The sequence below is a fragment of the Ursus americanus genome, chromosome 31, assembly GCF_024610735.1.
Source record: "Ursus americanus isolate L20-20 chromosome 31, mUrsAme1.1.p, whole genome shotgun sequence".
Lineage (NCBI taxonomy): Eukaryota > Metazoa > Chordata > Mammalia > Carnivora > Ursidae > Ursus > Ursus americanus.
Genome location: NC_142157.1, coordinates 22,988,309 through 23,125,015, shown reverse-complemented (window position 1 = coordinate 23,125,015; position 136,707 = coordinate 22,988,309). Strand labels below are relative to the sequence as shown.

Below are 136,707 nucleotides of genomic sequence, written 5' to 3'. Positions count from 1 at the left end.
CGTGCCCTCCTTAATACCCATCACCGGTCTATCCCATTTCCCCAGCCCCCCTCCCCTCTGAAGCCTTCAGTTTGTTTCCCAGAGTCCATAGTCTCTCATGGTTCATCCCTTCTGTTTACCCCCCCTCAAAATAAAAAGCTTCTGCACAGCCAAGGAAACAGTCAGAAAAACTAAGAGGCAGCCCATGGAATGGGAGAAGATATTTGCAAATGACACTACAGATAAAAGACTGATATCCAAGATCTACAAAGAACTTCTCAAACTCAATACACAAGAAACAAATAAACAAATCATAAAATGGGCAGAAGATATGAACAGACACTTTTCTAATGAAGATATACAAATGGCTAACAGACACATGAAAAAATGTTCAAAATCATTAGCCATCAGAGAAATTCAAATAAAAATCACACTGAGATACCACCTTACGCCAGTTAGAATGGCAAAAATTGACAAAGCAGGAAACAACAATTGTTGGAGAGGATGTGGAAATAAATAAACACAATCTTAAAAAAAAATGCTTCATCCGATTTTCCTGTGAAGCCATTTGGTCCTGGACTTTTGTTTGTTAGGAGTTTCTTATTATTGACTCAATCTCCTTGCTGGTAATTGGTATGTTCAGATTTTCTGTTTGTTTCTGCTTTAGTTTTGGTAGGTTGTCTGTTTGTAGGAATTTATCCATTTCTTCTAGATTTTCTAATTTGTTGGCATATAGTTTTTCATAATATTGTCTTACAATTATTTGTATTCCTATGGTGTTGGTTGCTATTTCTCCTCTTTCATTTGTGATTTTATTTGAGTTCTTTCTCTCTCTCTCCCTTTTTTTATGAGCCTAGCTAACATTTTATTGATTTTTGTTGGTCTTTTCAAACGACCAGCTCCTGATTTCATTGATCTGTTCTGTTGTTTTTTTTGTTTGTTTTTAGTTTCTATAGAATTTATTTCTGCTCTAATCTTTATTATTTCCTTCTTTCTGCTGGTGTGGGTTTTTTGTTGTTGTTCTTTTTTAGATGCTTTGCTTTTAAGGTTAGGTTGTTGCAGATTTTTTCTTCTTGAAGTAGGCCTGTATTGCTATAAACTTCCCTCTTAAAATTGCTTTTGCTGCATCCCCAAGGTTTTGGATGATTGTGTTTTGTTTCGTTTGTTTCCATGTAGTTTTTGATTTGGAGCCTGGAGTTTCAAGTCAGTTGACTCAGTACTAGGTGAGCCTGGAGGGTGAATGATAACCTGGTCCCCGCCCTTAAAGAGACAACAGCCTGAGGAGAGAAAACATAGAAGCACAGTTTGCACAATGGGAGGGAGATCTGTTTATACCAATTTCAGAGCATGTTGGGGGTACTGCTCTGGGAACAAAGGAGCTGGCCGGTGCCATTTTGTTCCCCTAATCCAGCATAAAAACAGAGCCACCTGTGGGAGTTGGTGCTACAAAGATGCTTGCTACCTAACCTGCGAGCAGTATGCCTCACCCATAAGTTCTTTGAGAAATCACCCTCTCCAAGCCTGCTGGCCTTGGTCCTGGCTCAGCACCAATTTTGCTACACTCTGTGCATCCCACCTTGTCACCAGCTACACAGATACACTGTGCCCTCGCCATTATGCTCCATGCCCCAGCACTTTGCACAGATAATGTGTGCTGAGCCCAGACCTGGATGCACAGATGCTACTCACACCTGCCTACCACCGCTAGCATGCTCTACACGTCAGGCTACCACTGCACTTCAGTGGATCTGATCTAGGGCTGGTGACTCAGTGCCAATTTTGCTAACACCTCTGTCCCACCCTCCGTGCACTTCTGCTGTCACACCCCCTGAGAGGTGGCCTGCCTGGGTCCCACTAACATCATAGAGAACAAGCACAGCCTACAACAGGCAGAGAGTCAGTGCAGACATCTGGACTGAAAGGAAAAGTGACTCAGACACAATCGAAGGATGCAAGCAAAACACATAGGAGACACCTGAAGAAACACCCCATTGAAGGAGTCACCATTTTAAGCCAAGTGGCTTGCTCAGTGAGCTTCTGTCACTGAGTTTCACCTTCCCAAGGAGTGTTAACCCCAGATACAGCAGGTGATGTTAGCCATAGCACAAAATCCTCCTTGCTCAGCTAAAAAATAACCAAGAGCTGCCCTGTTACCGAATACAACTTTTGGCCAGAAAGTTTAAGGATCTTTAATGGGCAGCTGTTGCTCTAGCAGCAGATTCTTCAGTAATTTCAGGAGTTAAGAAGTTCCCGATTATAGCCTCATTTACATTTATCTTTAACCAGGGAAGTAAGAACCTGCCAGAAGGAGTAAATCCTGAATCATGAAAGCCTGCTAGTAGGTCTTGTCTAATCTGACCATATAAAGTCAGGGGAGTTAAACAATGAGATATCTTACTTTGCTTGTGGAAAGTTAGGAGCAGGGTTAGATTTTTTCAGTGGCTGAACTATTCTCAATGTTGTTCCAATGTCCTGGGAGGTACCAATGAGGGCATTACCTTTCCAGGGCAACGACAGAGTAATGGAAAAGAAGAAGAAATATTTTTATATTCAGCTAAAGTAGAAAATCTTTATCTGTTGTCTTGGGTAGAAGAAGTCTACCCCAATGTCAGCTACTTCTCTTCCTCTTCAGTTTGATTTGGAGGTCCCACAGTGTCTATACAGGACCCGATGTCAGGTGAAGACTTGTTCAACTATGAGATATTTATCCAAGGCTCAGTGCCTTCTAATTTTGCAGCCTTGTCAGTGGTCAGGATCACTTGGTAAGGTACTTTCCATTTTTTAATTTTTTTCTTAATTTTTAAATGTTCTATTGATTTTCAAAAGGAACATAACATTAACCAAAGTTTACTGTAAAATTATAAGAATTAGTATCTAATTTGTGCATTCTTGTTTTTTATTTTTAATGGCTAAATAATTATTTGGGAGTGCTATTATTGGAAATTTAGGTCACTACCAAGTTTAAGGTACTTTCCAGTGAGGTTTGAGGGCTGTTTTTCTCTGATGACATTTCCAGAGCACCAATCACTGTGACCAACAGGATCCTTTAAATTGGATTCCAGGAAGGCTTCTTTAACCTGTTGATGATAGGCTTTAGCATAAGACATTAAAGATTTATCAGAGCCGGTCGTATTAGCATGAGATAATGAGAGATCAGCAGAAAGTTGTATACCAATAGGCATCTGTCAGTGACTATCCTGTGTGGAAAGAGTTTGTTTCCCAAAGAGGATACTGAGAACAGTCAGCAGGACTAAAAGCAATACCTTAGGCCAGGGAAGTCTGCTAGCTTTGGCAAGTTTACTACTTTTAAGTCTGACAATCCCAGTAGTTCTCTTGACCTTGTCTGAAGATTGAGGATGATAGGGACAATGGTAATTCCAAAAAGGTTGCAAGGTTTTTGTTAAGGTTCATATGACAGGGGCTCTGTAAACTGGGTGCCTCAGTCACTGTAGTTTGAGGAAGGTATACCAAGTGAGAAACATTCTCTAACAGTTTCTTTGCCACTGTGAGGACATCACCCTTGCATCAGAGAAAGCTTCAGCCCATCCAGAAAACACATCTACAGTAACAAGAACAGATGGATAACTCATACTAAGCGGCAGTTGAATGAAGTACAGGTGCAGGTGTTCAAGGGGTCCAGAAGGAGGCATGAAGCCTCTGGGAACAAAGCCAGTTTTTCTAGGATTATGGAGCTAACAGGTCAGATATTGTTGGTAGAGTATTTAAAAAATTTTATAGGAGTCTCTCTATCAATGTCTATTCATAATTGGAGTCCGTTTAAATGCACTGTGGTAGGTAAAGGGATGCAAAAATTGAAAAACAGGGCTTGTCAGGGCACCAGGAAGAACTAAGTGGTTGTCTTGGATTTTCCATAGCCCTGACTGCAAGAGCCATTGTTTACTCATCTTAATTTCTGACTCAGGAGCACACCATTGCCATATTAAAAGGACATCAGGATGGCAAAAGTCTGGCAATGAGGGGCCTTTTCTTGCAGAAGGAGAATGGACTTTACATGTGCTGCAATCTTAGAAATATGAGATAAAGAAGGCTTAGTATTACTTATTGACAATGTTTCCCGTATAACTTACATATCCAATAAACCTAGTTACTTTAACAAGTGCTTTGGAATATTCCAGGTTAAAAAGATTTCACTTAGAATTTGATTTTTGGGAAAGTTTGTGAAAAAATATAAAAAAAAGTCTTTAAAGCACTTGCCTATTGGATCACAGATAAGCGTGAAACTTAATAATGAAAAGATAAACTTTCACAATCCGTTACCAAAAGCAGACCAGAAGTCCAAGAATACTGTCCTTTTAACAAAAAGAAAACCAAATTCTAAAATTGCGGCAGCTTACTTTTGATATTAAAATTCATTTTAAAATAAATTCGTTTTAATCTTAGCTTGACCACACATTAAGGATTCCTTTTCCATAAACTTGCTACAGTTTTCTTCTTTACATTCTGATTTTGTCCAATGTTTTTCCTCTTTAAATAATCACACTCGCTTTAGAACCAAATTGCTTTCTTTTCCCTCAACAACAAAGTGTATTTCCATTTCTCATACCTTCTCCTACTGAAAACAAATCCTACTTTCCTGGTGTACAAAGATGTTTTCCTTATTATTTTTCGTATATTTAATTACATATATTATTTTGAATTCTTAATGCTTAGAAACCTTCATTTCTAGTGAAAACTAAGAAGTAAACAATTCTAAACTGCCTTAACAGCATTCTTTAAATTTGCAAATTTATGAATCTATTTCCTAATTTCTAGAAACATATGCTTTTTTCAATTTTCCAATATCTCACTAACGTATCCAATTATCTTCTGGTTTCTCTGTAGTAAGAAGCCAAAGTAGATAAACTTATGTACAGTAATTAATGTTGCATTATTTTATCTTATTGGGAAATGATCTAGATTTTTAATGAGTTTAACTTTTTTTTTTTTAATGATATTACTTTTAAGTAATTTCTACACCCAACATTGGGCTTGAACCTACAACCCCCAGATCAAGAGTTGCATGCTCCACTGACTGAGGCAGGCCAGGCACCCCATAGATTTTCAATTAATTTAATTTAACTCATCATGTAACAAATCTTCAAGGTTTCACGTTACCAAGATTTAGGAAACTATTTAAAAAACTACTTAAAAATTTGTATTCCATCTACTTGTTCTTAACATTTATGTCTAAACTACCTATGAAAGCTTCATTAAAAAAATAAACAAAATCAACTATTACCCTAAGTCATTTTTTGCTGACAAATTGCAACAGACATAACATGAATTTAACAGGTAAATTCAGGTAGAATAAAAGATGAATATCTGCATTATATTCAATATTGATAATTCTAAACATGTCTGTTTTAATTAAACATTTAAATTTCAACTTACTGAAAATTATCTCAGATCTTATGAACTTACATTTGGGTTATGTCCATTATATTTGAGAACTTAATGACATAGGTGCTTAATTTTTTTAGCCAATTAAATAGAGCTTACAAATTAATTTTAGCAATACCATCAGTAAACACCATACATCTATAACACATATACATAGACACATATGAACATGTAGAACCAGAGATGCTGGAAAGTGGTGTGCTTGACTCTTGAGAGTTTAAGGATCTCATTAGCTAAGTCTTTGGGTTTTTCAGAGCCAAACTAATACCTAGAAGAAGGGATATGCCTCAGGGTTGGAGATTGTGTGTGATTCACAGTGTATCTCACTGCACAGAAGTTTTCTTGAGGTTGGCGGGTGACATCATTGTCAATCTAACCCATGCTGTGACCAACTTTTTCTATTATGGGAGTCTTCTTAAGGTGGTGAGCACCCTAACAGCCTTTAAATGCTTACCTGTGGCCACCAAATTTTGCAGCTTTTTGGCCTCCAAGATCCCTGTTAGCAATAGCTTTTGTGTACACAAAATAAGACAAACGAACTTGCACCTTAATGTACCAGCAGTAATCAAGAGATGTTACTGTGTCTGGGACACAAGAAGACCCTCTATGCACCATCAGTTCCCATGGAACCTTACCAAGGTTTTCTACCTGGGGAATTGTGGTCTGAAAGGCTAGGGGGCTTAGCTCTCACAAACCCTTCTGCTGGCTGAGTTGAGCTCTGTGCAAAACTGCCAGCTCATTCGGTCTCCAGGCATAACCATCTGCCCTCTCAAGCTAACCTGTCCTGTAAAGGAAATACAGCTAATTTGGGAGCTCAAATGCAAAAAAAACACTGGAGCTCACAACTGAGAGGAGTTTACCCACAGCCCTCAGAAATGGCAAGAAAGTGAACTCAGAAGCTTCTCAGGTGCTATGCCTGTATTTCTTGTCTTGGAATGCTGTTGAAGTTCACTTAGGATCCCATTGCTGCTATCGAATCTGTTACATAACAAAAATTCAACCAAGTGAGTTTTAAAGATCTAACTGGCTTTATTAAATGACTCATGAATCAAGCAGTATCCCATCTAGTAAACAGAGGGGAGCTTTGAGGTGTTGTACAAAATGGAAGCTTTTTATAGGAAGGAGGGTGGGCCAAGAAAGTTATTAGCAAAATAAAAGGAAGGATTGTTTCAGGCAAGATCACCTGCCCTTCGCCTTCCCTTGCAAGGAAGGTCAGGGGATCTTATTTTGCATACCATTTCATCTTCCTTTGGGGATGAAGAGGGCCCTTGTGTCAAGTTGCCTCATTGATGCTGACCAGAAAATTCCTGACTGACCCCTTAAGGCTGTGTTTCTGGGGGAGGTGAAAACGCACTTAGATTAGGCATTAAGCTCCAGTTTATTTACTGGGGGCTTTAACCTAAGTCATAACATTTTGGGCCAGTGATGTTCTTTTTAAGAGTTCTAATAGTTTTTTGGTAGAGTCTTTAGGATTTTCTCTTTATAGTATCATGGTGTCTGCAAATAGTTTAACTTCTTCCTTACCAATTTGGATGCCTTTTATTTCTTTTTCTTGCCTGATTGCTGTGGCTAGGACTTCCAGTACTATGTTGAATAAAAGTGGTGAGAGTGGACATCCTTTTTTTGTTGCTAATCTTAGAGTAAAACATTTTAGCTTTTTACTATTGAGTATGATGTAAGCAATGGGTTTGTTATAATGGCCTTTATTATGTTTCTTCTATGCTTACTTTGTTGAGAGTTTCTATCATGAAAGGATGTTGAATGTTGTCAAATGCTTTTTCTACATCCATTGAGATGATCATATGAATTTTTATCTTTCATTTTCTTAATGTGGTTTATCTTGTTGATAGATTTGTAAATGCTAAATCATTGGAATAAATTTCATTTGGTTGTGATGAATGATCCTCTTCGTGTATTTTTGAATTTGGTTTGCTAATATTTTGTTGAGGACTTTTGCATCTATGTTCATCAGAAGTCTGTAATTTTTCTTTTCCTTTTTTTTTTTTTTTTTTTGTAATGTCTTCATCTGGTTTTAGTATCAGGATAATGCTAGCTTTATAGACCAATTGGAAGAGTTTCTTCCTCTTGTATTTTTTTTTGGAATAGTTTGAGAAGTATAGGTACTTGTCTGTGAACGTTTGGTAGAATTCACTGGTGAAATCATCTGGTCCTACACTTTTTGTGGGGAGATTTTTTTTTTCTTAACTGATTCAACTTGGTTACTAGTAATCAGTCTGTTTAGGTTTTCTGTTTCTTCCTGATTCAGTCTTAGAAGTTTGTATATTTGTACATTTCAAGGAATTTTTCCACATCTTCTAGGTTGTCCAGTTTGTTGGAAGGTAAAATTGTTTATAATAGTCTCTTATAATCTTTTTAGTTTTTAGAGAAATTCTTTTTTTCTTATAATCTTTTGTTTTTCTTTGGTGTCATTGTAACTTCTCTTTCACTTCTGATTTTATTCGAATGTCTCTATTTACTTGAGTAGTTTGACTAAAGGTTTGTCACTATTTTTAAAAATTTTTTCCAAGAATCTGTTCTTAGTTTCATTGATCTTTTTGTTTAGTTTCTCTTTCTTTTATTTATGCTCTGATCTTTATTATTTCCTTCCAACATAGTGCTGTATTGTCTAGACATAGGCCTGTATTGCTGTACACCTCCCTCTTAAAGCTGCTTTTGCCACAGCCCAAACATTTTGAACTGTAATGTTTACATTTTAATCTCTTATTTTGATTCCCTCTTTGATTTCTTGATTGACCAGTTGGATGTTTAGTAGGATATTGTTTAGCCTTCATTTTTTTTTATTTATTCCAGTTCTTGAAATTGATTTCTGGTTTCATACCATTGTGGTTGGGAAAGATGCTTGATATAGTTTCAGTCTTACTAAATTTATTGAGGCATGACATAATGTGTAATCTTTCCTGGAGAATGTTCCATGTGCACTTGAAAACAATATGCATTTTACTGTTTTGGATAGAATGTTCTGCATATATCTGTTAAGTCCATCTGATGTAATTTATCATTCAAAGCTACTGTTTCCTTACTGATTTTTCAGTGTGGAAGATCTAGTCTTTGATGTGAGATGTTAAATTCCCTGCTATTATTGTATTAATATCAATTTTCCCCTTTATGTCAATACTGCATAGGTATTTACAATTGTTATGTCCTCTTGCTTGATTGATCCTTTTATCATTATGTAATGCCCTTCTTTGTCTCTTGTTCCTTGTTTTAAAGTCTGTTTTGTCTGGTATAAGTATTGCTACTCAGCTCTTTTTCTTTTTTAAACTTCATTTGTGTGGGATATTTTTTTCCCATCCTTTCACTTTCAGTCTCTGTGTCTTTAGGCCTGAAGTGAATCTATTGGAGGCAGCATATAGATGGGTCTCTGGTTTTTTGTCCACTCAGTCATCCTATGTCTTTGATTGGAGCATTTAGTCCATTTACACTTAGAGTAATTATTGATATGTACATCTTGTCATTTTGTTCATTGTTTTCTGGTTTTTGTAGTTCTTCTCTGTTCCTCTCTTTTTCTGTGACTCTCTTCCATTGTGATGTGATGACTTTCTTTGGTGGTGGTTGGGATTGTTTTCTCTATATTTTTTGTGTATGTATTGTAAGCTTTTGGTTTGGGGTTGTCGTGAGGTTCACATATAACTTCCTATTTACATAGCAGTCTATAGTAAGTTGATGGTCACCGAGGTGTGAACACATTCTGTGTATGATGTTATATTTTAGATTTTTTTGTGTATCCCTTGATTAATTTTTGTAGATATAATTGAGTATAATATTTTTGTGTTTTAACCTTCATGCTAGCTTTGTAAGTGACTGATCTACTACCTTTCCTGTGTGTTTGCTTGTACCAGTGAAATTTTCATTTCATAATTTTCTTCCAGTTATGGCCTGTTCTTTTTCCACTTAAATCCCTTTAATACTTCCTGCAAGACCAGTTTAGTGTTGATGAACTCCTTTAACTTTTCCTTGTCTGAGAAACTCTTTATGTCTCCTTCAGTTCTGAATGATGATCTTGCCAGGTAGAGTATTCTTGTATTCTTGGTTATAGGTTTTTGTTTTTGTTTTTATATTTTTTTATTATGTTAGTCACTGTACAGTACATCCTTAATTTTTGATGTAATGTTCCATGATTCATTATTTGCGTATAATACCCAGTGCTCCATACAATATGTGCCCTCCTTAATGCCCAGCACCGACCTATCCCAATCCCCCACCCCCCTCCCTTCTGAAGCCCTGTTTGTTTCCCAGAGTCCATAGTCTCTCATGGTTCATTCCCCCTTTTGTTTACCCCCCTTTCATTCTTCCCTTCCTTCTCCTACCGATCTTCCTGGTATTTCTTATGTTCCATAAATGAGTGAAACCATATGATAATTGATTATAGGTTTTTGTTTTTGTTTTTTCCCCAACATTCTGAATATATCCTGTCATTCCCTTTTGGCCTGAAAAGTTTCTGCTGGTAAATTAACTGATACCTTTATGGGGTTTCCCTTATATGTTATTAGTTCCTTTTGTCTTGTGCTTTTAAGATTTTGTCTTTATTTGTAATTTATTCCATTTTAATTATTAAGTGTCTTGGTGAGGACCTCCGTGGGCTCATCTTCTTTAGGGCTGTCTGTGCTTACTGGATCTTGTCTGTTTCATTCTCCAAATTATAGAAGTTTTTAGCTATTATTTCTTCAAATAAGTTTTCTGCCTCCTTTTTCTCTCCTTTTCTGGGATCCATATAATGAAAATGTTGTTATGCTGGATGTTGTCCCAGAGGTCCTTTAACCTATCTTCCTTGTTTTATTTATGTATTTACTTTTCCTGCTCAGCTTGGTTGCTTTCCATTACTGTCTTTCAACTAGCTGATCTCTTCATCTGCATTCTCTAATCTGCTGTTGATTGACAGTGTATTTTTCATTTCAGCTACCGTATTCTTCAGCTCTTAGTTCTTTTTGGTATTTTCTATCTTTATGTTGAAGTTCTCACTGAGTTTATGTACTGTTCTCTCAAGTCCAGTGAGTTTCTTTATGACCATTACTTTTGAACTCTTCATCAGGTAGATTGTTTATTTCTATTTTGTTTAGCTCTTTGTCTATAGTTTTGTCTTGTTTAATTTGGGACATAGTCTTCTGTCTCCTCATTTTGTCTGTTTCTATGTATAACGTAGGTCAGCTATGTTTCTTCATCTTGAAAGTATTGTTCTTATGGAGAAGGTACCCTGTGGGTCCTGTAGTGCAGGCCTCCATGGCCACCAAAACCAGGCACTCCTGGGTGTCTCCTGCAGGCTTTGTGTGTCCCCCTGTTGTGGTTGAGCCATGAGTGCTGTGCACCCATTAATAGGTAGGATTTGTCTCCTGTGTGGCTGGTTGAGAAGCCCTGCTGCAGCTGCTCTGGGAGCTCAGGTAGGTGGCGCTGGCCCTCAGCCTGGCTGTCTGCAGTGATGGGCTGTCTCTGCTGCAGGTGCATTTGTAGGCAGGGTTTTCCCCACAGTGTACCTTGGTGAGGGGCCTGGTTGCAGCTACAGCAGGGGCAGTGATTTCTGGGCAGGACCCCAGGGCAAAAGGTGATTTGAAAGGGGCCTGCAGGGGCAGGCAGGTGGGTTGTGTGGGACAGGTCTACAGGGGAATGTTGGGTGGGGCAAGCTGTGCTAGCAAGGTAGATGGTAAGTGTCAGAAGTGGCCCCACAGGCATTTGACTATCTGGGCTGAAAGAGGGCAAGAAAAAGGGCATTTTCCAGCACTTCTGTTCCTGGAGAAAGCTCTTGCAGATACTTGCCCCTATAGCATATGTCCTAAAATTAGTCAATAAATCTCCTTTACATATAACCCAGACACTTTTCAAACTGCTTGCAGTGGGTCTTGTGGTGAGTTATACAGCATGCTGGCTCTTTAGAGATTGGGATTCCTATTGCCCTCCAGCTCTCTTGGAGTTAGGTCTTGCTGATTTTGAAAGCCAGACATGAGAGGGACTAGTCTTCCAGTGCAGGTATCCAGAACTGAGGATCCCCAGTCTGGGGCTTGATCCCTTTGCTCCCTCATGCTTATGATATCCCTCCTGCTGTGGGTAGCTACACTGCAGTTTGGTTCCTTACCATGTGTCTGGTCCTCCTACCCTTTTCAACATGGCTTTCTCTTTATGACTTTAGCTGTGGAAGATCTGTTCTGCCAGTATTTTTTTTTTAAAGATTTTATTTATGTATTTATTTGTCAGAGCACAAGCAGGGGGAGAAGCAGGCAGAGGGATAAGCAGGCTCCCTGCTGAGCAAGGAGCCCAATGTGGGACTCAATCCCAGGACCCTGGGATCATAACCTGAGCTGAAGGCAGACGTTTAACCAACTGAGCCACCGAGGCATCCCTGTTCTGTCAGTCTTCAGGTCATTTTCGGTGAGTTGTTTCTTCAGTGCATCCATGGCATGTGGAAAGCTCAGGATCCTTGTACTTTGCCATATTCCCTCTCCTGAGATAATTTTTATTATGTTTCATTTATTTAAAGTTTAGTTAACATATAGCGCAATATTGGTTTCATTCAGTGATTCATCACTTACATTCATCACCCAGTGCTCATCACAAATGCCCTCTTTAATATCCATTACCCACCTAGTCCATCCCCCACTCACCTCCCTCCATCAGCCCTCAGTTTATTCTCTATCATTAAGAGTCTCTTATGGTTTGCTTCCCTCTCTCCTTTTTTTCTTTTCCCCTTTCATGTACGTTCAACTGTTTTCTTTCTTAAATTCCAGATATGAGTGAGATCTCATGGTATTTTTGTTTCTCTGACTGACTTGTTTCACTTAGCATAATACGCTCGAGCTCTATGCATGTCCTTGCAAATAGCAAGATTTCATTCTTTTTGATAGCTGAGTAATACTGCATCATAGAGATGTGTATATACGTGTGTTTATATGTATATGTATACACAGAACACACACACACACCACATCATCATTATCCTGGGATTATTTTAAAATCACAGTTTTACTTTTATAAAATGATTTTTCTCTATTGAGATAATCGTATGTTTTTTCTCCTGTATCTGTTAATGTTAAGCTGCTGATTTTTTTTTCTATCTTAAACGAACTTAATACTTCAGTACTCACTAGGTATGTATTACATATAAGTACATTGTACACACATAAAAATTTATTCATGGTTTTCATATTTGTAGAGGATTTTTGTGTTCATGAGCATGGGGAATATTTCATTGTAATCTTTCTTGTAAAGTCTTTGTCAGGTTCTGGTCTCCTCTCAGCACCATTTTAGCTTCATAAAATAAACAGTCTTTTGTCTATTTCCCGGGGGTACTGGTTTACAATTTGTGTTATTTTTTTCCTCAGTGTTTGGAAGCATTTGCTGGTGAAATCCTCTAGGCCGAGAGTTTTCTTTGAGGGAAGGCTTTAAAGTATTGATTAAACTTCTTTAATGGATGCAAGATTTTCTTCTTGTGTCAGTTCTGCTTTCTCAAATAATTAGTCCATTCATCTAAAATTTTAAATTTAGTGGCAAAATAAATAATATAATAATATCCTCGTTTTTTTTAATACCTAGAGAATTTCTAGTTCACCTTTCCATTCTTAATTTTTTTCACTATTTTTAGATTTTACTTATATTGAAGTTACTTTACATGTAGTGTATTATTAGTTTCCGAGGTAGAATTTAGTGACTCATCGGTTGCATATAACACCCAGTGCTCATGACATCGAGTGCCCTCCTTCATGCCCATCACCCAATTAACTACCTCATGCCCCCACCTACCTCCCCTCCAGCAATGCTCAGTTTGTTTCCTATAGCTAAGAGTCTCTTATGGTTTGCCTCCCACTCTGTTTCTGCCTTATTTTTTCCATTCCTTCCCCTATGTTCATCAGTTTTGTTTCTTAAATTCCACAAGTGAAATCGTATGGTGTCTTTCCCTGACTTATTTTGCTTAGCATAATACACTTTAATTCCATCCATGTCATTGCAAATGGCAAGATTTCATTCTTTTCCATGGCTGAGTAATATGCCTGTGTGTGCGTGTGTCTACATACATAGGATCCATATCCAGCCAACGAACTTCTGGATTTGTTTTTTCCCTATTACATAACTGCTTCCTATTTCATTTTTCTTTTTTATTCAGTTTTTTTTGCATATTCAGAATTATGCAACCACCACCACAATCTTGTCTAGAACATTTTTATCACCCCAAAAAGAAACTCCATACGCATTAGCAGTTATTCTCCAATTCTGTTCCTTACTCCATTTATCCTCAACCCCTGGTGACTGCTAATCCCACTCCTGTCTCTATGGTATGGCTTGCCCATTCTGGACATTTCACAAAAGTGGAATCATATAATATATGGTCTTTTTGTGATAGGTTTCTTTAACTTATTGTAATGTTTTCAAATTTCATCGATGTTGTAGCATGTATAATTTTTTTTTTGGTCGAATAATACTCAGTTGTATGTATATACTATATGTATCCATCCATCATTTGATGGACATTTAGGTTGCCATTTTTGGTGACTATGAATAACATTACTACGAATGCCCACATAAAAGATTTTCTGTAAATGTTTTGTGCAAATATATGTAGCTAGGATTGAATGGCTGGATCGTATGTAACTCTGTATTTAACTTTTTGAGAAACCGTACAACTATTTTTCTAAAGTGACTTTACCATTTCCTAGCCCCACCAACGTGAGGGTCCTAATTTCTCTACATCTTTGCCAATACTTGTTGTCTTTTTGATTTTTAGATATCAAAATGGTTATTTTGTGGTTTTGATTTTGCTTAATGACTAATAATGTTGAGCGCCTTTTCATGTTTGCACATTTGTGTATCATCTTTGAAGATACAGCTCTTCAAATAATTTGCCCATTGAAAAATATCTGAATTATGAATTCTTTGTATATTCTAGATACAAATTCTCTATGATACATGATTTTTACAGAATGGGGAGAAAATATTTCTTTCTTCATAAGGTCCTTTGACACACAAAGGTTTTAGTTTTGTTGAAGTCCAGACTTTTTTTGTATTTGGTGTTTTGAGAAATCATTGCTATGGGTTGAAGGTCATGAAGACTTACTCCTGTTTCTTCTGTGAATTTTATAGTTTTAGCTCTTAAAATTAGACCTCTGATCATTTTATTTTTTGCATATGGTGTGTGAGATAGGAGTACAAATTCTTTTTTATGTGAATACCTCTTTTTATCTTGCTTACTTTCTTTGGTTTATTTTGAGTTTGAGATGAAAGCTTAGTGTTCCAATTTCCAAACTTTAATAATATATTTAAAGCCATTCATTCATTTCCCTCTAAGCATTGCTATAGTCACATCCATAATTTTTTGTTTTATTTTCATTATCATTCAGTAAAACATGTTCTCACTTCTGATTTCTCTTTGACCCTTGGGTTATTCAGAAGTGTGCTGCTTAATTTCCCAACTTTTGGGGGTTTCTCTAGACTGCTTTATGGCCCAGCATATAGTTGATCTTGGTAAGCATCTCACATGCATGTGTAAAGAAAATGTATTCACAGCTTTAAGTGTGGTGTTCTATATCTGTCCCTTAGGTCAAGCTAAGGTCCACTCGTGAGGGAAGACCCCTCTGGTCTCCCAGCTGAGCCTCTAGATTAAGAAGCAGACCAGCCCTCCCCACTGTGCTGTTTAAACTCTACAGCCGCAGAATTTGTAAAATGATTGTTTTATGCCATGAAGTTTTTGGGATGGTTTGTTGTATGACAGTCGTAAACACTATTTTGTAGGCTCAATGTTTATGAGAAAATCTATGCTTTTTCATAATCCTATGGAATTTGGGACCAATGTGTTTTATATACATTTGGAAGTAGCCAAGATTAACAACAATAAAAGACACTGTACAGCTGTAATTCTAGCAGCTAGTATCATACTCCCGAATATAATGTCACCAAAAATCATACATAAAATCTTGTTCCACTTTTTTCTTATGCTAAAGCCTACTTATATTAGGATTAACATTTATAAAAATAAAATTTAAAACCCCAAATTCACAGAGCAAATACATATTCAGCTAAACAATGAAGGTAAAATTCAGGATTTTTTTTTTTTTTTTTTTTTTTTTAAGATTTTATTTGAGAGAGAGTGGGAATGAGGGAGAGGGAGCAGGCCTTGCTGAGTGAGTAGAGAGCCCAACATGGGGCTCGATTCCAGGACCCTGAGATCATGACCTCAGCTGAAGGCAGCCACTTAACTGAGTCACACAGGTACCCTTAAAATTCAGTTCTTAAATTCCTAAGAAGATACTTTCTTTCCTTCATTTGAGAAGCGTTTGTAAAGTATTTCTGGCTATTCACATTTCAAACTGCTGGGCAACAAACCTATTGAAATAGAGTAAAATCTCTCTCTAAAATAAACAGGATGGGCCTTCTGTAACTCTGCCTACTCACGTTCTAGTGCTCCTGACTGTCCATGTAAATTATAGATCTCTTAGGTCAGCATATGGTTTGGGCTCCTTTTCCAAGTGCTGTAGAAGTCCATTAGGCATTTGTTCTATGAGGTACTCTCAGGACTGCTGGGCAGAAACACCGTTTTAGTTTCTTTTGAGTCACCACTAATGTAAAAAATGCCAAGCTACAGTTAAAGAAAAATGTTTATTTAGACCGTCCACCAGGATCATAATAAATAATGTAATATACTAATGTAATAACAGATGTTCTCATGCATTTATCACATAAATATACAAGAAAGCTGGCTTACAGGGCTGCTGGGACAAATTTGGAAAAGTGTATTTGGCAATACAGTAAGTTAACAGTGTTAAGACTATCAAACAGATTCTCTTACCTATCATTTTTTTGGAAATACATCCTCTATATATCAGTGAATAAATGGTAATGTTCCCTTATAGTTTCTACTTTTTATAAACATGCCAGAGTTAAGCCAATTGGCAAAGAATTCAGGCTGATACTTTATCAGTATTCCTAATGGAAACCAGATTTTAGAGAAGAAATAACAAAGATTTAACTCTTGTGCATTTCAATGTGGAGGCTGACAGACTGCAAGCCAGAATTATTGAAACCATAAAATACGTCTGAATGAAATAAAAACCCACAGTTTATAAATAGTAACTTTGATACTCAATATACAAATGCTGTATAGTATTAGGATGTTTATAATTCGATAAATGACCAATTATCTGACTGTAAAAGTGATGAACTCTGATTAAAGCTTAATTTTGCTAGTAAATTTCACATAAAGAGTTAAAATAGGGCAACCTTTAACATAAAGCTTTAAAACAAATAATTTAACCATATCTTAAACACGGAAAATGTGTTTTTAATAGTTATTTACAGTTATTCAGTGATACCAGTGTACAGCTTAATGTAGCCAACTGCCAGTCCTGCATCCCTCTTTCAACATCTGCTATTACAATCTTCCTTATAAATAGGCAAATTAGTTTAGTGAAGGAGAGCGATCTGTGGTCCACAGTAATTCAATGTATGGCCATTTGGTTTGGAGACAGCGTTTAATAGGAGTGTCATCTGTTTGTAGCATGGGATCTTCAAAACCCATAACAACTGCGGTCCCTTCAACATACATTACCTGTTGAACAAAGAAAGCCACAAAGGTCAACCAATATTCTTAGCAAATTCTTATGAAGGATACAAAACTTTGCATGGGCTAGCAAACAAGGCACTGCATACTGTTTCATATGGAACTTTAATTTTATTTTGATCGATATTATGAGCAAGAATATCTGCTCACTGGTGTGAAAATATATTTGGAAACAAGATGGTGATACACATTTTAACTGATAGCTTGGCAGGTGATTTTAAGATCATGATTTAAAAAACACGTGAATCCTAAAATACATGTAGGTTGTTTCTGATAAAGGAAAAAGCATCCTTTAATTAACATATACCAATTGGAAGAAATGTTTATTTATATAACATATAGTTCTTACTGCTTTAATATGGAGGCAATGGAATGGTCATGCTGTCTCATGAGAAGCTGTAACAGAAATAGAGCTGTATATTCAGAGGAGGACTTTATTTTCTTTGGATGTTTATCAATGAAATCTGCTATTGTAATTATGAAATGCTATTCATGAGTATACTCTGTACTGTGTGAAAAACCATGGAGAAAAAATTAAGAAGGGTGTCGGGACAGAAACAAAAATCAAAAAAAGTTTGGCTGATAAAACTAGCCAGGTAGTTACATACAGTGGCGATGATCATATAAACTATACATGGGCCAGTGGATATCGGAAACAAGTTTTATTCTGATTTAATTTGCAGTAAACTCTTAGAACGGTCTATGAGATAATATACCCTAACTCATTATAAGGGCTCACTGTGTACATTAAATGAGTCTGTCATTAATTTCTTTTTGTAGGAAGAGAAATTCCAAATGTATAATTTAAAAGGAACAGATACAGACTGCCTTCTTCCAAAGTACATATATTTTTATATATTCAGTGTTTGGTACACATGATTGTAATTATGTTCTTCCAATATAAACTATCTAAGGAGCCGAAAGAAACAACTTTATTAGCTTTAACTGGGAGTTTCCATAAAAACACATCTGCATCTTTATTTTCATGAGTATATTACTTTCTAGTTGTGATGAAATAAATTTGATACAATAAACAACAACTCACATTTTTCAACTCCTCACAGTACAACTTCCTTTTCTGAAAAATTGTCCACAAAGAATTTACCTTATTACAGTTATCAGATAAAACAGGACCTATTTTATGGGAAGAACTTGATTTAGTGATATCTGTATAGCCAAGAGTAACAAAATGTATGTAGATGTACTTATTCTGTCACAGTGAAACTATAGTTCCAAAACTCCAATGAAGATCTCAATGACTAACATATACTGATCAAAATATAACCAGTTCTAAAATACGCTGTAATAGTACAGACAACAGAATTTTATGGGAATCAAACCTAGTTAATAACTCATATTTACCAACTCAGGTGAAGACAAATTACTCTGAATGATCATACCTTCTCATTATAATTTGACTGCTTCAATCCATTGTAGTGATAGACAGTAAAAGACTCTGGACCACTGGAGCCCTATTATAAATGGAAGACTATTAAAACTTATACTTTTATATTAGGTAATTTCTAATTAGCACTTGAAAGGAAAATGCAAGTTTCTTAAAACTGTACCTTTGGTTGGGGAATCATTTGCTAAAGCAAGAAACTTAAGACTTTATCTACTAGAAAACAAATAGTTATTTCTGGGGAAGAGGCTGGAAAGTGGGGAAGTATTGATTTTTATTATTAGCTCTTCTGCACTGGTTTATTTTTTTTAAAGGCCAGGGTGCGAAAACACAAAAATATTTCCTAGAATCTTATCTCTTTCTTTTCCTCGTTGTAAATAATTTGTTTCTCTCAAGAGCAGTAATGTCACTTTTCGGCAGCTTGCAAACACCACCTATGTACCAGTATTTTCCATTTGGCTTACAATGTTGAATTAGGGATTTCCACTCACCCTCCCCCATGTAAATATTGTCAACTTTTAAACAGTGAAAAGAGCCTTGTGGGAAATGAAAATGCAAAATTATACTGCTTAGAGCCTTTAATATCCAATAAAGGAAATCCTATAAATTCCTATTTTACTAAACTTGCAGGAAACCTGATCATGTTATCCCTACTGCCTTAACCTCAGCTAAAAATCAGGTTCCATTTTCGTAACCTAGTATTCGAGGCCATTAATGGTTTGGCCCCACCTAAGGTACCGGGCTCCAGTGATTTCCCTCAGGGCCTACGGCTTTGTTTTCCTTGCCTTATCTGATTGATGCAAGGATGAGCGTGGGACAAAAGCTGGTCCCCGTCCGCCTTACAATTTGTTCCATTTTTGGAACTAAGAGAAGAAAGCTGCTGGCAACAGTGGCTTCTGGGAGAGAGGGACAGACGACCTCAGTCTTCCCTGCTTCCGTTCTTGAATGCCTGTAAGCTACTCCTCGCAATTCTTACCCTTCCCTTCCACTTCAGTCAATTCAGGCCGTGATTGGCAACCAAGAATCCTAAATTACAGGACCTAATCTACCTTTTCTGCCATTTCTCCAACTACTCAGTTGTCTGAATTTTCTGTTTAGACAAACATATCCTTTTCCGATGGAAAGACGTTTTGGCTCTTTATTCATTTTTTTTTAAACTCCTTGAAAATCAATAAATCGGGGTGCCTGAGTGGCTCAGTCAGTTAAGTGTCTGCTTTCAGGTCAGGTCCCGGGGTCCTGGGATGGAGCCCCGTGTCCGCGTCGGGCTCCTGGCTCAGCGGGGAGTCTGCTTCTCCCTCTATCCTTCCCCCTGCCATGCTCTCTCAAAATCTTAAAAAAATCTAAGCTTATAATTCTTTGTATCCTACTCAAAATGCTTTATAGAAAGTAGTAAAATCAATAACTTGATCATTTTCTTAATTGTATACTTGAGTCGATGGAACTGGTAATTTCACCATTTATTTTCAGAGTTAGTCTACTTGAACTTAGAAAGTAAATATTTTACTGGAATAGATACACAATTTATATTCTTTAGCTCCACTCATTAACAACTGGCAGAAAATGCTAAAATATCAACAGACGGTAACCAACACAGTGGCGAAGGACCTACCCTGGATGGCTGAATTAGCCGCTGTCTAGCTGTACGACCTCAAGTGATTTTCTTACCTTCCCCAATCCTCCATTTCCTCATTGCCAAAATGGAGGGAAAACAGTACCTAATTTATAAGGCACCCAGTACCCCGGGCAGAGTTATGAGCTTAAAAAAATGGTAGTTGCTTCTGCTATTCTTATTGTAAACAAGTTGCCTTGAAATGCTTCCCCCTCTTCCTCCGCAGCCTCCCTCTCCGATCTGCCTCTGTTTCAGGCAAAGAAACTGCTCTTCCCTAGCACCTACTCTAAGCATTTGTAGAGATGACTGGAGTTAGATAAATATTTTCTTGGCTGTCCTTCTGACCCCAGCTTTGCAACTTCACTTGATTAAGTGTTACTGAGTTTCACAAAATTGGTCAGGTACAAAGCAGTATAAAGAGGACCGCAGTGGTGTGGGCTGTGGGCAGAAGAATGTGAGAAGTCTTCCTCTGAAGCAGCAGGTCTCAGACTCTGGCACCACGAGACTCCCCTGGAGGAGGGACCTGAGAACTTGCATTTCTAATAAGATTTTGGAGATAACACTTGCAAAGACCAGGGGGCTAAAATTCTCTTTAATTACCTCAAGGAATACTAAAATTTAAAAATTTAATTTCTTTAGTAAGTTCTTAGAATATTTACAAGTACTATCGTAATGAATTACATCTGAGGTGTAGATTTCCAAAAGAATGGGGAACCATCCTACTCTTTATATTTCCCAAGCACTTTTCAAAATCTGCCCCCAAATTTAGTGTAATAATTCTTAATTTAATGCTATAAAGTTAATGCTATAATTTACTAAACATTTATTAAGCTATCTAAAACACACTATTCCAAAAAAAGAACTTTGTTCACACTCCAACTATACTAGGATTTTTTCAAATAGAGAACATCACAATCCAGTAGTCATTATAATCATAATCATGTCAGAACAAGTATTTTTTTCATGAAGGATTTACCAAAATTTAAAGTCTAGCTGTCCTGTGATATATAGTTACTTTTTAAATTTCACCTCACTTTCTTTACTCACATTAACCATAACAGATCCAGATTTAGAAAATATGGGTTCTCTTTTAATTACCAAGATCGAATATCCGTAATAATGTCTACTCTGTTAAGATGTAATTGACATTTTCCCTCCATCATTTTAAGCTTGGCACTATATCTCCTTTATAAGAGAGGTGAAATAGAAATTGGCATTTCTATTGATCTTTAACTTAAACCACGATGGTTTCTGATGAAATGATCTCAGTATACCTGGCCTAAATTTAGCAGCTGGTTTGTCAGTAAAATCCTTCACTGGGATAGGAAACCTGAAGACAAGACAGGCATAGGGTACAACACTGGCTTCGTCAATGATGTAGTCGTAACTCTGGAGTATCGAGACTAGCTCCTATCGAAGCCCAGTGGAAGACATGTCCTAACATGAACTAGCACAGCTCCACTCAAAGGTTCTTCTTCTTTTACTCAACTAAAATTCTCTTGGAACTTCGTCATTTCCACTACCTACGGGACTCCTTTACCTTCTCTATGTAGAAAGTACCCAAAAGATACATACGAATAACAGTGACCTGAGAGAAGGAAAACAGGGTGCATGTGGACAAAGAGGATCATTCTCTTTAACTTCACACGTCTTAACGTCATCCTTCCTTTAGAAAACCAGCACCGTGGTGCGTGTATACTGGCGTGTGTACGCTCTTCCACTACCCCTCCCCAGAAATTTTACATTACTGTACTGGGACACACATACCCTTCTATGCTCTCCGTACGGGAAAGTATTTACATCATACCAGTGCTTTCTTCGTCTTCTATCTGCATGTTAGACCATTTTACAGGAGTAGAAAAGAAATGCTGAAACAATCACAAAATGCTCATCCCAAAAGAACAAAACATTAAGTATTTCTTCAACTATGTTACCTGATCAGGAAAAAATTCTTGAAGGAATGGACCCAATAATATGATTCCTAATCCTTCTGGATCTAATTTATTCTTCATGAGATTTATACTATGGGGAGGGGGGGAAAAAAAAGAAAAACAGTGGATACCAAAGGAGAAAAAGCTTATGTTCCTTATTTCATAAAGATTAAATTACTAGTACTATAACACATCAGACTGCCAAAAATCTTAAGAGCTGTTCTTTTTAGACCCTTAATGACAAATACACAGGAACGACCTCTAATTTGCCAAAACTTTTGGTTATTTTTAAACCAGAGTACTTTGTTACTATTTAGAATTTAAATGATGATGACGACTTTGGAATATTGTCCCTTATTAGGTAAAGTAATTTAAAAAGCTTGGATTGTAAACACAAGCTTATGACCTCCCAAAGTCAATTCTCTTTGCTTCATAGGTATGCCTGAATTTAACAATCATATGAGGCATTTAACTGAAAAAAATGTTGAAGCTCAAAGAGAAAAAGAAAAAGGCACATCAGATAGTCAAAAACATCTCCCAAAAGCTGACTTTCAAGAACCAAATGTGAAGGAAGCTTAAAATTCTTAGACAATGTAACGTAAAGGGTAAAGAGGGAAGGGTCAAGGGTGAAGAGGGCGAGAGGGCTGAGGTGTAGTGACTGACTGACTGAGTGGCACGGACTACGGAGTTTTAGGAGCAGGCTCCCGTGAACTGCGCTTTGCTCAGGCCTGGCCATGGGGGCGGAGCCAAGGCTGGTGAAAGGGGTTACGTGTGACTAGGAGGGCAAAGCTGTTAAAATGAAAATGGTCTTTGCAGAAAATTTCCATTTTCCACGTCATCTCCCAAATCCTACACGCCAGATTAAATATACCTTGTTATACAACACAAAGGATATGACGTTGAGTGGGGCTGAGAAAGGGCAGCAGGTTAGGACATGAAACAAAGGAAGGCAAGGTCATATTTAATGTATTTAACTCATCAATCCTACTGCTACGCGCTGTTTACAGGCCATCATATATTATAAATGTGAGTAGACCAAAATACAGTAGGAAGAACTCAGTCTGATCTGTCACCTACATCTAGAAAAACAATCTAACTCAAGTGTACTAACTGGGTAATTCAGGGTATGTTATGTATTCTGATGGAAAATTATGTAGATGAGATAGAGCCACATATGTAAGATTTGAAAAAAAAATTTTTTTTTCTTTCTTTTCCTCTTCTCAGTAACCAAAACTGCTTGAGTTCAATTCTCTTGTGCAAATTACAGTGATGTGGTTTCTACCTGGAAATCCATTTAGAAGAAATATGATTTACGATTATACCATTTATTGGACAAGTTCAATTCTCTAAACTTCCTCCTCTTTAGGTTGGACACAATTATGTCTATTAAGAATGAATAATATCACACCTCTACGTAGTAAGAGACAAATTAATTCAGATGTGAGCAATTTGAAAATGTTGACGTGTTTCATACTGTCAAAGAAAATACACCAAGCTATTCACGTTCTAAAAACTGTGTATACTAATGTTTGATGATGCTTTCGCTGAATCTTTTCCTTTGATGTTTTGTAAGCTCTAATTTGTTCATCGTCAGGTAACTTTCAGACTGAAAATAAAAAACTGTGAAGAAGGAAAAATTAGTATAGATGATAGGTCTTTATATTTTCATATTTGAGTAATAGATGTATCTATCCCCTTAACGAGAGATATTCTCACGGATAACAAAAAGCGCAAGTTTGTGAAAGAAGTTATAAAAGAATGAAAAAGACATGACATTAACATTTGGCAATACTGAAAACTATATTCTGTAACATACTGGGGTTGCTTATAAAGGTTTTAGATCAGTTTGATGATATAGAATGTCCTTTAAGCGGGGCGACTGGCAATACGGACATTAACTGTCATCACTTTCAGATATGCACAACATTTTAAAAAATGGAAAAGGTTTTGTAGTGGGGAAAAGGTCATTTTGAGTCTCTGCTACAAATACTGATTAGTTTGATTTCTTCCTAAATCTTCGCTTTATATAAAGAACTAAGCTTCCTATATGCAGGTAGATTTTTAAGAAAGGCAAAAATGTGTGTTACGTTTTAAATGTAATGGGAATCTTTTTGAGTCAGTTAAATAACACCTCCTATTTAGCTTACTATTCAGGATCTGAAACAAGGTCCAGTGCTTTCATCACATCTTCTAGAAGTGAATCAGGTATGAATCCATTATCTGGGGGAAAAAAATAGCATTAGCATCTTGAATAAGAGTTTGTTTCAAGAAATGCTATGAGAAAAATCACTTGAGAGGCACCTGTGCCTAACATTAGATACTCTCGAGTTTTCTTGGGCACAGAGGCAATGATTTATTTTTCTAATAAAAAAATTCCACATCACTTCTACCTGAGAATTCCAAGGAAACAAAGAGGCTTATAAATTTCAACCATTAAAGTGTTTCTCTTTAAGGTTACTGTAATTGTTTAGTAATGAGGTATGTCTTTGAATAACAATGTGAACCTTTAAATTCCCTTTAAGAAATTCAATTAAAGTAAGTCTTAAAGTAAGTCTTTACCAACAAATTCCTTTAGTTACAATGTCAGTTATAATGCCATTCTTTTTGAAAGAATGTTAATGATATGCTGTTATTTAGATATCTGACAATATAAGACCAAGAGCTATCCCTGTAACAGACTTCATTTAAATAAAAGCCACAGATTTAATGGGAAAAATTCAAAAGTTGAAATTCAGAACAGAATCAAATGGTTGATGAAGACTAGTTTAGTTTGTGGAAAATATTCCTTTCCTTGCGCTTGCTGAGGAAGTAGCATTGGGAAAGGCCCAAAACTTGGATGATGCAATAGGACATGACACACAGAGAAGGCGTGTAGGGCCATTTGAAATCACAGTTTTAACGAGCAAGTTCATTCCCTTAAATGTGCAATGCCTGAGTTTCTCTACCCCTGTACTCATTCCTGGAGACTGTTTCAACTTTCCACACAAAATCCTTTTCAGGAATTAGAAAACTTAAAAACAAAGTCTTGTCATGGAGAACGAGATGTACAAAAGGCCCGCTTCTATAATCGTACCACAGAATAAAATGTAGTGGTTCTTTCAGGACGTGGCATGTACTCTATCAGAAAGGAAGGAAAGAAGTGAAGACTTTACAATCTTAAACCTCCAAAACAGAGGCTTAGCCATTTGAAGAAAAACTGGCTTTGACTAAAAGGCAAAGTATCATTTATTTGACAGAGCGCACAAGCAGGGGCAGAGGGAGAGGGACAAGCAGGCGCCCCGATGTGGGGCTTAATCCTAGGACCCCGGGATCCTGACTTGAGCCAAAGGCAGATGCTTAATCGACTGAGCCACCCAGCACCCCCCCTCATTTAGGATAATTAAAACTGTATACTTGTTAAAAGTGAAGGTTTCATTCCAAATGTTCGATTTACCAGTAATTTGAGGCATAGAGAGTAAAGAACTTGTTTGAAGGTACACAAGAAAAATATTCAAGCTTTGTAAAAAATTTGATCAGTTTAAAAGGTAGAAAACTCAGAAAACTCATTTGTTTAGCTAAGCCACAAAAGCCTCAGCATTCAAAATGTACAACAGGCTTTATCTGGCCACTAGTTGACAGGAATAATTCTCTGCATAGGTTTCCTTGGTTTCCGGGCTGAACCCTGAATGGTGGGCAGTCTGACCTCTTCTTTACACGGACACTCGGCTTCCCCCCCCAGAAGGCACTCACTGGCCCTATAAAGTAGGCAAACAACTAGGAAAACAAACAACCTTCTTCACTCAAACACGATTAACCTCAAGCATAAATATTCCGTCATATTTTAAGATACTTCTGAGTATCTTAAGCACAAACATTCTGGAGAACAATAGCAACTACCAACCCAGTGATTCTACATTTAGTGCAGACAGTATTTTAAAGCTAGCCTGTAATGCAAGTTTCATAATATACCAAAGACTTTCACTATACCCCTGATTAGAAGAGGCGATTTGGAAAAATGCTTACCTTGTTAAAACTTTTTTATTTTGATGTTACTTTATTCTTGAATTCATACCAAAATCAGACAAAGTATCAGACAAATTCTTTAGAAAATGAAATCCTTAAGTCTGAAAGCAGATGAAGCTTAGGACATCTAGTATTTAGGCAACGAATTCCTGAGAGACGATGGAAGTAGAGACGCAATGACAAGCCCTTCGTACTAACAGCAGAGGAAATACCAGTGAGGACCATTTGCTGACCAGTCATTAGGCCTAAGAAGCACTCTAGAGCTTGAATGCATCGGTAACTTGATGAACATAAAATGGAATTCCAGAGGCTTTAAAGCTCAGAAGAATGAGGAACAGGAGGTGGGGAGAGGACAAGAGAGTGTACCAGTTGTGATCTTAAGCAGTTACCATCTAAGTATTCTAATACAGTTAAATTGTGTTTTAAAAAGGGGAAAAGCTGTGTGTTTAAAAATAAGAAGCTTCAACTCAACAGACTGTAAAAAGTGTCAAGTGGCTGAGAGGAGGAGTAACTCAATGTAAAAAAAGCACTGATGAAGGACAGTTACAGTTAAGTGAGTCATTTCCCGATAAGCTGACCATTTGCGCCGAATCCCGATTTCTGTTCTGAAAGACAAGGGAATAAAAGGGACAGAGCCTGGCAAGTCTTGTCACTAAACTGTGCTGCAGGAGGAAAGCAAATTCCAGGAATTAACAGAGAAGGCAGGAGACAACTGTGAGGAGATGGGGGGCGGGAAGATGGTAGCATCATGAAGCATCCTTATTTGTTCTCATTTTCACATTTCCAATTTAAAATTTTCAAGAAATGCAAGCTACATTTCATTCAATAATCCAAAAATGCTTTTGAATAAAACCTGTCAACAAAGAACACTTTATCTGTCCTTCTGTTCTGAATGATATTTTGGCTGGGTAAACACATTTCCAGACAGACAAAAGGTAAGGGAACTTCTCACCATGTGCTTATCCTATAAGAAATAAGAAATACTAGGGTTTTTAAAGTGGAAATGAAAGGACACTAAATTAGTAACATGAAAACGTAAGTATAAAATTCACTGGTAAAGGTGACCACACAAACTCAAAATCCTCTACTGGAAGTGTAACAGAAGACTGTTTATGTCAGACACCTCAAGGAACTAGAAAGAAAATAGTGAAGTCCCAAATTAATGCAAGGGAAAAAAAGAACAAGAATCAGAGTGGAAACAGAGACTAAATAGAAAAAGATCAATAAAACTAGGAGATGGTTTTTTGAAAAGAGAGTTGAGAAACCTTTAACCAGATGCACCAAGAAAATAAAATCAGAATCAAAGACATGACACCTGATACCATGATCAAAGAAAATACAATCAGAGGGGACTATTAACAATTATAAACAAATAAGGGGACAACTAAACAAGAAGAAATGGATAAATTCCCAGAAACCTACAACAGACCAATTGTAAGGAAATTGAATCAGTAATCAAAAAACCTGTCAACAAACTGAAGTCCAGCACCTGCTCGCTTCATTGGTGAATTCTAAATATGTTAAAAGAATACATACCAATTCTTCTCAAGCTCTTCCAAAAATAGAAGAGGCAGGAATATTCCGAAACTCATATCATTATCCTGATACCCAAACTAGACAAAAATAGCAAAAGAAAGGAAAATTGTAGGCCAATATCCCTGATAAACACAGATGCAAAATCTTCAACAAAGTATTAGCAAATCAAGTTCAACAAAAGTACCATATACCATGATCAAGTGGGATTTATTCCAGGGATGCAAGGATGGTTTGACATCCACAATTCAATATAATATACCATGTTAACAGAATGAAGGATAAAAAAATCATACGATTATTTCAATAGATGCAGAAAAAGCCTTTGACAAAACTGAACATCCATTCATGATTCAAACTCTCAGCAGATATAAAAGGAACTATCTCGACATAATAAAGGCCATGTTTGACAAGCCTACAGCTGCTATCACACTCAACAGTGAAAAGCTGAAACCTTTTTCTCTAAGGTAAGGAACAAAGATGTCCCCTCTTACCATTTTTATTCAACATAGTATTAGAAGTCCTAGCCAAGCAATTAGGCAAGAAAACAAACACAAACATCCAAACTCGGAAGGATGAAGTAAAACTGTCACTATGTGCAGAGAACATGACATTACTAAAAAATGGTTTAACAAATTCAGGTTGCAGAATACAAAAACCTGTTGCACTTCTATACATTAATAATGAACTATCAGAAAGGCAAATTAAGACAACACTCCCATTTACTATTGCATCATAAAGAATAAATTAGGAATAAATTTAATAAGGAAGTTTTATAAGGAAGTTAAAGAGCTGTAACTGAAAACTCTAACACATTGAAAAAGGATTGGAAGGATTAATATTGTTAATTACAATCTACAGATTCAGTGTAATCCCTATCAAAATACCAATGGCATATTTCACAGAACTAGAATAAACAATTCTACAATTTGTATGGAACCACAAAGACTCCAAATACCCAAAGAAATCTTGGAGGTATCACACTGCCTGATAGCAAAGTACATTACAAAGTTATAGTAATCAAACGGGTATGACATTAGCATAACAACAGACACATAATGGCACAGAACAGAGATGTAAACCCACAGATGGCTAATTAATTTTTAACAAATATAGAACTAGGAAAGGACAGTCTCTTCTGTGAATGGGAAATTTGGAGAGCTACATGCAAAAGAACAAAACTGGACCACTGTCTTATACCATACATAAAAATTTAATCCATTTAATACTTGAAGATCAGAAAACATAAAACTCCTATTAGAAAACATAGGTGGTAAGCTCTAGGATGTGTCTTGGCTATGACTATTTGAATTTAACACCAAAAGTAAAGGCAACAAAATGACAAGGCAACCTACCAAATGGGAGAAAATATTTGCAAATGATGTATCTGATATGGGGTCAATATCCAAAATAAATGACTCCTACAACTCAACAGCAAAAAACCCGAACAATCGGATTAAAATATGGGTAGAAGATCTGGATGGAAATTTCTCTAAGTAGATACACAGATGGCCGACAGGTATATGAAAAGGTACTCAACGTCACTAGTCATAGGTAAATGCAAATCAAAACCACAATGCGATATTACCTTACACTTGTTGAATGGCTATTATCAAAAAGACAAATAACAAGGGTTGGCAGGGATGTAGAGAAAAGGGAACATTTGTGCACTGTTGGTAGGAACAAAAAATGGTGTAGCTGCTCTGGAAAAGAGTATGCAAGTTCCTTAAAAAATTAAAAACCTAACTCGAAAAGATATGTGCACCTCCATGTTCACTGCAGCATTGTATAACAGCTGAGATATGGAAGCCACCTAAGTGTCCCTGAATGGATGAATGGGAAAAAAAAAAATATATATATATATATATATATACACACAATAGAAAATCACTCATCAATAAAAAAGGAAATCTTGCAATCTACAACATGATGGAAGGTGAGGGTATTATGCTAAGTGAAATAGATCAGAGAAAGACAAATGCTGTGTGATCTCTGTTATGTGTAGAATCTAAAAACAAAACTTGGCTCACAGATAAAGAGAACACACTGCTTGGGGGCAGTCGGTGGTAGGGGATAGATGACGTAAATGTTGAAGGGTGTCAAATGTGTAGACTTCGAGTTATAAAAACTTATAGGGATATAACGTACAGCAGGGTGATTACAGGCAATGCTCTATTGCAAATTTGAAAGATGCTCAAAGAATAGACCTTAAAATTTCTCACCACAAGAAAAAAATCTATGTACGGTGATGGATGTTAACCTGACTTACTGTGATCACAACACACACAGTCATTATGTTGTACAGCTGAAACTGTTTTATATCGATTATACCCCAGCGAACAAACAAAACATTCTCATCCTGTAATGCTGTGTAAATCACTGTGAACTCTAAGAGGCAAAAGTGCTAAAAATAATTATGGCTAGGGCACATAAATGGGTAGAACCTTCTGATGTAAATGAAGTCGAAGTGTTATCAGCTTAAAATGGATGGCTATAAGACACATACGATGAAGGCCTCGCAGTAATCAGAGCAAAAACTTGTATTAAATGATAAAAAAAATCAAGGCATACTGCTATAAAATCAAGTCACCAAGACAGCAAGAGAAAAAAGGAACTGGAGAACTGTAGTCAGAAAGCAATTAAGAAAATGGCAATAGTAAGTCCTTACCTATCAATAATTACTCTAACTGGTTTAAATTCTCCAATTAGGAGTGGCTACATGGATATAAAACCAAAACCCAACTGTATGCTGCCTACAAAAGACTCAAACTCGAAGGACATTCAGAGGAATCAAAAAAAGATTCTCCAAGCAAATGGAAACCAAAGAGAACAGGGGTAACTATACTTATATCAGATAAAGTAGACTAAGTCAAAAACTGTAACAGGAGAAAAGAAGGTCATAATATAATGATAAAGGGATCAATTCATCAGGAGGATATAACAATTGTAAACCTTTATGTACCATATATTGGAAGACCTCACTATATTAAACAATAAAATGGAGGTGAATTTTAGACAGCAATGAAATAATAGAGGAATTCAATACCCCACTTTTAACAACAGACAGATGATCGATGCAGAAAATCAGTAGGGAATCAATGGACTTAAATGACACTTTAGACATATACAGAATTTTCTATTCCACAGCAGCAGAATGCATATTCTTCTTAAGGGCACATGGTACATCCAGGATAGATCACATGATAGATCGCAAAAAACATCTTAGCAAATTTAGTAAGACTGAGATCATACCAAGTGTCTTTTCTGACCATCAAGGTATGAAACTAGAAATCAGTAACAGGGAAAGCTGGAAAATTCACAAATATACGGAGATTCAACAACATGCTCCTGAACAACCAATGGGTCAAAGAAGTGAAACTTGAAAATCAAGAAATATTGTCAAATGAAGATGGAAGCACAACATATCAAGATCTCTGAGATGCTGCAAAAACAGTTTTAAGACAAGTTTAAGAAATATCTCCAATAACTTCGTATTACACTTCAAGAAACTAGAAAACAAAAACAAAGTCCACAGTTAGCAGAAAGAAGGAAATAACAAAAATCAGAATGGAAATAGAGACCAGAAAACCAACAGAAAAGATCGATGAAACTAAGAGCTTGTTTTTGAGAAACCAGACAAGCCTCTAGCTATTTGCACCAAGAAAAAGAGAGGGCTCAAAATCAGAAATGAAAGAGGAAACATTACAACTGATGCCACAGAAACACAAAGTATCAGAAGACACTACTATGAACAACCATCCACCAACAAATTAGACCACTTAGAAGAAATGAATTTATTTCTAGAAATATATAACCTACCAAGACTGAATCAGAAGACACAGAAATCTGAACAGCTCAATAACAAAAAGGAGACTGACAAAGTAATCCAAAACCTCTTAACAAAAGCCCAGGAACAGATGGTTTCACTGGTGAATGTACCAAACACTTAAAGAATTAATGCCAGTTCCTCTCAAACTGTACCAAAAAACTGAAGATGAGGGTATACTTCTCAACCATTTTATGAGACCGGTATTATCCTGATACCAAAGCCAGAAAAGAAAACTACAGGTTAATATCCCTGATGAATGCAGATGCAAAAGTTATCAATAAAATATTAGTAAACCAAATCCAATAGCACATTAAAAAGAGGATACACTATGATCAAGTGGGATTTATTCCAGGGATTCAAGGATGGTTTGGCATACAGAAATTAATAAATGTGGTATATGTCACATTAATAAAATGAAATAAAATATGATCATCTCGATATGCAGAAAAAGCACTTGGCATAATAGAAAAATGCTCAAAAAATGTCTTATAGAAGTTATGTTCCTTAGTGTAATAAGGGCATAGATGACAAAGCTACAGGTAATATCATTCTCAGTGATGAAAAAAAAGTCCTTTAAGATCAAGAAAAAAAAGACAGGAATGCCTGTCGTTTCTAGTTAACAGTGTACTGAAAGTCCTAGCCATAGCAATTGGGTAAGAAAAAGAATGAAAAGGCAATTATACAGATGACATGATCTTATACATAAAGCCCTAAAGACTCCCTTAAACCACTGTTTGAAGTAATATACTTTCAGTATACATGCAGGATACAAAATCAACGTACTGATACCAGTTGCATTTCTATATGCCAACGGACTATCGGAAAGAGAAATTAAGAAAGCAATGCCATTTACAATAGCATTGGAACAATGAAATATTTAGGAATAAGGTAAACCATGGAGATATAAGACCTATAAACAAAAAACGAAGACACTGATGAGAGATCAAAGGTGAGACATAATGGAAAGATATCCTGTATACCTGGATTGGAAGAATACTGTGAAAATGTCCATAGCACCCAAAGCAATCTATAGATTCAGTGCAATCCCTTTCAACATTCTAAAATTTTTCACAGATAGAAAAAATTTGTTTGGAATCACAGAAGACTGCACAGCCAAAGCAATCCTGAGAAGGAGAAATAAAGCCAAAGGTGTCATACTACCTGATTTTCAACCTATATTACACAGCTATAATATTCAAAAGAGTATGATTCTGGCATAAAAACAGGCACATAGACCAGTTTAGCAGAGTAGAGAGCCTAGCTTTAACCCCATTCATATATGGTCAAATAATTTTTGACAAGGATACCACAAACACACACTGATAAAGGATTGTCTCTTCAATAAATGGTGTTGGAAAAACTGAATATCCACATGAGATGGCTATGAAATGGAATGAAACTGGACCCCTTACACCACTCACAAAAATTAACTTGAAATGGATCAGAGACTTAAATGTAAGACCTGAAACTGTAAAACTCCGCTAAGAAAACATAAGAAAAAAGATCCTCATCATTGGCCTTGGCAATGATTTTGTGGATAAGACACCAAAGCACAAACAAAAAAACCCCTAAAATAAACAAGTGGGGCCATATTAAGTTCAAGAGCCTCTGCACAGCAAAGGAAACAGATTTAAAAAGGCAACCTACAGAACAGGAGAAAATCTTCCTAAACCCTATATCTGATAAGGGGTTAACACCCCAGACACATTAAGAATTCATAGAATTCAATAGCAAAAAAAAGAAAATAATCCAATTAAAAAAGGGCAATGGGTCCGAATAGACATTTTTCTAAAGACGACATACAAACAGCCAATAGGCATATGAAAAGATATTCAAGATCACTAATCATCAAGAAAGTGCAAATCAAAACTACAATGAGGCATCACCTCCCACCTCTTAGGATGACTTTTATCCAAAGGACAAGAGATAAATGTTGATGAGTATGTGGAGGAAAAGAGCACCAGTATACACTGTTGGAGAAAATATAAAATGGTATACCTATTAAAGAAAACATATCAAAAAATTCCTCAAAAAATTGAAAACAGAACTACCATATGATGTAGCAATCCTACTGGAAGGTATTACCTGAAGGTACTGAAATCAATAGTTTGAAGAGGAATCTGCGCTACCCCGGTCACTGCAGCATTATTCACAACAGCCAAGATATGAAAACAACCTAACTGTTCATCAGTGAGTAAATGGATGAAGAAGATGTGGTCTATATATCTATATACAAAATGGAATATTGCTTAGCCATGATAACGAAGAAGTCCTATCTTCTGAAAAAACACGGATGGACCTCAAGGGCATTATGCTAAGTGAAACAAGTCAGATAGATAAAAAGAAATACTGCACAATGTCACTTGTATGTGGAATCTAAAGACAGTGATTATAGTATAAAATATTGTACTATAAACTTCAAAGTTGCTAAGAGACTAGATCTTAATTGTCACCACAGAAAAATGATAATTATATGACATGACAGGTGTTAGCTAGTGCTACTGTAGTTACCATTTTGCAATACATAAATTATCAAAGCAATACTTTGTATACCTAAAATTTATAGAATATTTGTCAATTATATTTCAATATTTAAAAAAGTATTCTGGAAGACTTATTTAATATTAATTTGAATAACAGAATAAAGGAATAACTTCAAAAAGCTTGTTCAGAAGCTGGTGTTTTCCTGTTTAACACAAACTATCAGAGGTCAAAATGCAAGTAATCAAAACTTTGTTAACCCAAGAAAACTGCAAACCATATACTGTGTGAGAATTTGACAATCATGAAGCATCCTTATTTGTTCTCATTTTCACATTTCCAATTTAAAATTTTCAAGAAATGCAACCTACATTTCATTCAATAATCCAAAAATGCTTTTGAATAACACTCAGGTATCCATTTCAAATATATAAAGATATAAAACACCAAGTCAATGATAATAAAATAAAATCTTTTACCTTCTGGATCATAGGTTTGAAAAACTCTTCTGGCTTGTTCTGAAGGAGCTTCAGGAGCAACTAAAGCCATATCCTGAAAAGACAAAAAGCCTGCTATCAACCAGCCACAGTAACATCATGGCCTTAAACAGAACAAATACAAGGCTAGGGTGAGGAAATTAGGAAACCTGGAGTCAGAAGATTTTGAGTGGTATTTCTATCAGATGTGTGTGACTAGCTAAGTCACAAACTCTCTGGGCCTTAAATGTACATTTGAAAAATGGGAATACCACTGCAACCATAGGCAACTGCTGTGAGCACGATACAGAAGCCTTATATAAAAACACCCGAGAAGTCTAATATTAAATAGAGAATGACTACAAAAATGCAACCTGCAAAAAGTAATGACTTATACTTTTGCTTTAATCGTTGTTCAAATAAAAAGAAATATAACTTACAATATATCTAGTTTTCAAATATTTAAAAATTAAATCTAGAGATATATGATAGCCAACAATTACACGGAAATGCACTTGGTATTTATTACTTTAGTAAGCCTATTATAGCAATACCTAGCCACAGATCAATAATCACAAAATTCAAAGTTATCTTACACTCTTCACAAACCTTTGCTCCACATATTTAAACTGTTATGAAATTCTACTTGACTGACAGAAATTTAGACTCTGGGCTCCAGTTGTTTTCCTCCATTCATAACGTTGGTCTGAGCCTTTGTCTAAAATTGTGTTCACTCACATAAATCTTATCAGAGTACAAGTTTCTAACTACCCCCCTTTTACCTTGAATCCTTTTTAACAAGCTATAGGATAAAATTGTTAAATACAATTTGAAATGCTGTTCCTCTGTGGAAATACATTTTTATAGGTAACTTTTGTCCTAATCACCGCCCCCTCTTTACCTCAGAGATGAAGGAACAAAGTAGAAGAATCAGTTAGTGTAGTTCTTATCATGAGACAAGGTGCTTCAGTTTGCATGGGAATAGAAGTCAAATGGGAATGGGAAAACAACAGATGCAAGCCCTTACATGTTTCACACATTAAAGTTAAAAAGTGCTATTTTATAACATAGTAAAATTTGGGAATGTACAATTCTTTCCCGTGTACCATCCCTCGATGGCAACTTTTAGGGTCTCCTTTCCCTGCATTTGCAATATTACTTTGCAGATAACTGCATGTCAAGTGGCATGTTTTCATCTGGCCAAACTTTCAATCCCTTTCTGATTTTACGATTCAGTCCTTCCTTGCTGGATACTTGGACTATGTCTTTCACTGTGATGAACACGGCCGCACCTAATAAACCTGAACATGTAATTTCACACATGTGCGGTTTTCTCTGTACTTCAGAGCACCAGAGCAGGACTGCTGCGTCAAAGGAAGAATGCACTTGTCATTTGGGCTGATAATGCCCGATTCTTGGGTTATGTTTATTTAGCCTATTTAGAACAGTAGTTCTTAAAAATTCTTTCCTTTTTATAATATATCACCAGTACAGCCTTAGCCCTATAATTAACTTTGTATTGACACTAGGATTGCAGTGTCGGCTCCCCAATTTAGGGAGCAATTACTGACACAGCGGCTATTATTATGATCCCCTAGCTGCCTTTATCACTTCCAAACCGTAATTACAAAAGTTGTTCCATGTAGTTCACTGTAAGCTTTAGTTTCCTTCCCACTTCTTTTCGATTCTTCCCTTTAGAATGGCTGTTGGAATTTTGGGATTCATCTCTGAAATTCTAGATGAGGAGAAGGGGGTAGAGCTGCAGATGAGATTTTACCCAAGAGGCAAACTTACTCGGGCCCAAGATGAGGATACATTCTTTCTATTAACTATCTGTTGCATTTCAACCTTTGTTATTAGTAAGTGATGAGGAAAAGCTTAAAACGAGTGTTAAAACAGGACTTTGAATTTTCTAAATATAAATATGATCTAAATAAAGGGAAAGGAAATACTGCTTTTCTCGGTCAAAAAAAATCTTGTCAGGGGAAGAGGTGGCAGAGAATATAGTTGAAGCATTACTTTAATATTCTTACATAGTGAAATTTTGGGAATTACTACTGTTGAGCTAACGGGGAAGATTCTAGTCCTAGCCACAGAAAAAGGTTTACATCGAATTCTCTGGCAATAAAAATGTCAGAAAATGCAGGCGTGTGAAAGAACTGAAAGTGAACTACCTGATGCCTTATGTCTAAGTGTATAAATAGAAAATACAATACGCTAACATAGAAAAGAATTAAAACAGACTTAATGAAATGTTCACTGCATATCTCTTGCCTCTGGTGATGAACATACAAAAAACTTATGCTTTAGAAAATGTATTATTCTTATTTGAATTGGCTCTATATGCTGGCCTGATCTAGAAGATCATTTGAAGCTTGGGCACAACTCCCAGGGTACTCTGGTTTAACAAATGTTCATTTAGAACAGGGGCTGGCATACTTATTCTGTAATGGGCCAGACAGTAAATAGGGCCATATGACCTCAGCAGCAAGATAATACAGTAATACATACACAAATGAGCATAGATGTGCTCCAGTAAATATTTTACAAAACTAGCTGGTGGCTTCGTCTGGCCTATGGGCCAGTTTGCTGACCCTTGCTGTAGAGAATGTATTATTTCCCCAAGTGCACTGGCACTTACTCAACATCCTTCTTTCTGACACATCTGGGAATACAAAGGTGTCCCTTAACAGATTTTACTAAGAAGATACTTTGGCTCTCAGCTCAAAGAGAAAGAGTGTAGGGAGTCCTAGCTAGGAGGAATTAGCAGGGCCGTGGGTGGGGGACTAGAACTGTGAGAAAAGCAGCAGCAAGGAAGGGCCCTGATGGAAGAATGAATCTGACTGTGAACATCAGGGGCTAGGATGATGGTTATGTATCCAAGTAGAGCACATGGAGTTCTCCTAACGCTGAGCACACTACGAACGCTCCAGGCCTGCCAACTGCAAGCTGCTCGCGGGCCAGGGGGAGCAGGACCTGAGCACTAGAGGAGGCCAGGGCTGGAGAACCTACAAGGTCAGACACGGAAATGGAGGACAGCAGATTACTTCAAAGATGTCAGACAGGAGGACTGTAGAAAAGGAATTTAGACAGTTTCCTGGTTGAAGTTCAGAAGTGTGAAACAAGTAGCTCAAAACCCTGGACGTGAGCGAATAACCCAGATGTGAACTACCTAAAGAGAAATTCCTTTTCTCCTCCCAAAATACAACCTAGTGGCACGGGTCAGGTTCCACATAACGAACCCAGCAACTGTAATGGTCATTACTAGTAAATTTTATCAATGATCTTTTTTAAAATTTTATTTTGCTCCTTTTGTCTCAATGATATACTAATAGCTAATTTGCTAAACTCCTTAGAAATTAACTGGTTTTAATCATTTTACTCATTTTATGCTAGAGGGTGTAAAAAAAAAAAAAGGGGGAAAAGCTCCCCCCACAAACATTACATTCCAAGGAAAACATTCCAAAAATTTTCATCCACAAATCAAAGCCAGTACAGTCTTCCAAACTGATTATTGGCTTGCCTGTTTACAATGCTTTTTAGATTATTATAGAAAATGATCTTTTGTTAAAACTTGTTTAAATTTATGTAATGTTTAAAGGTTTACGGATGAAATCTGGAAAAGTTATAAAACCACCTATTCCCACTAAAGTGTTCCATGCTGAACTCTTTTTAACTTTCTAATTTGATTTACAATGACAAATGCCAACACTAATTTTGGCCAATGTATTGAACTTAAAGACTTCTGAACAAGGCTCCTAGTTTAAAGATCTTTAACAGAAGGATCGATGTGGTGAATCTGGTAATATATTAAATGCCAACTATATTTCATACTTGTGTAGCAAGTTTGACTGGGAAGTAAAGAATTCATTCAACTGAGAAAGCGTCCTTTATAATCTTGTGACAAAATATTTTAGTGAGAGATACAACTGCTGTATTTTTCTCACTGAACATAAAGGATGACGTCAAAGAGAACTCTCATGTAACAGCTGTATAGGTGTGAAGAATGCGAGAACTTTACCCTTCAGATTTCCATATCTAGGACTTTACAAATAGCAGTAGCTTTTAGATTATATATTTAATAAATTTTTTGCATACAACTATCCACACACCCATACCATTTTGAATACTGGCTGGCAAGCCTGTTAAGTGGTAAAGAAAGACCTGCGCTGTATATTTATAGTCACAATCTAACAGAAAAGAGAAAAATATGCTACTATATGCTTATGTTGAATAGTATTAAGAAAATTACCTCCTAAAATAAAATCTAAACATACACCAACTCCCCCCCGGAAAACCACTGAGTTATAGAGTTTCCAATGACGTAATTCCAAGTTATCCAAGTCAACAAGGCTAGCTGTAAGCATTTTCTTTCCTTCATCACTAGCTTTATTAAGTAGAACAACATTTCCCTGTGTATTGCCTCTGAAACTCTTTTAGGTACCTCCACTGGGAAAAGATACTAAACCCAATAGTTAAATATTAAAATATTGTTTTAGTTATTTAAACTCTGATTTATCATCAAAATTATTTCTACTCTAAAAGTAGTTCTCTACTTGGTCAAATATAATCGGATGCTTTTATCAGAGGAATGTTAGAACAAACAATTTCTATTTAGCCAATTTACTGGCCAACAGGGACTGCTAAACAATATAGCTTTTAAAATTATCTAGCCTCAACCAACTTTCCTTAACTGGCAAAGTGCTATAGAAGAGAAGGGAGAAAAGAAAGCCATGCTGTAATGGGACTATCTAATATCCTATAATCACGAAACAAGTATCTCTTTTTCATGTAGTTCTGTCTGCACTATTACTATAATTATTCGCTGTTCACCATAAACCTTTTAAATGTTGTAACATTAGCTATCCTTCTAAACACCTACTGAAATATAAGGCAGGCCTGTGTTCAGTTCGTTGGCTAGGTATAAGTAAGTCATTACTGAAAAAAGGTCTTTATAAAGTTTGTTCATTATACCTTTCATCATTATCAAGATAAATCTCCTAAGTAATCAAAGAACCTCTGAGAGTTTTACCTAACTTCAGGAATGATCACACATATATAAATTACATTTTAGCTCACAGATAACATTTCACAGTGCCATGAAGAGCCCTTCAAAAGAAAAAAAGTTAACTGGTACATAATTTCCCTTTAAGCTTTAAGTAATGTTTCGCTTTAAAATCACTTTATGTTTCATATTGACTCAAACTCACTAACTATACTTCTGGAAATATTTTGGGAATCACTATGAAACAGATTTTAAATCAAGTACCAAATGCTCTCAAGTGCGTAATATTCTTCAGTGCCGATGTCAGCAACAATTCAGGTAATGCCAAGTCAACTGAAAGTAGCTAGGACACTGGACTTTTTCCTTACTCTTCCATTACTTCTCCCCAAATGTGCAAAAGCCCCAGGCTCTCCCCACAACAGCCCACTGCTGTGCAGCGCTGATCTGTGCCGCGTTAGCAGAGAAGTCAGGGAAGGAACGTAAAGAAAAGCCCTTCAAGGCTCTTTCTCCAAAAAACCAAACTCTAAATGCGCAAGTAGAAATAAGGCAGTAGGAGGACGTCTCCGATGGACATGGTTAGAATCATTACTACTTTAATACTAATGAATGGGCTTCTTTTTCTCCCTATTATCCTAACTATACAACTCACCTTAATAATCCTTCCAGCCTTTCTCAACTGGTTTCTGCCAGAGAATTCATCCCTAAGGCCTAAGGCATCCACTCTGAGTAATGACTCTGCTGTGTACCTACAGTCATTTTCTGTGTTCCCTTGTGAAGAACCAGATGGAGAGAAGCTGTTAGCCTTTTAACTACTGAATTTCTTTAAGAGAACAGCTAACCTAAGCCATTCCTCTCTCGGCACATGAATACCTACATAATTCAAGAACACCGATTTTCTGACTTCTTTAAATGGTTAAAGTTAATATTCAATGACCACCTGGATAAAAATCAAACAATCAGAAAATTCTTCCTTATTTCTAAGTAAAGACTCTATATTATTTGAATCATTCTAAACTCAGTTAAATCGCCTGGATGCAAAGTAACTTACGGTGCTAGATGGTACTGTTTTTCTTAATTTCTTATACCTCCCTGCCTTGTAAGAGGATTATTCATCACGGCCTGTGGCTATGGGCTTGTGAAGTACCTCTCTGGGAGGGGTCTACTTCCCACCCTCGCGGACATCAGGTTTGGCCAGGTGACTTCTTTTGGCCAGAGCAATATAAGCAAAAGTGACATTCTGCTAGCTCCTAGAAGCTTTAAGTGCCACCTGCGGCTTTGCCAAGTGTCTTTCTCTTTTCCCTCTACCAGGAGAACTGCACATTCCCCACAGGCTGCTCCTTCAGTCCAGATCTTAGAATGAGGTAAGGCACATGGAACACACCTGCAGCCACCGTGTCAATTAAGAGAGAGAGAAAGAAGCTCTGGCATGTGTTTGGGGAGGAGGGGTATGGTGGGAGCGGTGCCCCAGTATAGGCAAATACAGGCTGCACTCTCTGTAGAGGATTTAAATATAACAAAACTCACCTTGTTGAAATGCTTTTATAATCACCAACACATGCAGGCAAATCTAAACAATTTTAGTGGTCAAATATCCCTCCTGCCTGGGGTGGACTGCTTTCACTGCCTCCTTCTTGAATGCGGAATAAATCACTGAAATTTCAGGGTTGTTATTTCAGGAAACTGGCAAAAGGAATTAAAACATCATATTCTGGCTGGGGCTTTATTTTGCTTGTGCCACGTGTATATTTGCTCTTCCTGTTCATAGTTGGCCTGCCTTCTCCTCTTGTCTTTCCCTTCATGTTTATCCTCTGACACTGATTGTAATAATGTAAGCTGCATACAGGGGAATCTCCATATATACAGACTTTCTATGTTTCATATGAAATGAATGCCTACGAGGATTACGCTGTAGTCCACCCGACACTATGTAATTTAAGCTTGGCAGGCTTGCATTAGTATCAATGCAAAGTAAGGGACAACCCTGACCGTACCCCCCCACTTCCCCCCTCCAAATCCTTTCTCTTCTTATATTATTTTAAACGGGGTTTGACTATGAAAAATAGTCACAATATTCAAATTTCTAATAATCTTAGGTTTTATCAGAGCTTTATGGAAAAGTTCTTGTTCATTATGAAGGTTATTCTACTTCCATGTACATGCTTTATATTCATGCCTTGGAAGTTCATGTTAAGCCTTCCAAATCAAGCTAAGCGTGCAGACATAGTACAGCGAAGACGGTCTGGGAATAAAGGATTATTCCAGCTGGTCCTGTATCTGATCCCAACCTTTGCTTCCTCCTTAATCTACTAGCACAACCAGTATCGTTCAGCCATACGGAACCAAGTACTATTCCCCAAATACAGCATGGACTGTCACATCCCACATCTCGTCTTTTTGCTTCATCTTTTCTCCAAGCCTAGAATATAGCCCTCATTTCATATTAAGTCCAAAACTTATCATGTCCTTTAATTCTAGTATCATATCCTATGCACCCACCTCTCCCCTCTTCCAGTCTCTATTCCACTCTTGTGCAATTTTTTGTTTTTTTGTTATCCTAAGGGACAGAAATAGTGAAAAGCTACAGAGTCAGAAGACTGGCGTTTGAATCCTGGCTTTGGTGCTCACTAGTGTATAACTTTGGGGAGGTTATTTTTCACTGGCCCCAGACTATAAGATGTAGATGAGAAATGGTACTTACCTCACAGGGGTGCCCTGAGGATTAATGAGGAATGCATGCAAGATGGTTAGCATAATGCCTGACACAGGCACCGCTCAGTAAGTGGAAACAGAAAATTATTACACTGCATCATTCATCTTTGCATTTCAATAGGACTTAGTACAATGCCTAATGTTAGCTATACTAGGTCCTGTGGGAAAACAGGTAAAGTGCAGTTAACATCAGTGATCACAAGAAGGTAGAATGTTGGAAGAAATTTTAGGAGCAATGAGGGAGTAAGAGAAGCAGTGGTCAAAACACAGAAGATGTCAAGGCTGGACCATGAATAATGAGCAGGATTTTGATTACATTCTGGGCAGAGGGTAACATAAATAAAAGCACAGAGAAATAAAATCACAAACTTGTTAACACAATCATACATTAAATACATGATATAAGACCTTTTGCTCTATTCTGCTACCCAATGTATTTACTGCAATTATTTCCATCAATTCCAACCTAGAGATGTTGACCTATCAACCCTGATTCTAATTAACACTCGTAGACTTTACTCATGACACCACATGTAGGCCTTTTTATCAACGATATTTTACCTTGTTTGGACAATTATATGACTCTACCGTAACAAAAAATTCTTGGAAACAAACTGAAAGGGAAAGAGGGACGGACTGCAGTCAGCAGGCTGACATGAGACATGATTAACAAAGAGAAAACGCAAAATCCTAAAAATTATAAAATCCAGACACAGAAACAGCTGCCTAAGGGCATTCAGGGTAGTATGAAAGAGAATGTAAGAGCAATTTAATTGTCACTTTGTTTAAGGAGGTAAGAATATTTATAATACATTTTGAAAAATCTCTGATAAAAACAGTTAAAAATAAAAGCTTTATTATGACGGCACAAATCCCTGGCATAACCCTACAGATAGCTGATGAGGGGTAGTTCCAAAGTGTGCTAAGCAGTTAGCAAACAGTTTGTGGTTAAAAATTCACAGTTTAACAATTTTCAGTTATTTAAATTATTGAAAATTTATGTAGACTTCTACCCAAACTTTCCAAGTCGTTCAACTACCAGATGCTATTTCTTACATTAGAGGATAGGTGTTAAAAGCACACATGACAAGTTATGACTTTAACTATAAAAATAAATAGTTTAGGTCTCAAATCCATTTCCTTTCTGTAGTAGAGAAGGCATGACATTGAAACATAAGCACAAACTCACAAATTTACTTCACATAAATGGATGGGGTGACGAACTGCATTAACATAGCAAAACCCAAACTGCAACATTCTACATGTTACAGAATGCCTATCAATTTAGCTGCTTTCGAAGTTCCAGGACTTTGACCCAACAATGAAAGATACAGAGGTTGAATTTTCTTTATAACAAATAAAGTCTCCAAAGCATTGTTTTACTTTTTCTTAAAATTGTATTTATGACATGTAGAGAAATGTATTAATGGTCAAGTAGGGCTGTCCAGTTTTTAAACACCTAAAAAAAGAAACCTAACACTTGATCGCAGTAGCCTTCCTAACGTTACACCCAAGGATGAACGCACAAAAGGAGCTTGCCCTGGAGAAAGAATTCTGAACAGACTCCCAGTAACAGCACAATAAGAGTAGTGAGCTCATGCAGAAACAGATACATGTTTTGTTTCTCCTTCGCATTCAATACAGTTTCTTTATATATTCTGCATTTCAACAGTCATGTATTTTCATGTGTTCTTACCTAAAAGGAAAACTGCTTTTATCACAAGAAAGGTCAAAGGTGATACTCTGCACATACAAAGAGGCCTTTTTCTAACCATAAAAGAGAATAAAAAGGGATGTAAAACTCATCTCTCCAACTTCAAAAGGCAGTATGAAATGGATTACCAAGGAAATTAGTCACTGATCTTCCGAAGATGAAACGAGATGTTATATAGGTGGGTTCCAGTTATTTTTATATTGAACCAGCAGCTGTCATCCCACATGGAGATTGAAATGCACCATAAAAACAAAAAAGACAAATTTATTTTGTCTACTACTTTATATACATATAATTCTAACAAAATTAAAAGCATCATATTTTCAAATGTAAAGCCCTCATCTTGAATTTGCTCTAAAAATTAATTTCACAGTTCGTTCCAATTCAAGATGAAATAATGAGAATGACCTAAATAATTTAATCTTAAAACCAAAGTATAAAAAAAGGAAGACAAAGAAATCAAAGGGAAAAATGATGGTTAGAGAGAAGAAAAAGGTAAGTGGACAACTGCCCAAATATTCTGTCAGGTGATATTTGGGCATTTAAAGTATATATGTTTCAGTATAAAAAGACTAGACTCCTCAAAGATGATTTAAAACATTATACAGCCTTGTCTTAACAATAAGAAATATTTTTTTTTGAAATTAAGGGAAATAATTCAAGAAAGATAAGCTTAAAAATACAGGTTCTGTATTCAAGCATCTACTACTCAAAATCATTTCTTTTACCTGTGTAGTAAGTTTTTAAGTTTTCAATTTCTCAAAAGTACCATGGTACTTGAATTAAAAAAAAAAAGTACCATGGTACGATGACCTTTAGAATGACATTCAATATACTACCCAGACCTACGAGGCGTGCTCTCTCACAATGTACAGATCTGAAAATTTTATTCTGTCACGGCTCAGAGGACTTGCTTGGCGAATTCTCCACCCTACTTAATGGAAAGTGAGTTTCCTTCCTTGAGGAAGTCCACTTACGTACTGCGTTTTACCTGCCCGCATCCTCTTATTACAGGGTCTGTGGGCCCCCTGCTGCGTGATGACTCAGTTCCTCTGCGATCCCTGCAGTTCACAGTGAGGAGGAACAGCACGTAGCCTAAGTATGAAACTCCCACTTACGCAGGATCGCTTCTATGTACGTTTTGCAACCACATTCTCTAAGATACATCAAAGAGGACAATATTTGTTGTTTCCTAGACACAGGGGTTTAATAAGATAAGAAAGATCACTTTGTCTATGTCAGATGGGAGAGTAAGATGACTTATAAAATGTTGCAGACAGTTAAATTTAAAAACTTAAAGAAGATAAAAAAGATGGTTAGAATCAATCTGAAATTTTGCAAATTGATTTTCAAATAAAATTGAATTGTGAAAAATCTCTACCAACCCTACAAAATGTGTTGAATGATTCTCCATGGGTCAGGAAGAAGGTTCCAATAAAATAAAAAAGTTAAATTCTGGGCCACTGGACATCTCAAATATCAAGGGATACCTTTATTAAGTAAACAGTCTGGCACTGAATTTTAAAATCACAGACTTTACACCTCTTTTAAAATAAACTATAGTTAATTACTTATAGTCCTTAAAGTTATTGCACTGATTGATTAGGAACAATTTTCTTCCCCATCCTCAAACCACGAACATAAATTTTAAACATGATAGAGTTTATGTGACAATGGTTATTTATAAATACTCATCAAAGTTGTTCTTATTCACTAATCTGGAGAAAGAATCTGTAAGAGCAAAAGCGAGTTCTTCTGTTTTACTCTTCATATAGATATTGCATACATTAACTGTTATACAGATCTACTGAATTCTCGAAGATCTATTGAATTGATCGAAGACAACTTAGCTTTCCTAAGTCCCCATCTCTCCCCCTTATTCAAATACCAACATGGTTATATCACAGTTTTTGGTGAAACAAATCTTCAGTGTTTTCTGCAATTCATTTGTTCAACAAAAATTTCCTGAGCACCAACAGTGTGTCTGGCACTGTTCTAGGCAGTGGAAAACAGGAGACAAGAGAGACAAAAATCCTGCCTTCAGAGAGCTTACTGAGAAAGACAGATTTTTATAAAACAAATATATAGTATGTACCTAAACTCAGAATACATTAAAAACTCTTACAGTTCACTAACAAAAAAAACCAACAACCCAATTCAAAAATAGGCAAAGAACTTGAATAAACATTTCTCCAAAGAATACATACAAATGGCCAGAAGTATATAAAAGATCAACATCATTATTCATGAATTAGGGAAATGCAAATCAAAATTACAATGACCACTTAACACTCACTAGGATGGTTGCAATAATAATAAAAAGAAAAGAGGAAAATAACAAGTGTTGGCAAAGATGTGGAAAACCTGGAACCCTTGTGTATTGCTGGTGGGAATGTAAAACAGCAACGCAGTGTCCCAAAAAGTTAAACACAGAATTGCCCTATGACCCAGCAATTCCAGTTCTAGGTATTTACCAAAAAGAATTGAAAACAGAGACTCAAACAAGTGTTCGTAGAGAAACACAGCAGCATTATTCACGCTAGCCAAAGGTGGAAACAGACGTCTACTGAGCAGATAACTGACTTGTGTTCTGTGCATACACAGAGTATCAGTGAGCCATAGAAGGGACTGAAGTAGTGATGAGAACGTGCTGCAAAAACATTACACTCGTGGAAGAATCCCCAACGAAAGGTCACATGTTATAGGATCCATTTATATGAAATACCCACAACAGGTAAATTCCTAGAGCTTGAAAGCAAACTGGTGGTTACTGGGGTTCTGGAGAGAAGGAATGGGGAGTACATGCTTAATGGATATGGGGTTTTATTTTGGAGTGATGGAAATGTTCTGGAACTAGTTACAGGTGGTGGTCACACAACACTCTGAATGTACTAAATGCCACTAAGTCGTTCACGTGAAAATAGTTAATTTTGTTATGTGAATTTCACCTCAATTAAAATATATCTGTATCTGTGAGAATGTTAATGAAAAGGTGGGGGAGTAAGGGGTTGACATTTTAGAAAAGGTAGCCAGGGAAGGTCTAACTAAGGAGGTGACTTCTGAATACCAACCTGAAGGAAGGAAAGAATCCTTTATACAGACATCTGAGGCAAGATCATTTTAAGCAAAGGGAACAGCACATGCAAAGGGCTTGCCTCATTCCTGAGTCACAGGTAAGATCGGCATGGCCAAGGAAGGGGGAGTAGGACAAAATGTGATTATTATTATTTTTTTAAAGATTTTATTTATTTATTTGACAGAGAGACAGCCAGCGAGAGAGGGAACACAAGCAGGGGGAGTGGGAGAGGAAGAAGCAGGCTCCCAGAGGAGGAGCCTGATGTGGGGCTTGATCCCAGGACTCCGGGATCACGCCCTGAACCAAAGGCAGACGCTCAATGACTGAGCCACCCAGGCGCCCCGGAAATGTGATTAGAAAGGCAATGGGGAAACAATCAGATGAGGTGAGGTAGGGCCTACTAAGTTATTCTAAGGACTTTGGCTTTCATGCTTAATGAAGAGGAACCAATACAGGGTTTCGAGCATCAGAGTAACATGAAGTGACTTATATTTTAACAGGGTCATTTCAGTTGCTGAATTCAGTTGCTGAGAAGATACTACAGCTCCTCGAAGGGCAACAGTATAGTACTCAGTTAGAAAGCTACTGCCAACGATCTAGAGGAGAGATTTCTCCAATTTGTCTTTCAATTCTTTAAGTTTTCACTTTCTAGTCTGTCAAATGTTCTTTCCTCATAGCCTCCAGAGTTTCATGGATATAATAACTTCTCTTACAGTTTTTGGTTTTTTGAAGTTTTCTTTTGATCCCTATACTGGTTTTTTTTTTTTTTTTAAAGATTTTATTTATTTATTCGACAGAGATAGAGACGGCCAGTGAGAGAAGGAACACAAGCAGGGGGAGTGGGAGAGGAAGAAGCAGGCTCATAGCAGAGGAGCCTGATGTGGGGCTTGATCCCATAACGCCGGGATCACGCCCTGAGCCGAAGGCAGACGCTTAACCACTGTGCCACCCAGGCGCCGCTGATCCCTATACTGTTTTACACTATCTCCATTCCTTCTTTTTTTAAAATTTATTTTGTTAAGTTCCTTTTCCCCTATTGCTTTGACTTCTGTTTTTCACGTAAGCATTCCAAGCACTGTCCATGTGGGTGGGACTTTAAACCGCACTGTGGGGCTATGTGGCTGGGCCATTTTGTTGAGATACCCCGAACCACAGTGTCTCCGTCTTTTAACTGGGTCAGCTGGCCCAATAAAACATTAATTGCTTTAATCATGAGTGGGTACATTCAATGAGAGCAAAGCTGCTGAGCTCCTTCTGAGACTCTTAAGATTAATCATTTAAAACACTCATCTTATTAGCTTTTTCTACCTCTCCTGTATCCAATCCAATCTGTCACCAAGTCCTGACAATTTACCTCAGGAACAAATCTCTCAAATTTATGTACTTCCATCAATGTCTACCATTATCACCCTGGCCAAACCACATCCCCTGCTTACCTAGAATACTACAAAAGTCTTCTTTGGTAACCCACTCCCTAGCTTATCCTTCAGTATGTCTGTTTTCCACAATTAGTCACAGTCATCTCCAAAATGCAAATTTAATCCTGTTTCTTTCCTTCCTATCTCTCCCAAAACTATTCCCACCACTGATTTTTGCTGTCATTACTCTATGAAACAGTCTTTCTAGTCAAAGACCTGCTTTTGCTTCTGTACCCTTATCTTACCCCTTGCCCCTCAGATCCTCAGTGCTCCTGTTCTTCTCGTCCAGTTTGTTCCCACTATAGTCCTTGCCTCCTATTTCCTGTCTAGGGAAGGCTTTTTTCCCTTTTCCCCATAGTTTCATCTTACTAATGCCTTGATGCTCATTGTAGACATCACTTCTTCAAGGAAACATTCTTAATCTTCCAAAACTAAGATAAATTCTTAGAGCTTTATAGACCTGTGCTTTGTCAGACCTCATCAGAGTTACAGCTGTACAGTTTTATAAGTGACTTTTTGATGAAAGCCTCCCCATTACAGTGTGTATCTCCATAAGGACAGGAGCACATCTATTTTTGCTCAGCACTATCTTCACAGCACCTGGCATAACGCCAGGCACATACTAGATGTCCAGTAAATATCTGAATATTCATTTGAATATACACACGAACGATGGCAGGGGCAACTAGCATCACCTCCAGTGTGGCACATGAAGAATCACACTGCTTTTCAAAAGCATTTTAAAATGTGAAATTACAGATTACTTTGAAAACTGTGACCTTAAACTGCTTTTTTACTTAATCATAATCAGCACAAAGAGGTCAGCACCTGAAATACGTATCCATACAAACAGATCAGTTTTACAGAACAAGACCTCAGCATTTACGTTACACTGCTGTTTGTTTCAGGCCATGGAACATAAAGTGAGTGACCCCCCCCCCCCCAAATAAATAAACCAAAACTCAAAAATATATAAGAAAAACATACCTCCAGATTACTTTTTGAGTAACAAAAACAAGGCCAAAATTACTTGTTCAAATATAGAAATATTAAAGAATGCTCAAATAATAGGTCTTATAATGTAAAGAACAGCAAAATTTACAGTATTTTCTATAAGACAAAGACTACGTAAATACTACTTTTATTTTAAAAAAATTTTAAACTGGACCTAATAAATGTTACGAAGCATTACTGATCTCATTTGCTACTTATTTGATCTTTCAGCTTTTATGTCAAAGGGAAAAATTCTTTACTTGCAACTCTTTTTAAAGAACCATATCCAAACAACCTAAATTCAGTTGTTTTAAAATACACTGAAGAGGAAGTACCCATGCTTTTAAGAAGCTTCAGAATGAGTCATGAAAAAATATTTTTAGAAGATATAAATATCACTGGAACCCAAGTGTGGAAAATTTATGCACAGGCTTTTTTCATTGAACTAATGAATCCCCTGTATTATGTGCCAGACTATGTATCAGACCCAGAGATACAAAGGTAAGTACCAAAACAGTAACAATTAGTATAAAATTCAAGACTTCTAAAAGAGAAATAAGGTACTTGATATATATGATTTTTAGGACTTATAATTGTTGAACTTAAATCTTACCATAAAATTCTTTCTAATCACTTTCTGTGTGTGTGCATTTTCCTATCAGGATTATCAGTAGCCCCAGGGATGCAAATAAATGGAGATTTGAAAACCCTGTCTGACTTAGGAGACATACACGGAGCTTGTTCTGTGAGGCCTACAACTGGTGTGGCAAGGGTTTTTGTTTCTCTCTATGCACTTCTTGTCTCTCATTCAATATTTCGTTGCATGTGGTTGAGGTCTGTGATCAAGATGAATGAGAGGGTCTCTGCCCTACACAAGGCTCACTGCTGACCACAGGACACACAAAAAAAGGTACGGGAAGTAGGAACTATGCACTGTGTGATAAATGCAACTGAACACCAAGCAGGTGGGTAGGAAGTGTATGTTTCATAGAAAAAAAGGTATCTCTCCACAGACCTAACGTTTAGATGCTAAAATACAAGATGTTTATGTACCTCAGTTGACAGTGTTCCTTATATTTACCTTCTGTAAAATCTCTTCAGCTACTTGACAACAAAATAATTTCTTAAATATCAATCATAAAATTCAAGATTTAAAATATTTTCATCTCATTATCATTTATATTTGAAACTTACATTGTTCCATAGAATTTATTAGTTTTCCTGTGCTAAAAATGGGGCTGGAGATAAAATAATTGCCTTGAAACTACATTTTTGCATCTAAATTGGAACTTTCTTTTCTGGAAATTTAGAACACTTGACACAAAAATCAGTCAAATGATGAAATCCTCCCTCTGGAATTCAAAGTTGTTCAGTTTCTATAGTTTCCATTATGTTTTCAACCTCTTTTCTACTTTAGGAGGGAAATAAACAGAAAAAGCTTTCAGACTAAATGTAACTCATCAGTACTTTTACTACTGTAGTTCTGTCGAAGTCTGTACTTTTTGAGTTATATTTTATAGCTTTTTCTGTTTAAGGTAAATACGTATCTTGCTCTAAATTCACTCACTAGATTTTGGCAGCAATTTGAAAGTAATCCAGTAGTAAGTGAGGAAATAGGTCCACACAACCTAGCACTGTCAGCTCACTCTTTGGTACAATTTATACGAGTCATACGTCTTTCAGACACAAAATTACACTAAAAAGGACAATCTAAAAAAGTGTATGGGGGAATCAGGAAGGTCCTCTAGACATAAGAACCTCAAAATAAGCAATTCTGTATTTTCTCCCTTTCCTCCAACATCAGCAACTCCATGTTCAATAAATGCAGAATAAGGACGATGGCAGTGAGGATGATGACGGCAACCGCCAAGATTTCCTGGGCACTTAACCTGCACTACGTACTGCTAAACATTTTATATTTAAACCTGACGACAAACCTAAGAGTGAGGTATTATCAGAAACCCTTATTTTAAAGACACGGAAAAGAGGCTGAACAACATTTGGAAGTGGGAAAGCTAGGATTCAAAGGAAGTCTGACTCCAAAGCTCTTAACCACTCCATGCAGAGAAAGAAATACCATCGCCAAAGGATGAAATTTAGAAACACGTTTTCAGAATTAAAATACACATATTCAAATGCATTTAATCTATGTCAATATTGTAACCATGTATCTATCAAAATTGTAGGAAATATTACATCTTAAAAGAGCACTTCTATACCACTGAACTATTAATAGATTTAAAAATATTTTCCTAGATGTTATAACTAAAATTATTTTATATTATGTAAATTAGATTCTTATCCTCTCTACAAAAGAGCAATCCAAAACTTTTAAATTTAGTTATTTAACAGTGATTTCTGAAAAATATCAAAAGCCAAAGCTCTAAGGTCATAAAAGATAAAGAAACTATAGCTAAATCATGACAGAGTTTACTGAAATAATTGTAAAACAAGAGCAGTGTAACAGTATTTTCTTTACTATTAATTTTTTAGATTTTGGAACAATCTACTTGTTAGTAGGAATACACTGAATTCTGCACAAAGATCCAAACTAAATATGGACTTAGATTACTTGTTGCCTGATGTCATATGTTAAAAAAAAAAAAAAAAAAAAGAAAAGAAAAAAAAGAAATAAATCCTGCTATAAGCATACCTTGGCAAAAAATACGGTGAGGTGAGTTTCACTGCCAACAATCCAAATAGGGAATTTTGGAGATTTCAAGTAAGAACCAACCTAGAACAAACGTAGCAAAATAAACAAACAAATGAAAATTTTATACTGCCTGCTGAATATCTGCCCACGAATATTAGAAGCATAACTGAAGTGTCCAATTCATATTTAAAGGAATAATGTACTGTGCCAGAATGCCTTCCCCATAAAGGTCAAATGCTGAATGTAAAAATCAATGTTATAAAGACTGTCAGGGCTAAGCTTATATCGCACTTTTACATCAGAGTAACACTACTACAGATTTAACAGAGCTGGAAAAACGTAGTTTAGCCCTAAGAATCATTCTCAGGTTTTACTAAAGTTGCTAGACAGAATGACCACTTCCAGCTTTTCAGCTTGGTTCTCAAATCCTGAAACCATAAACTTGATAATTACTTTATCAGAAGAACAATTATAAATTAACAAATGAATGTATTTACAAATAAATAAGTACAGGGAAAAAGCCTTAAGCACATCCTGTCTTCAAAGAATCTAGGACAATATAATAAATCTCTCTAAAGCAAAATATATACTCCAAAATACTTAAGGATATGAAAGAATCCTGTCACTTGACTCTTCATGGTTGGATGTAAGTTCAAAGTTCTATAATATGAAGTCTCCTTAAAATGTACAAAAAGTTACACTTATAGCCTGTCTCAAGGTTATATACTTAATCTATAAAAACCACAGTATCCAAAATCTGAGAGTATTATTTTTGTGTGTGTGTGACTGAGAAAGGTTAAAATCAACAACAACAACAAAACAGACTTGGGAAATCCCATCATGTTCACATCAATCAATTCTATACTCTTATGAGGACAGAGACTACAACTTAAAAACAACCTTACCAATCCAATTTGTTGTATTTTCTTTCTCACACAGACTCCCTGGAATGGGGAAATGCCCAGCAGCTACTGTCAGCAGTCAGGGCAATTCTTCCCTCATTGGTCAACAGCCCCGATAGGATGCCCTGCTTTCAACCACCACTGTGGCCCTTTGGAATTTATTCTTATCACCAGGAAGTAGGAAACAGGTACTCTCTTGTATTCATGGACAGAAACACCAGTGTCTTTGTCCTATGATGGGAAGGATGAGGGGGATGTGCTAATGGCAATGGTGAACTGGGAGAGCAGGAGGGGTGATGGTTTGGGGACAAAGTAAGAGCAAAGGACAAAGACAAAGGAAAAGTTCTGATCACAGGTTCAGAGTAGAAGGGATTTCAGGGGTGCTCAGCACAAGTCCTTCAATTTTACATCAGAAACAGAAATAGGATCAGTGTGTTGTCTGAATTCAAACAGGTAACTACTACAGAGCTGGAATTAAAACTTAGGTTTTCTGACTCCTCATGTGATAACTGCCTCTTGTGGTGGAAAGTTTAGTGGTTACTTAATTTCTCTTTTTAGAAAGTAAGTGTGCATTTGTGTGTATTTAATTAAGGTAGAAGTAAAATGAGGATCATATACAGTAGGATCAAAAGGTAAATGAATGAACTCATTAAGTGTCTTACAATAATATAAATAAGTAAGAGCACATAAATAGTGCAGCCACTTTGGAAAAACAGTCTGACAGCTCCTCAGCAAGTTAAGCATATAATTACTATATGACAAGCGATTTCACTCCTGGGTATACATCCAAGAGAAATGAAAATATGTTCACAAAAAATTTACACATGGATGTTCCTAGCAGTATTATTTGTAGCAGCATAAAAGCAGAAACAACCCCAATGTCCATCAGCTGATGAACAGATGAATAAAACTGATACGTAATACAACAGAATATTTGGTCAAAGTACTAATACATGTTCAAACAAGAACGAACACTGCAAATGTTATGCTAAGTGAAAGAAGCCAGACACTAAAGGCTACAGATTGTACGATTTCATTTAGATGAAATGTCCAGAATAGGCAAAACCACAGAGAAATAAAGCTGCCAGGGGCTGGGGGGGGGGGGGGGAGTGGGAAAGTGACTGCTAATGCGTTTAGAGGATCTTGTGAGAGTTAAGAAAAACATTCTGAAATTAGGTAAGTGGTGATTGCACAACCTTGTGAAAAACCACTGAATCACACACTTTAAAATGGTGAGTTTTATAGCATGTGAGTTATCTATTAAAAAAAGGGCACAGAAGGGCGCCTGGGTGGCTCAGGTGGTTAAGTGGCTGCCTTCAGCTCAGGTCATGATGCCAGAGTCCTGAGATCAAGTCCCGTGGCGGGCGGGGTGGGGGTGGGGGTGGGGTCCCTGCTCAGCAGGGAGTCTGCTTCTCCCTCTCCCTCTGCCCCTCCCCCGACTTGTGCTCGCTCACTCTGAAATAAAATCTTTTTAAAAAAGGGGGGGGGCACAGTCAAAAGCACTCGAGTCATCTTCTCATTGTATCTATGTGTATAGACTTTCATTTGTGTTAATGAACACATACAGTCAAAATGATATGAAAATGTTAATGCTAAAGAGCAATTTGCTACAATATTAAAAGACAGGGAAATGTTCAGATTTGCAAAACTAATACAAACACAATGATTTCCTTAATGCTATTCTCTAAATGTTCGGTGAAAAATAAATGTATACAGGTTTTCAGAGGAACATCTACAGTTCTGTACAGATGAACACACCAGTGTAACAGTTTGTCCAAAAAAGCCGTATCACACCATCCCAATCACTTCCCTTCCAGGTCTCCTACACTCTGGGCCACTATGTATGGCCCTAAGTGCCCCGGAGCCAGGTGTCAGACAAGCAGAAGCAGCCCTAAGCCTTAGAGCTCACTGAAATTATCCAATCCGCAGGAAGCCCATGACATCTAGCTAGCTCTATCCCAACACCCAGACCAAAGCTGCCCCCATCCCCTATGGCTGCACCTCACCCTAGCCCTGTCCACAGGTATAATCCCCTCATGGCCCTGTCTGGTAGCTCTCCCTTTTTTGGAGGTATAAGTAATGGAGAGTTCTGCCTTTCATCTATCTGAGTACCACCGTGTCGTGTCCTGCCATTAAGAGAATCTTTAAATCTTATAAAATACCAGTTACTGCTAGAACACTAGAGCAATAAGTAACAGGAGAATACACAGCCACTACTGTTTTCCCCCTAAGATCTTAGGGGGGAAACAGGCATTCCCCTGTTCTACTAACAGCTAAAGAAAAGCAAAAGCATGATTTAGAAAAGCTTACAATTCTGGTGAAATTGGCCATTCATTCATTCAACAAATGTTTACTGAACACCGTATATGTACCCAGAAAGACAATGTCACTGGCTTCAGAGAGTGTATAATGCACTGGGGATGACAATAAAAAAGCAAATTCAAGATTAAAAAAAAAAGTAAACAGCAAAGATCATTAAAGAGTGATTATTCCTATGAAATTGTGAAAAAGAGTCACTGAAGGAATGGCTGAGGAAAAGGTCTTTGAGGTACCACTTTAAGTAGGACCTGAAGGGGAGAGGGAGCCATCCATTTACAAGCTGGAGTATTCCAGGCAGAAATGACAGCAAGTATGAAGTCTTATCAGGCAGGAAAGGGCTTAGGTGTGTTTGAGAATCTGGAAGGAGACCAGCAGGGCTAGAGCACAGCAGTGGAGAGGACAGAGCAACTGAAGAGGGACAGACAGGATCTAGATCAGGGCATTACAGGCCACACGGTGAAGATTTCATGGTATATCATCTCCACACCCGATCCTCCTGCAAAACACACACGCACTTTATAAAAAACAGCTTTATTAAAATATCTTTGACATATGAACACTGTATATATTAGAAGTGTGCAGCTTAATGTTTTTGTATATGTATACACTACAAAAAGATCACCACGATCAAGTTAATTAACATATTCATCACCTCTCTGTAGTTATCATTTGTGTGTGTGCACGTGCACGCATGCATGCACACACACTTTTAGGATCGATGAATGTGTGTGTTTCTTGGGAGAACGGGATGCAGCCTGATGCTCTGGCTGCCAGGCTACTTCGGAACAGCTTTAGCTTGTAAACTAAAGTCACGAAAACAAAAGAGTTACTACTGTGAAACAATATGATCCCTACTAATGGATAAGGGCTGGATGAAACCTATTTGATTATCATACCCATATCACGCCTTTCCAAGTGTTGTCATGAAAGAGGAACACTTCCAGTTAAAAGAAAGAAAGAAAGTGCAAGACACTGTTATTTTACGAAATCACCATTACCAGAACTACTGCTATGGACCCACCATTCTAAAATGGAAAACAAAATTAGATCTACTTCATCCTTCCTCCAAAATCAGGACATCTCATGAAAGGTAAATCATTAATGATCTGAACCCCATTTAAAACTATTTGGAACATCCAATAGTTATTTCAGATGATGTAGGAAAACAATGAAATATTTAGCAATAAATGAGAGGTTCATGGCAGTCCCTAACCTTAGCCCATGTGCTAAAGAATTTAATGCTGTGAAATGCTTGGAATTTGTTTTTTTTTTTAAGTGTGAAATCATTTTTCAGATGGGACAGACAAAAGTTAAAACTTCAGGCATCTAGCAAATTCTTTTTCTTTGCCTGGTAAGTATTACCAGTTGTTTCCGTGAAGCGTACTGTTATGAGGAAGAAACAATACATCCTTTCCCCTTGGTTTACCAAAAAATATACTTATTTTCAATAATAGGTGTCTCTATTTTTAAAAACTGTTTTTTACTTGGTTCTGCCCTCTATCCTCAAAAAGGAACAAACCTCACAAATAGGAAACTCAGCACGACCAGCCAACTTCACTCCACCCTTAATACACCTGTCAGGTTAGGAAAGGACATCAGGAAAGAACTGAGAAGCGCATAGTAACAGCCGTAAGCTACATGTCGTCAGAAAAGAAAATACTGTCCACAACAGTGGACGTGTGAATAAAAAGCATTGAAAAATACCATAAAAATCAACTTACCTTACAATATCTTAAAGCTTCCATTAATGTTAAGAATCCTACAGCTGCTTGTTCATGTATACCAAGAAGTTCTACAAAAAAAAGTTTGTACCGCATTAATACATAAATCTGAAAACTACTTACATGTAAATAGAGATGTATTCATACATATATTTTACACCAAAATTTTTACTTTTCCCCAAAAGTATATTTTAAAACCTAGCACGTATTTATTGTTAAGCATTCCCATCAAATTATCATATTACTACTTATTATAAAATGCCATTAGATCATGCTTATGGTGGGTGATGTGATGCTTCAGATGTACATTAAATGTATTTATAAAACCTTATATTCAACTTTAACTTTTAAAATGAAGACAATTTCCCCTCTGAAATGCAAGGAATCACTGGCAAAAATAAAGAAGAAAGAGATACTTAATAATATCCATGCAAAACAGCTAACTTGAATTGACTTTGACTTAAATGAATACGCTAATCTTAATTTGTAAAATTTATCACTGGATAGCAGTGAACCTACTTGCACAATACTTAAAACACGGGTATTTGATACCATTCCGTTCCTCCTATAAATAAACACAGTATGCTTAAGATTCAGGAAATAAAGACAAATAGAACAAGGTGTATGCCTTACAAAGGCTAAGTTTATCAAGAAAGAAGAAAAAAATGTGTGTCTTTTCTGTTTACATATATGTATACACAGTATCTTTTTTTTTTTTTTTTAAGATTTTATTATTTGAGAGACAGCAAGCGCAAGCAGGTCTGTGAGGGGGTAGGGGCAAAGGGAAAAGGAGAGGATGGCAAGCCGACTCAGGCTGAGCACAGAGCCCAGTACGGGGTGGGATGGGCCGGGGGGCCTGGGCTGAATCCATGACCCTGAGATCACGACCTGAGCCAAAACCAAGAGTCCCACCTGTAACCAAATGAGCCACCCAGGTGCCCCCATATACACTTCACCTTGTGATACTGTATCAGGGAAGGTGTATAGAGTGACAACATGTGAGGGGCGCCTGGGTAGCTCAGTCAGTTGAGCGTCCAACTCTTAATTTTGGCTCAGGTCATGATCTCATGGGTTGTGGGACTGAGTTCCACATGGGGCTCTGCGCTCACGAGGGAGTCTGCTTGAGGATTCTCTCTCTCCCCCTCTGCCCCCTCCACCTTTCTGTCTCTCTCTCTCAAATGAATAAATCTTTTTTTTAAATAAAGATTTTATTTACTTACTTGAGAGAAAGAGAGATCACAGAGGGAGAGGGAGAAGCAGACTCTCCGCTGAGCAGAGTGCCTGATGTGGGGCTTGATCCCAGGACTCTGTTATCATGACCTGAGCCAAAGGCAGATGCATAACCCACTGAGCCACCCAGGCACCCATAAATAAATCTTAAAAGAAAAAAAAAAGGGGGACAACATCTGAGTTGAATCTTTAAGCATATGTAGGAGTTTTTCAGGCCACCAAGAAGAGGATATGAAGAAAATTCAAGGTGGAGGAAACAACATAGTATGAAAAATCTATGTACTCAAGGGGTGATGAATATGTCAAACCTTCATTTAAAGGTTTCTAGCCTGGGGAACCTGATTAATGGTGATTAAACAAAAGGAAGAATTAAGAAGTCCTGAAGCGGTATGAAGAGAGAACATGACTGGTTTTAGACAAGCTGCGATGGAGAAAACTTCAGGAGTTCAAGCTAGAGATGGATCCACAACTGGGAGTAAGGCTCAGGAACACACAGAAGAGAGGCCAGGGTTGGGATACGGAGTTTTGGGAAGCATCAGCATAGAGATGACAGTTGAGGTCATGCATGTGGATAATAAAGAATGGACAAAGCTCAGAAAATGAATAGTAAATTATTCCACAACAGAGATGTAATTATAATGATAATCAAGTCTTTTTATAGACTATAACTTTCAGCTAATGTACATTAAATGGAACTATAATAGTACTTTGGGTCCATATATATTTCTAAAAAGCATTTTTTCTCTGTATGCCCACTGTAAATACAACGCATATATAACCTTGTTTCCTTTTTACCATCTGGTCATGTTTTGCCCATTTTTCTATGAAAATATTTTATTTTTCTGATTAATTAATATAGTAGCAACTCTTAATCATACTATGTATCCTTAAATACAACATTCACAGTGTAAGCTAAGAACTGGTTGTTGAACCTTTTGGATTTGCAAATCCAAAATTAATAGAATGTGTATGTAATTATACATATAATTTGTATTTTTTCACTAGCTTCTTACAGGTACTTGGGAGATATAGCAATAATTCTTAAATTGTGTTTTGGGGTTCTTAGGGGTCCATAATACTCTTTTAGAGACTACATGAAATCAAAATGATTTCCATTAGAAAGACATTAATTGCTTTTTTCTCTTAAGCTTTCATGAGTATAAAATGAAGTTTTCCAGAGGCCAAATGATGTTCTACCTCAAAAGACTGAATCTATACACAGATATGAGAATGTCCACTAATAACCTAGACATTGAAGGGACTTACAATGTCACTCTAATTTTCTTCTCAAAAGTTACTGTTTATTATAAATATTTATATTAACAAGTAATGGGTGTGTTATTGTTATTTTAAAATGAGTTAATACATCTTTTTAAATTTCTGAATCTTGGGGCGCCTGGGTGGCTCAGTTGGTTAAGCGACTGCCTCCGGCTCAGGTCATGATCCTGGAGTCCCAGGATGGAGTCCTGCATCGGGCTCCCTGCTCAGTGGGGAATCTGTTTCTCCCTCTGACCTCCCCCTTCTCATGTTCTCCCTCTCTCAAATAAAAAAATAAAATTAAAAAAAATTTCTGAGTCTTAATTTCTAAGAAGAAAAATACTGATCATCATTTGGTTATACCTCATATAAGCAAAAGCTCTTTGGGATTTTGAACCATTTATTTATTTATTTATTTATTTATTAACTTTTTTGAGAGAGAGATATCATGCCTGGGGGGAAGGGCAGAGGGAACCTTAAGCAGGTTCCATACAAAGCCCAATGGGGCTTGATCTCATGACCCTGAAATCATGACCTGAGCCAAAATCAAGAGTCGGATGCTTAACTGACTAGGCCATCCAGGTGCCCCAAGATCTTCAATAATTTTTAAAAGTGTCAGAGTGTGGGGGGGGCCCACAAAAAAACAAAACATAAACAACTGTCAAGAGCATGAGACCAGACAATATGAGAATCACTGCATTCAAAGCAATAAAAAGGGAGTGGGGGTGAACAACCCTACGAAGTAGAAATGGTACTCTATTGCCTTAGTTACTTTTCCTCCCTCTTCCTTCTGAGATTTAAGCACTAAATGTTTTCAAGTTCAAAGAATACGTATGTTGAGAAACAGGTCCATACTTTGATTTCTAAAATCCGATACCACCACCTAGTGTTATGATTAGATACTACATCATCTATTTCCTTGGAATTTTAAACAAATACCTAAAATAGTATATTTATAATAATATCATGCTACTAACTAGAGCAAAACTAGCTGTTCATAATTCTTGGGTAATGAATTATTCAGATTAGGTCAGTAAGCACATATTTAGGCATGTAGTTTAAGTGGTAATATTTAAAAATTACTATTTCTTTAAACTATATTTAAAATTTTTTATCTTTGATAGCTAATATGGGTCCTTAAGAATATTTATCAGCACACTGAGTTGTAAATGTAGTGAGAATATAGCAATTTCATATATTACAACTTACAGAATTTACTTATATAAGACTTGTAAATTGACTATTGAGACATTTGCAGAAAATCCTAATAATTGTGTCATATTTTAGAATTTTCTAACTTTGTTTTCTTAGCCTTGCATTTAAGATTAATCATGTTGAGTCCCTCTCAACGCTGTTTCAGTCAGTGAGACTGTATGTATGTATGTGTGTGTGTATATATATATATACATATATATATATATGCAAAGTTTTATATTCCTCAGTTTGCCTCTCCCTCTTCTTCTCTTCCACTTCAGCTGTCACTTCTCACTGCTGTCAGTGCATCTACAGAAGACCCACCTGAGACTTTTAAATTTGATGCCAACTTGATGCCAACTTGGAAACCAGATGACTGAACTGCATTTATTTAAGAAACATACCCTGAGTGCCAAGTATTGAAAAAAAAAACCCCAAAACAATGCTCATGGTGCAAGAATACAAAGCTACCTTGGGGACTGCCATATATCTGATAAGGAGTTAACAAACCAAAATATATAAGGAACTCCTACAACTCAGCTGCAAAAACCCAAAAAACCCAATTAAAAATTGGGCAGAGAACATGAATAGACATTTCTCCAAAGAGTACATATAAATGGCCAACAATATATGAAAAGATGCTCAACATCACCAATCATAAGAGTTCCAAATTAAAACCCAACAGAGATATCACCTCACACCTGTTAGGATGGCCACTATCAAAAAGAAAGACAAAACGAATCATAAGTTGTTAGAGAGGAGATGTAGAGATTGGAACCCTTGTACACTGTTGGTGGGAATGTAAAATGGTGTAGCAACTATGGAAAACAGTTATGAAGTTTCCTCAAAAAATTAAAAATACATCTACCATGTGACAGGGCCATTCTACTTCTGGGTATTCAGTCCAAAAGAACTGAAATCAGAAGTCTCAAAGAGATACCTGCACTCCCATGCTCACTGCAGCAGTACTTACAGCAGCCAAGATGTTGAAACAATCTAAAAGTCCAGCAACGAATGGATGGATAGGGAAACTGTGGTATATGCATATGATGGACTATTACTCAGGCTTCAAAGAGAAGGAAATCCTATCATACGTGGCAACAGGAATGAACCTTCAGGACACTATGCTAAGTGAAATATACTAGTCGGAGAAGGAGAAATACTGCATGATTCCACTTAGATGAGGTATCTGAAATAGCCAAATTCAAAGAAGTGGCACAGAATGATGGTTGCCAGGAGCTAGAAGGAGGCGGAAACGGGGAGTTGCGATTCAACAGCTAGAGTTGCAAGTCATGTAAGGTAAGTTCTAGATATCCACTGTACAACTTTGTGCTTATAGTTAATTCTGTATCTTAACATAAAATTCACTATGAGGGTAGATCTCATGTTAAATGTTCTTAATACAATTAAAAATATTCCCCCCGACCCTAAACAATAGGTATCAAAATAGAATGTGGAAGTGCCATGAAAACAGAATGCTCAGAGGATAGATCACTTTCGGCCATGACAATCAGGAAGCTCTCCTTGGAGGGATGGCGTATGAAGTAGGCAGCGGAGGACTGCACAGGCACAGATGGGAGGGATATAGGTCTTTGGCAAAAGGAGTAGCATGAACAAAGAAACAAAAGCAAGTGGCGTAATTTTATTCAAGAATAGATCTGATGGTTGAAAAATAAGCCAGGATGAAATCATATAGGGTCCTTGAGTAAGGTAAAAAAATCTGTAGTTAGAAAAATTTGAAAAGAACTGACTTATTTGTAAGAATGTCAGAATAGCTGAACTAAAAAGCAGTAAGATACTGAGAAAGACTTGGCTATCTCACTGATACATAAATTGCATACATATACGCAATTTGAGCTATGAACTTTGTGAAATCTATTTTTGAAAGTGAAGAGTTTTTCAAACCCATTTACTGGTTGTTGTATTCCTAAGAAGTCAGGTTGCTACAGGGCTGACATATAGCTAGGGTTGCCCAATTTAGCAAATAAAAACAAAAGATGCCCAGTTAAATTTAAACTCCTGATTAAAAAAATGTAATTTTTTAGTAAAACTATATTCCAAATATTGAATGGCACATACTTATACTAAAAGTGATTTATCTGCAAATAAATTTAACTTGGAGTCCTGTATTATATCTGACAACTTAGTTCCAGCTAATTAAATCTATTTTTACAGTAATAAAATATATAGAGAAAATTAGCACTTCTGCCCTTTTCTCAAATTTTGATAAACCAAACACTTCAAAATTATATACCACTTAGCCACTTAACTGCAATTCATATTACTTAAAAAATACTAAAATTTCAAAATGATCTTAATTTTCGGTTTAGATTCTCTTAGCGTCTATGTATCATAAGTTCATCCATGTTCAGCGAACTACATAGTTGTAGCCTGGATGGACTCTGATAATGATTTCTATTAAAAAGGAAAGAGAAAGCAAGCTCTGGGTTTCTGATTTATAAGAGCTGACTCTATGTCAATCCCATAAAATGAAGAAAACATTCAAATAATCAAATAAACATGAACGATGAATTATACTATGTACAATAACACGATGCACAAATACAGCAGAACGCCTGAAAGGTAGGAAGGAGACCATCGAAAAACTGATCTGCTGACAGACCAAGCAAAGAGAATCTCAGCTCAAAAGACACGTAGTAGTACAAAATAAAGACAGATGGCAGCTAGACTGCGGCCAGACCACAAAAGGCTTTGAGAGCCTTTGGAAAGAGTTGAAGTGCACGGGGAAGCCAGTCATTGAATGGTTTTAAGTGAGAAACTGTCACGATCTGACTTAGTTTTTAAAATATTCCACTAGCCACTGTGAAAGACTAGGGGGTGGGCAAAAATGAAATTAGGTGATGAGTTGCACTGCAGGTTATCTGTTCTCTACTGCAGAAGCAAAAGACAGTTTTAACAGGTGAGGCAGAATAAAGTCCATGGATTTGGGAACTATAGAACCTATACTCAACACTATATACTTTCATTAAAAGGTACAAAAAAGCCCAATCTAAATAGGAAGACTTACTACTATAAAGATGGCCCTTCTTTAAAATTATCTACAAATTTAACATAACTCATTCGAATTCTCACAAATTTCTTAAAACCGCAACTTAAAAAGCCAAAAACAGGTTCAGTTGGACTAGATAATGTAAAAATGGCTATAATAATTTTACATTATTATATTATTTCTATTATAATAATAGTAGGAAATGTGCTGACAAATATAGAACATAAAACTAGGCAATAAGGTAGTTTTGGCATAAGAACTCACAAATAGATTACTGGAATAGAATAGTACAAAGAATGTTTCATACATATGGGAAAATCTGTTATTTTATCAAGTAGGTGTGTCAGGTGGAGAAATGACAAGTTAGGATATTAGGCAGTTCTTTGGGAAAATGTAAAAAAGCAGATCTCTATCTCATTCCGCTCACAAATAAATAATCCAAATGGATTAAAGAATTAAATATTTTTTAAAAGCCTACAAAATCATTGGAAGAAAATACTAGAAAATACTCGTTTAATTTTGTGGGAGAAATACAAAACTGATTCAAAAAAAAAATTAAAAAAAAAAAACAACAGAAGCCGTAACAGAAAAGATGAAATGATTTATCTTTATAAAAATGAAAACCGCGAGTATGATAAAAGATACCCATAACAAAGTTAAGAGACAGAAAAGGCTGAGGGAAAATATTTGCAACACATTTTTAAAACACAAAGAAAGAATTTAGAAAGAGTTCCTAGTGATTGCGAATAAGACAATAACCTTTCCCCTCAAAATGCAAACAGCTAGAAAGAAGCAATTCCCAGAAGAGGAAATACTAAAAGCAGACGAACACACAAAAAGACGATCAAGCAGAGGCTCAGGAGGAATCAGAGAAATGTGAATTATCAGTAAGGTGACAGAGTAAAGACGGACGGTTCTGAAGGTTGGCCAGGATACAGAAAAACAGGAAGTCCCCTACATTGTTAAAACCAAAGTTGATACATTAGCAGTTGGTAAAGGAGATTTTAGAAGGTAAACCGGCTTTATCTATCAGTTTTACAGATGTTCCTCAAAGATTAAATATATGAGTTAGCATATGACCCAGGATTTTCATTCCTAGGTAGATACCAAAGAAAAATTAAAACATATATCCTCAGAAAACCTTTTACATAAATGTTCCTAACCACATTATTCAGGACAGTCAAGTGGAAACAAGCTGAATGCCCATCAATTGACGAATGAATACATAAAATATGGTGTCTCTACACAATGGAATATGATTCACCAATAAAAAGCAGTACAGTGCTGTATATGCTAAACCATGGATGAACCTTGAAAACATGCCAAGTAAAAGAAGTCAGTCACAGAAGACCAGATATTACATGATTCTATAAGAAATTCCCAGTTTTGGCAAATCTATGGAGACAGAAAGCAGATTAATTGTTGCTAAGAGCTGAGGGGCGGGCAATTATGGGGAGTGACTGCAAATGGGCACAGGGTTTTTTTTGGGCTGATAAAAAAATGTTCTAATACTGATCTGGCGACAGTTACATAACTCTAAGAACATATTAAAAACCATGGAATTGAAATAAATACATATGTACATACCGTAGAATTATACATTTTAAATAGTATCACACGTGTGGTATGTGAATTCTATCTTGATAAAACTAACAAAAATTAACGGATGCTTAAATTTTTATCACACATTCTACTTTTAGAAATCTGTCCTACAGGGGGGGCGCCTGGGTGACTCAGTCGTTAAGCATCTGCCTTTGGCTCAGGGCGTGATCCCAGAGTCCTGGAATCGAGCCCCACATCAGGCTCCTCCGCTGGGAGCCTGCTTCTTCCTCTCCCACTCCCCCTGCTTGTGTTCCCTCTCTCGCTGGCTGTCTCTCTGTCAAATAAATAAAAAAAAATTAAAAAAAAAAAAAAAGAAATCTGTCCTACAAAATACTTGAATATGTAAAAATTTATATACAAAAATGTTCACTGCAGTATTTGTTTATAACAGTCAAAAATGGTAGCAATACACTTGTTCACCATAAGCAAACTAAAGGCAAAAGACAAACTGGGAAAAATATGTTTATTGTATATAATATGTATACATAATATGAAATATATGACAGATCAAGCATTGATATCCTTAAAAATTAAAGACAAGAAAAATGACCTATTTATCTTTCATTGAGCCTTCTTGGCCTTTCCTGGATAATACATAATATTCGTTTTCATATTCATTGATGTTACTGCCAGGAAGAAGCCTAACTATAAGCTTTACTGGCTGGATCCACTCTAAATTACTCAATGTAAACTCATCTCTATATCTCTTACTGCTGACTGCACACTTAAAAATTTCTCCCATGATCCATTTTTTTATTTCTTCTTAATGCAGTGGACTCAAACCCTTTCTCTCCTTTATATGCCTCCAACTTTATCTCTGTCCACTCATTCTTAGCAGACTTCAAAATCTTAAAAGTTCTCCCTATTTAAATCTTTCACACTTCAAATGCCTTCTTTTCTCAGCACATTCTTTCTTCCTGTCTTAGAAGAACTGTGCATCTTTCCAAGGTTACTGTTACCCCTGACTCCATTTACTTTGATTAAAGGTGGTTCCCTTCCCTTGGCCAAGGAACAATTCAAGTGATTTCTATCCCTTAAAACAAAACCTACATACACCATCTCTTCACTTTGGCAATCAACTCCTCTTTCCCTCTTTCACCAGTAAGATTTCCTTGCTTACATGGCTAAAATATTTACTCCTTACGCTCTGGTTTCTATCTCAATTGTTCTTTTAAAGCAAAGACCTTGCTAATTGCTAAATTCACAGCCTATTCTTAGTCCTCATTCTCCTTGAATGAGAAATACAGCACAGCTCATTCACTGACTGTATCATGGACAAGAACCTTTGGATTAAATTCTCAAAATTAGTCTCTCCATAAATGAGGCAACTACTACCTCTCACGGTATGAAATTTAGTAAGATAAACTTCTTCCACGTCATCTTATATATTTATTATTGCACTCGATTCTGTGAAATGTAGTATAAGAGGCAGTCTTTTGTAATGATTAAGTACGCTTGTTACATGGAATCAGACTACAGTTGTTCAAATCTCAGCTCTATTTATTAAGCTGTGTGAAATGAAGCAAGATACTTAACCACTCTGTGCTTTAGTTTCCTCTACGATCTTCACAGAGTAGTTCTAAGAATGAAGTAAGCAAATGGGTGGGGGAATATAGTCATTAGGTACGAAGAGCAGAGCTCAGCACTGTTAAACAAATGTTCACCGCTGCTGCACAATGAGCATTCCTGACCATCAATAGCTGTAACTGCTCTTCAAAGAAAATGAAATCCTTGGGGACAAAGATTATTTTTTCCCCTCCAAAACATACACAGTGAATTCCAGTCCGTTTACTATGTTTCTTCATGTGTTCGTTTATTCAATAAGCTTTATTTGAAAACCTACTAGTTATTTGTACTTTACTCTCATTCATCAGTTGACTCCTGTAGCTTCTACTTTCCCGTAGTCAGTCTGACAGGCAGAGTGGTACAGCGGAACGCGCGATGGCGGAATGAGCACACGCTTCGAATGTGGTCAAAAGCAGCTTATACCTCCGCTGTTTGACACGGGCAAATTACTAAATCATCTGAGGCTCGCCTTTTTATCTATCAAAGTTAAGAAGATACATATCTAAAACATACTGCTTAGCCCAAAGTACGTAAATACTAGTTGCTCTTTTTTCTTCCATTGCAAATGCCTTCAATGATTGTCCTCCTAATGCCTGCCAACTAAAACGCAAACTTCTTAAGTTCTCCAGATCCTCTGAGTTCTTCCTCAGCCCCATGTTTACGATCCTTCCTCTTACTAGTCCGCTTCACAGATCCAGTGCTTTCATCCAGTGGTCCTCAAACCTGCCTGCACATCAGAATCATCTTGGGGTAATTTTAAATTATCATGCCCAGGCTCCACCACTTAGAGATTCTAATTTATTTATTTACTCTCGGCTGGGGCCTAAGCATTGACATATTTTTAAGCTCCCCAAGTAGTAATGTGTAGTCAGGATTAAGAACCAGGGCTCTAATCAGGTCTGATATGTCTCTAGCCCCTAAACACAACCTGCAATTTTTCTTAAAACGCCCTCTCGCTCATTCCATCTTGCCCCATTAAAATGTTAACTCCTACTTAAATTCTCTCTGTTTACCCCAACATAAACATAGTAGGAAAAGTTTTCTCCTTCCTCTTTAATACTTTATTCCAACATGCTTCTTCTCACATTGCATTATAGTTATGTGTGTGCACGTTCTTGTTTCCCCAAACTAGGTCTGTGTGCTTTTGAGGGAAAGCTGTGTTCTCCCCAAGGGCCAGTTGAGGCATTTTAGAAATTTGATCTTAATCTTCATAACATCCCATTGAGGAAGGCATTAAACCTCTATATTTTATAACTAAGTAAATTGAAGCTAGGAGAAGTAAAGTGGCTTGCCTAGTTGCTTTCGCAACTAGTAACTCTTTAATTATACTTTTTCTTTGTATATTATATATCTCCTTCCATGTTGTCAGATCAGAAAAACATCCAATAAATGCTGAATAATGTAGAGATTTTTAAGTCTGGTGACTGAAAACAAATTCAACAAGTCAATACTCCTAACAATTAAGAGAAAATGAAAGAATTATGCCCTGCCCGTTTTCTTTTCCCAGATAATTACTTCAAAGTCATTCCTTAGTTTTGATATTTAACCTATACTAAAAAAAAATTCACAGTGAGACAATAGCTTTGAAAGCTAATATTTCAAGCAATAGGAAAGAATGAATTTGTACATATCAAGAACCAAAACTTGGATAAGTGACTAATACTCTATGAGGAAAGTAACAAATTCATGGCAAGAAAAAAAGCCTATGGGAGGATAGGTGAGGAAAAGCCTAGGGAGATAGAATAGTCTAGTTCTGGGAGCAGGAGAGGCTTAGGAGAATTTGCATAGTGAAGAGAAAGGAGGACCATGATAACTAGTATCAAGAGCCAGAGTGACGCACTGAAGTCCCAGTGGAAAGAAGTATGAGGAGCAGCAAAGACAGGGACAAGTGGGATGAGATACCTCAACCCAAGTTCAACAGGAACCAAGTATTCCTTCTCTGATCACCTGAGATGATCTAAGATACGCAGGCCCCAGAAACCACAGGGGGAAGGAAAAAGAGACGGTGTCTAGAAGCCATGTGGGTGAGCGCATACTACTGAAGACAGAATGACATACCTTTAACTGGCAGGATTAAATGCCTTCACAGCTTTGAATCAGAGGAAGGTTCAAGAATAGAATGGGCTCACTTACAAAAAACAGAGCAGGGTAACTTGTGTAGTTTTCTTGTCCATGAGTTTTTTGTCCTTTGCCAGAAATCAGCGAAACTAGGTTCTCATTCTAACCTAAACACTGAGTGAATAATTTTGCATATTTTATCTAATGTATGGAGGGAAGGTAGTTCTTTCATTTCTTAAGTAGTAAAACGAAGGGCTGGATTGTGCTAGGGTGCTTTTAAACCTGAAATTCTGTAATTTTTACTGACCTTCCCCCCCCCTTAATATTATATCTTCCCTGTTTCTATTAACTATACCTATTTCTAAAATTTGAGAAAAATTCAAATTTAAGATCAAGATTCACTCATTTAAATGGGAGTAAAAAGCAGCAACTCAATCATAATATTTGCTTCTGCTATCTGGTGACAGTTTCATCTCATTATAGAAGAAATAAATTTCCCTGTGATCTGCCGAAACTATAGAAGGGGCACCTGCGTGGCACAGCGGTTGGGCGTCTGCCTTCGGCTCAGGGCGTGATCCTGGCGTTATGGGATCGAGCCCCACATCAGGCTCCTCCGCTATGAGCCTGCTTCTTCCTCTCCCACTGCCCCTGCTTCTGTTCCCTCTCTCGCTGGCTGTCTCTATCTCTGTCAAATAAATAAGTAAAATCTTTAAAAAAAAAAAAAAAAAAGAAACTATAGAAGCTTCCCGTTCTATGCTTTACATACTTCAAGAAGAGGTATGTAGTAGTTAATATAAGTTGAAGGAGTGAATAACTGCATGAAGCTACAGCAAAGAAATAACTGAGATCAGAAATGGAGGTGTGGTGGGGGAGGGGGTTTAAAATTCTCAGATAACATTAAATCCGCCCAGCATTTCAAAGGAAATTATATACACTAGACTCACCAAAAATTTCAAATTGCAGTACTTGTAATTCTCCTCAATTTTAAGAAATTGCAATAGTGTCTGAGACTGACAGATACCACTGGATAAATATATACTAGATTTATAGATAAAAAGTATCTATTTATTACTTTCTAAAGAAAAGAAGTTAGTCCCACAATCCCAATTTTACACTAGAGAAAACTAAAGGTGGGAGAAAAGTAACTTGACTTACACTTGGAATTTGAATCCAAGTTTGTCTGCCTCCAAACTCCATACTCTCTAAGTGACAGTGCCTTGAAAACAGGGAAGGACTCTTTGATATTAAAGCACTTATGTTAACCTCTAAGTAATGTAGAGCCATTAAGTAGATGAATAACCATCAACCGTACTCTAGGGAAACAGTCATCATCAAAGAGATAAACACAGCAAAAAATATACTTACTCATTCCTGAGCATTCTCTATCACCATCCCACACATTAGAAACAGCATGTCCCGTCAGTAGGAGGTTAATTAAACTTTGGCTATTAATAAAAATTGAAAAGTAATTAAAATATGAATAAACTAGTTTTCACGTCAAATGAGCCCTGTGGTAAAGCATAAAGTAACGACTTCTACATTATGTTGGTTAAGAAACAAAGTTAGGGAAAACCTTACATTTTTATTTTATATGATCAACTGAACAACAGCCTTCGAAATGTATCACTGAGCATTATCACCACAATGGTATCTATTGTTCCACACATTCATCTAAATTTAACAACTTTATCTAAGATATCATGTTTAAATGGATGGAAAAAAGATTAGACTAATAATATATATAATCATCTATAAATATATATGTAATTATTATTTTTTTGTTTGATGGCCGATTGAATTTTAACCTCTGAGGCACAAAGATCTACAGAGAAGGACTTATGTAATATAGTGGGTTAACTAGCACTGTTTCACTGGTTTTAGCAGAATTATAAAGAGCTTGGGGGAGGTGGTTTCAGAGAAACTTAAGGAAAAAATATTTCCCTCAAGCAGAAAAGCATTTACAAATAGAGAAGGATATACTTATTTCTAAGTCAAAATGAGTAAATTGCATTCATTAAAAAATTAAGTGGAACATAAAGCAGAATTTGTTAAAATACCACGTGTTGTCATCTTTAAAGAAAATCCGTGCCACAGTAAGTACAGTGCATACATAAATCTGACGTGGAAATGATCGTTTCATACATAGAGCAAGCAAAGTATAAAGCACAGAGTACTTAAATCCACAGGCTTCACGCTGTCAACACTGACAAAAGTATCTGACTCAGTAGTGTTTTATCTTAAAGTCAAGCTTCTAAAAACTTAAGTCCATGTAGGAAGAGAAAAGATTTTAGTGAATTACCTGCCATGTCCATATACAGGATCTATCAAAGGTTCATTTGAATCTTCAATTTCATTTTTTATGTTTTCAATGCCCTAAAGGAACCAAAAAATTCATTGGCTTATTTTAAAAACTAAAAATGAAAATGATAGTTTATAAATTGACCATTTTTTACTATAAATGAGTAAAACACATTTATTTAAGTAACTTTTCTCCCCCCAGATTATCCAGATTTGATGTGGGAAAACATGTGAGATGATAACGGTAAGAAGTAGCTCTTCCAAGAATATCTTTTCTTCCCTGGGCTCTATACAGAGAGCACTGACTGTCTCACGGGTAATAGATCTCATGGCGTGTTGGTTCAAGGGGTACTGAGAGATGTTTAAGTGATTCAGGAGGAGAGAGGAGAAAATTACTTAATCCTAAGAGTTAATATTCATTTAATTTCAGGATAAAGTAAATTCAGACTTAATACATCTGCTAAGGCATCTGAAGTATTTACTTAGGCCTTTTAAAAAACTTATTAGTACAAAAGGCACACCCTTGAGTGTTGATAGAGATGTCAATTTAAATATACAAAAGGTCTAACTGTAACAGAAGGAAATAGAATTCTGATTGTGCGTTCTCAGAAATATCAGTAATTTAAACAGGTACTGACAAAATATAAAACTAGGAGGGCAGGAAGCTTATTTTCTTAAAAGCCAATTTTCCGATATTTTTTTAATTCCTCAAAAGGGCATCCAAATCCCCAGAAGTCTAGGTAAGCACAAGACCTGGGCATTTTCATTTCATCAACCCCGAAAGAACAAAGAATAACTGCCCTTCACTGTGCTGTTCACCTAACTTTAACCACTGGTTCTATCAGAGTAAGGCCATTTTTAAGGATTAAAGACATTAATCAACAATCCAAAAATTTAACCAACGCCTAAATATTGTAGGACAATACAAACAAGTATGAGATTTTGCACTTGCTGCCTTGTAAACAATACAAAGCAGGCTATGATAAAGCCAAAAGGAATAATATGAACAGGTGACATAATCACTGGTGAGGGGGGGACATCATGTCAAAGACCAGCTCAAGTAAGAACAACTAGACATGATGGTTTATTGGCTGTAAAGGGAAGAGGAGTTATCAAAGGTCAGCATAAAAAACGGGGGGAATAATGAACAGTCAAAGCCAAACTCGAGAGACCAGTCACCTCAGATCCCACCCTCATTGCTCTTCACCACATCTAACCAACTACAAAGTACTTTTGGTTCTTTCTCTTAAATGTGCTCCTAAAATGTTTTTAAATTTCCAAATTTAGAACATGCTTCTAAATACGCTCTTTGTCTTTTCCATTTCTATGGTCACTGCCCTAGCCTAGGTTCACTATTCAGTAACCAGTCTCTGTTTTCCTGACTCTAGTCTTCAATCCCACCACCAATTCCCTCTCGTAAAACTCTTACCTCAATTTAAGGAACCTTATCAGCAAAAAGATCTTGTTATTACCTTGTCCTAAATTTTTGCTCTGTTCAAGTTTTGGCCAGGTGAAACTGCAATTATTTTTTGCACAGAATACAAGGGTCTTCACATTCTGAGCCTTTTTTACATTAAGTGCACAGTCTCCTCTTCCACCACTGCCTTTCTGGTGTATTATGCTGCAGTAATCCTGAACTCCTTAGAGTTCTCCCAGGTTACACCCCCAAACTCATTATGCCTTTATACTTGCTGTTTTCATGACTCAAATTCTTCCCACAGCTTTTCCATCTAGAAGACTTCTCCTCATCCATCAAGATGCTACATCCACCACACGGTCCCTACTCTGTAAAGTCTGTCCTTGATTCCACCAAAAAACAAAACTAAACAAAACAAAAACCAAACCCAAGACTCAGACACACCTTCTTCTATTTTACCCCCATGCTTTGTCAGTGCAACAAATAAACACCTAAAAACAGTGCCATCACGGAATTATTAATGTATCAATTTTTATTTTTTACAGTACTGAAGAGGAATCATTTAAAAAAACTTTTCATATTATAATTCCAATCCCTAGCACAGAGTCAATGCCCAGTAAACATCTGTCAAATGAAAGAAGTCTGAAAGCAGACACGGTAAATCTAGCAGGATACTCAACGGAGACTAACAGGCTGTTAGAGATAGATTAGCAGTTGGGGGAAGAAGGCAGGACAGGAAGTGTACACACTGGAATTAACCACATAAAAGCAAGCTGAAAAAATAAAATGCCCATAAAAGAAAAAGCATGCTGAAGACAGGGAATGAAAATTTCTGCAATATAAAAATCTAGAGGGGGAGAGAAAGGAGGAGATAACAGGTAAAGAAGAAAATGAAGCTATCAAAAAAAAGTGGAGGGAGGAAGGATCATGAGACATTAATTCTATCAATGTAGCTATCCTTACCTTTTACAATAAAAAGTTTAATACTCTAATGAAAGAAAGGGAACCAGCACAATGACTTATCAGGTAAGTTAAGAGAGGGACTGAGGATCAGAAAGAGCTTCCAGAAGGCATTAAGGCGTCAAATGCCAGATACTGTTAAGATGAAAGAAAATAAAATTCAGAAGAACTGAGAGCATTTCATAATTAGAACATTACTGATAACCTCTACAACACAGAAGATCAGGGGTAAAACTAAGTCTGAAAGTGGTTAAGTACTAAGTGAGTGGTGAGGAAAGAGAACTTGAATGACTCCTTATTATAGCACAAGAGATTTTTATTCTGAGATTTAGAAACAGTATCAAAAATAAAATTACTCATCACAGCATGAAAAACAGTACTGAACTCAAACTAATATAAGCCAGAAGAAGTATCTTCTTAAACAAACCTTTGTCAGTAACACAGAATACAGAAAAAGCAATACTCCAAATTTGTTTCCCCACATTGAATACTGGTCCAAGACAGCATCTTTTAATTCTGATAAACTTCTGAATGATCTTTTTCTGGGGGGGAAAAAAGAATTAAGTATTAGTATAATGATGAGAATGACTCCAGTAACAAATGGGAAAATCTTAAATCATCTTATAAACTGTATGTGTACAAATGAGATTTCTGTAAGTGTCTCAAATTTTCAAATACAAATTTAGCCATTAAAAGCAAAAGCTATTGCTGACAAATGCTGCTAAATATATATATACACCGTTAAAACAGAATGCCTACTTGGCAGGAAAACTCTTCATCACTTAGGTCAACTGTCTGGCATCAAGAAATTCTACAGTAATTATACATTTTTAAAGAATGAAGTAACTCTAAGAGGTGTTCAAGAAAAAAGAAAACTTGACTCTGTAAAGCCTGAAAATTATACAATAAATGTCTGAATACCAAAGATAACGTGTACATTTGTGGCTTCTTTTAAAAGAAATTAATGTCATATTTCAAATGCCACCTCTAATCCTAGCAATGTAGCTATCCTTACCTTTTACAATAAAAAGTTAAATGCTCTAATGAAAATAACGGCACTTTTAACGAGAATCATAGAAGGCATATTTTGGCAAATGAAATAATAATTCAAATATTTATCCTATTAGAAATGTATTCATTCAGGTCAGAGAAACATTAAGCTAGAATGATTTTTTTCATTATAACGATGAAGAAGTTTTTAATAGTATAAAAAAGTGTATTCTGGTAGTTAGCTAATTTAGGAATCAGAATAATTTAAGTAAACATTTATAAATTATTACTTAAAAAAACTGATAACAAATTAATCCTCAAGTATATAAATCTAAGTACCTTTCCACAGTATGAACAGACTTAAAATGGCAATGTGTCCACAAGGTAAGTATTTTAAATGTTCCAATGTTACTTACTGAATTAATGCATGAAATCGCTCAAAGCCAAGCTCTTCGACAGCCAAGGCAGCTATACATAAAAGACACTTTTCAGCACTACACATGGCAAATAAATGACACAAGATACACACAGCAGGCTGTAAATACTTTCAAGCAATCGAAATTCTCCCTATTTCCTTACTCCCTTAAAATTCTCAATTTATTTTCAACTTTACTATAACACAAATTTATCTTTCAGGATCTTAGTTACCATGACTATAACTAAAATGGACATAATACTGAGAATATAGAAGGGTGATTAAATAATAAACACTTATTTTTAATTCAGTTAGGCTAGGATAGTATATAAAATATGAGAAATTATTGACAGAGTGCTTCACACATCACTGAAGTGTGTGCTGCACTTTTAAATAATTTTCAATTCATAGATCCAAATAAAATCATCATAGCTAATCTTTCTCCTTTATAATATAAAATCTTTAGGTTAATGTTTAATTATTAAACTAAAGTGTATAAAAAGGCATAGCACTTTGAAACTACCCAGGTTCAACGACAGCTTTAAGTTTGTTTCCTCATTTGTACAACTCTTAAGGAAGTTTTCAGTAACTTATTTAGATTATGATCATTAATACAGTACAATTATAAATTAAAAAAAAAACAAAGGAAATAAAAGAAATCATTTAGATCCAAGGTAATGTTTATGCAGCACTTTATACTAAGTGCCAGGCCCCTTTCTAAATGCTCTACAGGTCTTAATCTCATTTAATCCTCTAACAACCCTATTATCCCCATTTTACAGAAGAGGAACCGAGCCAGAGAGGCAGCCTCCCTGGAGCACAACGCCACAAACGGCAGGCTGAGATTTGAATCCAGAGAGTTTTGGCTCCCTTTACAAAGATAACATCTTTAAAGATCTCATACGTGAATTAAAATACTCTATCACAATGAAAAATTTCATATATATTTTATAAAGCAAATCTTAGTACTTTTAAATATTAATTCTTACTAGAGAATGAAAGAAATCCATTATGAATTCAAAATTAGGATTTTCTGAATTACAATTAAAAATGTTTCCTTAGGCTTTCCTTTTAAAATCATTTTAATTTTCAAATGTTTTAAACTACTTTTAAAAATCTTGACCAGTCCAAATGGGTTAATTTCAATAAGCTTCTGATATGTGTGGGAAACAAACTGAAATTGAACCTGAGCATTCACTACTGCAAACAAGTGTGCGTTACCGAAAGCCAAAACTACACACACCACACAAGCCAATGAAATTAATGTTTGTGCACAATGTACTACCGACAAGGGGGAAAACAGTTCACGTGTAAAATTTCAGGATAAAATAAAAATTTGACCTAACCTTTTCCAAATTGTATTAATTGCTCTGCAGTGCTTGATAACCTAAATAATCCTACTGGGTATACACCATGAAAGTAGACATAAAGATAGTAATTTAGAAAAAAGAGGCAAGCAAAATAAAAAGCTTAGCAGGCAGGATGGTGAAAAATATAAAACACAAGAAAAGGAACATAGCTGGGAACAAAGGAAAGAACAGGTAAAACAGATTGTTATACGGAATAAAAACTCTGATGTAAGTTCTTTGCATTTGTCAACATCTAAAGTAAATTCTCTAATTTTCAGTTAACAAAACTTTTCAAATTTTTACAGTCCTAAAAACAGATTTAATATATGGTTTTATTTCATGTCCACTTTTAAAATGAGGCAAAGTGAATTGGACAACTACTAAACTACGTTTTTTGAAGAGAAATTCAATTTCCTATGCCCACCTCAAGTAGCTACTGAAGTACCAAAGTTAATACATTATGAGGCTGTTTAACCCAGAGCGATTGCACCTCTAACTACAGAAATGTACAGTATACCCCATGGTAAGTACAGAGTGTACTACAAAAATACTAACGAAAAATGTTAAAAGACCTTACTATTTTCTTGCATATTAATATACAGATTGGCTTTAAGCAGGTATTCTCTAAAACAACTTTTAATTAGTTCAACTCTTCCTCTGTCAGAATTTTAAAGTCCTAAATGCAAGTATTAAACGTGCTTTCATGCAACCCAGTAAAACCTGGAAAATATTTTAAAACCAATCTTAAGATTTTTGACTATCATCCTTGTGAATATTTTCCACTTGTTTTCTTCAGCTGTCATCATCAACTCTAAAAGTATGTTAAATTCTTTTTGAAAGGCTATGTTTAAAAGGCCTCAAAAGGAAACATCATTCAACTGTTTAAATTTTAAAAATTATTCCTTGCAAATGTCCTCCTATTAGATTTTGCCACTGTAACTGCAGGAAAAGGCGGCGCTGATATATCAGAGTCATTTCAGCCTGTGGAGATAATCGTGCCTCAGGGATAATCCTACATGGAAATCGAGATGTATATCGTGAGTAATCAAAATTTACTCTGTATAAATCAGGTGTCCAGTTTCGTTAAAAATAATTTCTGCAGAGATGATAGTTAATGGAAAGCATCATAGGTAGAATAAGTCACTTCTTCAATATAAGCACATGAAACTACCAGTTATCAAAAGTCACATACTAGCAAGATAATTCCTGAAAAGAAAAACCGAAAAGCAATTCTTTATCTACCTTCAGCACCACCAGAAGTCTCCATTTTACTAGTGCATTCTGGCAGTTTTGAGGTCTATTACGTAAGATTTTTCAAAGGCTAAAATCCACAGAATATATATTGTTTATGAAAAAGAATAGCTCTTAAAGAGAAATCTTCAATACTGAAAAACTTAAATGAAGGAATAATTAAAATCCTTTTTTAAAACTACCTTAAAATAATCCATATATGTAGACTGTATTATATAATGTCCAAAAAGTTCAGGAAGAAAAGAAACAATATGTAATGAAGAATAATGTCCCCATCTCTGCTCTAAGAAACTAAAGATATTTCAGAAATTTTCTAATATCCCCCCAAATTCCTTTTTTCCAATACCAAGAAAACCAACATTAAAGCATCTAAAACTAAAGTATGTATGATTATGGTCTTTAAACTTTCTAAATGAGAGTTCCAAAGCTCAGAAGAGATTGTCATCAAGCAGAAATTAACTAAAACTTTTAGAAAAGTTTAAGAGATGCAATTCCTTTCTTTTTTCCAAAAACGACATGATAAACAAGTGCACTATCCTCCAGAAGCTAAAATAATTGACAGGGAAATGAAAAATACTAAGGCTCATGAATTAAGCTCAGGCTAAAAAAAGAGATGTGTTATGAGAATTTTAAATATTTTCTCTTTAAAAATTTCAATAGTTTTATTAAAACAAAGGTATAAGAAATTACTTCAGGAAATAAAAATGTATCTTACAAGAATGTTCCACTTGGCAACTAGACTCTGCACGACTCCCAGAAATACTAGCCGTTTCCTCGGCTGTCTTTCCTCTTAACCAGGAAACCAAGCAGTATGATCCAGAGTTGTCACAACAAGCACTTTCTAAAATATCACATAACGTATGACAAAGGAGTTCCTTCCGCTCTTCCTCTAAAAATAACCAAAGTATCAGTTATGATGGTTTTCTTTGAAAAGAAAAAATCCTGTCATGGATAACAATATTAAGAATGTTTTAATAATGAAAATCAAGCATTTTAAGTGGAGGATTCTTCCCCTCCAATAAACAATCTCGCATTAAAAAAAAAACCAACAATGTGCTTGAGGATTAATATGTCATCACTATTAAATACTGCCATTAATTAGAAAAAGAATCCTGAAAAATGAAGAATTAATAAACATTAGGAGAAAGGACATGTTACTTGGAATAAGCTGGTACTGATCGCTCCCCTTCCTTGGGCTGCGAAGGGGAGCACGGGAGCCATGAGGTCTCCTTTACTGCAGAACCAGGCACAGTGTGAGGCCTGCTGAGACTTCTATTTTTTCCTCATTTCTGAGTTAGTCTAATGTCTTTGATCTCCTTGTCCCACAGGGGTAAGGATAATGAGACAACACACAGTCAGCACATACAATACCACAATTCATTACATTAGCAGACGCCGTCATAGTCATGCTGCATAATACAGAAGCTCCTGATATTATACTGCAGTGATGTGAACATCAGACTTTTATAGAAAAGGGCAATGAAAAAATGCTCAATTTCTTCCTGAGCCTTAGCCACGTCTCCTTTCCAAGCAATATCGCTCTCCAAAAGTAGTGCTGCCCCTGAAACTTTCAAAGGGATACGATGTGTATACATCCTATGTAAAATTCTATGCTATGAGGAGAATCTACTTCTCTTACTAGATTAGCAGTTCTTAAAGGCAAGAATTAGGTCATTCATTTTGTAACCACGACATTTACATTTATGACAATGCTATGTATTTTATCAATGTGAATATATATCTGTATAATACTATAAATTTTATCAATAAGACAGTGATATTAACAATAGTATCTCTTGGTTTCTTCTCTACCACAATTTACTTTGCATTTCCGCTATTAATTAATTAAAAATACATGAGTGACACGTTAGCTCTTAAATTCACAATCACTAGAAGATTCTATGGGTATGGTTTGGAACAGAAACTGTTTTGCCTTTATATACCAAACTAGGACTATAATATATCTCGCATTCTTCCAGAAATTATTGTGATGTTCACATGAAATTGTTCACTTATTGAACGAAAGACTTTGTAAACTGTCAAGTGGAATGCAAATGTTTGTTATTATCAGGTAGCACCACACAGCTCTCTGACCTAATCATGTTGCAGAAGCTAGGACAGCCTCGTTTGCAATTTAATCCAGAGATACTTGCAGTGTTATCTGCATTGTGTAAGGCACTGTACTAAAAGTTGCAGGAACACATAGATAATTCAGTTCTTGCTCAGAGCTAAGTAACACAAAACAAACACAAATGACTATTCCTTATGGTATGCTATCATTTAACAGTTCGGGGAAACAGCACCACTTTTTAGTGAGAGGCCAAAGGTTTTTGCCCTTAGTTCTATTATCCTGTCTTAGACCTCTTGGGTAAACCAAATTTGGGAATACACATATTTAAATTTGGAGTCACTGTTCATGAAACTTTCTGAAACACTGAAAAAAAAAATAAGCCTCAAGAAAAGATACCCCGTTTGTAGTTTACTTTTTAAGATACATAATTTCTGTTAAACTATTGCCAATGAAAGCTGCATAGATCACCTATAAATTAGAAGGTGAAGGAAAAGTTTACAGAAGACCACTATCATACCTGGGCAATCCCGCCAAGAAGACTTCTCTGAAGAGAACAGGAGCTTCTTCAAAAGAAATGCCTTTACACAATTAAAGCAACAATTATTAGAATGCATTATAAACACACCTTACATTATTCTTTTATTTTCAAATGGAAAAAAAAGCCCCTAAGTTGTGCCCCTTTATGATCTACTCAATAGTACTATAAAAATCTCAGATAGTTTCCCTTCACATTCAATAGTAATTGAGCATATTATTCAGAATATACTACTATAAACTTGATTCTAGATCCAAAAAATTCTTCTTTCATGATACGTATTTTCTGGCAAATGGAAGAATTGACTCAACTGATTCAAAATAACAAACACATAACCAGAAAATTAAAGAAACTTATTGCTCATTCACAAAGTGAAGACCCTAGAAACATGATCAAGTCTACATTTCTTTTAGACTCCTTGGGGGAAAAGAAATCAAAATACAAAAGTGGTTCTGCTCTATTAGCTCTGATTTGTGATATGAGAACATCACTACAAGACTCCTCACTTTATTACGAGTTCCAACTTCCTGGTTTAACTAAAAAAAAGTTGTAAGATTTAAAAGAAAAAACAAACTGATCTCTCACCTTTCCTTAAGTGAGTCAACTGAGTTACACTAATGATTTGATAGAAAGCAGTTCAGCAGTGTTTCCTTCTCAAAGTGCAGTTTAGAGACCACTTTCAACCTAGTCACCTGACTTGTTTATTAAAAATGAAGACCCTTCTGCTCCACCTGTTGCATCTGAATCTCCAGGGGACAGATCCAAGAAAAACGCTGCTTCGATGCTTCTCACTTACATGTCTGAAAGCAGTAGTGTGTTGATAAGAGGACTGCTTTTAGTCAGAGACACCTAGGCATGCATCTTGGTTCCACTACTTTACTAAAAATAATAATAGCATAAACTTTAAAAGGCTGCAGTGAGGATTATATGAAGTAATCTAAGTAATGCACTTAGCACAGTACCTGCCACCTAATAAGCAATCACTTCAAAGTATTTTAACAGAAGACGAAGTAATATTCTACAACATTCTTACAGAAGTAAAATCTACAGATATTATAATCAAGTGCTTCTGACTTTTCCCTAGTACAGCAACAACCATAAAATTGAGGAGTATAACTACATTACAAAATTTGGGAAAAGTGTGGTGGGATACCTATTATTTCACCACTAATACGACTGCTGGTAGTATTTTGATATACTTCCTTCCAGTCTTTCATACCTGTTTTAATTTTTACTATAAGTGAGAAGCATAATGGGTATGTGATTATGTTTCCCATTTTTCTGTTTTCCCACAGGATTCATAACTATAATTCTTAATCACTAAATGTCTATTGAGCTATCCAAATGTACTCAAACATCATTTCATGTGTAAACTACATTACAGTATATTAGGTTTATAACTTTTTCTTTTAGTACTATAAATATAAAAACTTCTTATTGAGAAGTACTATGATTTCATTAAAAAAATCTGCATTAGGGTTCCTGTTATAATGTAAAATCCCTTCCCAAATCAAAGTACAAATGTACTATATGGCAATATGAATATGCCAGCATCATCCTACCTGTATATGCACTGGCAATTATTTTATAATTAAAAATTAGAAAGAGTAAGCAATAGAATCTAGCTACAGTTTTATCTGTACTCTTTTGGATTCCTAGTGAGGTCGAACATCTTGATTCTCTGGTTGCCTCTCATTATTCCACCCGTGATGACTGTACACACATCATTTCACCACTGGTGTTTTAGTGTTTTCTAACCAATTTGTACTAGTTCTTTGTATAAGAAAGACAATATCCACTTACTGCTAATATTCACTGCAAAAATTTTTCTGAGCCTGGAACTCATCCTTTCTCTAGTGTTGACAATACATTAGTTTCAGTTTTTCTGTGGTTACATATTATATCAAGAACATATTTGGTATATGGTATCGGATGATCTAAATTCATTTTCCCCCTCAAATTGGCAACCAGTCATATCAGTGACATTCATTAAATGATTTTCATTGATTTGTAGTATGTGATAAGTTCTTGGTAAATTGCTATATGTAATGTGGTCTACTCCTGTATTAACTCTGGGTTCCATAATATGCCTATTCTTCTGGCAATAGTACCATGTTCTAATTTTTATAGTTTAAAAAGTTTTAATATCTAGACTTGCTCATTTCCTTTCATTAGGCCTAATGGTTGTTTTAACTTTTACAGGGAAATATTAAAAAAAACCCACAGAATTCTTCTATGATTGAAAAGATTTCTGTGACTATGAAATCAAATTACTACCTCAAAGATACAAGAGGGCTTTGAACATTACAATTATCACTTGAAAAAATAGCTATCATTGTGGAAATCTACTGAATTTTATAAAGTGGAACTCCTGTGGTATACCTTGTTAACTACATTCACAGACTTTTAGTAAAAACCCAGGAGGAGCAGTGTTAATATAATTTAAATACAGATAGGACAAGGAATCTTCAAATTCAGATAATAAGATTCTGCGAGCAACCAAAATCTGCCCTCAGCATAACAGTATAACAACTCTAATACTAATTTACAATTAAATTTTATTCTTTATATTCAGTTACTCCCAGGCAACGTTCAAACATTCAAATTTTCCTTAATTTTTTTATAATTCTACAATGCAAAAAAAATCAATTTTAACCTTTAAAGAAATAAAACGATGACCTATAAAGGATATATTTTGGAATCAGTCATGAAAGGAGATTTTTTTTTGCTTCCTTCAGATATTAATTTTTAATTTAATAATGTAGAGTATAAGGCTTGAGAGACAAATTTAATTTGCAGCTAACAGTTCAGGAATGTGTTCCTTATGCCCAATGAATAATAAATATCACATTAAATACGTATTTTCAAAACGTGATTAGAACATAATAAATTCCAGCTTTTCTTAGAACAGTTGTGAAGTGACACTGCTATTCAAGACATTTAAAGTATTACGGTAAACTGAAAATTCAATTCGTGGTTTTAACAATGTAACATTTGCAGCAAATCAGCCTTTGAAATTCAAACAATACATTAGGATTCAAAATCATATATATATACACTATATATATATATATATATATATATATATATATATGTGTATATATATATATTTAGATTAACACTATCTTGCCCAAAGAAAAAAACCTTTTTTTTTTTAATTTTGGAAATTCTGTTTGAAGTCAGTTATTACTAATTTTATTTTAAAAGCCAACAGCCTAAAACTGTAAATACAGTTTATTTTAAAAATGTATAAGGTTTTAGGAGCATGAAAATATTACTCATCTTCAACTTTGTAGGAAAATCATTTTTACAGAAAGAACAAATGAAAAGAATACTATTGCTATGATATACCTAACAATAGCATAAAACATTATGACTTGACAGGATCACTATATTAGAAAGATGTCATCATCATTAATTCCTCATTTTCTGAAGGTCAGGGAACACCTGTTATGTCTTCTTGAAAATAAAGACAGTCCAAAGGCTATCGTTGCATAACCTGCCCATGTTCTGAATTCATTTTTTATTTTGGATATTTATAGCAATTTACATGAACAAAAGTTAAGAGATAACTGATCATGTCTCATTACATACAGATATTAGAAAACGAAAAGTCAAGTATGAAACGTATGAACATGTCCCTCTAAGGAGTTGGTAAAGTAGTCTATGTTACCTGAACAGGTGCAATAACAGCACAGGGGCCACCTTCAAACTGTTCTAATGCAGATCCCTCTGATTCACTAAACACAAACCCTAAAAATGAAAGCAAGTAGCAAAGATTAAAAAGGTAATTCAAACAGCAGCCCAAAGAATTTTTAATGTACTTTGCTTTGAGAAAGGTCACTTATTACAAAGGCAAAATATCTCCAAGTTATTCAGGCACAGTGGTTCTTAACTTTTTGGGGGATCAAGAAACCCTCTGAAAAAAGATCTGGAGCCTATGCTCCCACCCTGTGCCCCAAATGCACGTAAGCACACAAACACACTCATGCATTCACACATGAAATCTGCACCTAGGGATCCCTCTAAGTGGACTGAGTGGATAAAGTGTGGACCTTAGTAAAAGAACACTAAATTAATTTATTTGAAGAAAGACTAGTCTAGCTACTGAATTCAAACACAATTTTTAGGATCCTTTCCATCTAGAATCTTTTTCCATTCAAATCTTTGAGTCACATTCTATAAGCTAAAAATTAAAGGCATCAGAGACAGTGAATGTGCTCGTACTAGCTCTATCTCAATTTCACTATTAACCAACCAGCACTGACTGAGAGCAACTAGTAGACGTTCCTACAGACAGCATAGGGCCAGAAGTCCAGAGGACTGAGTTACTGTCTGTATCAAGGCTGGGCAATCATTCCGCCTCCCTAGGTCTCTGTGTAAATGGTCTTTTCCAATTCCAACATGCTAGGAATATGTAAAGTTTCACTAATGGTTGTAGTGCAGTCATTCATCCCACCAACACTTAATGAACGTAAGATACTACAGCAAGCCATCTAGGATGTATGCACGAAGGATGAAGTCCCTGGTCTGCGGGAGCCAACAGTACAGGTGAACATGGACATATGAACAAATAATAAATAAATGTTAAAACAGAAGTAGGAAGAGTATTATGGATACAGAAAGGAATGATTTACTTTGCCTGAGTTAAGTCACAACAGGTGACTTCGAGGCTGATCTTGAATAGGAATTTGTGAGGATGAGGAATGATTTTCAGGTAAAGAACACTTACCTTTATTAAAGGAAAAAGGTTTGGTAAAAACAGGACAAGTTTACGGGGCAGGGGGAAATTTAACGTTGCTTAAGGGTAGTATGGGGGTAGGATGGGGGAAATGGTAAATGGGAGGAGGGAAAGCTGACAAGAGGTTAATACTGGGAAGGGCCAGACCATGACAAGTACTAACTAAACTGTAATATGATCACACTGTGTTTTTTTTTTTTTTTTAAGGGAACAGAATGGGGACGAGACTGTTTCAACAGCCATATAGAGATGCTATCCACCTAATAAAATTGACATTAGTATGGAGAGGAGAAACTGTATCTAAGTAGTATTTCTTAGGTAAAAATTAAGATTTGATAAGCATGTGCAAGTGGGGCAAAGAAATGAGAGCAGACTCTGAAGTTTCTAGCTTGAGACACTAGCTGATAGCAACTGAGATAAGAAACAGCGTAGAGGATCCCATTCCATCCCACCTCTGCTCTCTTAACCTTTCAATCCATCTCTTTCAAACAGTACTTAAACAGGTTTCTCACATATTAAAAAAAAAAAAAAATCACCCTTAAGAATCCATCCAAAGTTCTTTGAGTAAAGAGTTGAAAACTTATGTCAACACAAAAACCTGCACACGGATGTTTACAGCTCCTTTATTCATAACTGCTAATATCTGGAAGCAACTAAGCTGTCCTTCAATAAGTTAATGAGAGGGTAAACGAACTGCGATACATCCAGACAACAAAATATAATTCAGCACTAAAAAATAAATGAGCTTACGAGCCATGAAAAGACATGGAGGAAATTTAAGTGCATATTACCCAATGATGTAACCAACTGGAAAAGGCTACATACTGTATGATTCCAACTATTGTATATCCAGGGAAAGGCAAAACTATGAAGACCATAAAAAGATGAGTGGTTTCCAGGCATTGGTGGAGGGAGAAAGGGAAGAAGGATGAGTACGCAAAGCAGAGGATTTTTAGGGCACTGAAAATACTGTGAAACCATATTGATGGTTAAATGTCATTATACATTTGTCCAAACCCAGAGAATGTACAACACCAAGAGTGAGCTGTAAACTATGGACCTTGGGTGATAATGATGTGTCAGTGCAGGTTCATCAATTAACAAAAAGTCTACCCTGGTGGGGGCGTAATGACAAGAGGGGAGCCTATGCATGCTGTGGGAGCAGGAGGTATATGAGAAATCTCTGTAGCTTCCCCAGTTACGCTGTAAACCTAAAACTGCTCTAAAAAAGTAAAGCCTAAATTTAAAACATGCAGTTGACCATTAAAAAAAAAAAAACCACCAAAACTTCAAACACCACCCTCTCAAAGCCCACCTAGTTGTCTACTATATGCATTCTCTCAATCTCCTTACCTCACAATTGATTCAAGCCTCAAAATTTGGTTTTCAACTATTGACTGCACCACATTCATTCTCACCAAGTCCATCAATGACCAGTACTGGCGATTTTTCAAGTCTTCCCTTATTTACTCTCCAGAGAATCATTTGAAATGCTGACCGTGGACTTCTTCTGAAAAACCTTTGCCACTTGGCTTTACTGGTCCCTCTCTTTGCAAATTTTCCTTTTCAGTTTCTTCTCAGTCCCCTCAGTCAACTCCTCTTCAGCGCTAATGTTCCTCATGTCTTGACTTTAGGATATGTTCTTTGCATTCCATACATTCTCCTTGGGTAACTCATCTACTCTTAAGATTTCTATTCCTGGTTATAATCAGAGAATTCTCAAGTAGAGCCCAGATTACAATTCCAGACATAAACAGAGTTTAGTTTTCTTAACACGGTCCTGCATGATCTGATTTCGACCTCAGTCTCCTACCTCGTTCTTTGCCGCTCTTGCTCTTGGACTTGAGGCATGCTGAGCATCTTTCAGGTCCTCAAATAGCCATCTTCTGTCAGGTTTCTTACCCTCTAAACGTACTGTGCCTGCACTTGAAACACTTGCTAACCCTTTCTTTGTCATCTTAAGGCAAGATCCTCATGGTTCAAGACCCTAAAACATGATTTCTATCTGTCCATTTCTATCTCATGTCTGGTCTACCCTGAGGTTCAAACCACTGTCATCTCTTCTAGAGTCCTGTTAAGAGCTTCCAACGAGATGTCCCCATTCCTCCCCACTTACCCCGCCCTCATCCTTATTTGATCACGATAGAGTTACCAGAGGACTATTGTAGACTTGGAAATCAGATTTTGTCATAGCCTGCTGAATACATTTCAGTGGCTTCTCATGGCAATTAGGATGGAAGCCAAATTCTTTTTCATGGCCTTAAAAGACACCGTGATCTATCAAACCCACATTCCCTTGGTTCCCTCTCCTCTTCCCCATCTACAGTGACTTTAGAACATCACAAGGTATTTACTTAAGCCCTAGTGTTTGCTGTTCCTTTTTACATGCATTTCCCCTTCTCTCTTCAGAAACCTGAATCCTTCTCATTCTTAAGGACTCATTTTAGGTGTTAACTTCTCAGAGATATTCCCTGATAAATCTATTTAAGGAGATCTCTCCTACCATCGCCCAGCACAACCAGTACATTTCATAATCTGTGTTAAGTACATTATTGCTTGTTTACTTGTTTATTATTTGCCTTACGGGTATCGTGCCTGTTCTGACCACTGTTTTCCAGTATATTGTACAGTTAATGCTCAATAAACGCTTTTTTGATCTGTTGCAAGGAAAGATAATGGAGGAGTCTGTTTCTAGGTATGCCAAGTTCAGTTGTGAGATAACCATTTGGCAATACTTATTTATTTAAGATTTTATTTACTTATTTGAGAGAAAGTGAAAGTGAGAGATATCACAGAGGGAGAAGGAGAAGCAGATTTGCCGCTAAGTGAAGAGCCCGGCGCAGGGCTTGATCTCAGGACCCTGAGATGATGACCTGACGCGAAGGCAGAAGCTTAACTGACTGAGCCACTCAGACACCCTCATTTGGCAACATTTCTTACGAGTGAGGAAATATGGGTCTGGAACTCAGGACAGGGATTAAGATTCAACACAGCAGGGGCGCCTGGGTACCGCAGTGGTTAGGCGTCTGCCTTCGGCTCAGGGCGTGATCCCAGCGTTCTGGGTTCGAGCCGCACATCGGGCTCCTCCGCTGAGAGCCTGCTTCTTCCTCTCCCACTCCCCCTGCCTGTGTCCCCTCTCTCGCTGGCTGTCTCTCTCTGTTAAATAAATAAAATCTTTAAAAAAAAAAAAAAAGATTCAACACAGCAATTTGAAACATCCTCAGCATTGGCAGTCAAAGTAAATGAGAATATGTAAAACAAAAATAATGGAGCTGGGAACATTAAAAAGTAAGCAGAGGCTGAGCCAGTGAAGATGGGCAAAGACTGGAAAGGTAAGAGAAAAACACAATGAAGTCCTCCAGGAAGCAAAGAGGAGTCACTTGCTACAAATGCCGCAGAGGAGAGTAAACACATAAATTAAAACACTGGATTAAGCACATCAGCGGGAACACACACACAAAAAAAGATATTTAGAGCACTGGAGAGAGTAAGCAAATTTTAAAGGGTTGAGGTGTGATTCAGAATACAAGGAGAAAGAGTAAATGCAAACTACTTGTTAAACAAATGAAGGGGGAAAATATGGCAACTTGAAGGGTAGCTGGATAAAGAATTATTATTTATATAGACTGAAGGGCATGAGTTTAAAAACAGGAAAAGAGTGATTACATGGGAAAGAGGAAGTTTAAAGACTCTAGGTCTTGAAAGAGTTGTGGTGTGGTGGGGCGGGGGACAGGACTGGATAAAGAGAGGTTCTCAAAGTGTGGTCTGAGACTCTCTCAGGGGATCTACTAAGGGTAAAAATAATTCGCATAAGGACACTAAGACATTATTTGCTCTTTACACTGTGTTGACATTCATAGCCATACAAAAGCAATAGTAGGTGTGATTGCTGGGGTCTTAGCATACACAAAGGCAGGGTCATTAAACTGTACTAGCAGTTACCATCCTAGTAAACAAAACCACCCTCTCTCAAACACACACAAAAAAGCCAATTTAAAGAATGCCCTCACTGATGCTAATTTTATTACATCTTGACCTTGAATACAGTGTCTTTTTGATAAAATGGAAACTATCCATAAAGCACCTGTGCTACATACCTGGATGATGACTGATCTTTGTCTCAAGAAAAGCACGTGTGTAATTTTCTGAATTGCAAGCTGGAAGTACTTTTTTGTAGAGCACTGTTTTTATTCTGAAGAGCTACTGACGAACTATGATTATTCATACTTGGGTATGTGGCAAACCCCCTCTCGGAAGTGAATGAAGTGAGCCTGGTATTTCAAGAAAAATAACTGATAGTTATATTCACGAGTGACAAAATTTCAGGCTTTCAAGCAGTTACTAAAATTTTGGAAAACCTGCATCTACCACTGTGAACTTGACAACATCTCAATTCTTAGATATTTTTCTAATGAGATCAGTGGTGATAGTAATAAATGTGACTTCTGATATTGTAGAATGAAATGTGTTATCATTTGGAATGTCTGAAAAAACCAGTGGACCAATAACTTTCAAATGACTGATGAGTGCTGTTAGAAATGAATGCACAGGTAAAGATCCATTCAAAGTACAAGACAAACCAATAGTTTTCAATTTAACAATACAAAAAATTCACTCGTGTGCTTTCAGATTCCATATTGTGAATAACCTCTAAGAAACTACCACCTGTCAAGTTCTGGTGTAGTATCAAAGATGAATATCCACAATTGCCTAAAAAGGCCGTTGTGTGACTCCTACCTTACCAATTACAATCTTTGTGAGGCTGGATTTTCTACATACACTTTTTAACAACATACTGCAATAGACTGAACAGAGAGGAAAATGTGAGAATTCAGCTGTCTTCTAATGAGCAGACATTAGAGAGACTCAGAGAAACGTAAAACAATGCCTCAGGTCTCATTAATTTTATTTTTCATATTGAAGTCCTTAATAACTTCTCAGAGTATAATGGGGCCCCAAGTTAAAAAAAAACTTGGAAGCCATTGGCCTAGCAGAAGAAGTGAATCTTAGGAGACTTCTAAATTAAAGATATAGGCAAAAAGGAAGTGATATTACTGAATAAGAATGAGGGGAATGAGAGAGAGAGAGAGAGAGAGAGAACTGAGGAGAATGTTAATTCTAAAAAACATTAAGAAAAGCTGACAAGATAAAGAACTGAGAGAAATGCTGAGGGTTCGGCTAAGGTTTGATGACTACATTTGTACTGATGCTGACCACAATTTTCTCCATCGATATGCAGCAGCCTGGGAGAAACAAAATAGAAGACAGGCTATATGGAGGATGAGAAATAGGTACGACGCACAGCACAAATTAAATAAGGACAAATGAGATCTAAGGGTGCTGGTTATCACGTCAAGACAACCAAATCTGAGGTCTAACCTAGGAACAAGAGATGAAGCCAAGAGGCCCCCCACTCCGTCCAGTTCTGTTCCTATTGGAAATAAGGAAAGGATCACTGATGTTGGTCTAAGGGCAGAAGGAAAACTAGAATCTATCAAGCAGTTGGGGTATGTAATAAACATGAATCAGTAATGAATTCTTACCTTCCTTAAAATTACTAATTATGTAATGCAGTTTTCAAGATCCATGGGGGGGCTTATTGCTGAAATGAACTACAGAGAGTTGCTTTTATATATTAGGTTTAAAAATCCCATGGAGAGACTTATAGGCAGATCTGCTGTACTCCAAATTGTTTAATTACGGTATACATGTTTGAGTGTGCTGATAATGAACAAAAGCTATAATGAAATAAATATAATGAAATAAAGTCAACTAAATGTAAATTAAGCATTCTATGCTAAAACAGGACTAGGCTAAGTAGGCTTCTCTCTTTATAGTAAGGTTTCACTTGAGTTTAAATTTTTTAGGATATACAGTTATTTCTCTTGTATTCTTTTTTTTTTTTTTTTTTTTTTAAGATTTTACTTATTTATTTGACAGAGATAGAGACAGCCAGTGAGAGAGGGAACACAAGCAGGGAGAGTGGAAGAAGCAGGCTCTAGCAGAAGAGCCTGATGTGGGGCTCGATCCCATAACGCTGGGATCACACCCTGAGCCAAAGGCAGACGCTTAACCGCTGTGCCACCCAGGCGCCCCTTCTCTTGTATTCTTATATCCAAATTATTTTCTACTTTTAAAAGGAATTATCTTCTCACAAAATGTTTTTTTCTGATTAGATCTGAAATTAGCCATCTAAAGCACTGATCCTAAATATATAATTTTGTATCACATTCCACAGAACTACATAGAAATCTTTCAGTTTTATAGCTCATAACTAATTTAAACCTGAGCCACGACTTCTTTGTAATTTTCCAATCTTTTACTTTCATATGACTTACTATGCATATATATATTATTCAAATCAGTTTTTTAACTTCTGCCTCCATAATTCTAGGCTCCCAAGTAAACAAAAGCCCATGGGAAAGACTTGGTTTGTCATTACAAACTCATTGATATTGGCTGAGTCAAACCTGAAATGTGCCATAGTTTCCTCCCCTATAAAAATGAGGAAAACTACATTTATCCTTTGCTATCTCTCAGGGTTGTTGCAAGGATTAAATAAGACTTCCAGAAACTGTAAAGCATAATGCAATGTAAGATATTATGATAGATACTTTGAACTAAAAAACACATTATGTATTCAAAGCACCAGAAATTAACTTTGTCAATATAAGCTTACAAATTTTAAATTTAAAAGAATTGGATCTTAGGTGACATGATTCAGGTAGTTTGGAGAAAGGAGTATCTATCCTTAATAATGGTGTATCAGGGCGCCTGGGTGGCTCAGTCAGTTAAGCATCTGACTCTTGGCTTCAGCTCAGGTCATGATCTCAGAGTCATGAGAAGAGCCCCATGTCGGGTTCTGCACTGGGCTGGGAGCCCGCTAAAAATTCTCACTCCCTCTGCTCCTCCCCTGCTTGCGCATGCTCGCTCGCCCTCTCTCCATAATAACAATAATAATACTAGCTTATCATTTTATTACTTTGGTAAAATGTTAAATCATATTATAATAAATGTATTAACTTATAAATACATTTGATACTTATATTTTAACCAATCCCTCACTTATCATAAGTCGTTTGTTAAATTTTATTTTTTTTTCATGTTACATAACAGAAATTGTCCTATACCAAAAGTCCAAACTCTAATTTCAGCCAACTACAGCTCCATTCCCCATTCACCCCCAGGAGCACCCCCAAAACAATGAACAGGTATAAACAGAATTGTGTTTCTCCCTCTTGGGTTAATCTTACAGGTTAAACAATAAAATAACTTAAAGCTTAGGGGAAAGGGGGGAAAAGGGAAAAAAGTAGTTTCTCAGAACTTATCATCTAGATCAGGGGTTGACCCGTTTCTGTAAATGCAGTTTTGGAACACAGCCATACCTATATTATCTAGGGCTGCTTTTGCTGCAATGGCAGAGATAAGTATTGAGACAGAAACAATAAATGCAGCTGATTCTTTTACACAAAAAGTTTGCTAAACACTGAACTAGATGATCAATACTGAAAAGAAAACAGAAATTCCCAATAAGTCAAAATGCTTTCATTTATAATAAGATTTATACTTACTCCTGTCAGACCTAGATGACTTTTATTTTGGTTCTGCTGGGAGATGGTCCATCGCACCACTTGCTACCATCCCCAGTGCTACTATCCCGGATTACTGCAAATGTCTCTCATTTGATCTTGCTGTCTCATTCAAGCCATTACAGTCTATCCTCAAACACAGCTGTCAGATCAGTCCTTTAAAAATTTGTCATGTCCCTTCTCTTCTCTGCTCCAAACCTTGCAATGACCTCTCATTTCATTCAGAATAAATGTCAAAATCCTTACCATGGCCTATAAGGCTTTACTGGTCATTGTATGAAAATTATTTCTTACATCACCTTTTATTTCTCTCCCTCATTCCCTCTTCAGCTGAACTAGTCTCCTTCCTGCTCCTTGAACAAAAAGCCAGGAAGGAATATTCTGCATCAAGTCTTTTATAATGGCTATTCTGTCTGCTGGGAAAACTCTTCAGATAAGTGCATAACTAACTCCGTTGCTTCCAGTGTTTGCCCAAATCTCATCTTAAAATAAGGCCTAGCCACGCCACCCCATTCCATAACTCCTTATTTCCTTAACTTCTAACTACTACATGTATTTCATTTGTGCTACGCTTATTATTTGTCTTCCTTCCCATCCTGCCTACCCAGTCTAACCTGCAGAGGCCTGGAACACTGCTGTAGTTGGTAGGAAAAGGGGCAAGGAGGATAAATGGTGCTTCTGAATAAGAGGTAGAAAATATACACTTTTCTTAAAAAATGATCACAGGCAATTGAGCAGGAGGGAAGGAGGCAGGAGTAGAGACTCAATTTCCAAGTTAAAAAATAACAACTGCAAATCTTTAAATTATGTGACTTGCTGTCTTTCAAAGAAAAACTGGCAAAAAAAAATCCACAAAAAACAAAACAAAACAAAAAAACCCCAAACCAAAACCCCACAAAACCCTATTTTTTCCCCCAAAGAAAAAGGAATTGGAGAAGAGAATTATCTAAACCGCCAAATGAATTAAAACAACTATATGCCACTTCTGTGGCTCACTGATTTCACGTATTATCTGAAACTGCCACATCAATTAAGGAAAAAACCCCAACTCTGTGCTGCAGCAACTCCTGCAGCTTGCTTTAATGTATCAAAAAGAATTTTAATGTGATCGATATGGGTTCATAAATGGAATATGCCTAAACATAATTTTACAAATATTTACCCTAAACATCTTACACTTTTAACTTGCTTCCAAAAAACTCATAAGGTTACAGTTGTCAAAGCACAGTTACAGACTAGGAAATAGAGCCAAAGCTGGTGTCACATTACAAATGCTGTAAGGCAAGTGCAGCAAAGCAGTGTCTTGTGCCTCTTCTCATAGTCCCCAAAGACTGCTAACGCAATCGTTAGCAGTGATTTCTGCCTCTCAATGAATAAATGAATAGGACAGTTAACATCGCAAAGCCAATAACAACCTCCCTCTGATTCAGACGTGGTAACTTAAAAATACATATTTGGTCACCTGAAAATCTTAATCAATGTAAGACCACGAAAAATTATATATCCACAATATAAACATACTCTAAAAAGAAAAAAAAATCCTTTATTTTTAAATGGCAGTGAATGAATCTTTTTAAGGAACTTCCTGGCACAGCATTCTCTAATGTCATTATAAAACTGTATTTTATTTAAATAATGATTATCATGTATCCTCCATGCTTTGATAAAAAAATAAAAGTAAAAAATAATGATTATTCATCGAATAAACAATTTCTTGTAATTGTTAGGTCATGGCTAGAGAGTGATCTTAGGCTTAGCCTACAATTAAATGCTTTTCAAATTAAGTCTTAATAACTTCCATTGTCTGAGTGTTTACTGTATGTCAGATATCGTGCTAAGTGCCTCAATGGACTTATACATGTCTTCAATCCTCACAACGACCCCATAAGGTTGACACTACTATTATCTACATTTTACAGAGAAGGAAACTGGGCCTAAACTAAATTAAATAACTTGGATCTGGGACCAAAGCACACCTGTTCCAAAGCCTTCTCTTAATCATTATTAGAATGGCCTCTGAATTCTCCTGGAATCTGCATCACAGGATTAACATAAACAAGGCTGAATACTATCTTACTCTATGTTGTAAATGCTTAATTAGGGTAACTAATTACACGGGGAGTAAAATTTTTCTTAATCCTTCACAGCCGTGTATACTTCTGGGCTGTTCATTATTAGGATAAATTAAGTCAAAGTAGAAAGTAAGCTTTAAAATCTGCAAATGCAGGTGCCCAAGATTCAGAAAATATTACTTCAGTGACGTAATAAAATGTGTAAAAAGAGCCAAACTAATTATGTACTAAGGTTTGGAAACTCAAAGGAATATAGTGAAAACAGAGCTTATTAGTAATTAAGAGACTTGTAATTCACTTCCATTCTATCAATTTGTGCAACTTTGGCCGGTTTGGCCCCACCACTCATTTTCCTCATCTGCAAAACAAGAATGATGGACTAAATAAGCTGACTGTAATACATTATGAGTCTTAATTTTACCAGCTCTTAAATGAAGCATATCTGGGAGAGAGGAAGGGATTGACCTAAACACTGAATTTTTGTTACAAAATACACACTATGAGATAGGAACTTGGACTATGCTAAAATTGCCCCAAATCCTCTGAGAACAGATATTTTCTAAATAAATGATTTAATAAGAATGAATAGCTAGTATTTACTGGCCTGTGAGGTTTTACATACCTACATTGCCAATCCTTCTGACTCCAAAGACTCTTAACCTCACTTCACCAGTCTTTAAGTCACCTTAAGTAGTGTGCAACGTAGTATTTTAATTTCAGAATTACAGATAATTACTAGCATAAAGTACTAACGCAGGGCCCGGCACAGAGCAGAAATTCAATAAATGATAATTTTTATTTCATTAGTATTTGTATTAATAAAACTTCTTACATAACTCAAAATCCTGTCTGGATAATTAGACCAGCACAGGAAGTGCTATGATCCACATTCCTTTTAACTGTAATAGATACTAAACCATCTCAAAACCCGGGATACTTTGGGTCAAGAGAGCCCCTGATAGCAAGCAACGCTATATTCATACACCGAGTACTACGTCTAACCACATAATTAAAATACAAACAACAGAGCTGCTTTCTGGAATTAGCCACTTTGACTTTTCTGTTTTCTTCGCTCTCTCCAAAATTAAACCAAATACCAATATCATGAAGCCTTGTTGGGGGAGGGGGTAAAGATTCAGGGGGCCACAACACTTCCTGAGAAACTGACACCGGGGCACAGGGACACCCTCAGTGTCACACACGGCAGCCCACCAACCACCCCTGCTCCCCAGCCGGAGGGCAGCCCAAGGAGTGGCAGAGGCGCTTCGGGGCTTTAGTGTAACCATTCAGCTGTAACCATTCTCCTACTCAACCACTCCCCGCAAGGCAGGCCGGGCGTTTCTAGAAAGTCCAGCTTCAGAGCTGAGCAGCGTAAATGGGACAGAGTGCGGGTCAAGCCAGGGGGATGTGGCGCCAGAGGCGTCACAGCTAGCCTCTCACAGGGCAAAGGAAGCGGCTGGAAGTCAGAGCCCAGCCAGGGTACCTTGCGTCCAGCGGCAGAAGATGGTGTCAGAGAGACCGGGGCTGCTCTTGGTGCCCCACACCAGCTCCATCAGCTCTTTAGTCAGTTCGGACATGATGGGGTACCGGCGAGCGGGTCTTCGCTTTCAGGACTCCTGCCCCGGAACATGGGGAAGGGGCGCCTTCGGAGACCGGAGTTGCGGGACGGCAGCGGCAAAAGAGCTCGGGGGTTGGACGCGAGGAAGACGAAAGGAGAGAGATCTACTTGCAGAGACCGCGCCTGTCAAGCCAGCCGGGAGCGGCAGCAAGGAGTTTCCCGTACCGGAAATGCCGGGCCACTTCCGGCTCCCCTTTAGCTACCGCCCCCCACGCCCAGAGGGCCCGGGAGTCACCTCCCCGGAAGCGGAAGTGGGGGGCAGGAAGAGCTTCGGCCCTCTCTGGAGGCAGCCAGCCTTCCTGAGCTCAACAGCGTCCTTAGGTGGGGTGGTAGCTTTTGTACTGACAGGCGCGCCGCGTTCCCTGGGCGTTGGCATGTTTTTACCGTCCAGAAACACCTCCCTCCGCGCACTGCCCTGGTCTTAGCTGTAGGCTCTGAGGCCCAAGCTTTAGGGCCTGGAACATAGCCTGTTCTTCAAAATGTGTAATATTTGTTACACTGAACTATAACTCCAAGATGATGGTTGAGTTTCAGCGAGGAAACATCCGTGTCTGTGTGGAGAGCCACCAATAATTTGAACGCTGTCAGCCTGTATGCTTCGATAAATCATATAAAGTCCAACCAACTGTTATGTACATAACCGAAGGGTGTGGTGTAACGTGCATTAGAAATATCTCTACCGGATGTAATGCAGAATTACAAACTATTTATAGGGAAACAGATCAAAGCAGCCTTTCTGGAAATGGTAGAGTATTTTCATCAGAGCATTACCCTCTTGTGTGCACAACACCTGAACTGAAGTCCAGGTTTTAGTCATTGACAAGCATTCAGTGGAATTTAGTTTGTGTAAAAACTTGTATTTGTGTTGCTTAAAAAGAAGAGAACGTATTGGCTAACCTTTGAAATTACAACAAAAGGGCAAAATCTGATGGGTTCCTTATAGGTTGCAAATAAGGGGGCTTGTTAATTTATACTTTATTTCTGACTTCAACAATCTTAGCTGTAGTTAAAAGGACTTGTTCAAAGTGCCTGAATCGTATCTATAGTCGTCCTAATTTTTATTCCTTTTCGAATTCTCTTTACCCTATTTTTGCAAAGCAGACCTTACCCATTCTTGAAGACATAGTGTAAATGCAATTTTGTAATAAAGCTGACTCCAGTGGTTACAATTGGAAGTAAAAATTCTAGCTTCTGAAATTTTCGTGGTAACTTTTCTGTAACTTGCTTATGACAGTTACCTTCATCCTGGTACTTGCAAGGAATTACTCTCCTGGCATATAAATTTATGGAAGTTAAGGACTTGTCTTATTCATAGTACCTAGTATGGAGCATTGAACATTGCTGGATCCATAAGTGTTAGTAGAAGGAATGATACTTGCCTTTACTGGAATTTAAAAATTCATTACCTTTCAGCACGTGAGGGATCAGGGGAAGTAGTACTGACTGCTTCAGTTAAATATCTAATGTTTTCTTGGTGGCTTCCAGTTTATAGGTTTAATTCACTTCCTGAAAGACATAGAAGGGTCTATGTTCAGAGAGCATGGAAGTGGCAGACCTCTAAGTTCAGAGGTGTTTGTCACAATTCTTTCCTTCCCATTAATATACAGATAGTAGTTATAGATTTGATTAACTATCTATAGATATGGGGAAAAGGCTAAACTTCCAAAATACAATTTTAAAAATAGAATATTTCTTGATCTGCAATTTTTCTAAGTTTCCAGCTACAATGAGCTGGCAAAATCTTCAGTACATTGATATGTCCTTTCCACTTTAAGTTACATTCTTTATTTGCAATGTTTAAAAATTTTTTAATTAGCAGGGCATATTTTTAACAAGGAATATTTGATTAATGTTAAATTATTTATGTTGCTAAATCCATTAGTTATAACATCTAAAATATGAACTTGCTTAAATACAATAGAAGTGAAAATTAATATTCATTTAAAATTTTCTTATTCACTATATATAAACATAATACATATTGAAAGCAGACAAGTTTGTTGCATTTATATCTGGTACAGGACAATAATGCCTTTCTCTTCCCAAAGTAACTTGAAAATTATGTAAATTTACTTTGAAGTATTTATATTGCTCCATATTTTAGCACTTATTTTTTTCTTAGTACCATCTATGGCTTTGATTAAAGTGATATGTATCATTAAGATGTACACAGGTTGCATGAATGATTTTTAGTCCTAAAAGAGAGTCCTAAAAAATCAGAAAATTTCTGTTCATATGTTAATTTTATTAGTAATATTTCCCTTTAATTCAAATTCAAGTCAGTGCACAGCCATAAAACTGGGCTGAGATTTCCATCATGATTAATTCCCTTGAGCCTTCTTTACTAGTTCACATCAATAGAATTAATTACTCTGTCAAACCCTAACTCTGTGTTTTGTTTCCTGTCTTTCCCAAAATTTCTCTGTCAAACAAAGCACAATGACTTCATTACCTGGTTCCCAGCAACTACCATGGAAAGAACAATTCTCCAACTGGAAGCACCAGTTGGGAGAAACACCCAATTTAGTGTATTTATATTCCATTTACCTAAGAAAAATCAGATCTTTAAAAAACCTACCCTACAATACAATTAATACATTCTAGGCAAGTTACTCAAACAATCCCATACTCATTTACTAATAAAACTATTTTTTAATATGCCCTATATCTTCCTTTTTTAAAAGATTTTATTTATTTATTTGACAGAAAGAGAGAACACAAGTAGGGGGAGCAGCAGGCAGAGGGAGAGGGAGAAGCAGGCTCCCAGCCAAGTGGGGAGTCCGATGTGGGGCTTGATCCCAGGACCCTGGGATCATGACCTGAGCGAAGGCAGATGCTTAATGACTGAGTCACCCAGGTGCCCCATGCCCTACATCTTCCAATAACAGCATAAATCTATCAAACAAATGAAATTTGACTTGGATGAGTCATTTTAACTATACTATGTTTTTTCACCTATAAATTAAAAGACTACCTTTAGATAATCTCTTAAGATGTCATTCACTTCAGATTCTGTCCACTTCTATGACTTAAAAAATTGTCTGCTTAGAAATTAAGATATATGGTAAGAATGAGAAGAAAAAGAATGTTGAACATATAGAATAAACAAATAATTTGGCATTATTCTTCACTAACATGTTATTCCTCACTAACCACTAGAAGAGGTTATTTGCCACTGAACACTTACTTCTGCTAACATTATGGAATGAGAAGATTAAATCCCAAATTGTATGTTATTCCAAGACTGGCTATATTAAATGGATACAGAATATTTGCATACTTGGATGTGTCATAGGCACCATGAACTTGCTATGTGTCAAATAAAACATCTTTTTCCATAAAACCTAATCCTCTTTCAATGTTTCATCATCAATGAATAGTACCATCCTGTACAACAAGCATATTTTTTAGTGTTCTTATTTCTGATAGGATGAATAAACAACCTCTTGGAGGCTCAGTTGCCACATTCATAAAGGAAGATCATTAATAATAATTACATCATACAATGATTATGAGATTTAACAGAAAACATCGTATGTAAAAGAAATATGCAACTGAAAAATACTATTCTCATGTTAGCTCTGTTAATGGTTTGACCAAAGTACCATAGGAGCAAAGATGGAAGATGAGTTGTTTCTGGATTTGAATGGGATAGAATTTTGACTAGAGAAGAAAGGGAAGATGTGCATTTTTGACACGAAATACTATTATGGCGGGAGCCTGGCATTTGTATCACTAGAAAGAGATGAGTCAGGAATGTCAGGTTAAGGAGGGTGCCATAGACTGAATTGTGTCCCGTCCGAATCCATATGTTGAAGCCCTAACCCTCAATGTAACTATATTTAGAGACTGTTCCTTAAAAAGAGGTAATTAGGTCAAATGAGGTCATAAAGATGGGGCCCTAGACCAATGGTGTCCTAATAAGAACAGGAAGACACCAGAGATCTCTCTCATCCCACATATATGCCAGCAAGAAGCTACGTGAGAACACAGTAAGAAGGTGGCTGTCTATAAGCCAGGAAGAGAGGCCCATTAACCAACACTGATTGTACTTGGATCTTTGTACTTGCAGCCTCCAAAATTGTGAGAAAATTAATTTGTGTTACTTAAGTCACCCAATATTTGGAATTTTGTTATGGCAGCCTGACAGACTAATATAAAGGGCCAGAATCTTAATAACATTGAATGCTATCTTACATAGTTAAGTAGCTAATATTTATTGATCACATTTTATGCCAGTCACTGTCTAAGCAATTTACATTACAGTACAATACTCACCACTCTGGAATAAGTACTACAATGATCTCTTAGGAGGATAAAAACTTTTCCCTGAGTCATGGAGTACATGGAAAAATTAGGATGCAAACTCAGATTTTTCTGACCCAGAACCTGTACTGAAACAAAGTTCAGAACACAGGCGATTTGATTCCAGAGCCTGTGGCCTTAGTACTACTCGGTTCTCAATTCTATGGACTTTACTCTAAATATAGTAGGAACTAGTTAAGATTTTTCAACAGTGTAATAATAACACCATCTTATAACTGGCAGTATGCAGTGAGGACAATGATTTAAAATGGGAAAGCCTGGAAACAGCTAAACCAGTTAGAAGTTATTGCAATAATCCCTGAAGAGATGCTTAGGACTTAAAGTGAAAGAGTACTAGTGGCAATTTCAATGAGGGGCAAATCCCATGGACATTTTCGAAGCAGAATGGATAAAACTTGGTGATTTACTATGAAAGGAAGGGGACGTTAAAAATGTAATAAAACTTAACTATGCTTAAATACAAGATTAGCATCTCTGTAGATCAGAAACAGAATAGAAACACAAATGGGGATCAAAGCTATAGGTGTGCTTGGTTCCAGAAATGGAAACAGGAGTAAATAAGTAGGAGTTCATCTTCAGAAGGCTGAAGGTTCCTGAAGCTACTTAGGAACTGGATTTGAGGGGGCTGACCCTGCTCCTGAAAGGAAGCTCTGACCACTGTACTATACTGTGCTCCTGGTACTAAAGAGGGTGTAGGAGAATTAGTAGATCGAAAGAGAACAGGGAGGAAGTGTATTAATTTTCCATTGCAATCATAACAAATTACCACAAAATTTAGTGACCACACACAAATGTATTACCTTAGTTCTGAAGGTCTGACAAGGGTCTCACCAGGCTAAAGCCAAGGCTGCTCTTTCTATAGGCTTTGGGAAGGGTTCATTTCCTTGCCTCTTCCAGCTTCTAGAAGCTGCTTGCATTCCATGGCTTGTCAACCCCTTCTTTCGTCTTTTAAGCCAGCAAAAGCTAGTTGCGTTCTTCTAACATCACACCACTCTGAGCTCCTCCTCTTGTCACTCTTCCAGCTTTAAGGACTCTTGTGATTACACTGAGTCCACCCATCTCCTCTGGGTTAATGCCCTTATTTTAAGGTCAGCTAATTAACAACCTTAATTTCATCTGCAACCTAATTCACCCTGTCCATGTAATCTACACAAGTTATATTTAGAATTTCCAAGGATTAGGACATGAACGTCTTTGGATGGAGGTATTCTACCTGCCATACAGAATGAGAGATAATGATCAGTGTCTCAAAGGCACTGAAATGAAGATGTTCATTAGATGTTCACTAAAATTTGGAGTCTAGCATTTATCAGTCCAATAAATATCTACTTATTGTCTACTATACAGGCACTTTTCTATATAAACATTGGGGATCCAGCAGTTAAAAAATTGACAAATACTCTTACCCTCATCAAATTTACATTATAATGTGGATCACATACAAAAAACAAATAAATGAAGTATTTGTTGTGTTACATTAGATCCTCTGGAGACAGTAAAGCAGAGAAAGGAGAGCTCTGGGTGAGGAGTAGTGATTGCAGTTTTATCTAGTCCTTCCCCAACTGGTGATAAAGTAACATCTAAGCAGACACATGAAAGAGTGAGCCAAGATACACAATGAGAAAATAGTTCAGGAAGAAGAAATAGCCCCTGCAAAGACAAATGGACAGATAGCCAGGACAACTGAAGAACTGCAGGGTACACACCGAGGTTGGGGACAAATGAGGAAACAGCCTTTGTCTGTGCTGCAACTTTCCTATTGGGGTTTGTTAGGGGTCCACCCAGCTTCTTCCTCTCCCATGGATATCTTGGGAACCATGAGGTCTGTAAGATTATATTGCAGAGAGGGCAGAGAGGTTTTACTGCAGCCCGACCTTGCAGCAAGGTATCTTTTTGCATTTGACTCCACTCAAGGATTTATGTGCCACATGATAAATGAGACAGAATATTGTGGTCAAGTATGGAACGTACTGTCTCTGAAGCATAAAGCTGGCTACTAAGCATTGTGCTCTTTTCTTAGTGGTTGGAGGTACAAGGTACATAACTTGTTGGTTATTTTGGAGGGAAGTCCAGAAACACTCAGACCAATAAACCCAGAAACGTTTCACTCATTTTTTAGGTCCCTGAATCTTTGTAGAGTTTATCCCTCACCGTCTGGAGCATATTTCTTACCAGGCATCCAGAGTACGTTGACTCTTGAACAACATAGGTTTGAATTGCCCAGATCTACTTAATATGTGGATTTTTAAAATATAGTACAGTACTGCAAATTTGCTCTTATGATTTTCTTAATAACATTTTATTTTCTCTAGCTGACTTTATTGTGAGAACACAGTCTATAATACATCAATATACAAAATATGTGGTAACTGACTGCTTATTTTATTTGTAAGTCTTCCAACCAACAGTAGGCTCTTAGTAGTTAGGTTTTTGAAGAGTCAACAGTTGTACACAAATTTTTAATTGCATGAGAAGTCAGCACCTCTAAACCTCTGCGTTTTCAAGGATCCACTTTACTTGCCATTTCTTAGTTATTAGGACATCAATTAACATGATGTCATGTGTAGTAGCCAGCTTCCAAGCCTGTCCCCAGTGATTCTCTCCCTCTGCTATTTTCTCTATTTCTGCATTCCTCTCTCACATGGAATAGAGCAATCTTTCTAAGGCAAGGTCATGAAAACTTTTTCTTTGTTTTCTCAGGGGATGCTGCCTTCTATGTTATAAGGACCCTCAAGTAGCCCCATGGAGAGATCTATGTAGTTCTAAGGTTTCTTCTTGATAGTCAGCACCCATTTGCCAATCAGATGGATGAGCCAATGTGAAAGTGGGGCTTCCACCACCAGCCAAGACTTCAGATGACTGCAGTCCTGACAAACACCTTGACTGTAAAATCCTCAGAGACCTTGAGCCAAAACCACTGACCTAACCTTCTCCCAAATTCTTGATCAACAGAAACTATGTGAGGTAATAAATGTTTATTGGTATTTTAAGTCCTAAGGTTTGGGGCACTTCATTATGTAGCAATAGATAATACATCATCAATATACTGTACCAATGCAACGTTCATGGAATTTCTAGATAGTTCCGATCTCTCGGGACTGTATTGTAACAGAAAGCAGTAGACATAATACAAATTTGGGGCAAGATAATGCATATGTATTGCCATCCATCCCATGTGAATGTGAACTGCTTCTGATCCTCATTAAAGTATTGAAGAAACACATTTATTTTATCAGTAGTCACATCCCACACACCCAAAGTTGTACAAATCTACTGTAGTAAAGATACCAAAGCCCACACAGGAGCCATGAGAAGGGCTATTCTTTAGCTGTTTGTAGTAATCTACTGACATCCACCTTTATTCATCCAGTTCTGAAAGGGACCAGACTGGTGAATTAAATGGGGACTATGATGGAGATCATTATTCTGCATCCTTTAAGTCTTTTAGCATGGCACTGATCTTTCACATTCCTTCCAGAATGCAGTATTGTATTTGATTTTCTGTCTTGGTTGAAGGTAGCCATCTCAAGGTAGCTAGTCTCTGAGATGGCTCTCAATGCCCTTTATCTCCTGCCATTCATGTCCTGTATAGCCCCTTCCGACAGTGAATAGGGCTGAGGTGTGTGACCTCAGAAGATAAGATGCTACAGAAATGACATTGTGTGATTTCTGAAGCTAAGTCATAAAGGGTGTTAAAATTTCTGTCTTAGTTCTTTTGGATATCTAATTCATGGAGAAGCCAACTAACATGTCATGACACACTGAGATAGTTCTATGCAGAGGCCCTCACAGAGAAGAACTGAAACCTTCCTCCCATAGCCAGAATCAGCTTGATAGCCATGGGAGTGAGCCACCTTCAAGTGGATCCTCCAGTCCATTTGTGCTTTCAGATCACTGCAGTCCCAGCTGATATCTGACTGAACCTCATGAGTAACCCTGAGTTAGAACTACCCTGCCAAGCTGCACCTAAATTCTTGTCAAAAGAAACTAAGAAGTAGAACATATTTGTTGTTATTCTAAAGCACTGCATTTGGGGGTAATTTTTATGTAGCAATAGATAATTAATAGAGATTTGGGTATTGGGACTGTGATACTACTCTAACAAAAATCTGAAAAATGTAGGCATTGCTTTGAAACTAGGAAGGAGGTATAAGGTAGAAGGCCTTTAAGAGAAATTCTGGGGAAATGGCAGCAAAGAGACTATTTATGGGGGTCAAGTGATCCCAAGGAAATGGACATCAAGGGCTGAGACTGAGAAAAATACTACTGGAAACTAGAGGGAAGTGGATCCCTGTGTAACATGCTGTCTCCTGCACTAACATGGAAAGTGGAAAATTTTCTTAGTGAACTGGGTAACTTCCAGGTACACTGCTGAACATGCCAGTTGGCTTCTTGTCACCAGTAGTAAAACGCAAGAAGAGAGATATGCTCGAGAAGTAACTGTTAAGCATGAAAATCAAGGATTTGCTGGTTTGGAGAATTCCTGGACTTTCCATATGACAAATGATGTAAACATTTAAAAATGGATTCCAGGCAAAGATTAAGTACAGGGAAAGTTCAGGAAAACATGGTCTAAAGATGAAGAGGAGAATGTGCCTGTAAAGACCTTAGAAAAAATCAAACAAAAGTCCTTGTAATGTTTTAAGGTCGTGTCTCATGGACCTTCTACTTTAAATCATAGGGCTTCTAAGAATCTGAAGTGTATTATACTTCAGTAGCCTCACTGGGTAGTCCAATTAGAAAAAGGCTTATCTCAAAGAGACTTGCAGTGTGGCCATTATCTAAGGGACTAAACTTCAGTAAGATTCCTAGGAGAACCACAAAGATTTTAAAAATAAACATATTTTGTTCTCTTCTAGGATTTTTATGGTTTCAGGTCTCACATTTAGGTCTTTAATCCATTTTAAATTTATTTTTGTGTATGGTATAAGAAGGTGGCCCAGTTTCATTCTTTTGCATGTTGCTGTCCAGCACCATTTTTTGAAGAGACTGTCTTTTCCCTCATTGGATATTCTTTCCTTCTTTGTCAAGGATTAATTGACCAAATAGTTGTGAGTTCATTTCTGGTATGGAAGTGTTGAATCACTGTATTGTACACCTGAAACTAATATTACACTGTATGTTAATTAACTGAAATGAAAATAAAAACTTTAAAAAACATTAATGTGTGATTTAAAAAATAATCCTACTTATGGAAGCAGCACTGATTTGAACTGAAAGGAACAGGGACAATGAAAATAAGAATTTGACTTTGGGGGCGCCTGGGTGGCACAGCGGTTAAGCATCTGCCTTCGGCTCAGGGCGTGATCCCGGCGTTATGGGATCAAGCCCCACATCAGGCTCCTCTGCTATGAGCCTGCTTCTTCCTCTCCCACTCCCCCTGCTTGTGTTCCCTCTCTCGCTGGCTGTCTCTATCTCTGTCAAATAAATAAATAGAATCTTTAAAAAAAAAAAAGAATTGGACTTTGAATCCTCAAATTTATACAGGAAGAAGCCCGAGAACACGGCCCAGCTGCAAACATAAGATACCTTTCATAGTAAAAGAAGGGTAGAACTGAAAGTTCAGAGGGCAGATCCAGAACCACAGTGAATCATTCCCAAGACTTAAATCCTAATCAAGGAACTATGAACATGTGTCTGATGTTCTAGATTGTAGAAATGCTATGGGCCCATAATGCCTGTGTACTTTCTGTTTTACCAGTTTTATATAGACGAGTCTATTATGGTTATCCTATCCCTGCACCACCATTCTGATGGGTATGCAGACCAGATAACTGTCTCTTCATTCACTGGTCTTCAGAAACTACATTCAAGGAAGCTCATACACACTTGCCCCTAATTTAGATGATGAGGTCCATGGAATTCAAACTGATGTTGCAAAGGTATGAGGCTTTATGAGAATTCATGTGTAGGAGAGACTTGAATTATTAAAAGCCAAAGGATAGTCTGTGGGACTCAGACTCCATGATGGCAACCATGATTCATGTCTCTTGATATTCCAGCCCTTGAGTGATTTCCTCCCACTGAATGGCGCTGAACTGTGTGACCTACACAGTATTGAGGAAGTAATGGTACCTGATGTCTAAAACTAGGTCGTGAAAGGTACTGAAATTTTTGCTTCATCTTTTGGATCTTCCACTTTGTGGGAAGCCAACTGCCATAATGGGAAGGTATTTAAACTGTCTGCCAACAGACGCATGTAGAGAGCAAGTGAGGCTGCATATCCCCATTCCAAACCTCAGGATCCCACTTTATTATGAGGGCCCTGATCTATACAACGAGAATTTGGCTTCCTTTGAATTTCTGATATTCTCACAAATAAATTATATATCTAGCCTTTAGGTTTGTTAACTCCCTTACTGCAAGAAATGGGTCTTTTTTTTTTTTAATGCTGCCAAGGAGAATTTTGAGCCTTATACTTTGTCTTAGACTGCTGATTAAAAAATATGAGCCTGTGTTTTTCTTTCCTCAATGTCTCAATGGTATTTACAAAGTGGTTCGTCTTTGTAATCCTGTTTCAGTCAGTAGACTCTGGTTGCCCCACTGGCTCCAGTTTGATTCAGGATAATTCTTTATGGAAAAGGGCACCTGTAAACTTTAACTGTCAGTAATTTTGAGTAGCTGGGGGTTGGCTACACTGACTGATTCATTGAAAAGAATCTTGGTGGAAACCAATAGAATCCATTACAGGAACGAAAAGTAAAAAAGCCTTTGGCAACATCATACTTAGTGGAGCAACTAGAAAATTTTCCCTTTTAGGTTGGCAACAAGAAAAGGATGCCTGCTATTGTCACTTTTATTCAACATAAAAAAGGAGGTCATAGACAGCAAGACAAGAAAAAGAAATGAAAGGGTGAATAAGGTAGAAACAACACTATCATTATTCATAGCCTGCCCCATGTTTCATTCTATAGATAGTACTTTTTCTCTGGATTTCTGTAGCAAACTTTGCCTTTAATGTTCAAGATCTTTCTCAATGTCACGCTTTCTTCTAGGGCTTGCCTATGTATGAGTCCCTCACAGCACATACTGAATGCGTTTTGGATAGATTGGATACATGAATATGAAGTTGAGCTGCTTAATTTTTATCAATATTAGAATATAATTCTTTTTCCATATTCTGGAAGAAGAATGGCAATTTCTGTCAGGTAAAGCTTATAAATTGGAGAGAATGAGACAGCCAGAAAAGAAATGTTCTGCAGGATTGAAACCAAGTAGCAATGGTAAAACTGGATAGGAAAATTGGTTCCAAGAGTTGAAACTGCTTTTAATTCCAGAATGTCTCCCCAGTTGTCTTGGTTATCTCAAGTAGGAGCTGTCCAAATTTGCTTGACTCACGGTTCACATTGGAATGCTAAGTATAAAACCAGAGAAGGAAAAGGTGTATGATCATGAACTCCCAGGTTGAATTAGTGTCATGATCATTCACAGCAGAATGCCAAGCTTGCTGAGGGATGAATGACCTCTGCCCCTAAACATTTCAGTGCCACACATTGTGCACATTGGGAGGCAGCTCTAGGTGAGGCTGAAGCCTAGATGGGCTGACGTCTGGTTTACGTTAGCAAAGAATAGCAGATCTCTGAGTCTGCTTCTATTTTCTTTGCTTTTTATTTTTGAAATCTGTTATTATAAAAGAATTTCAAACACAAAAAATGAAGGGAATTATAAACACTTATCTCTTAGATTTAACAATTAAATCATTGGTTTCATCTGTTTTTGGTAAATTTTAAAATATAAATTAAAGATAACATAACAATATACTCCTAATTATTTCAGTATGTATCTCTAAAACTAAGACACTTTTCTACATAACCACAACAGTATTATCACACCTAACAAAATTAATCATTCCCTAAAATAATTTAGTATCATTTAATATTATCCATATGTCTCGATTAGTTCATACAATTCCTTTCAAATCTACTTTCTTCAGACCATGATTCAATCAATGGCAATATATTGTATTTCTCTAAAAGGTATTTTAATATCGTGCATTCCCTCCCTTCTTTTTTATGACATTAGTTTTTTGAAGAGATCAGTTTTCCCTTAGAACATCTGATTTTTAAAGTATATATGCTTCCTTTGTGGATTGTTTGGTATTTGGGATCACTGCAGGTTTTGGTATTTCCTGTAAATTGAAAGTTTAGGTGTAAAGATTTTATTTGAATACATTATTAAGTTGGTAAAATGCTTCTTTGCAAGAATATTTTAAGAATAAAACTATGTGTTTCTTATTACATCACATCTAAAAGCTGGCCGTCTAATTATTAACGTTGCTGATATTGATCAGTGGAAGGTGTCACCAGCAAGGAATCTGTGGGCTTTATACTTTAGTTCTTTATCAATTCCATTTTCTGTCAACCCTTTATTTAATGGTTTGGTATCTACTAAAAATCTTCGCCTGAATCAATTACTTCATTAGGAAATGCAAAACGATTATCTTCTTTTCATTTGTTGTCCTATTTTTTAAATTTTCTGAGTTAGTTTGTTAGTTTCATTATTTTTTAATCTTTCTGATGCTTTCCAATATAGTATTTAGTACTACAAAATTGGTAAGATTAAACAAGTTTTGATGTATACTATTTTCATAATCATTCCTTTAAATATGTTTACATCCCCATTATTTTTCTCCCTTCATTTATTATTTCCAAGTAATTTTCAAATATTCAAATATTTCTTAATCTATTTATTAATTTTTAGTTTGATTATATTTTGTTTAGTGAACACAAATTTTGTGATCCTGTTACTTTGGTATTTGGAAACACTTGCTTTTAGGCTTAGTTCATGATCGACTTTTGTAAAAGTTTTGTCCATGACTGAGAGGAGTATCTGCTCCCTGATTTTTTAGTATATCATCCAATGTATCACTAATAAATTAAGAGATTAATTCATTGTTGTATCCAGCCGCAGTCTGAAAAACTTTTTAAAAAATCTAGTTGATCAGGGGCGCCTGGGTGGCACAGCGGTTAAGCGTCTGCCTTTGGCTCAGGGCGTGATCCCGGCATTATGGGATCGAGCCCCACATCAGGCTCCTCCGCTATAAGCCTGCTTCTTCCTCTCCCACTCCCCCTGCTTGTGTTCCCTCTCTCACTGGCTGTCTCTATCTCTGTCGAATAAATAAATAAAATCTTTAAAAAAATCTAGTTGATCGGTCATTTAGAGAGAATGTTAAATCTCCCACTGTTAAGGAGGGTTTGTCAATATTTTTCTTATTGTGACAAATATTGCTTTATATTTTGCCATATTATATATTAGGTGTCCATGAATTTAGAATTGCTATCTCTATCTGGAAAATTATTCCTTTAACTATAAGTAACGACCTCAATTAGTATGAGTAGTGGTAGTGTCTGATATTTAGTTCTGGATGCCATAGCTGGCCTGCTGCCTTGGTGAGCAAGGTCCCTAGCCCATCCAGCCTGCTATGCCCTGGGGTACAGAAAAAAAGCTGTGGTTTAAAAGAGCAATAGAACATAAAGGAACTAGGCCTAGAATTATGCCAAAAATTGGGGGAGTTGCTGGAATTCTCTGGGTTCGAGGGGGTGGCAAGTGTCCCAGTTTATGCTCCCCTTCCACCTTGGTAGTGTGGACAAGAGCAGGGTTCTAGACACTATAGCCAGCCTGCTGCCTCAGTGAGTCCTGGTCACCTAGACCACACCAGCTCCAGCCATTCTACCGATATGGTCCTACATGGGGCACACTGCAACACCCCTGGTTCTACAGCTCCAGCCATTGCACTGGGAACACTCCAGGTCTCTGTCACTTCAAATTCAGACAGCTTTCTAGGGCACCTCTGATGCAGAGTGCTCAGGAACCAAATACTAACACATACATAAGGGAGAAATTGACAGTAATACAATAATAGTAGGTGACTTTAACACCCACTTACATCCATGGACAGATCATCCAGGTAAAAAAGTTTATAAGGAAACAGTATCTTTTGAATGACACTTTACATCAGATGGCCTTAACACATATAAACAGAATATTCCATCCAAGAACAATAGAATACACATTCCTTTCAAGTGCATGTGGAACATACTCCAGGATACATCCATGTTGGAGGCATCACAATCCCAGATTTCAAGATACACTACAAAGTTGTGATAATCAAAAAAAGTATGGTACTGGCACAAAAGTAGACACATGGATCAATAGAACAGAATATAGAGCCCAGAAATAAAGCCATACTTATATGGTCGATTAATCTATGATAAAGGCAGCAGGAATACACAATGGGGTAAAGACAGTCTCTGCAAAAATTGTGTTGGAAAAACTGGATAACTACATGCAAAAGAATGAAACTAAGCCACTTTCTTATACCATATACAAAAATAAACTCAAAATGAATTAAGGACCTGAATGTGAGAACCCAAGACATAAAACTTCTGAAAGAAAACATGGACGGTAATGTCTTTGACATCAGCTGTAGCAACATTTTTCCAGAGGTGTCTCATCAGGCAAGGAAACAAAAGCAAAAATAAACTATTGGGACTACACCAAAGAATATCTTTTTCATAAAGAAGGGAACCACCAACAAAACAGAAAGGCAATTTACTGAATGGGAAAAAATATTTGAAAATGATATATTTGGTAAGGGATTAATAACCAAAATATATAAAGCACTCATACAATTCAACACCCTAGAAACAAATAATCCAGTTAAAAAATGGAAAGAGGACCTATTGAATAGACATTTTTCCAAAGAAGACAAACAGATGGCCAAGAGACACATAAAAAGATGCTCCACATCACTCATCATCAGGGAGAGGCAAGTCAAAACCACAATGAAATATTACCTTACACCTGTCAGAATGGCTAGAATCAAAAAGAGAAAAAATAACAAGTGTTGGTGAGGATGTGGGAAAAAAGGAAACCTTGTGCATTGTTGGTGGGGATATGAATTGGTACAGCCGCTATGGAAAACAATTTAGAGATTCCTTAAAAAATTAAAAACAGTCATTCCATATGCTGTAGTCATTCCACTACTGGATGTTCAACTGAGGAAAACAAATACACTAAATAGAAAAGACATGTGCAGCTTTTTGTTGACTGCAGCAGTATTGACAACAGTCAGGATATAGAAGCAACCAAGTGTCCATCCACAGATGAATGGATAAAGAAGAAATGATAGATGCAGTGGAATATTACTCAGCCATAAAAGGATAAGATCTTGCCATTTTCAATAACATGGATGGATCTAGAAGATACTATGCTAAGTGAAATAAGTCAGAGAAAGACAAATATCATATGATTTCACTTATATGTGGAATCTAAAAAAACAAAACAAACAAAAAGTAAGAACAGACTTATAAATACCGAGAACAATTTGAAGGTTGCCAGAGGCAAAGGGGGAAAGGGGATGGGTAAAATGGGTGAAGGGGAGTGGGAAATACAGGATTCCAGTTATGGAATGAAAAAGTGATGTGGAAAAAAGATACAGCATAGGGAATATAGTCAATGATATCGTTAATTGTGTCATATGGCAACAGAAGGTAACAGCTACATTTGTGGTGAGCATAGCGTAATGCATAGACTTGTTGAATCACTATGCTGTATACCTGAAACTAATGTAACGTTATGTGGCAACCCTACATCAATAAAAATAAAATAAAATAAAATAAAATAAAATAAAATAAAATAAAATAAAATAAAATAAAATAAAATAATAAAATACATGAATAATGTGAGAATTATTTTCTCTCATTGCTTGTCTGCTGTTTATTGTTTCTTTTGGGAAGTCTGTAATTTATGTAATTGCAATTTCTTTTAGGAAACTTGTCTCTTTGCACCTGAGAGTACTTCTTTACCTTTGGTTTTCTGTGTTTCATTGTATTATGTAGGTATGGTTCTTTTCTATTTATCCTGCTTGGTGTTTGTTGTACATTCTTGAATTAGAGATTTAGGTTTTTCATCAACATGGCTATTTGTCAGCCACTTAATTTTTAATATTTTCTCTCAGTCATACCACTTATTGTCCATCTCTGGAATTCTGAAGAAGCACACATTGGGTTTAATCATTTCATATTCTATGCCTCAAATTGTCTTTCATATTTTTCATTTATCTGTCTCTGCAGCATTTTATACATGAAATAAGGTCTTCTATTTATTAATTCTCTACTTAGCTTTGTTTTACCTGCTTTTAACCAACTTATTGAATTTTAAATATCAATGATTGTTTTTAATTTATACAAATCAAAATATGTGGTTGCTTTTCAGATTTGCCAGAGCTTTCATAATAGTGTTATCTGACTCACTTATGATGAAATGTTTCCTTGTTGATTTTATGATTTTGGATTATAAGCATATTTTCTGCGAAGCTTTATTTGTGAAAATCTTGTACGGCTTTATAATCTAGATTATTTGGCCTTCAAAGTGATTTTGAATTTGATTCATCCAGACATTCCAGTGATATTGTACAGTAATGCAGCCAAAGACTAATTTTACCTTGCTTTTTCAGCTAAAACATTCCTGGACCATATTGGTGGTGGAAATAAGAACTTCATCCTGTCAGAGGAAAACTCCAGTATCACAAATTCTCAAGCCCAACTTTCTATTGATCCATCTAGATTTTGTGTCAACACAAACTTACTTCCTTGTCATTTTCCTGAGTTGGTGGGTGTATTTTTTTTTTCTATTTTGCACGTTTACTAAATGTATAGCTATTTGAAAGGTTCAGTTCCATCTAACAACATCATAGAAGTTCAACTTATTGTCTTTTGATTTGACTCCTTTTAAAACCCAAGAACTTTGAAAGCAATCCCCACCTCCACTCCCAAACACAGATACACATTCCTTCAGGACAGCTGGGGGTATTTAGTTCATTGGCTTATGGTTCTCCTTTTGGGGCTCTTCCTCAGGTTTGGTCTATGTGGATGTCTCTTGCTTTTTTGCAAGTGTAAGTATGTACTGGAGAGTACGTTTTCCATATTATAAAGTTTATTTTTAAATGTGTTTACTGAATATTATCCAATCCAACATATTTTCAGAAAATGAAGTCTAGATTCCCCAAAATATGTTCTGCAGATCTCTAATATTCAATCCAGTGTGACTATGAGTTATATGAAAAAATAATTCTTACAATATTTTTCTTCTAAAATTTACTTTTAAATATATGTAAGAAAACTAACATTAATTATATATTTTCTTATGTTTAACCAATAATTAGCCCTTAAAGAAATGCTGTGCTGTTCCACAGAATGCCAGAAAGTCAAAGAAGAAATTGATGTAAACAAATCAATTACCATCTAAAGGTATTACTGATAGATGTCATCTAATCAATGGTTAATGACCTATGTTCTGTACCTTGATTTATAGTTCCCATGAATATTTGATACTGTGTTGTTTGTAATTTTAGGATTTCAGTTCTGCCATTCCATCAGTAGGTGGTGGCATTGTATTATGGTTTGAATATTGCAAAAGAAAAAAAAATTGGAATAGTTGCACCTATCAGCCAGCATCTCACCTTTTCTAGATGATTCTGTCATTGCTTTTGGGACCTAGAAATTTTGGTTTTAGGTTTTCTTTTTTTCTTAAAGACTTATTTATTTTTGAGAGGGAGAGAGAGAGAGAGAGGGAGAATATGAGGACAGAGGGAGAGGGAGACAAGCAGACTCCCTGCATAGCAGGGAGCCTGACACAGGGCTCCATCCCAGGACCCTGAGATCAAGACCAGAGCTGAAATCAAGGTCAGATGCCTAACACACTAAGCCGCCAAGGCACCCCATGATTTTAGGTTTTATTTTAAAAGAACTGTTATATGTTAGAATCATGTGGAATAAAATTGGCTGGATTCTTCTAATGTATGTTATACTTTAAGAAACTGTAGGAGCACTTGTATGCTATTTTGTTTGCAAAGCAATTCATTACCAAAAAAATATTTGTGACAGGTAGCTATATATTCAGTATCTACTTATCTACAATATATACTTTAATATTTTAGATCATCGCAAATTCTCGTTTTTATTAATTTCAAAATACTCCTTTGTATTTGTAAGAACACTGCATTTTTTTTTTAACTACTGAGAAGAGCAAGACAATACCCATTTGTGTTTTTTTCCTTTATGGATGCTATTAAATATTACATTGGTCATAGCTATGTCAAGAGCTCTCTTTGTACTTAAGTGTTCCCAGAAATAACACCACTGTGGGGATCCTATCATGTTGCAGCAAGTCATGCAGGGTCAGTTTGGAATAGGAAACCCCGTGTGCACGGACATAAAGATGATAAATAGTGGAAAACATTGGGCTCCGTCCCTTTCCTAGTTCTTTCTTTGATTCACTATGTCAGCTGGGAAAACTATTCCTTCAAGGGCGGCTGTCAAAGTCACAGCATGATCGCAGAAGGTGGGAATAAGAAGTGGGAACTTACTGACAGAGATTACTTCGAGGCTTCTTGTGATTCTCCTCAGTGATTTCAGGAACAGCTAGGTCTTCTAAGCTAATTAGTCAGTCCTGTGTTGTTGATATGGACGATCTGAGAAAAAAGTAAAGGAAAATGATACAGTTCTTTAGCAGTACTAAAAATGTAGGCAACACAAATATCAACACATGAAACAAACATATTTATATTGGCTAGATGAGTAGGTCAGCAGATGGAAAATCCATTTCAAAGTAGATAACATATAATCCACGTGGGAACAGAGACCCAAGTTAGGGGCTATATGTTAAGTGATACAATTATCAAACAGTAAACACATTTTGTTTTATTTTATTAATGAGCTAAGGGATATTCTTAAAATTATGTTCCTTTAATGAAACATTTAATATGTAATTATTTTTAACATATTTCTGTGGTTTAAAGACACATTTTCAAATTTATTCTCATTGATCCTTATTATACAAGTCTGTAACAATCCATTTCTTTTCACAATTCACAATTAAGATAAATCTTCAAAAGTTACACTGAAATTAAGTGTTGTAGCCTAGACTAAGCCAGATCCCTCTATCTTATGTGTTCTTTTTCATTAGAAAATGGGGATCGAGAAGATTAAAAACCACAACTATAGTTACTTTGTAGTACGGTAAGTGAAGAAGTTTAGAGGACAAGGGCAGTATGCAGGATAGTACAAAAGTTATTTCTATTAAATTGTGTTAATGGACGATATGTATCCTATCCTCTCCATGAATTAAACTACCATATTGTAATTCTGTCTTCATTAGGGTTTAAATTAAGGTGGCAGAATCACTGATTTTCAGATGTGGTTTTTCTTCTAGCTGGAGTAGTTAGGAGTGGGGAGTTTAATTTTTCCTGGCACAAAACAGAATAAAGGTATATTCCAGACTTATTTTGTTAATATTCAATTCTTATCTGCCATTATGCCCTTTCAAAGTTTGTTTGCAGGTACTTATCCATTCTATGAGAGATTATAAGATTTTACATTTGCCCTTTTTTCTTTATGCCAGGGAAGTGAATAATGATTTATTAATTAGGCTCTACCTTTTATCTTCTTTGAGACTTTGTATTCCTTGGTAGTAGAAAGCGTGCTTTTATTCATTGAAAAAATTGTTGCTTATCATTTTTTTAACAGAAATTTTTTTTAAAGATTTTATTTATTTATTTGACAGAGATAAAGACAGCTAGCGAGAGAGGGAACACAAGCAGGGGGAGTGGGAGAGGAAGAAGCAGGCTCATAGCAGAGGAGCCTGATGTGGGGCTCGATCCCACGACGCCGGGATCACGCCCTGAGCCGAAGGCAGACGCTTAACTGCTGTGCCACCAAGGCACCCCTTTTAACAGAAATTTTATGCAAAGTGGTTATATATATTAATATTGTATATTACATATAAACATATAACAAATGAAGTTTGTATAACTTAAGAAACTGAAGAAAATAGAGGATTTAATTTTTTTGTTATTGTTGAAGATCATGGAGAACAGGTGAAGTTACAAGGAAGACAGTATGATTTCAGTGGAAAATACTGCAGGAGGTCAACTTAAGATATTGTTTGCATCATCACTAGTATAAAAAAGAAATTACCTTTATTTATTAAAAAACCCATAAAGATAGAAAATACGAGATAAAGTGTTAATAGATAAGGAGGAAAGTGAGAATGGATGATACAAAATGGATTCACATTGGGAGAGGATGGTGAAGAAACTAAAAACATAGTAGGGAAGTAGAGGGAAGAGGAAAGATCTGTCATAGAGGTGATAAGCAGCATAATTAGTGGTGTAGAAAATCAGTTAAGCACTGAAGTAGACAAACCAGAATAAGTCTTCCAGCATGCATACAAAAGATTAGAGCAATGTGTAAAGTGATGGTAGGTGAAGTAGAGAGGATGGGGAATCAAAATAAAGATAATTGGCTAGAATAAGCTGTATGAGGCAAAGGCAATTGTTTCTCCTTTGTTCACATATAGGAGGGTCCCTGCCTCATGGTAGGTATTCATTCTGTATTTATTGAAAAAATAATTAATTGCTTACTGCTTCAATTAGGATGCTTTAATCTGCAACATAGAAAACATAAGTCAATTAGACTGCAATCATTAATGAAAATGGGTCACACAACTAGAAGTCCAGAAATAGAATAAAGGTCAAGATTGGTTGATCCAGTAGTACAAGAATGTCCTCAAGGCCCTATATCCTTACTATTGCTCTTTGGTATACAAAGTATACGCTTCTTTTTAAGGCTTGTTCCTCTTGGAGTTTCAGGATAATGGCTATTTCTTCACTCATGTTTAGTGGAATAAAGAGCACATCTCTTCGTCAAGCTTTGAAGAAGTGTTCTTCCTTAATTTGGCCAATAGTTTAGAAATCCGTCTCTGTTGCCAGGGGATTGCTACATTGTGATTGGTTTAAGCTTGAAGGTAGAAACCACTCTGTAAGAAGAGTTTTATAATTGCAATGATTGGTTTATATTAATCAGAAATCATTCCTAGAGCTAAAGTAATTTACTCAATCATATTGTTGTTACGTAGTGGAGGAAAGGTGGAATTGGATTTTGAGGAGTTAACCACAATGTTCTCTACAAAATTCATAAAGAAGACATTTGAGACAAATAATATAGCTAATATAATTTTAGAAATTATTTTGCTTAACCAAGATTCATGTGTACAAATTAGAAAGGCAAAGCCAGTTACTTAGTCTTCTTGATTTTCATGCTGTATGAGTCTATTAGGGTTGCTATACGAAATACCACAGACTGGCTTAAACGACAACCATTAATTTTCTCTCAGTTCTGGAGGCTGCAAGTCCAAGATCAAGCTGATGTCAGTGCCAATTTTTGATAAGACCTCTTTCTCTTCTAGGCTTGTAGGTAGCCATCTTGTCATTGTGTCCTCATATGGCTTTTCCTCTTTGCATGGACACCAAGAGATCTCTTGTTCTCTCTCTCTCTCTCTCTTTCTAACTCCTTATCTCCCTCTGTTCTTCTTCTTATAAGCCCTATCAGATTAGGATCCTACCCTCATGACCTCATTAAACCTAATTACCTCCTTAAAGGCCCTATCTCTAAGTACAGTCACACCGCAGGTCAGGGCTTCAATCTAAAATTCATATGAATTTTGAGGGACATGATTCTGTTCATAACAATAGCTTTGACACTTTCAGAAATATGGGACACTTATTTTGTGGAATATCAGTCAGTTTGCATCTGTTTAATATTTCCGATGATGAAACTCAGGTTATATATCTTTGATAGTGAATGCTGTGTTCTCTTCATGGCATCCTGTCAAATGGCATGTGATTTCAATTTGTTCCATTACTAATGATGTCCACTTTGGTCACTTAAATGATCAAAACAGTGACTTCCAGGTGTCTCTACTATAAAGTTACTTTTTCCTCTTTTGTCATTAATAAGTATTTTATAGTGGGATACTTCAAAAATATGTAAACATTTCATATGTCATCAAGTACTGAAGTAATTAATTTTCTGGCATATTTGCTATGTAATTTTTGTTTATTTTTATAATCATTTAAATCATCATGGGATATGTTACTAACATTATGTATTCTGATGCTCTAAATGCCTCCAATTTGGCCAGGAGGTGCCTCTTCCTGATGGCTTTTACATAACCCAGTTGGAGAATTTCTGGGTTTGCTTAAGGAAAAAGGGATTATTCATCAAAGGAGCTGCAGAACGTGGATAGCATAAGCTGTACTGGTTGTATCTATTTATACTAAAATAAATTTCTATCTCTTCCAGGGTTGAAAAGGTCCATTGTGGTCATCTTGCCAGCAAATGGCCAAGAAATGGTGCCATATTAGGGTTTAGTTTTTGCTGGAGTGTGGTACATTTGGTAAGTGGAGTCCATCTTTACTCCACCAAAGTCCTCAATCCCTGCCATTATGGCCATGTGCCCATTGTGCCAGCAGTGGAACAACTGACGTCAGAGATGGCTAATGTCATCTAGTTGAGTCATACTTCATCCATAGTGAATGCTTTCTGATGGACAGTAACATGAATGTCTTCATACTTCATGCCCTTTCAACATGCCTATCCTCATGCCTCTATGCCAGACTTCCTTGAACTTAATCTTCTAATCTTTCTTCCTCTTACATGTCCCTGACCAGTTGACCAAGCCATTTTTACTGCCCAAGAGTCTGTCTGTATATATTTTAACCTTAAGCAATGTCTCTTTCTCCATAAAATGTCTGACCACGTACATTGTTCTGGCCACGGGGAGAATATTTTCTTTTCTATTTTTTTTAAAGATTTTATTTTTATTTATTTGAGAGAGAGTACAAGCAGGCTGAGGGGAAGAGGGAGAAGCAGACTGCCTGCTAAGCAGGGAGCACAATGCAGGGCTTGATCCCAGAACTCTGGTACCATCACCCAAGCTGAAGGCAGATGCTTAACTGATCGAGCCACCCAGGTGCATCTCTCCTGTTTTTCAAGGCTGTACTTGAGTAGATTTATACTGCCATCCATTTTCAGCTTGCAACTACATTCCAAGAAGACCAATCCATGAATCAAGCTTGAACTTTCCCCTCCCCTGTCACCTGAACATAAGGAATCCCTCAGTGTGACTTAGACACAGGTACTAGTACAACTATGGTGATGATTGGAGGTGTGGTCCATCTGCTCATGGAGCTTATTTGTGCTCTCTGGTCCTGCTCTGGTTTGATCCCAGATGTATTACTGCTACCTGTGATGGATTATTGTTGGGCTTACCCAACATCAAGACTTGGTGGGCCTAACAGAAACCGCCTCAAGATGGGCAGTTGTAGCCATATGATCTCTTGCTGTCTCATCAGTGGGACACTGTCTGTACTAGGTTCCAGGAGCATATCTGAAGGTGGAATGGCCTTTCTCCAGGACTCTAAGGCTCTGCATTGTGATTCTCATGTGGGGCTTGCCAAAAACATCCCATGGCAACTTTTTCCAATACTGATTCTTTCAATATCATAGAGTCTAATGGGTAGTGCGGACCAAAGAGCAGGACTGTTTACACCACAGTCTGGATCTGCTATAGAGCCCTTTCCTGCTCCAGGCTTTTTGCCACCCAGTGTATGGGTTGGAGCATCTACCAGTATAGAATACGCTGCTTCTAGAATCCAAAGATATCTATCAGGCTTTGTACTTCCTTCTTCTTGGTGAAAGCTACAAGGTGTCATAAATTGTCCTTTATCATGGACAGGATATTCTGGTGTGCCTCTGACAACTGAATCCCTAAACATCTTATTGATGTGGCAGGGCCCTGAGTATTGGCAAAGTTATCTCTCATCTCCGGAGTATATGTGTCTTACAAAGGTCTCCAGGATGCCAGCTGCCTGGTGTTTTGTATGAGAACATTCAATATAGTGGATCAATGTGATATTCTGAAGGATGTCCACATACTTCTCAGACAATATTTTAACAGAAGCTGGGAGACTCAGAGCCCTTGGGAAAATTTGTAGTATATACTGTTGTCTGTTTTATGGGAATGTGAACAGATTCTGACCCTCCATAGGATTGGAAAAATTCACTGACCAAAACAACAGCTGCATGTACCTGAGGCTTTAATAATCTTCTCTAGCAACGATGACCACATCTAGTAACATAGCTGCAATTAAATCTACTACTTGGTTAAGTCTGTGGTAGTCTTCTGTCATTCTCTAGGATCTATTTTTTATAGGGGCCAGAGTGGTGAATTAGGTAGTGGGATCCATCGCTCCCTCATCCTGAATCTTTAAGAGTGGCACTCATTTCTGCCTCTGACCCATGCCCAATATGACAATTTTTTTAAAAAAAAAATTATTACCTTAACTTGAATGGGAGGCAGATTCAGAGATTTCCACTTGGTCTTTCCCACTATGATAGATCTTACCCTATAGGCCAAGAATCCAATGTGGGGTTTGTGCTAATCCCTAAGTAATGTCCATTCCAATTTTACTTTTAGGATCCAGGGAAGTGACCATCAGGTTTGTACATGGACCCAGTGAACTCACCGAGGGTCACCACCCTGTCCAGGACTTTTTTATTGCCTTGTTCCCATATGTCCCTGAAATAATAGGGGGCCATGATAATATTTTGGGTCTCTGGGTGTCACTGTTAACTTGAACTCTGTGTTTAAAGAGTTCTAGAAATGTTCGGCTCATTCGCCAATTCCAGTGCATAATTCAATGAGTAAATACCTGTAGGTTCTGTTGGGGAAGCACTATGGAAAATCAAGACTGTGTATACTTGCTATATTGTTTACAAGATCCTTTTTCCTGGAGACCCAGTCATTTTTTCAAGGCAATGAGTTCCATCTTTAAAACCTGACCGAGGTCTGGAAGCTGGTGTACAGATCATCACTTTTTAAAAAAATACGGTGGCAACTGCCTTCAAATAAATCCTTTCTTTCGATGGGACAAATTGAGTAGTAACTTTGTTGGCTATCCATCCATTTTGCCCTAGGGGAGCGTTTTCTATTAAACCATTTCCACAACTCTCTGTGTATCAGGTCCATCCTGATTCCCTTCCAACTTTGCTACCCATTATAATTGCACCCAACTGTTTTCCTATGATTATGTGCATTCACCTGGACTCTAATGTGTAGGGGCTTCTATCAACCCCATAGTTACCAGGGAGACTCTTTAAAGGACTTTCCTACTGTCAGTCCCAGACTACATAGGAGATATACTACTGAAGTTTTTAATGATATTGGTGATCTTTCACCAGTGTATTTCTTATGGACTGGAAATAATGTCTCTTGGATTTCCAATAGAATGTAATAATTTGTTAGGTTTTCTGGCCTTAGATGACATATTCACTCTAGCAAGAACACTACTTTGAGCCTTTGAATCCCTTTTTCTACCATATTCTATGGCAATTCTGGTATTACAAATCTTTTAGTGTGGTCCATTGATTTTTCCATGCTTCTAGTACCATCATCTGGGGTCCTTGCCAGGATATTAAATCCTGAATCTTTAGAATATGCATTCAACTTTATGTACTAGCCCATTTCATCATAACTCCCTTAGAATCTAATCCCATGAGAATATCCCTGGTTCTTTCCAGTATATATAAGCTAATCTTGTAGCTCTTTTGAAGTATAGTCTTTTTCTTCCATTATCAGGCCCAGCATGCTCCTGAATGTGTTATATTGTGACATAATCCTAGTTATAGGCCTAGACACCAAGACAGGAGATGGGGCAGCTCTTGAGAAGCGCACATGTTAAGGCTTTTGCATTCTCTTTAAGACGATGCCAGGTTTTATTAGGGGTGGAACACTTGTACATGTTCAGAAGTTTCAGGGGAATCTTGGGATTCAAGATTTTGAGACCATTAAGCCATATGTATCCTTCTCATGTGCCAGGAGCCATTCTTTCCCAATCAGACCCTGGCCCTGACCTGTCTAGTTTTGACTTCAACTTTCTTTAGAGTTTCAGTGTAACTGTATACTGAAAGTTTATTCCTAAGCATGATCCTCAGCTTTCACTGCCCTCCCAGTACTTGATAAACTACAAAGGAAACCATCTGGATTTAAGACATAGCTTTCAATTGGCCACTAATCACTCTGAGCTTTTTGTTATCTTTTTCCAGCATTTAATATGGTTTAACCAGACTCACCCATTTTCATTATCTTTGTAGTTACTATTTCCACCATCTCTCTCAATGCTTGATTCACCACAGCATGTAGTGCATTCTTTTTGATTGACATACCATCCCAGTTCATCACCAGTGAAAGTTTTAACAATTGGACTGTTACCTATGCTCTGCCTACTAGCAGTGATATGGTCCTCATTGCTGGAAAGTGACAAGTAACCCAGCTCCAAAACTCCATCTTATCTCCTTTCGCAGATGATTCTTAGTACCAGTTGTTGCAGGTTGGCTTCTCTGGGCAGCAGGCTCTGAGACAGAGGTTAGGGTTCCAGATGTTTATTAGAGGTGTACTTGGAATAATCACCTGTGGAAGGGAGGGCATGGAAGTAGCATTGGGCAGAGGAAGATCCAGCTGTGTTGCAGAAACAACACCAGTCTTGGCTGACTACATGAGAGCTCTGGAGTCAAAATGGCCCTATATAGAGTTGTCCTAAGTTGAGGTGAAGCGTTAGCATTTAAAAAAAAAGATTTTGTTTATTTATTTGACAGAAAGAGCGAGCAAGCAAGCACAAGGAGGGGAAGCAGGAGAGAGAGAAGCAGGCTCCCCACCAAGCAGGGAGCCTGACTTGATCCCAGGACCCTGGGATCATGACCTGAGCTAAAGGCAGTTGCTTAACTGACTGAGCCACCCAGACACCCCTCCACCAAACATTTAAAAAAGAATTAATACCAATATTTCTCAGACTATTCCAAAAAAAAAAAAAACAAACAAACTGAGGGCTTCAGAGGGGAGGGGAGTGGGGGATTGGGATAGGCCAGTGATGGGTATTAAGGAGGGCACATATTGCAGTTTTTCTGATTTAAGTATGGCTACTTTGGCTTTTTTTTTTTTTTTTGACATCCATTTGCATGATAAATGTTTCTCCATTCCCTCACTCTCAACCTGCAGTTGTATTTAGGTCTAAAGTGAGTCTCTTGTAAGCTTATATAGATGGGTGTTGTTTTTTTTTAATCCATTCTGACACCACATGTCTTTTGATTGGAGCATTTAGTCCACTTACATTCAGAAGAATTATTGATGGATATGTATTTAGTGATTGCTCCTAGTGCTTTATTAGTTAGTAGTGCTTTATTACTTGTTTTGTCATTGTTTCTGGAGATTTTCTCTGTTCCTTTCTACTCTTTGTCACTTTTGGTCTTTCAGTCCCACTCAAAGACTTCCCTTTAATACTTCTTGCAGGGCTGGCATAGTGGTCACAAGCTCCTTCAGTTTTTGTTCCTCTGGGAAACTCTTATGTCTCCTTCTCTGAATGACAGCCTTGCTGGATAGAATATTTTTGGCTGCATATTTTTCCCATTCAGCATGTTGAATATATCATGACGCTCCCTTTTGGCCTGCCAAGTTTTTGTGGAGAGATCTGCAGCTAGCCTTAGGGGTCTTCCCCTGTAACTTAGGGATTTCTTCTGTCTGGCTGCTTTTAGGACTTTTTTTTTTTATCATTATATTTTGCAAATTTAACTATAATATGTTTTGGTGTTGGCCTACTTTTGTTGATTTTGATGGGAGTGCTCCGTGCCTCCTGGATTTGGATATCTGTTTACTTCCCCAAATTAGGGAAGTTTTCAGCTATTATTTCCTCAAATAAATCTTCTGTCCCCTTTTCTCTCTTCTTCTTATGGGCCTCTTATGATATGAATGTTATTATGCTTTATGGAATCACTGAGTTTCCTAACTCTATTCTCATGATCCATAATTCTTCTTTCTCTCGTTTGTTTGGCTTCATTATGTCCCATTATTCTATCTTTTATATCACTTATTCATTCCTCTGTTTCTTCCATCCTTGTGGTCATTACCTCCAGATGGTTTTGAATCTCAGTTATTGTATTTTTCATTTCAGCCTGATTGTTTTTTACTGTTTTATCTCTATGGTAAGGTCTTCCTGATATCTTCCATGCTTTTCTCAAGCCCAGTGAGTATCCTTATGATTGTTGCTTTAAATTCTCCCTCAGGCATATTATTTATATCTGGCTGTGATTTTTAGATTAGATTTCTGGCTGTGACCTTTTCTTGTTCTTTCTGTTGGCATGAATTCCTCTGTCTTGGCATTTTGTCTAGGTCCCTGTCTTTTTCTCTGTGTTAGAAAAGTCTGTTATGTTTTCTGCTCCTGAGTGTAACGGCTTTATGTAGAAGAGGTCATATAGTGTCCAGGGCCTCGTGCTTCAGGGAGTGTCTCTGGTGTGTGCTGTGCACACTCTGCTGCTCTGTTTGGGCTGCTTTATCCCTTAGGTCAGTCATTTATAGAAGCTTTCCTTGCCTGCAATGGGCAGTGTTTGGACCTTGGCCAGAGTGTGGCCAGTTTTAACTAGGCATGCTCTGGTCTGCTTGTTAAATGAGACCTGATGCTACTTCCATTAGAACTGAAGCCTTGCAGAACTCTGTGGTCAGTACACATGGGGTGTGCCAGGGTGTCTGCTGGCCTTCTGGGGAAGGGGCCTGCTGCGCTCTTCTTGGGCATGCTTGACTGAGAAAAGCAGTACCATCAGAGTGAGGGGGTTAGGGGTTGGGACTTGGGAATTGGCGTAAGCAGGTTAGGCAGCCAGTGTTGGTGCTGTGCTATTTACTGAAGCTGGCTTATGCTGAGAGGCTGGGGAAGGAAATGGTGCTAGCCAGCTTTTTTTGTCCTGGGAGAGGGGTCTGTGCTTGTTGCTCTTAGGGAAGCACTCCCAGGAGAGTGAATAATTGCCCCTCATGCATCCTCGTGATTTTTAGGTCACTGTTTTCACATTCTCTCCAGGTTGCTTGCCTGCCTAGAACAAGTGCAGTACACTTTGGGCTCTATCTCAGCCAAGTATGCTGACTTTTAAAACTCCAAACTTTAGGGACGTACTATGGCAGAGGCCTGCACTGGGACAGATGCAGATTTGACAGGGGCATGGGATTTGGAACAAAGCAGACCAAAGGGCCAGTGTCTGGGTTAGCTGCCCTCAGCAGGTGTCTCTGTGCCTACGTTGAGGGGCAGGAGAGGGAAGTGGTGCCCACTGGCTCTTTTGTCCCTGAAGAGGCATCTCTGCAAACACCACCTCTCACAGATGCACTCCACAGAGTGAATAGTCTCTCCTCATGCACTCTAGGTGATTCTCAGATCATGCAGTTTGCCATGGTGTTGCTTGCCTTCCTTCTTTCCAGAAGTAGAGCAGTGCCCTCAGGGCTCTATCCCAGCCAAGACTGCCAACCTCTAAAACTCCAGGCTTTGAGCCCTGGGGGTTGCAAAAACCCATGAAAATCAACCCCTCTTGTTTTCCCAGAAGATGGCTTTGGGAAAGTGTTCTCCTTGTGCACATCCCTGTGCACTCCACTCTCCTTTGGCCTTGCCTTCTCCATGACCAGGGCTCCCTCCCTTCTGCAGCACTCTGATCCATTTATCTTCCAAACCACGTCTCTTCACTTTCTACCTTCCTTAGTATGGCCTCTTCTCTCCCTCTAGTTGTACTGCTTGCTCTGTCAGTCCTCAGATCAATTTCTTGGGTATTCAGAATGATTTGATAGTTATCTAGCTGTGTTTAAAGGATGAGGTAAGGCTGGGGTCCTCCTCCTACGCCTCCATCTTAGCTCCCAAAAGGGGAATGATTATGGAATGGGTACAAGTTCCACAGGCATTATATAAAATATGTAAATATATGATTCTTGGTCTTCATTTAAGTAAATAGCAGTACAACATATTCCAAACATTTGAAAAGATATTTAAATCTTTATAGTGGCATAGTTGACACACATTTCTTAAAAGTTTCTTCTGTTCTGTCTCTGTCTCACACACACACACATACAGCGCCCCCCCCATCTGATAGTCAAAGCTTTATTTTCCCTCTGTCAGATTACCTACATTCATTTTCATTACAATCTTCTTTTCTCTTTTCCTTCCATATTCCACATCTATTTCATTCTCTGTCAATGCCCTTTTTTATGTAAATCATTCAAGTCAGTATTTCTTACTTTAAAAAAAAAATATGGTATGGACATTTAACATGAGATCTAGCCTCTTAACAAATTTTTAAATGCATAATACAGTATCATTAACTGTAGACACAATGTTGTACAGCACATTCCCAGGACTTACTCATTTCTTATAACAGAAACTTTATACCTATTGAACAACAACTCTCCAATTTCCTCTCCCCTTGGCCCCTGGCAACCATATCTATACTGTTTATGAGTTTGACTTTTAAATATCTCAAAAAAGTGAAATGACACAGTATTTGTCCTTCTGTGACTGGCTAATAAAATGGAAAGATATTTCATGTCTACTGATTGGAAAACTTAATATTGTTAAGATGTTCATACTATCCGAGGATATCTACAGATTCAGTGCAATCCCTAGCAAAATCCCAATGGCATTTTTTTTAAAGAAACAGGAAAAAAATCCTAAAATTGATGTGGAATCAAAAAAGACCCTAAATAGTCACAATAGTCTTGGTAAAGAATAGCAAACCTGGAGGCATCAGATGTCCTGATTTCCAAGTATATTACAAAACTACAGTAATTAAAACAATATGGTGCTGGAATAAAAACAGACATACATACCAATGGAATAGAATGCATATACCACCAACCAATTTTCTACAAGGCTACCAAGAATACACAACAGGGAAAGGACAGTCTCAACACACAGTGTTGGGAAAACTAGATATCTACACAGAAGAGAATGAAATAGGACCCTAACCTTAAACCACACACAAAGAAACAACTCAAAATGAATTGATGATTTAAATCCATAAATCTAAACCTATAAAATTCCTAGAAGACAATTTAGGTGAAAAACTTCATGACACTGGTCTAAGGCAATGATTTCTTGGATATGACACCAAAAGCAAAAGTAGGCAAGTAGGACTAGAGTCTTTTTTTTTTTTTAATCATCCAAAGAATGGTATATTTCCTTCCAGTCTTCTTTCCATGGTGGTGTCTTTTTTTTAAATTAAGTTTTTAATTTTAATTCTAGTATAGTTAACATACAGTGCTGTATTAGTTTCGGGTATACAACATAGTGATTCAACACTTCTCTACATTACTCAGTGCTCATCATGATAAGTATACTCTTAATCCCCTTCACCTATTTCTTTCACCCCCCTACTCACCTCCCTTCTGGTAACCATCTCATTGATATGTAGAATTTAAGAAATGAAACAAAGGAGCAAAGGAAAAAAGGAGAGAGAGAAGGAGGAAGAGGGAGGGAGAGAGAGAGAGAGTGAGAGAGAGAGACACACACCAAGAAACAGACTTAACAATAGAGAACAAACAGAAAAGAGATGGTTAGGACTACAGTCTTGATTATTTTATTTTTAAATAACTTTCCATCTCCTACAACTGCATTCTGCACTGTAAACTAACAAAGAGCTCTGAGGACAGATAGTATTCTTCTAAGCCAGCACAGACTATGGATGCTTAATTTTTTCCCTGCTACATATGATTCACCAATATGTGTGGGGAAAGGATTGAAAGATGAAAGGAAAGTCTTAATATTGTCTATCTAGAAGGAGAGATTACAGCTAATTTTAAAACATATTTTATTTTTATCTGTTTTTCTAGTTTTTAAAAGTGATAAAAATGTACTAGTTGTAAAATAAATTAAAATTCCCAATATGGAAAATAAACATATAGATGCTTATCATGTGCCAATGATCCTTGTGAATATTTTTATCTCTATTTTATCCCAAGCAGGTCAAAGCCTCTAAGTCAAACACTTTATTTTTTATAATATCCTGGCAAAACATTTTACTTATACTTCAGTGGTTTAATAAATATTCATTTTAAAAATGAACAAATAAATACAAAATGCATAAAAGTTAATTCTGTAGTTTACATGGCAACCAAAACAGAAATACTTATGAAAATCATGTAACCAAAGCTAATATTGTTTTAAATCACAAAAAGTCTTCATGTAACCATTATTTGAAATTGATTTCTACCAACATTCTGCAAAATGTTAACAAAAATTAATATCCTCTACTCAGCTGGAGCTGGATGAGTTTTAACAAAATCCACTATTAGAAATGACACATGTACTGAGCTAGAAGCTATCCGCTTACAATGGAGCTTTGTTGTACGTTATTAAGATTTGATTTTCTTATGTTGTTTTGGACTTTACTGTCAACATACTTACCAACGCTGTGAAAACCCTGAAGGAATTCAGACTTGAGTGTTTCCTATTCTGGCATTTGCATGGTTTTGTCTCTGGTACTTGTTTCTCCCCACCCTCTATTTCTTTTGACTTTATCCAGTAACAGTTCCTCCACACATTGATGATGCTCTCTTGCCTTATAAAACACCTTGTCTTCCTCTCCCAGGAGAATACACCCCTACAGAACCTCTCCCTGCCAGGTACTGTTGAATAAAGACTTAGGCTAACTGTGCTCTGGTAAAGTGTCTTCCAAAATATGAATGCTTGTTAATATTAGGGAAATCAAGTTAGAGAGGACAGTGCTAAAAATGTTTGCTGATACAACAGGATTCTATCTGTTTTCAAGGAGTGAGTGTTAGAACAGTAGAGTGTGGTTGAGAGTGGGAATTATATTATTTTTAGTATGTTTATATCTCATGAAAAGTATAAGATAAGGTACTTACCATCAGGAAAATCACTCATAAGCCATTTTCCATAGCTCTTGGTAGCATGAGAGGAAGCTATTTGTCACTCAGAAGATCTCCAGCCAAAAGTTAGGTGTTCTAGTTTGCACTCGAAGTTTGGGAATTTGGAGCCTGTTGGTAGATTAAGTGAATTGAACTTTGTTCTTGAAAACTATTACTTGCTAATGATCCAAAGTTTCAGAAATATTTGTTAATTCTCCAAATTCTTATATATATATAATATCTTGGCTGATGTTGAAATGAAGATTTAAATACCCTTATCTATGTTGGTAAAAATTATCCAATTATTGTATTTTTTAAGGCAAGGAAGGTTAATTTTTCAACCTGTAATAGTGCCCAGGGGCCTATCTCACAGAAATTTGGCTAACCTGCTTTGTGGATACCAAATAACTGGGAATTATCCTTGGAATTGGACAACATGTCCTTTAAATTGTTGACAATCCATTTTCTAATACTGTGTCAGAAAATAATATTTTTATTCCTTAGTACTATTCAATGGGCTTTATGTGTTTTGGCAATTTTGCTAACCCCGGGAAAGACAAAATAATAGATTTTTCTATAATTCTATGAGACCACAGGAATAGGTGCTGTGAGGCATCATGAAACTCCCTCATAGCTGTATGAAATCGTCACATCATACACTTGGAATCTTCATTGAGTCCCTGAAGTTATAGACAATTACATGTATTTAATGAATAAATTTCAATTTGACAAGTATTTCCTTAACACTTGTGCTGAGGGCTGTGGAAGAAACAGAGAGTCCTTGTTTCAGGACATTTAGTTCAGAAAAGGTATGTTGGGGCGGGGTAGAGTATAGTGAGGAGTGATGGTATGACAGTGGTGATTAAAAGGACAATTACATAACTAATTTGAATACAAAGAAGAATGGCCCAAGGTCTCTAAGAAAGGCAAACATAAATTGGATTCTTCAGAGTGAGAAGACGTAACATCTGGTTGGGAAGATCATTTTATTTAATAGCCAAGGTATGGAAACAACTTAAGTGTCTGTGAACAGATGAATGGATTAAAAATGTGGCATATATGTGTAATATAATATTCAGCATGAGAAAGAAGGAAATCCTGCCACTTGTGATGACGTGGAGGGAGGCTGACGGTATTATGATAAGTGAAATAAGTCAGAGAAAGGCAAATACCATATAATTTCACTTATAAGTAGAATCTAAAAAAGCCAAAGTCATAGAAGAGTAGAATGGTAATTGCTAGGGGCTGTGGGATGGGGGAAATGAGGAGAAGTGTGGTCAAAGGGTACAACCTCCCAGTTACAAGATTAATGAGTTCTGGGATCTAATGTACAGCATGGTGACTATAGTTAATAATACTGTATTATATACTTGCAAGTTGCTAAGAGAGTAGATCTTGAATGTTCTCACCACAAAAGAGAAATGGTAGGTATGTCTTGGGACGGAGGTGTTAGCAACACAATACTGGTAATTATTTTGTAATGTACAAGTGTATCAAATCAACACATTGTACCCCTAAACTTACATTGTGTTATATGTCAATTGAATCTCAATAAAAATGAAAAAAAAAAAAAAAGCAAAATACCCCGACTTCCTATATCCAGTTGGTATTTGAAAAAATTGGACAAGACTCCCAACATCCTATGGTTAAAATAAAATCTGATGAAGCAGGTTGTTCACTATTATATTTCCCATGCCTAGTACAATGCTAGCACACAGTATGTTCTCAGAAAACTTTCTTTGGTTGAATAAAATAAAATGGTTTTTGAGAAATTTAGATAGTTCAAAAGGTAATTTTTAGGGGCGCCTGGGTGGCACAGTCATTAAGCGTCTGCCTTCGGCTCAGGGCGTGATCCCAGGGTCCTGGGATCGAGCCCCACGTCAGGCTCCTCTGCTGGGAGCCTGCTTCTTCCTCTCCCACTCCCCCTGCTTGTGCTCCCTCTCTCGCTGGCTGTCTCTATCTCTGTCAAATAAATAAATAAAATATTTAAAAAAAAAGCAATTTTTAGAAGCCTTAAAGTTTCTCATTATCTTATAGTGATATGAATTTCTGAAATAGTACCTATACAAAAGATGACATTATATTCCTTTGTGTTTCTACTAATATGTTGATTTTTGATCTTTCCTATTTACAAATGTTGACCTGCCTTCTTGTAAGTCAGAAAACTTGAATGTTCATGCTCCTCTAATTCTCTACTCCATAGATTTTGGCAGAAAACTCCATTCTAAGGGGAGACTAGTTGAGCTGAAACTTCAAATAGAATCTGAGTCATACACATGTCTGGTAACATGAGGGAGATGAGAATGGCTGTACAAACACAGAAGGTAATGGGAAGGGAGCTACTTAATTTCCCCCCCTCATCTTAATCAGGAAATAGTTTCCCCCCACTTTTATTTTTTTAAACAATATATTTCTTCAACAAAAACTTAATGATGAGTCACTTCTCGGAAGCAGAAATTTGATTTTCTAAATACTTAGTTAGCAGAGATCCAACAGTGACATTTAAAAATTATTCCGTTTCTGTAACTTGGTTACTTTTTAAAATAAGAGGACAACGTATGTAGACTGGTGTACCCCTACGTGATAATTCATGTCGACCATGCACTTACTACAAAATCTCAAATGCTTCCCCACATAAATCAGTTCTGAGACCTAAGAATCTAACTCATTAAAATTTACTTGCGATTCCTGTAACCTTTTCTCAGGAAGCAACAGCAGGTATAAAATGTGCAGTTTTTTATTTTTTTAATGTGTGCAAAGCTTTAATTCTAGTATATAAAAGAAAACCTTTTTTGGTAGGTAGTTGAAAAGCCTGGACGAGGGTGGGTGAGAAAGTCATGGAATTTTGGAAGTATGACGTAACTTATGGTAAATTAGAAATTTGTCACAGGATAGTGATGGAGGAGATGCCAGGCTGAGTCAGATTTTCTCAGTGCCTAGGCGACGATCTGGTTATAAATTAGGTTCTTTTGAAGATTGCACTAACATTTTTGGCCACTAGGTCATCAGCATTCACGTCTCCCAAATGCAGTAACGATAATTGTGAGTCAGTCCGCATATGGTGTAGCTGGTATTGTACTATTTATTGCTAGCGATAACTTCACAGTCTCAGTGTCTGGTGTTTGGGAGAATCTCACATCATTCTCTTGCGTAATAACCTCCAATGGCTCTATCCTATCTACAGAGTAGAGTAAAAATTCTTTAGTGTGATATACAAGGTCCTCCGTGATCTGTTTTGGTGATTTAGTATCTTCATCCTAAGCAACTATCCACCTACAATCCTACATCAAGATTCAGATCCCTCCCTCCGTCCTTCATGCTGCCAGAGAAACTTTTAGGGTCTCTGTTGCTGCATTCATCACAGTAAAGATAGATTCATAAGTCATTCTCCTTGAGGGCCCCGACCACAGTTTATTAAACTTTGTATGAACAGCCCCTGGTATATAGTTGGAGGGCCATAATGTTTGTTGAATTAATAAATACACAATCTTTTTTTTAAAAAAACATAACTACTAAGTTAAATACTTGACATATGCAGTAGGCAGATTATGAGAATGAACCCAATGACTCTTGCCTTTGTAGACTCCCCTCCCCTTTGAGTGTGGCGAAATGAGATACAACTCCCATGATTACATTATATGGCAAAAGGGAGGTGATCTGGGTGGGCATAATATAATCGCACAAGCCCTATCAAAGCAGAGTTGTAGGGCACCTGGGTGGCTCAGCTGGTGAAGCAACTGCCTTTGGCTCAGATCATGATCCTAGAGTCCCCGGATGGAGTCCTGTTGCGGGCTCCCTGCTCAGTGGGGAGTCTGCGTCTTCCTCCGACCCTTCCCCTCCCATGCTCTCTCTCTCCCTCTCATTCTCTCTCAAATAAATAAATAAAATCTTAAAAAAAAAAAACGGTAGAAGAGAATGAAGTCAGAGATCCAAAGCTTGAGGGATCTGTGATGCGCTGTTACTGGTTTTCAAAGCAGTGGGGACCATGTGCCATGGATCGCAAATGACTGCCAGGATCTGACAGCCAGCAAAGAAATGGGGACCTCAGTCCTACAATGGCAAAGGCACTAAATTCTGCCAACAGCCTTTATGAATTTGGAAGTGGATTCTGCCATATCCTTCAGGTAACAGACCAGCCTGCTGACACCCTCATTTCAGCCCTGTGAGACCCTAAGCAGAGAACCCAGTCATGTTATCCCAGACTCCTGACCTATCCAACTGTGAAATAACAAACAGGGATTGTTGAAAGCCGCTAAGTCTGTAATAATTTGCTTTGTAGCAATAGAAAACAAGTACAGCTAGTGTGTAACCTCATCAGATAAATTGGATACATAAGTTCTGCTCTGTTTTGGTCTATTTATTTGTTTGTCTAATTAATGGATGATACGTGCTCCCACATCAAATTGATGCTTGTTAAATAGGCAAGAGTGTTTAGTCCAAGGCAGTTTGGTCATTTCAAATCAAGTAACAAACTGTTATGGGATATTTTCTACATTTCATGCACTCTGCAGAGCTCTGGCTGAAATTCAGCCCTGAATATAATATACATAGTCAGAACAGCTTGATGTTCCAGCTCATGACAGCAGAGACATAATTGCAGACAGAAATTTCATGTCAGAGAAGTGAACATAATAGCCTTAAAGTTTGAATATTCAGGGGGCTTCTGTGGTAGCAAGTACATTTATTTCCCAATCACTAGTTCTGCTTGGTTCTGTGCCAAATATGCCTGGCATTTATAATTTTTTTTGGCATTTTAATTTTTAAAAAACTTTTGGATAAATCCTAATTTTCTTATTTTTAAGAAACAGATCTTGAATTTTTTAATGCTTAAAAAATCCATTAATGATGGTTAGGCAATTAGAAATTTATACACTGGATTTTAAGAATAGTAAGGGATATTTTAGGTGTAATTCTGGCATATGGTTTTGTTTAAAAAAAAAGTCATTCCTTTTAGAGATTCATATGTGAATCCATACAGGTGGTATAAGAAACTTGCTTTCACATAGTATGTAGATTGAAGGGAGTGGATGGGAGTTTAGGTGGGACAATGGGTTGACTGTGGTTGATGGTTGTTTGGCTGGATGTTGGGTATATGGGAAGTGATTTTTATGTATTTTTTTTACTTTTATTTATTTATTTTTAAAGATTTTATTTATTTATTTGACAGAGAGAGAGAGACAGCCAACAAGAGAGGGAACACAAACAGAGGGAGTGGGAGAGGAAGAAGCAGGCTCCCAGCGGAGCAGGGAGCCCGATGCGGGGCTCGATCCCAGGACTCTGGGATCATGCCCTGAGCCAAGGCAGACGCTTAATGACTGAGCCACCCAGGTGCTCCATGGGAAGTGATTTTTAAGATTCATTTTTAGGGGTGCCTGGGTGGCTCAGTTGGTTAAGTGTCTGCCTTTGGCTCAGGTCATGATCCCGGGGTCTTGGGATAGAGTCTCGCATCAGGCTCCCTGCTCAGTGGGGAGTCTTCTTCTCCTTCTGCCCCTCTCCCCACTCATGCTCACTCACTCTTGTTTTCTCTCTCTCTCTCTTGCAAAAATAAATTAAAATCTTTTAAAAATTTTGTCTTTAATATATCTAAAAGAATATTTGCTTATCTTTATATAGCACTTGTCATACCTTAGGGTTGATGTTTTCAGGATAACTAGTCAGTCATATAGCTAGAAATTGAAGTATTAATGAATTGCACAGCTTTGGAATTGCTGAAGTGACTTTATGCTAAGTAAGGCATGATGACGATCGTTCACACTGTGGTCAACTCCTCCCGTATTTATTAAAGAGCTTTAGTGTGCATTGAATCATGACAGATCCCATGGTATATAAAGAAGTCTTAAAAAATGGCTAGATGTTTTTGCTGGATCGCTGAGACCTATCTCTGATACATGAAGAGCTGGCCATGAGGTAGGCTGGCCCCACAACTGCACTGCCATGTCTGTAGGCTTTGTCAAACATAAAAAAGAAATAAGACTGAGAATATCATATTATTGGCACTTTTCTAAGGGTATGCACATTGGGAAGTTGGAATAAATATTTTTGTGTAGCTTTTTTGATGATGAAGATGAGAATGGTGAGATCCCCAGATGGCATACCGTAATGCAGGGTTTGTGGTTTGGGGAGTGGGGTAGGAAAGTCTTGGGAGCAGTAAAGTAGTGGCTGAGCATTCAGCACTTCTGTATCCTTCCCCCATATCACACCAGCCTCTCTTTTACGTAAAAGTTAAACTAATGATTAATAACTGGTATGCATTAGAAATCTGCTGGTGGTGCCCACATATGCACCGGCTCATAAATTGGTAAGAAACCAATAAATGCTACATAGCACTTAGAAGCAAGTCTCAAACACAAAACACATGTAGGATGCAGAGTTAAGACTATATAAGTCAGTGCTGTAAATGTGGAGACTTGAGCTAAGCCTCAAAAGAAGTGAAGTCACCTTTTCCTGCAGATTAATTGTTGTGCAGGGAGATACGTGGCAGAGAGGGGACCAATGGAAGAGCAACCTGGCTGGAACTGGGGCTTCAGACACGGATGTGAGCATAGGAGACAAGACCAGCTGGTAGAGCGCCTGAATTCCTGCCAGAGAGAAGTTTTAGAGTTGATCTAATAGACAATGGGGAGCGATTCACTTTTGTTAAACAGGTGGTGCTAATTAATTGAGGATAATCAGAAGTCAGCTGCTCAGCAACAAGTTAGCTGAAGAGTTGTAGTTTGTTAAGGAGTATTTGTGTTGGAGAAGTGTTTCCTACACTAGTCTGAAAAGAATCACTTGGGGGCAATTGTTCAAAGTGCGCCTGGGTGGCTCAGTTCATTTAGCTCTGGCTTCAGTTCAGGTCATGATCTCAGGGTCCTGGAATGGAGCCCCACATCCGGTGTCCTTGCTCAGAGGGGAAGCTGCTTCCCCCTCTGCCCTCCGCTGCTTCCCCTGCCTGTGCTCTCTCACTCTCCCTCTGTCAAATAAATACATAAAATCTTCAAAAAAAAAAATGCGGATTGGCAAGCCCGTCTTCTGGCATTTATGTTTCAGTGGATTTTGGATAAAAACTGTTTTTACAAGCTCACAGAGCGAGACTTGTTTGTGCATAGCTCTCTTCTAAATAGTTAGAAAATGCATTTAATACCATATTTAGTGTTTGCCCTGACTTCAGTGAGATTAGGCAGAAAAGACAGCCATGATGAGGAAGAAAGACCTTTGGAAATTTCATTTAAGCAATTTGGCATTTTCCATTTAATGGCTTTGAATGAATCCCCCAACTTTTCGAGTCTTTTCTGTCACTAAGAAGTTTCTGAATTGTGGTATATAGAAAAGCCCACATGCTTAGCTTTAAAGATCTTTAAGATATCGCTAATATTACCAGATAGTTTGTAATGAAATGTCCAGTCTTTGTCTCAACATTACAATTATCTTTGATAGCAGTTGAGGATTTTTCTACTTTTGACCAGCAGAGGGAGCTATGACTCTTGATATAAAGAGTTTTTTCCCCTCCAGGTAGAAATAACGCCACCAACCTATTACACCCTAGAATTTATAATTAATAGCCTTCATAATTTATAACTTGGGACGTCTACATACATTCTTATGATACTCCTTTTTACATACCTCCCGTATGAACTTCTTTGCCAGTTGAAATGGACTATATTACCAAGATATTTTTGGCTCTTTCTTTCCCATCCACTTTTACTCATGCTTTCTCTTTTTTGGAACATCAATGATGATCACCTCTCTAAATTTGTCTTGCTTGAGACCCAGTTCAGAAGCAACTCTTTAATGAATCCTCTGATCTCCCAACTCTGAATTTGTATAGCATGGTTAAGTTCCTGTTTTATAGCATTAATACAACTATTTATGTTTATTTAAAGAAATGTTTTTTGTTACTTTTCTAC

The 136,707-nt window shown here is 36.9% G+C and overlaps 1 protein-coding gene across 7 annotated transcripts; it reads right to left on the bottom strand.

Annotated features, from left to right (window-relative positions):
- Positions 1-15,953: 15,953 nt before the first annotated feature.
- MINDY3 (MINDY lysine 48 deubiquitinase 3) lies at positions 15,954-96,161 on the bottom strand. Of its 7 annotated transcripts, XR_006777781.2 has the most exons (16): positions 95,795-96,161; positions 83,583-83,662; positions 79,892-79,952; positions 78,019-78,192; positions 74,705-74,756; positions 73,726-73,840; positions 70,923-70,996; positions 69,989-70,068; positions 56,707-56,777; positions 51,765-51,845; positions 34,200-34,272; positions 24,023-24,095; positions 21,879-21,966; positions 21,712-21,773; positions 18,334-18,405; positions 16,855-16,921 (listed from the first exon to the last, which is right to left on the bottom strand). XR_006777781.2 is itself a non-coding variant. In XM_045787846.2 (15 exons), the coding sequence occupies exons 1-15, from the start codon at positions 95,886-95,888 to the stop codon at positions 16,772-16,774; spliced, it is 1,338 nt and encodes a 445-aa protein (XP_045643802.1). In that variant the 5' UTR covers positions 95,889-96,149; the 3' UTR covers positions 15,954-16,771. The 7 variants fall into 7 exon arrangements, 6 of the variants coding, with proteins under 6 accessions (XP_045643802.1, XP_045643811.1, XP_087713792.1 ...); XM_045787846.2 differs by lacking the exon at positions 21,712-21,773 and having other exon boundaries at positions 15,954-16,921; positions 95,795-96,149; XM_045787855.2 differs by lacking the exons at positions 21,712-21,773; positions 78,019-78,192 and having other exon boundaries at positions 15,954-16,921; positions 95,795-96,150.
- Between the last annotated feature and the right edge of the window lie 40,546 nt (positions 96,162-136,707).

Bases quoted from the DNA above. Each gene is read 5' to 3' on its own strand.
- MINDY3 (XM_045787846.2), bottom strand. From the start codon at position 95,888: ATGTCCGAACTGACTAAAGAGCTGATGGAGCTGGTGTGGGGCACCAAG. The intron at 74,757-78,018 runs GTAAGATACATT...TTTTATGTATAG, and splicing joins TTGCCAAGTGGAACATTCTT to CTGCCTTGGCTGTCGAAGAG. The intron at 16,922-18,333 runs GTATGATCATTC...TTTGTTCAACAG, and splicing joins AGTCAAATTATAATGAGAAG to GTAATGTATGTTGAAGGGAC.